We start from the raw sequence: 144,179 nt of genomic DNA on the forward strand, positions 1-144,179 counted from the left end.
TTTATTATGTTTAATCTCCCAATTCATGAACATAGTATGTCTTTTCATTTATATAGCACTTTTTTGATTTGATTAATCAGCATTTTGTAATTTTTTAGTATACAGATTCTATATATGTTTTGGTAAGTTTATATTGAAATGTGTCTATTTTTCTTGTTTTTCAGATTTGATAAATTCTATTGATCTGTCTTCATATTTATTCATTCTATATTTCTCATATCCACTGTACTATAGGCCCATTTAGCAAGTTTTTAAAAAATTACTGTTATTGCAGTTATCAGTTCTATAATTTCCATTTCATTCTTTTTAAAATTTCTGTTTCTTTCTGAGATTGTCTATTTTTAAATTTTATCAAGAGAATTTGCAGTTGCTTGTTGAATCATTTTTATGGCAGCTGCTTTTAAATTCTTGTCAGACAGTTCCAACATCTGCTTCATCTTAGTGCTGGCATCAGTTGATTATCTCTCATTCAAGTTGTGATTTTCTTGGTTCTTGGTATAATGGGTGACTTCTTATTGTATTAGGTTGGTGCAAAAGTAATTGCGGTTTTTGCCATTACTTTTAACGGCAAAAATAATATTGAGAACATTTTGCCTATTGCATTTTTAGACTCTGGGTCCTATGAGACTCTTCATTTTAGGAGGCAGTTGCCATGCTTAGGGTTAGCAGGTGGCCTGGCCCGCTTTTGTATGCTGTGGTTTCAATCCCATGCTGGTGCTCATCGTTGTGGGGTCATCCCTATGGAACTGTGTGGCCTCTCTGTGACTCTGGTTGGGAGAAGACCTCGTTGGACTTCGAGAACAAAATGTGCTGCTTGGACGGGGCTACTGTTGTTGCAGACAGCCCCTGTGAGTTCTCTCAGCTGCCCACTGTCTCTAAGGGCCAAAGAGCATTATCCAGCCCATGCTTCCTGCTGGGCACAGATTGCCCTGTCCATGCCACCCAATGTCCCAGTGTCTCTTGGTGGAGGAAGGGATTCTCCAGCACTAAGGGGTTAGAGTACCTCTCTAGCTGAGGCATGAGCTGGGAGGGACCTCCTAGTGCTGCCCAGCTGCCAAAGCCTCTAGCTGGGAGAGGTGAGCTCAGGGCCAGTGGTGAAGGAGCATGTTCCTTCAGAGAGAGCCAGACCCCCCACGCCTGCTGCCAGGCTCTCTGGTGTTGTCAGCAGGACTCTTCTTTGATCTGGGGCAGGGAGGAGCCTGCCCAGGTTGGCCTTCATTGCTAGGCTGGGGTCTCAAGGAATGCAGGGTCTGGGTCACCTTCTGTTGTTGGGGTCAGGGGCTGTAGGACTCTCTGGCGCTATTTTGTTCCTCTAGTCCTGGGGTTGCTGATGAGTTTGCCCTCCTCTTTCTCCCTTTCAGAGTCCTGTGGTGGCTTCTTCTGCCATTTCAAGGGCTTAGAGTTGTTCTTAGGGGGAGAAACAAGGAGAGAAACTGGCTGAGGCAGTGGAGAAGAAAATTTCACACAGGGAGTGACAGGAACCATGTGTGTTGGGCGTGTGGTGTGTGAGTGTCTGTGTGTGTATGCAGTGTGTGCATAAGTGTGCATAAGTGGGTTTGAAATATACGAGTTTAGCCTGCCATATATTACACAATGAGTCAAGTGTCAATTATCAGTCTCTCTGGCTTTCCTCTATTACCATAGATCAACAAAATTGAATTTTGATAGTCTTCCAAGGAACTGAGATTTCCACTTAGCTCTCCTTATATTAATCATAGCATAAAGCGAACTACAAATATTTTGGAATTAAATGGCTGTGCTGCGAACTGGTATTCATTCATTTCTTTGACATATGACCATGGTAGTAATAGCAGATGTGGCAATGGCTTCAACTGAGCCCCTGGTGTGAGCCCCTTCTCCTCTAAGTCCCCTTTCCTGTGTGAGAAGACTCTGTTTCAGAGCAGTGGCCACCCCGTGTCCCTCCTTAAGCCCAAGTGACTGTGGACAGAGACCCCTGTGTTCCAGGAGCCAACAGTCTAGAGAATATGAATCATGTAGGGTTTTTGATATGCATTTTTCATTCTCACTCCTGAGTTCATGACTTTCCCCTGGTCATACTAGGCACCTACTTGCTTGGGATTGTGTGTATGGGTGTGCAGATTACAGCTTCCCATAGGAATTAACACCAAGTCTACTGACGCCAATTCTCAGGTTTATCAAAAGAAATAATGTTTTCTAAATTCCTTTACTGTATCAAGGACAAAGCCTGTTGAAACCAGATCATTGAGTTACTTTTAAGAGTTTGAGAAGATGCCTTCACCCTTTGGCAGCCTGGCCTTTGTATCTGCTGGGAGAAGTGAGAGGAGGTAGAAGGGATAGGTGGGCAGAGGGAAGAGAGAAGGAGAGACGGGGAGGAGGAGATGCTCACGTAGAGCTCACTCTGGTTCAGATGAGCTTGAGTAAGGACAATGCTGGGGTCAGAGGGCTTTGGGGATGCCTATCACTGCTGGTCAGCTGCCCACATGCCAGCTGGGTTCAGCCACATCACAGCCCCCATAGTGCTTCAGCTTGGACCAAGAACCAAGGGACTCTGAAGCCATGCTGTGTCCCCTTGACATAGTGGGACCAAAGTGGGCCAAGGGTCCCTCTGGAGGGGCCACTGTGGGGTGGTAGTAGAGTGGCCCTGAGAGTGGGGGTGGCAAGGTGGTCCCCTGAACTGATGCCATCACAAGGGTGGTCTCCAGGGGCAGCAAAGGTTGCCAGAAGCTGGATCCCCAGATCTGGGCAGGGGAAGAGGGAGGAACAAAGACTCCAGTCTTTGTGGGCTGCCTGGATCCTATAGACACCAGGCGGGGAGATCAGAACAGCACAGGCTGGTGAGGGGCCATTTGAAAAATGAGGCTAGGGAGGGGTAGAATCTGAGATTCAAGGTCCGTGACCCCTAGGTGCTGTGAGACTGGCTCTAGAGCCTTTTTCTTGTTATACTGTGAGTGGATATTCTCAAGGAAGGTTGCTGTGGACTGAATGTTTGTGTCCCCCCAAATTCACCCAAATTCATCTGTTGAAATCCTAAACCCAAGGTGACAGTATAAGGAGGTGGGGCCTTTGGGAGGTGATTAGGTCATGAAGGTGGCACCTTCATGAATGAGATTAGTGGCTCTATAAAAGAGACCCCATAGAGACCCTGCACCTCTTCCATCATTTGAGGCCACGGTAAGAAGGTGCCATCTATGAGGAAGGGATCCTCACCAGACATGGACTCTATCAGCCCCTTGATCTTGGACTTTCCTGCCTCCAGAACTGTGAGAAATACATTTCTGTTGTTCATAAACAAGCCAGCCTATGGCATTTTGTTATAGCAGCTTGGATGAACTAAGACAGAAAATTAGTACCAAGGAGTGGGGACTCCTGTACCAAATACCTGCAAGTGTGGAAGTGGCCTTGTAACTCAGTAATGCATAGAGACTGGAAGAATTTTAAAGTTCTAGCTAAGAAAAGCCAATGGATGGAGCAGTAAGGGTGATTCTTGTGAGGGATCAGAGGGAGAAGAGAAGAGCTGGGGGGAATCTTCTGTCTTCCAGGAAAACACCTAAGTGTTTGATAACAGAATGCTGGTAGAAATATGAACAGTAAAGGCCATTCTGATGAGGTCAGATGGAAATGAGGGACACATGATTGGACCGTGGAGGAAAGGCCATCTTTGTTATAAAGTGGTGAAGAACTTTGCTGAATTGTGTTGTTGTTCTAGGTTTTTGTAAAATGTAGAACTTGTGAGTGATGAAATTGGATATTTGGTTTCAAAATTTGAATATTAGGAAATTTCTGCAGAAGATGTTGAAGGCATGGCTTGGCTTCTCTTGAGTACTTACAGTAAAGTGTGAGAAGAGAGAAATGGCTTAAAGACAATGTTAATCAAAAAGGAAACAGAACTAAAAATTTTGGAAAATTCTCAGCCTATCCATATTGTAGAGAATGAAAAAGCATGTTCAGGAGAGAACAGTAAAGGTGTGGCCAAGCTACTGTTTGTTAAAGAGATTTGTATGAGTTGGCATCTCAAGGGAAGCCAGGGACTATTTATCCAGACAATGGAAGATGACCCAAAGGTGGAGATCATTGGGGCTGCCCTTCCCATCACAGTCTTAGAGTGCAAAGGCCTGGGTGGAGAAAGAAGGCCACCGTTGCCCAGTGCTACCTCATATTGCGGGCTCTTCTTACTTCATTTCATTTCAGCGCAGCTGTTGAGCCTCAAAATAGTGTGCCTGGTGCCTGGCAAAGCTGAGGGAACGTCACTGTCTCCACTTAGATTTTAAAGGATGCCCCCAAAAGCCACAGGGCCAAGGCAGAGACCTGCTGCAGAGGTCAGGCCACCCCAGAGACCCCAGCAGAGCCATGGAGGTGGGCTGTTCCTGAGACCCTGTACTAGAAGAGCCACAGAAGCATGATTCCAGGCCAGGAGAGCTGGGGGCATTACCCAGGCACAGAGCTACTATAGAGGTGGGGCCATGGCAGAGAATAGACTCAGGGGCAAGCCCACTGCCCTAGTGGGCTTACATGGCAGAACTTCCAGCCAAAGATGATTCTGAGGCTTTACGGTTTTAGATTTACCTGGGACCAGTTATCCCTTTCTTCTTTCCTAGTTCTCCCTTTTGGAATGGGAATGTCCATCCTATGCCTGTTTCACCGTTGTAATTTGGAAGCACATAACATGTTTGATTTCAGAGGCTCACAGTTAGAGGGGAAATTACCTCAGAATGCATTGTACCTGGAGTCTCACCCATACCTGTTTTAGATGAGACTCTGGGCTTTATTTTGTTTTTGTTTTTTGAGACAGGATTTTGCTCTGTTTCCCAGGCTGGAGTGCAGTGGTGCAATCACAGCTCACTGCTGCCTTCACCTCCCGGGCTCAAGGAAACCTCCCAGCCCAGCCTTCTGAGTAGCTGGAACTACAGGTGTGTGCCACCGTGCCTGGCTAATTTTCATATTTTTTGTAGTGATGCGGTCTTGCTATGTTGCCCAGGCTGGGATCAAACTCTTGGGCTCAAGTAATCCACCTCCCAAAGTGCTGGAAGTACAGGTGTGAACCACTGTGCCTGGACTTTATACTTTTGAGCTGATGCTGGAAAGAGTGAAGACTTTAGGGGCTATTTGGATGGAATGAATATATTTTGCATGTGAGAAGGGCATAATTTGAGAGGCCGGGAACAGAATGCTGTAGACCAAATGTTTGTGTTCCCACCAAATTTGTATGTTGAAATCCTAACCTCCAAGGGGATGGTATCAGGAAGTGGGATCTTTGGGAGGTGATTAGGCAATAAGGGTGGATCCCTCATGAATGGGATTAGTGCCTTTGTAAAGGAAGCCTCAGACACCTAGCTGGTACCTTCCACCATGTGAGGAGACACCAAGGTGCCATCTATGAACCAGAAACTGAGCCCTTACCAGTCACATAATCTGCTGGTGCCTTGATCATGGACTTCCGGCCTCTAGCCATGAGAAATTAATTGCTGTTTATAAGCCACCCACCCAAGCCACCATGCTCTTTGGAAATAAAGAGTGTAGGATGAAAAACCATGAGACATGTATGTAATTAAGAGCCTACAAGTACCAAAAACCAACAAAACAAAACAAACCAGTCCTTTTCAGGAATAAAGATGATCAGCTGGGCAGGAAACTGCGAGCTCTGGTCTCAGGCTCCTCATGCTCAACCCAGCCCCTGAGAATCAGATGCAGTCTAATTCCCAGCAGAGAAGCAGATCAGGGCTTGGACACACCTCTTATTCTCTTTCTACATTTCCTACTAGTCAAACAATAAGAGCAAAGAACTGTGAAATATTGGTTAGGTTATATGCTGTGGTTACTTTGGTTTTCAGAAAAATATTTGTGGACAAAATAAGGATTTGGGAACTGCAATCTAAAAGGGAAATAACTCTTTCCCCCACTGTCAAAGATAAAAACCACACATATTGCATGAGTACGCTTATGAAAACATACTCCCTCCTTCATTCACTCAGCAAATGTGTCCTGCACCCAGCCCTCTTGTGGTCCAGGCTCCTGTGAGCTGGAGCACAGGGAAGTACTGCTTGAGGCTGTGGTTTGAGCTCCCAGTCAGGGGAAGATAGACAGGTGAATTTAGGGAATTCCAGAACAGCTCTTGCTGTGACAGTGATGGCCAGGGAGCTAACAAAGGGGACCCGAAGGTCCTTAGAACAAGGGAGAGGGCCAGGAGGCCTGGGTTCTTTTCCAGAGTCAGACAGACCATCTCAGTGGGCAGATAGAGGGGCTTGGTGCCACACACACATGGGCAGCACAGATTTCAGGCAGGTGACAGAGACAGCATTTGTGCAAAGCATGTACGTAGGGACAGAGGCCCAGAGGTGAGGGGACAGCGGCAGCGTACATGGACGGAGGCTCCTCAGAACTGTATCTCCTCTTTTCAGCAAGTGGGTGCATGAAGGTCCCTGTAAAGGAATGGTACCCAGGCCAGGAGACTGTCTAGAGGCCATACTGAGGCCCGAGTCCAAAGCCATGAGACTGTTGGTTTGGAAGAGAAGCGAGGAGGCTCACTGCACTGATTCCAACCCCGCAGGCAGTAGGCAAGGGTGCCTGAAGGGAGGGACCCTGGTGGGGCACTGAGAGGGTGCTGCCCTCACTTGCCCTGGGTGCATCTTTGCGTGCTCCTGAATAGCTGCGGCCCCCTCCTTGAGCACCTGGAAGAGCACCCAGTCTCTCATGCTGCAGAAGAGGTGGCGTGGAAGAGCAGGGCCAGAATATCCATGAGGACAGTGGTGAGCAGTGCAGGCTTCCAAGGGCAAGAGTAGAGACAGGATCATTGTCACAAATGGAGTTGAGATATGCATGCGGATGCATGTGCTGAGGATGGGGGCTGGGGGGCCCTGGAGGTGGATGTGGATGGGTTTACAGAAACAGGAGGAAAGAGGTAGGAAAGGGCAGGATTCAAAATCCTACAGGAGGATAGACCTAGTTCAGGAGCGAGGGACTAACCTCCCAGGAGGGAAGGTGGTGAAGGAGCATCACTCTCAAATTCCTGATGCCGTGGGAGGCCTGCCAGTGGCCGGCACAGTCTGAGGTTGCCAGGCGCACAGGGATGCCTCGTCATGAAAGGCACCATTCTTGCTGCAGGCGACGTGGGTTTACATCATTTCAGGACATAGTGGAACTGCGTCCTGATCTGCCCTTGGGCACCTTATGGAGCCTGAAATCCAGGGCATCTGCTGAGTGGGAAGGGGACTGAGAGGGGGGAACTTCAGGGGCTCTGTACAACTTGGAACTAAAGCAAAAAACGATGGAGAAAGGAAAAGGCTGCCACAAGCAGTAAACGTCTCCTCTTTCTTTCTATTTTTCCCAAGCGATTTCAGAAACTGCTTGTGACTGTTATCATTCTGGAATATTATCCAAGAGACCATCGTTCCCCAGGGAAAGAAAGTAACAGACAAGAAACTTTGGATCTGGACCTATGCCGTCACAAATGTGCTGTTTTTATAAAACCTGACAGTCCGGGGCAGCCTAATTTAAAAAAAAAAAATAAAAATGAGGGATTTAGTTCCCTTGGTATTGCAAAATACTCAGCAAAATAATCTCTTTCTGTACCCCATGTCAGATTTTTTTTAAAGTGCTGATGAAATGCAGACCTTGGAAATTTTTGTTTAATCCAAACCCAGAAGGACTGGCTATCAGCTCATGGCCATCAGTTAATGCAGGGCTTGTAAGGCCATTTATCAATCGAGTTCATCAGCTTGAATCTGTGCCAGCCATTTTCTCTCATAAAATGATATAGCCCAGCCCTTGTTCTTGCTGAAACTGGGGGTGACAGCATCTGTTTGTGCACATTCTGGGCTGATGCAGGCCATGGAAACAGCTGGTGCAGGTGTTGCTGGCTTTGACTGAAATCCATGGCCCACCACGGCATCATAGATGCATGTGCATTGGTTTGAGCCTAGACTCCTTAGGAGTTGTGTGGCATTCAGTAACTGACTTAACTTCTCTGTTTCTCACAAATTAATGAGAGGTCTTAATACATTTCTCGTGGAGCTAATGCCTATTGAAAGAAAATAAAGCTTTTTCAACTGTAGCACAGTCAGGCACACAAGCTATAAGTATGAGTGATCATTATTACTTATTCTTCATTAGCATTTCCCAATGTGTTATATAATTGTTATTCAAAGGAAAAATATCTTACAAAACTCCAGTTACTGCTGGGGCATGACAGCCCTAGCCATAGTTCCAGGCACCCTGAGATCCATGTACCTGTGATGAGGTTTAGTGGCATCGGCTCTGTATTTCTCATGAAGCTGTAGGACAATGAACTGAAACAGTAAATAAGAAAGCACCTTATGCATCATCAAACCACACACAGGCACGGGGTGAGGTACGCACTCCATGGCAACAGCAACCGGGGTTAATAGATTACATTCGCCCAGCTCCAATGAATGTGTCAGGGGATGAGACGCCCCCAGCAGTTACTACGAGAGCTGTGAGAACAGAACAAGTCAGCGCTGCAGCCTAGAGCCCTCAAGGGGCACTTGGAAGGTCGTCCAAGCCGAATTCCCTCCCCTCAAGGCTGGGGCAGAGACTCTCTATCTTCTATGTCTAATGACTAACCACAGTGGGTGTTCAAAATCAACTCCAGACATGGCTCCTCCCTACCATCAGAGTGGAGATGACCCAGGAGGAAGGCTCATGGGCTCTGGGCCATCTCTATGCCAAGGTCTGTTTCCTTGGGGCAGCACAGGGCACATCAAGGATTTATTCTCCCTGTGGAAAAGAAAGGTGTCAAAGTGGGAATGCTTATGTTGAAATATATGCTGGGCACTTCCTGTGTCTGCACTGACCACTTCTAGAGGGCATCTGGGGAGCTTGGACCCTGTCTGGCCAGGGCTGACAGGCATTGTTTCTCTAGGTTCTTTCTCATCCTCAAGCCCTGACCCAGCCTCAGCCCTGACTTCTGTTCCCTCCAGCCAGTCCTCCTCCTGGCCCAGGCTCTTTGTCATACAAATGCCTCTGGGCTCTTTCTTCACTTTGCTGTTCCACATGGCACACATCTCCTGTCTCTCCACCTAGGAGGCCCCTAAGTCTCTGTGGCCTGCGTCTTTCCTTAAAATCTCTCTGTGAAGCCACTGACATTGTCACTGTACTCACACAGTGTGCAGCCAGGTGGGGCTGGAGAAAGGACTCTGGGCTTGGGGGGTGGGTTTTCTATTCCACCCCCATCATTTGGCAGTTCTGTGACCTTGATCATGGTCTTTGGAACCCTTGGGTTTTTTTTTTTTTTTTTGAGACAGGGTCTCTCTCTGTCACCCAGGCTGGAGTACAGTGACACAATCATGGCTCACTGCAGCCTCGACCTCCAGGGCTCAAGCGATCCTCCCACCTCAGCTTCCCAAGTAAATGAGTAGCTGGGACTACAGGTACGTGCCACTACACCTGGATAATTTTTGTATTTTTTTGTAGAGACAGGATCTCACTATGTTTCCCAGGCTGGTCTTGAAATCCTGGGCTCAAGCGATCCTCTAGCCTTGGCCTCCCAAAGTGCTGGGATTACAGGCATGAGCCACCACACCTAGCCTGAAACTCTTGTTTATTGATATTTTCCCATGCTGGTCTCCTTATAATTCTGACTCGGTGTTCTTATCTCTATTTCACAGATGAGAAAACCTTGTCTCATAAAGTGGGTTTGCAGGCTTGCAGACCCTGTGAGCACCATGGGTAGAGTGCCACATCAGATATCTGGGCACTCAAGCCAGCACTTCGGGATGTGCCGATGATGCTTCTCATCTTGGCTCTTCCAGTATGGAATGGGGTGATGACTCCTGCTTCTCAGAGTTGTTACGAGGATCAAATGAACCTCCAGTCTTACTGGACTGTGGGGTTCACAGGAGATGCATGCTTTATCCACAGCAGTTGTCCTAGCATCCAGAACTGGGCCTGGTGCATAGAATAAGTGCAAAATAAGTATTTATTTAAGTGGACCACATAAGCAAGCCCTCTGCTCAGCACCTGGCAAAAGGCAGGCATTCCATAAACTATAGTTGTAGGAGGAGGATTTTTACATATATACTCAGCCAAGTTACTCATCATCTATTTTCATCTACCTTTTGTGGTCAAGCGCCCTTAGTGCCCAGTATGGAGCCTGGCACACACTGGCCACTTAACAACCATGTGTTTGTGCTGCTGAGGAGGGTGGTGGCCACATGCAATATAGAAGGGGCATGCCTGCCCTTCAAATATAGCAGTCCTGAACAAGTGGATCCACATAGAGAAAATTAACACATTTATTTATGCTCGCTGCTTGTTAGGCAATGTAAACGTATTTTGCTGTGATTCATTTAATTCCCTCACACACACAAAAACAAAGGGCTCTGCTCTTTTTACAGATGAGGAGACTGAAGCCTCAAGGAGTTGAGTTGTTCACAGGGCATGAAAATTAAGTGAATTATAGAAAAAATAAGTTTACAATGCCTAACATACAGTAAGCACTAAATAAGTGTTTTGATTTTCTTTATTTGGAAAGGGTTGTTTGCTCTAATCCACTGCTCCATGTAGCCACTGGGACATCTCCACTGATCGTGGGTAGAGGGAAGGCCACGTCCTGAGAAGACCTTCTCCAGGGGAAGAAATGCCCTGAAAACCACCCAAAGGAGCTGCTCTTGATGCGTTGAAACAGAAAAAGAGAACAAAGAACATCTGGGGGTTTTTCCTCCTTTTCCAAGCACAATGCAGGCTGCCATTTTCCATTTAAAAGCTTAAAAAAAATTGTAGTTAATAAGAGAAAAAAAATCCCTCACAATTCTTAGGGGAAATCCAAAGACAGTTATTCTCATCATATTTTGAGGAAGTCTTGAATCCTTCACTGGCTGATATCAGATTCTCAGAAAGCAACTGACCTGCAAAAGCCATTAAACATCCTCATCTGGATGGGGGTTTTGAGAATGAAATACGGCAGAAAAATAAACCCAGACAATGGAGCCTTCGAAGGGGGCCTCCCAGAGCACACACAGACAGGCAGGCACACTTGTTGAGGAAGGTCTGCAGCTTCCCTGATCTCCCCTCCAGGCTCCCAGGTTCTGGAATGTTGTGCATTTCCACTCCAGCAGGACAAGGTGAAGCTCAGACGAATGTTACATTTCCCCGACGGGCCACTTCCTTTCTAGCAGGAGAGGAGCCCACGCTGGAATGTGTTCCCAGGGCTGCTTTTAGGGCTTTTCACTAAAGTAAGACTTTTTCCATAATAATGAAAAGAATATGAACTCACATTTGCAGATTATCCTGGATGATTTACTCTGTTCAATGGCCTCAGCTCTATAGTTGTGGGAAATGAGAACTAGAGAGAGAAGTAGCTTGCCAAGTTTGCCTAACTGATAGACGGAGCCAGAACCAGAACCCCCCTCACAGACCACACCCTCCATCACTGTCAACGTTGTACTGCCTCCAGTCACCTATCTACAAAACATTACCTGGGTAGTTTGAAAATTCACAGCAGATCTTGTCTCTTCCTTGCTTAGACCCTTCTGCATTAGCCTGTTCTCGCATTGCTATAAAGAAATACCTGAGACTGGGAAATTTATAAATAAAAGAGGTTTAATTGGCTCACAGTTCTGAGGCTGTACAGGAACCATGATGCTGGCATCTGCCCAGCTTCTGAGGAGGCCTCAGGAAGCTTACAGTTATGGAGGAAGGCAAAGTGGGAGCAGGCACTTCGCATGGCTGGAACAGGAGCAAAAGGAGTAGCGGGGGAGGTGCTGCCGATGTTTAAATAAGAACTCGTGAGAACTCGCTCATTATCAAAAGAACAGAACCAAGGCGATGGTCCTAATCCATTCATCAGAAACCGCCCCCATGATCCAGTCGCCTCCCACTGGGTCCCACCTCCAACACTGGGGATCAAAATTGAACATAAGATTTGAGTGGGGACACAGATTAAAACCATACCACCTTCCATTCCCGCTAGCTTGGATGAAGCTCAAGCATTCTTTTGTGGCTCATGGCTTCCTGGGCCAGGTCCACACAAACCACTCAGGGCAAGTGATAATGGATAGTTCATATATCATATCTCTGCATATTTTAAAGCTCTGGTCTCAGCCCAGCCCCCAGACCAAAGGAGAACCCATTGTGCTCAGGTACTCAAGTTTTCATGTCCTTGCAAGTGAATATTCTGGCCTGAACATCCAACCTCTGAGCACACGTGTGTGGACACCTGCCTGGGTTCCCACTTGCTTTGTTCACCCACTGAACTCCCAACTTCCAAAATCTGAGTATGGCTCTTACCACACTTACCACACTGTTGTCCACATGTCTGTGCTCAGCTACCCCTTGAGCCCAGGGTACATACTGGACAGTTGGTCAGTCCTCAGGAAGAGACCTACAGGAGGTGGGTTTGGGATGTTTGGGCAGTGAATTCTGGGTTTTGGGGTGTCACAAGCATGATCTAGAAGGAGGGGTACAGGCCCAAGGTGGGCACACCCCCTCTGCAGAAACGGACCCAGCAGAGCAGGACCAGTGTGGACTCTCTAAAGGCCAGCCCACCCTCCTCCTTTCAGGCTGAGGGCCTCCCTGGCCAGGCCCAGACCCAATGTCCGGCCTCATTTCCTGCTGTATGATGCCAGCCTTTGTAAGTCACTTGCAGTCCCCAAGAGCAACCTCTGTCTCATATCCCCATGGACCCATTTTTTATTATATGCCTGCCTGGGATCCCCCACTTGCTTTGTTCATCCACTGAACCCCCAACCAACACCAAAACTTCAGTCTGGCTCTTACCCTGTTGCACAATGATGATTTTATAGTCTGCCTTCCAGACCAGATGGATGTTCTCAGTCCAAGCACAATGCCCAACATAGGGTTGATATTTAATCAACACATTGCCTGAATGAATGATTTTACTTGCCCTGCATTCTAGAAAAAATGAGAGACCAGCTTTTGTTCAGAGAGTCACAGAAAAAAAAATAAGGAAGGCTGGAATAATATGTGCTTATGTCATCTCCCTCCAGGCAGGTCTTGGCTGAAGGGCAGCAACTGTGGTCTGATCACCTCTTAAAGATCCTACCACTTAATATTGTTGTGTTGGGGATTAAGTTTCCAATGCATACCTTTTGAGGGATACATTCAAGCCATAACAGGCTTCAACATATTTCAGAATTTGAGGACAGGCACAAACATTCAGTTTATAGCTACAGGTGAAGGAATTCTCCTAGAAGAGAGAAAAAAGACAGCAAATAAAGAAGACAAAAGACCTAGAAGATAAATCTGGTGGTCAAACCATTAAAAAACAGAAATTCTAGATGAAGTGAAAAGAAAAAGATTAAGGGGAAGAAATTACCAAAAAAATTTCTCAAAATGGAAGTACATGCATCTCAAGATTGAACATATCCTTGAAAAGTCTACCACAATTAAATTTAAAAAAACAAAAACAGTCCAAGGTACATAATTATGGAATTTCAGGACACAACTGCAAAATAAAAACTGAGGCCAGGCGCTGTGGCTCACGCCTGTAATCCCAGCACTTGGAGAGGCCGAGGCGGGCGGATCATGAGGAGATCCAGACCATCCTGGCTAACACGGTGAAACCCCATCTCTACTAAAAATACAAAAAATTAGCAGGGCGTGGTGGCAGGCACCTGTAGTCCCAGCTACTTGGGAGGCTGAGGCAGGAGAGTGGCATGAACCTGGGAAGCGGAGATTGCAGTGAGCCAAGATCGTGCCACTGCACTCCAGCCTGGGCGACACAGCAAGACTCCGTCTCAAAAAAAAAAAAAAAAAAAAAAAAAAAATTTGAAAACTCCAAGAGAAAAACAGATCACCTTTAACAGAACATAACTAGAATGTCATTAGCCTGCATGAGGAAGGCAATAAAGCAATGCCTTCAAAATTCTGTGGAAGAATAATTTGGAGTGTAGAATTGTAATATCCACAGCAGATATTAAATAAGTATGATTATGGAGTCAAGACATTTCAGGCATGCAAGAACTCACAATGTTTACTTCTTATTCAGTCTTTCCTCAGAAGTTACTTAAGGTTGCACTTATCTAAAATGAAATACTAGATCAAATCCACCAAATAGAGCAATGTGTGAGCTTTTAGAAGCTGTTGAGCAGTCCTGGAGAACAGCCAGCCAAGACCAGGAAGGATTCCAGCAAGGACCTGAAACAATGAAGTTTGGAGGTAAAATAAAGACTATTAAAGAGGAAGACATTGCTTGATAAGAAGTCAAATTAAAAAAAAAAAAACCTCTAGAAAACCAGACTCAAAAAAAGAGGAAATTGTGGTAAACCACAGTCGCATAAGAGCAGGGTAATGTAAGTGCCCTCTATCTAACTTAAAGTAGTGTTATGACTATACTTCAAGATAGATAAAGGGAGATGAAATGTAGTTTGAGAGAGCTAGCTTCTCAATTATCAGAAGTTAAATAATATCTAAATATTGAATGAACCAAAAATGTAAGCATACTACTTAGAGTTATAAATGTAACTACCCTAACAAATAGCTAAAAATGTTGAAGTGTGGTTGTTACTGGGAAACATGATAAATTTGTTTAAGCAGGATTTTTATATGACAATATTTTATATTTATATAATGATACTTTAACCATATATCACTGTGATAAAAATGTCTTAAAAGTTTATTTTAATATACTTGTAGTTTAGCTTCAATTTTTGTTTTATATTTCATTTCAGAAACTAATGTGACACCCATGTCAACCATTCTTGGGCTGCATTAACGTACAAAGAGACTCGAGCAATTTGCCTACTTTTCATCGAGCAAAATTTTGTTTCCCAAATCCAATTATTCAATCTCTAAATTGCTTGCTTCCCACTTCCTTTTCGTCATAGTCTCTTTATATTAATACCAAACTTAGCTTTTTTTCCTTCCTTTTATGGCCTCTCGGCCCAAACCACCAGTCCCTAGATAACTAATTATCTGTGTCCTCTGGCCTCATTCCAACTTTTTAGGGCAGTGAGCTAACACTTCTTTTTGTATGTTAGGAGTTCTCAACTTTTTTGAAGAAACATGGTGCTTTCTAAAATAAATGGGAGAACATAAGGCAAAGCAAAGCCAGAAGAAATTAATTTTCTTTGGAAAATCCCAAAAGTCAGGAAAGTTTTCTGAAGACTGAATATTCTTCACCACTCATTTTCACTTTTATTCATTCAACATTGTTTGAACCTTCACCCTGTAATGGGCTCTTTAGTGGCATCATGGCTACTAATGTGAGGAAGGTATGGAGAGCCACCTAACAGGGCTCTGCTCTTCTCTCCGCTGCATGTTCCACAGGCGCTCATGGCAAAACTCACCCAAATCTCTTCATGGTGACCACTTGTTCAGCCTTATATCTTCCCTCACAAGCACAGCCCTTTTCTGAGACTTGCATTTGCTTTAAAATTTTGAATTTCGAAATTCCCAATATGGTTTACTTCATAATTGAGACATAAAGTTCACTGCAGAAGAGAAGATACCCCCACAAGTCAGAAAATGCTCTTTAATTGTTTATTAAAAATGAAAGAGTGGAAATTATTGAGCAAATCCAAATAGAACAAATCTAAAAAATCCATACCAAGACACATTGTAGTCAAATTTCTGGAACCTAAACAAAGAAAAATTCTTGAAAGCAGTGTGAGAGAATGACACCTTAACCTATAGAGGAAAAGTCATTTAAATGAAAGATAATATCTCATCAGAAACCATGGAGACCAGAAGGAAGTCGCTTAAATTTTCTTTAAAGTACTGGGAAAAGAAACCCTACCAATAAGCATTCAGTATCCAATGAAAATATTTTATGGGGATGAAAGGTAAATCAATCATTCTCAGATGAATTTCAGAAATCATCATTCTCAGATGAAGTAAAAACTAAGCAAAATTTTTACCAATACTCCTACCCTAAAAGTATGGGTAACGGACATTCTTTCAATATAGAGGATATGATAAAAATAAGAAATCCTGAAACATTAAAAAAAAGGTGAATGGGGAGAGTAAAAATATGGTGAATACAATAGAATTTCCTCCTCCTCTTGAGTTTTCCAAATTATGTGTGATATTGGAGCAAAAATTCTGACACTCTGCTATTGTTCTCAATGTATGTTGAGAAAATAATTGATATAATCATAAACTGGAAAGGATAAAAATATGCTAAATAAAGGAAAGTTTCTATACCTAATTTGAACTGATAAAATGTTGAAGCCTTTAGACTATAGAATTATATATATAACAAATATATAATAAACATATTTTATATATAAAATATATATTTCTATATATAATGCAATTCTATATATAATATAATCATATATATATATATATACAATTCCATTATTGATTTCTGCATTGCAGAAATTTGATCCTCCTTCTCTGAGAGGGAGCTGGTTTTCATTTCCTTTAGTCTAAAGGCTTCAACATTTTATCAGTACAAATTAGGTGTAGAAATCTTCCCTTCTTCATCATGGCACCCAGGAAGAGAATTCTAACTCAGAATATCTTGGCTAAAACCACAACATTGAGCATGGAATTCATTCCTGTGCAGTTTCTCCATGCTAGTCTGTGTCACTAATGATGGTATCTAAGAAGCTATGGAAGAAGGACGAAAGTCCTATTTTTTCTTTTGTATTAGAGATGATTAAGATGTCATGTCTTTCCCACCAGCTTTTCCCTTTCTCTTGATAGGAAGAGTGTTGAGATTTTGAAAAGCAAGGAAATAGAGAATAGAAATCTCAGATTCTTTTCCTCTTATTTATTCCTTGCATAAAATAGTTACTGAGCACATCACAGGTGCCTGGATGAACGTTCAAAGCTGGGAATACCATGGTGAGCAATGCACAGTCTTGGTCTCATGTTGCTTCCTGTCTAGGATGCTTCCCAGTCACTTACTTATGCTTCTTGATCTGACAAAAAAAAATGTAAGTACAAGAGTGAGTAAATGGCAACTACCCCAGAAATGTAAGCACTGGTCCCTGTGAATTATGTGAAAGAAAGGAGATAGTGAAAGCTCAAGTGTTATGAGCATGCAACCTTCAACCTGTTGTTTGCCTAAGGCCTTAAAATCCTTTTTATAAGCCAACTCTTTACTAGAAGGTTAGAAGATAAATTTATGTTTCTTCTTTTGTTGGAAAGTCATAGTAAAGTAAATTCTAGCTTCTTCTTGGGAGAAGTCCTTTTGTTTCAATGGACTTAGAAGTAACTTACAATCTAAACTCCTGAGAAAGCACACTGTAGGACTGCACAAAAAGCTCAAGGTAGTAGGAATACATGGATTTTTGTCTTAAGGTTAGAGCAAAGTTTTCAAAAAGGAATTCTGAAGTTACAATTAAAATTATCTACTTGGAGGGAGCCTCTTGGTGGAAATTCATGAGAGATGAAGCAGCATCTTCAAACAGTTAGAATCATCTTCCTAAAGATGGTGTGCACTTTCACAACCACGAAAAGTAGGGGTCTACCGAGTGGGACAGAAACCAACTTCATTTAGACTAACAATTCGTTTTCTCTCTCCTTCCTTTCTCCCTCCCTCCTTCCCTCCCTCCCTCCCTGCCTGCCTTCCTTCCTTCCTTCCTTCCTTCCTTCCTTCCTTCCTTCCTTCCTTCCTTCCTTCCTTCTTTCCTTCCTTCCTTCCGTCATCCGAGTTGTCAGAACCAGAAACCATGACCTCCCAAGGGCAGCAAGTATGGTTTAGTTGACCTTGCTCTTTCAATACTTGCCATGTAGCAAGTGTTTTAAAAATTAAAGGATGCAAGAAATTCTTTAATCTTTGAAGGGAAAAAATTAAAATGATTGCATATATAACTTTCTCCCTTCCCTACCATCTATAGGGTAATATTTGTTTTCTCCCCACTTTACAGGTCTCTGTTTCACAAAGAAATGAAATAAATGGATACCTTCAATTGAAGATGGGAAAAACATATTCTAAATGAAAAATTGCGTGGAGGTCTTTGGGGAGAATAACAGATGCTGTGGATTGAAACAGGGAGTCACACAGCTGCTGGGCTGCGGGAGAAGACTCTGGGCCATTTGGGTGAGGGAAAGGGTAAAGAAATGGGCTTTAGGACAGAAGTTTAAAGAGAGAATTTCTGGGTGCTTTGCTCTGTTCTGTGCATCTGCTGCCCTCTCAGGAAAAGCCCATCTTAGAGGGCCCTGGATTGGGTGCTTGGGTGCTCAGTGGGACTGTCCTGAAAACAGGAGCAGGACAGCACAGGTCTATGTGGGTTACAGATATTTGCATCTTGCAATGCTTCCCATCTGCCACCCCAGATACATGGCCCTGTCAAAGCCAAAGCTCACATAGACACTGTCAGCAAACAATTCAGCGTTCATGAAAAAATCTAGAACTTAGTAATAGTACATATATTTGTTTCTGTGAGTCCAGAGAGTGATCATGTAAGTGTGTGAGGATGTAATCCCTCACATGCGGAATAAAAGGGTCATGTTTCATTCAGCATTGAATCACCCTTAACAAATAATCGACGAGGAAGCCCCGCTGTTGCCTGCCTCAGTGGACGGGGCTACCAGGAAGCATACAAAGGCTCATCACAGCAGAAATTCATTCTGTGGAAAATGTGATCAAGATCCATTTCAAATGCCAGAGCCCTGCTTTATTTGACAAATTCAACAATCCTGAGATGATTGGTCATGGATTCAAGGCCTAAGCAAAACTGGCTTCCAGCAAATTCGACAGGCCCTTGTTTTGACCTCTTCTGAAAACCGTAGGTATCACATTTCACCAATCATTTTTCTTTACAGTAATAACCAAAATGAAAGCTTATTTTAATTTCCCTAAATAGTCAAAGGTTTCTCTTGTTTTCCTACATATTTCGGATGTCTGGGGCTCTCTACCTGACTCAGATCTCTTAGATTATCTTAGTAATCAACTCAGCCTTGAGGAGTTCTCTTCCCAGAAAAAGCTAAGGCTTTGCTGCTGAAAGCCAGCATGTTACTGGAGTACAAATTTGATTCTCCTTCTCTGAGAGGGCGCTGGTTTTCATTTCCAAGCACTGGGACCACACAGCTGCTGCTGGATACCCACAAGTGTTTCACAAAAGCAGTCCTGTGTCTGGGGTACCCTCAGCAAGCACTTATAAAATGCTGCATCTTTCTTTTCCCAGGAAAAAAAGAAAGTGTTCTGTGCCTGACTAGGAAGTTCTGGTGGTTTTCTTAGTTAGCACATGAGAGGTTGACGCCAGCCTCCAGTGAAGCTGTCAACAGGTTATACACAAATAAGAAATTACTTTAACACATACAAAACTTTTCTTTAGAAGAATGCAGACAACTTATATTCAATTTCATTTCAAAATGCTACCGATTTTCATATTTAGGGAAAATAATAAGTACGTAATACCTCCTGAAATTAACATATGTTCCACAATTGTGTGTGTGTGTGTTTGCACAATCATGCCAATAGTGTATCTCTGTAAGATATATATTTTTTTCTTTTCTGAGACAGAGTCTCACTCTGTCGCCCAGGCTGGAGTGCAGTGGCGCGATCTCAGCTCACTGCAACCTCTGCCTCCTGGGTTCAAGCAATTGTTCTGCCACAGCCTCCTGAGTAGCTGGGATTACAAGTGCCTGCCACCACACCCGGCTAATTTTTGTATTTTTAGTAGAGACGGCATTTCACCATGTTGGCCAGGCTGGTCTCGAATTCCTGACCTGGTGATCCATCTGCCTGGGCCTCCCAAAGTGCTGGTATTACAGGCATGAGCCACCATGCCTGGCCACCAATTTATATTTGTTGAAAATGTTACCCTCATTCTCGCCAACACTGGGCAATATTAAACTTTTAATCTGATAGGTGAGAAATAGAATCTCATCATTGTTTACATTCGCAGTAACATTAGTGATGAAGTTGAGCCTCTGTTCATGTGTATACCATCATTGATATTTCTTTTTCTATGGACTACTTGTTCAAGTCCTTTGTGGTTTATGTTCAATAGAATTGTTTGTATTTTTCTTATTGATTTGTATGAGCATTTTATATATTAAGAAATTCTCTTTGTTGTATGAAATACAACTAATTTCTACTTCCTAATAAATAGTATGGCATTTGTCTACTTCCTTTGTTACTTTGTGCAATTATTATTATTATTATTATTATTTTGAGATGGAGTCTTGCTCTGTCACCCAGGCTGAAGTGTAGTGGCATGATTTCAGCTCACTGCAACCTCCGCCTCCCGGGTTCAGATGATTCTCATGCCTCAGCCTCCCGTGTAGCTGGGATTACAGTTGCGCACCACTGCGTCTGGCTAATTTTTGTATTTTTAGTAGAGACGGGGTTTCACCATGTTGGCCAGGCTGGTCTCGAACTCCTGACCTCAAGTGATCCACCCACCTCGGCCTCCCAACGTGCTGGAATTACAGGCATGAGCCACCGTGCCTGGCTGGAAAATTTTTATAAAGTCAAATTTATTAATCAATTTTTTCCTTTGTGATGTCTGGAATTTATAGCATATTTAGAAAGAATTTCCATAATTTGGAAAAATCTATACAAATCTACCTGTTTGGTTTATAGTGCACTTGTGGCTTTTTTTTTGTACTTAATATTTTTATTTATCTGAAATGTCTTTTGAAATAAGGTAGGAATAAGCATTTTTGTGATTTTTCAAATGACAAGCTATCTTTTTCTACACAGGTATACTTTCATTTGAAACGCCAATTTTTGATCTATGGAGTTTTCACATGCATTTGGCATGCAGACTGTGCTTGCAGACTGTGGTGGGCTTGCAGACTGCAGTGCTGGGCAAAAACAGAACTAGTTCCACTTTCTATCAGTCTATTCCTGTACAACACTATATTGTCCTATGTTATTAGCATCATAATATATTGTATTTAACAGATATAACTAGACTCACATCATTTTTTTCTTTAAAAATTTTCAGGCTAATCCTATACATTTATTTTCTCCTGGTTAATTTTAGAATAATTTTGCCAGGGGAGTTTTAGAATTGCATTCATTACAATTTCAGAATTATTGTTTTAAGCCTTCTTTTCCAAGCATAATGAACTCATGTTTTCCATTTATTCAAGTTTTCTGTCATACCCCTATTGCCATCATCCTCATTATTATTTTTGCCCAACCACTTTGGACTGCCTAGCTGCCATCATAATTCTCTAGGCGCAGAGTCACATCAGCCAGTTATACTCATTACCTTTTTTCTTCCACTTTAGTCTTATCTCTTCTTCCACTTCATTGCTTTGACTAAGTATTTATGACAATACAAGGGGCATAAGTAAGTGTCTCCATCTTTCATCTGACTTCACAGGAAATACTTTTAGTTTTTACTACTGAGTAGTAGTTGAGAAACAGGGTTTGGAAATTACCTTACTTGGATTCAAATACCAACTCTATTCCAAATGGATATGTGACTTGGAAAAAGTTCTCAACATCTGTTAAATGGGGATATTAATACTACCAATCTCTTTTATTTTTTCCATTTTGTTTGTCAAGTATTGTAATCACTGTTATGTTCATTCATAGTAGAAATTTGGATGCTTCCCATCTTCCTTATAAGTTCCAAACCGTATAAATATCATCAGAATCATGTTTTCTTTGAAAGTGGGAAAAAATATGGGCTTGGCAATTTGGGCAATATCACTTTAGGAATCTTCACAATTTATTTTGCTTTTATTGGTCTCTTTAGGTTTTTTTAAAAAATCTCTTATAAAATCAAATTTTGTGATTTATATTTTCCTAGAAAATCACCTATTTAATCAAGTTTTCAAATTTATTAGCACAACTCAATAACTGTTTAAATCAATAACTGTGTCCTGTCATACTTCTTTTTTTTCTTTGTACCTGTGGCTATGTCCCGGCACACAGTGCTAAGTTTGTGTGCTTATACCTTCCCTTATCTTGTTTATTAATGAGCCTGGGCAGTTGGTGCAACTCTATCCTGGGATCTATAATGAACAAGCGCTGAGATTTGTCAGTTCTATTATTAATTGTTTCCTGGTTCTTAAAATCTTGCTTCTTCTGTATTGACTTTTTCCTTTTTTTCATTTTTTGTTATTTCTTATTTTTCTTATTTCTGAAGATTTTTTATTAGTTTATTATTTCTCACTTAGCAATGTAAAGATTTAAGTCTATGAAATTAACTTTGGGAATAACTATTCATATCTCATAGACTTTAAAAAACAGCTTTATCTAAGTATAATAAAGCATTGGCCTACAATAAATAAATAAATTGTGTATATTTAAAGTGTTCAGTTTAAGTTTTTGACATATACACCCGTGAAACCATCACCATAGTTAAGATAATGAAGATATTCATTACCCCAAAGGGTTCCCTGTACCCTTTTTAATTCCTCGTATTTGGCCCCTCTTTGACTTACCTCAATATCCCAAGGGAATCACTAATTTTTTTTCCCTCTCGCTATAAATTAGTTTGCATATTCTAGAATATTATATATATTAAGTTATATACTATGTATTTTTTTAATCTGGCTTTTTTTCACTCATCATAATTATTTTGAAATGCATCAATGTCATATAGTGTATCAATGATAAGTTTTTTTATAATTGAGTAATTTTCCATTGTATGGAAATGCCAACTTTGCTGAAGTATTCATCTGTTCATAGACATTTGGGTTATTTCCAGTTTGGGGCTATTACAAATAAAGTTGCTATGAACATAGTGAATACATCTTTGTATGGATATATGCTTTCATTTATTTTGGGTAAGAACCTAGAAGTGAAATGTTTGGATCAGAAGTGTATGACTAACTTTTTTTATTTTATTTTATTATTATTACACTTTTGAAGAAGTTGCCAAACCTGTTTCCAGAGTGGTCTTGCCATTTTACATTCCCACCAGCAGTGTATGAGAGTTACAGTTGCTTCAGGTTCTGGCCAATACTTGACAAAATAAATCTGTCTAATTCAATCATTCTAATAGATGTGTGATGATACCTCATTGCAGTTTTAATTTGCATTTTCCTAATAACAACTTTTCATGTGCTTATTGATTATATATATATATATATATAATATTCTTTGGCGAAACATCTTAATCTTCTGTCAATTTTTTTATGGTTTGTTTTCTTATTGTTGAGTTTTAAGAGTTTCTAAATATATTCTGGATAAGATTTTTCATCAGATATATGCTTTATGAATATTTTTTCCAGTTTGTGGTTTGATTTTTTTAATTCTCTTAACAATATATTTCAGAAAACAAAAGATTCTTTGATGAAGCTACGTTTATAGTTTTTTTAAGGGTTGTGCTTTTTGTACAATATCTAAGAAATCTTTGCCTAACACAAGGTCACCAAAAAACCTCCTGTTTTCTCGTAGGAGTTTGTAGTTGTAGCTCTTACATTTATATTTGTAATCTATTTATAGTTGATTATTTTATATGGTGCAAGGTATAGACTGAAATTATTTTTGTTTTTGTATATAGATATCCAATTTGTTGAAAAGACAATCTTTTCTTTACTAAATTGTCTTTCACCTTTGTTGAAAATCAGTTGTTAATATGTGTGTGTGAGGATCTGTTTCTTGGTCTCTTTTTCTGACTCATTGATCTATTTGTTTATGTTGATTTTTGTAGTGCTATAATCCTTAAAGTCAAGTAGCATAAGTCTTCAACTTTGTTCTTTTTTTACTTTAAATGCTGTTTGACTATTCTAAGTTCTTTATATTTTTATGTGAATTTTAAATCACCTTGTCATTATTTACAAAATCTTTCTGGGATTTTGATTGGGATTGCATTGAACCTAGATAAATTTGAGTAGTTATGCTTTATAAACTTGCCACAAACATTGAATTAGTGAACACTGAACCATTGCTCTTAGGGGAAAGGCAAGGCTAGTTTCCTGAGAACATCTGGTTCCACAGAGGTGACCACAATAACCAAAATATTTTTATTAACATATCAACATAAAACCTCGTCTTATGTATGTTTCTGTTTAAAGATATTTTGTTTAATATATGTTTGTGTATATATATCTATTACCAATACATTAACATTGAACAGCCAACAGCACTATAGCTCAGCTTGAAGAAATCCTATCACACATATATTTTTTGTAAAGCACATCATGGCCTTCCTGAACTTAAGAACACTAGACAGCCCTTCAGCATGAAAGCTTGGGGCCATTTTAAATAGTGAATTGCCCCCAGAAGAGCTCAAAAATGTTTAAAACATGGCATGAAATACTGCAAAAAGGACATTTGTTTACAGTGTGAGAGCTGGAGCAAGAAAGCAGAGTGTAGGCTTGTTAAACTCAAGCTGGGAATGTGCACCACAGGAGATCCATCCCTCTCATCTCTCTGTGCCCATCTGCATGTGACCGTGAGAATGCTGCAGCTATTGATCTGAGTGTTACAAATACATTTTAGCAAGCAGGAAAATTGGAAAATATGGAATCTCTGAATTGTGAATATCAATTGTATTTCTGCATTGATTTTCTAAAAATTTTGTTTTACATTTTTGTGTCTATAATCACAGGGGATATTGTTCTATAATGTTCTTATAATGTCTTTGTTAGATTTTAGTATTGAGAATTGGCCTTATAGAATGATTTAAGAAGTATATCTTCTTCAATATTCTTGAAGAACTTGTATACAATTCCCATTATTCTTTTCTTAAATATTTGGTAAGGCTGGGTGCTGTGGCTCATGCCTGTAATCCCAGAACTTTGGGAGGCTGAGGCGGGCAGAACACCTGAGGTCAGGAGTCTGAGACTAACCTGGCCAACATGGTGAAACCCCATCTCTACTAAAAATGCAAAAATTAGCCAGGTTTGGTGGTGGCTGGCACCTGTAATCCCAGCTACTCAGGAGGCTGAGGCAGGAAAATCGCTTGAACCAGGGAGGCAGAGGTTAAAGTGAGCTGAGGTAATGCCATTGCACTCCAGCCTGGGTGACAGAGTGAAACTCTGTCTAAAAAAAAAAAAAAAAAAAAAAAGAATATGACATGGCTGCTTCTAACAGCTTAAACTCAGATATGGGAGTAAAGGAATGATTTAAAGTTGAAACATATTTAAAAGGGAAACAAAGCATAAAAGTTTGGAAAATTCACAGCCTAGCCCTGTGGTAGAGAAAGAATCCAAGCAGGCTGCAGAGCAACCACTTACTAGAGAGATTAGCATGACTAAAAGGGAGCCAAGTGTTAATACCCAAGGCAATGGGAAAAAGACCTCGAAGGCATTTCAGTTATCTTCAAGGCGGCTCCTCCCATCACAGGCCCAGAGGCCTAGGAGTCAAGAATGGATTCAGGGGCCAGGCCCAAGGCCCTGCTGCCCTGTGCAGTCTCAGGACACTGCTCCTCACATCCTGGCTGTCCCAGCTTCAGCCTCAGTTCAAAGGGCTCCAGATAGTACTCAAGCTGCTGCTTTGGAGACTGCAAGCTGCCATAAGCCTTAGTGGCTCCCACATGGTGTTAAGTCTATGGCAGCATGGAAAGCAACAGTGAAGGGGGCCTGGCAGCTTCCCCTTAGATTTCAGAGGATGTATGAGAAAACCTGGGTGACCAGGCAGAAGCCTGCCACAGGGGTGGAGCCCTCACAAAAAACCTCTACTAGGGCAGCACAGAGGGAAAATGCAGGGTGAGAGCCCCCACAGAGACTCTACCAGAGTACTGCTTAGTGGAGCTTGGGGAAAGGGACTGCCACCCTCCAAACCCAAGAATGGTAGATCTAACAGAAGCTTGCATCCTGAGCCTCGAAAAGCCACATGTACTCAACTCCAACCCATGAGAGCAGCCATGGTCATGTACACTGCAAAGTCACAAGGGGCAGAGCTGCCCAAGGCCTTGAGGGCCCACCTCATGTGCCAGAGTGCCCTGGATGTGGGAAATGGAGTCAAAGGAGATTATTTTGGGGCTTTAAGTAAAGAAAAGGAATCACTTTCTTTTTTCATCCATGCAAAAGAAAGTGATGGAGTGATCCATCCATCACTTTTTTTTTTTTTTTTGCCTGTCCTTTGAAGATTTGAAGCCAGGCATTGACTTTTCTCTAGCTATGAAAGTCCCAGATGGCATGTTCTTCCAATTTAAGGTAGTTTCATCTACACTGGAAATCTGTGGCCACCTTTATCAATAATCTTAGCTAGATTTTCTGGATAACTTGCTGCAGCTTCTACATCAGTACTTGCTGCTTCACCTTACATTTGTATCTTACAAAGACAGCTTTTTTCCCCCCCTAAATACCGTGAACCAGTATCTGCCAGCTTCAAATTTTCCTGCAGCTTTCTTGCCTCTCTCAGCCTTCACAGAATTGAAGAGAGTGAGGGTCTTTCTCTGGATTAAATTTTAGCTTAAGGGAATGTTGTGGTCATTTTGATCTTTTTTCCAGATCATTACAACTTTCATCAGCAATAAGGCTATTTTACTTTCTTATCATTCATGTGTTCACTGGAGTAGCACTTTTAATCTCTTTCAAGAACTTTTCCTTTGCATTCATAACTTGACTACTGATTTGGTTCAATAAGCTTACCTTTCTGCCTATCTTGGCTTTTGACATACCTTCCTCACTCAGCTTAATCATTTCCAGCTTTTGATTTACAGTGAGAGACCTGTGACCCTTTTTTTTTAACTTGAACACTTAGAGGCCATTAGGTTTATTAATCGGCCTAATTTCAATATTGTTGTGTCTCAGGGAATAAAGAGACCCAAGGAGAGGGAAAGAGAGGGGAAAATGTTCAGTGAAGGGAGCACTCAGAACACCCACATTTACCAGTTAAGTTCACTGTCTTGTATGTGTATGGTTTGTGATGCCCAACAAAAATTACAGTAGTTCCATCAAAGATCACCGATCATAGATCACTATCACAGATATATTAATAATAAGAAAGTTTGAAATGTTGTGAGAATTACCAAAATGTGACACAGAGACACAAATTGAGCAGTATATGCTTTGGGAAATATGGCGTCAATAGGCTGTTCAGAGTAGAGTTACCACAAACCTTGTAAAAAGAAGTTTGTAAAAAAATAACGTAATATCTGAGAGGTGCAATAAAGGAAAGCACCATCAAATGAACTCTGACTGCATTTCATTGATTTTTAATATGTAGGTTTTTTGTTATTATTGTTTTCTTGATAATCTGATTTTTAAAAATTATACCATTCTTTTTTAGCCAAGAAAGTTATCTTTAAATATTTGGCTTATTAGGTTTTCCTGAAATGTTTGGCATTATTGGTTTTTATATTTATGTATTTATTGAGACAGAATCTACTTCTGTGGCCCAGGCTGGAGTGCAGTGGCACAATTTCGGTTTACTGCAGCCTCTGCCTCCCAGGTTCCTCCTGCCTCAGCTTCCCAAGTAGCTGGGACTACAGGCATGCACTACCAAGCCCTGCTAATTTTTGTATTTTTAGTACAGACAGGGTTTCACCATGTTGACCAGGCTGGTCTCAAACTCCTGACCTCGAATGATCCACCTACCTCAGCCTCCCAAAGTGCTGGAATTACAGTCATGAGCCACTGTGCCCAGCATTTTTAATTTATTTTTTTATTGAGGTAAAATTTACAGACAAAATTAAGCATTTTAAGGTAGACAATTTTGTGGCATTTAGTAGATTCACAATGTTTTGCAAACACTAACTCTATCTAGTTCCAAAATATTTTCATTACGCCAAATAAAATCCTATATCCATGAGGCACCTACTCCCCATTACTCACTCTCTCCAGCCCTTGACAATCACCATTCTGCTTTCTGTACCTCTGAATTTATCTATTCTGAACATTTCATGTAATTGAGTCATATGACCAACGTGTGAACTTTTGTGTCTGGCTTCTTTCACCTAGCATAATCTTGTATAATATCTGGGCAATGAAATAATCTGTACAACAAACCTTCATGGCACAAGTCTATGTAACAAACCTGCATTTGTACCCCTGAACTTAAAATATAAGTTAAAACAAAGAAAAAAAAGAGACTTACAGAAAGAAGAAGAAAAAAGACTGAATTATGGATGGGTGGATGGATGGATGGATGGATGGATGGATGGATGGATGGATAGGTCAATGAAAAGATGGAAGGCTCATTAAAATTCTGTTTATCACTAAACATACCTGTTCAGAAAAAGTGTAGCGATGTTTACATTATGTGATATGCCACAAGATGAATTCTGTTCATATCCATTATTAATCCATTCATCCACTGATGGATGTTTGGGTTGTTTCTATCTTTTGACTATTGTGAATAGTGCTGCTCTGAATGTTCATATAGAGAGTAATCTGCATACCTGTTTTCAATTCTCTTAGGTATGTCCCTAAGTGGAATTCCTGGGTCATCTGGTAAGCCTATGTTTGACTTAGCATGAAATATTTATTCACAGTGACTGAATCATTTTACATTTCCCCCAGTAATACTTGAGAGTTCCAACTTGTAGATATCCTTGCCAACACTTATTTTTCATTTTATTGATTGTAGACATCCTAGTGGGTTTGAAGTGGTATTTAATTTTGGTTTTGATTTGGATTTTCCTAATGGCAAATGTTGTTGGTCACCTTTTCATGTGCTTAATGTCCATTTTTAGATATTCTTTGGAGAAATACTAAGTCCTTTGCCCATTTTAAAATGGTCTTTTCTGTTGAATTTCAATTCTTTATATATTCTAGATATTAATCCCTTATCAGAGATGTGATTTGAAAATATTTCTCCTATTCTGTAGATTGTCTTTTCATTTTCTTGATAATATTCTTGGATGTTAAAAATTTTTGTCTTTATATGTCCAGTTTGTCTACTTTTTCTTTTGTTCCATGTGCTTTCAGTATCATATCTAAGAACCCACTGTCAAATCCAAAGTCATGAAGGTTTGTCCCTATATTTTCTTCTGAGAGTTTTGTAGATTTAGCTCTTACCTTTAGATTGATGGTTCATTCTGAGTTCAATTTTGTTTAGTGATTCAACTTCATTCTTTTGCATGTGAATATCTGGTTGTTCCAGCACCATTTGTTGAAGGGATGATTCTTTCCCTAAATGAATTAACTTGGTACCCTCTTTTAAAAATTATTAATTTCTTGTTTATTTTATTTTATTTTGTTTTATTTTATTTTATTTTTGATGAAGGCTCGCTCTGTCACCCGGGCTGGAGTGCAGTGACCCAATCTCGGCTCACTGCTGGGACTACAGATGCCTGCCACCACACCTGGCTTATTTTTTGTACTTTTTTAGTAGAGACGGGGTTTCACTGTGTTAGCCAGGATGGTCTCGATCTCCTGACCTTGTGATCTGCCTGCCTCGGCCTCCCAGAGTGCTAGGATTACAGGCATGAGCCACCGCGCCCGGCCAATTTCTTGTTTATTTTCCTGTTAGATATTGAATATGGTCTGCACCAGTTTCTTTTCTTTGATTAAAAATTTTTGTTGTCTCTTTGTGGTCAATTTTTATAAATGTTGAAGATGCTTAAAAGTAGGTGTGTATGTCTGTTTGTAAGATACAGAAATTTGAGTACATATAGTACACAACCTTATATCACATATAATAAAAATATTAGTAGTACTGCTTAAATTCTCTATATTTCTTATTTTGCTAAGTAGTCTTAATTAGTGATGGATTGAAAAAGATGAGTTAATATTTACTATTATACTTTTTGGTGTGTATTTATTTTTGTATTTTCAGTAGCTTTTTCTGTGTATTTTTGTTGATATATTATCTGAGCATAAAGGTTCCTGACATTTTTACATTTATTGTGAAATACTTTCTGCATCATTAAACAATGAGTTCATTTAGGATTTTTCATGTCTTTTGCCTAAAATTAAAGTTTGCCTGCTTATTAATACAACAATCCCCACTTAAGTTTGTTGGCATTTGTTTGCTTTATCTTTGTCTAACCTTTAATTTATAACTTTGTAATTTTTTAACATATCTTTTACTTTTGGCATGTAATTAGCTTTTGGATCAAACAAATAAATTATTTTTTAACAGATTTTATATCTGTATTTCTAACAGATATGCTTGATACATGTGCTTCCTTTTCTCTCTCTCTCTGTGTGTGTGTGTATATGTGTATGTGTGTGTGTTTAGTGAAGTGGTGTGTATGTGTATGTGTGTGTGTTTAGTGAAGTGGTATATATAGAAAGTGGCGCACTTACTTTTCTCCTGGTAATTTGAAAGTATTATTGTCTGTTTGTTACAGACTGAATGTTTGTGCCCCTCTAAAATTCATATGCTGTAGCCCTAACACCCAAGATGATGATATTTGGGAGGCAAGCCTTCGTGTGGTAATTATTTTTAGATGAGTTCATGAAAGTGGGACCCTCACGATGGAATTAGCATCCTTATAAAAAGAGGAAAAGAGACCAGAGATCTCTCTCCACACCACCACCATAAGAGAACACAGCAAGAAGGTGGCTGTCTGCAAGCCAGGAAGAGAGCCCTCACCAGGGAACCAAATCAGTAGCACCTTAATCTTGGACTTCCAGCCTCCAGAGCTGTCAGAAATAAATTGCTTTTGTTTAAGCTATCCAATGCTTGACATTTTTTTTATGGCAACCAAATTTACTAAGACACTCTTCTAGTGTTATCTTTGTAAATTTGGAGATATATGTCATCTTTATTAATTCATAAATTTTAGTATCAACTATTCTTACATCATGAAAGATTAGATATTTAGTCTTGATAGATCAAATATTCAACAATATGAATTCTAGTTTTGGAATTCTCCATTAAAGGTGCAATTGATTGGATTTGTCATCATGTTTTTTTAAGGATGAATAGGTACTATATGCACTAAGAATACATACTTTAAGAATAGCTTTCTTTTGTCTTTTATGTGAAGAATAAATTGACTACATGCATAAGTTTGGAGTCTGACTTTTCCTTCTCAGAATTATCTATATATTTCTTCACTGTGTTCTTCCATTGAAAATAACTATTTGGGGAAATCTGAGGTCAGTCTATTTTTCTTCTTCTAAGTAACTTGGCTTTTTTCTCACATTTTAATCTTTAACGTTTTGAACACCATCAGGACTTCAAATATTTTTTTCTTCCATGCTGAATTTTCTTAACTTGCTTTTCTATATATTTTATTCTCTCCAAAACTTTTTTTTTACTTCTTCATTTTGCTTATGTGATATTTTTAAAGCTGTTCTTCTTACATTAAATCTATTTCCAGCAATCTCTATTTTTATTCCTGCTGCTTCTATTGTGGTTTTCATTTCTGTAACAGTTCTATTGTTATCTTGAATTTTCTTAATCTTCCAACTCACTTTTAACCTTTTTAACTTGTCTTAAAAAAATTTTTTTTGGCTGCATGTGTGGTGGCTTATGCCTATAATTCCAGTGCTTTGAGAGGCTGAGGTGGGAGGATCACTTGAATCCAGGAGTTTGAGATCAGCCTGGGCAACACAGTGAGACCCCACAGTGAGACAAACATTTTTAAAAAATAGCCAAGTGTAGTGGTGCGTGCCTGTAGTTCCAGCTACTTCCAAGGCTGAGATGGCTTAAGTCTGGGAGATTGAGGCTGCAGTGAGCCATGATTGTCACCGTACTCCAGCTGGGGTGACAGAGTGAGACCGTGTTTCAAAAACAAACAAAAAACAAAATAAGTAATCTCCTCTGTGATTTTTTCCCCAGTGTCCATGTTTTTCTTTAATTTCTTTAACACTTTAGATTACAATAATTTGAAATTTTTTTTGATGCTTGGAACAATTTTTATCTTGAAATGTATTTTAGTATTATGATATTTATTTATTTTCTCCCATTTTTTTCTCTCTCTCCCTCTCTGAGTAGCAGTGACAGAGGTGAGGGTAGTATTTATGTGTAGCACTGAACATTTTGGGCTTATAAGTCATCTTTGAAAGAGGGAAATTCCATTCAGGTCTATAATGATTTTCATGAACAGAGTGTCCAGATGTTAGAGAGCACAGAGGGTTACATGGAAACTTCAGCACAAGTCTGTTTCCTTAGAACAGTTTGTCAGCACATTGCTGAGTCATCTGCCCTTGGGGGCATTCCTTAATATCCTCCAGTCTTTACTCAGCCACATCCCTGGGTGGGAGCCTTTATGTCCCACAGGCCCCTTGTTCGGTGATGTGTATTTGCCTGTGTTTTTTCAGATGACTATGGTCCACAGCTGCATAACTGTGTACCACTTGTCCCAGGATGTGTGTTCCCCATTTCTCAGGGTAAGTCAACATGATTATATATATCCAGACTCTTCCAATTTCTCTCTTGTCTAATTTTGTTTTTATTCCCTTTTTTCTGTATATCATTTCCATCCATCATTTTTCCTTCTTTGCCTATTCATTTCAGTGCATAATGTAGAGATAATCATTCCTGTGACATATGGGCTCAAATACCAAAATTTAATCACCTGTACTCCTAACTTTCCCATCCACTTCTTTTTATAGACCATGTGTTTTCTATTTTATGCAGTTTGCCTGGATTTTACACCATCTCCCAAATTCCCAGATGGATCTTAATATTTGCCTTAAAATATACAAGCGTTTTTGTGTCTCATCTTCATTTTCACATCATGCCTAAGACATGAAATTTTATTTGCTCTGCTTAAGTTTATAGTTTCGAAGAATCCTAAGATTATTAGTTTATAGGAACTATAAGCTTATAGTTCATAAGAGCCCTAAGAATCCCCAAGTTGTCAAAAATTGAGTATAATACAATTGTTTCCACAGAATCAGTGGTAGAGAAAGGGAGTTAAGAGATGTACTATTTGATACTTGATGTTTATAGACATTTTCTCATAAAGAATTTGTATTAATATTTTAAATGAATGTATTTTATGTTTTTCTAGGTAAAAGTGTTATCAAATAATAATTTGTAAAATGATAAAAACATAATTCTCCTTCAAGTATATAAAGTGTATAGTCAGTGCATACCTAACATTAAAAATTATTTTTATTTTTATTATTATTATTATTCTTGATGGACAAATCATACCTAACATTAATGAGGGAACCGGCAAGATGACAAATGTGATTCAAAGGAGAATGTAAGGGTCTTATGTAGATATGGTCAGTGAAAGAAAGGCTGCTGGAATATGATGTCTAAGTTAGATGAAAAGAAGAGGTTAATACTTTACCTGACAATACAGCCCTAACCTCTGGAGTTTTTAATTTTTTAATTTTTTAAAATAAAAAACAGCTTTAAAGAGGTATAATTGATATAAAATAAGTGTGCATATTTAAAATGTACATTTAATGCTCTACTGACATTTGTATGCACTTATGGAACCATCATCATAACCAAGATAATGATCATGCACATCATCCCCAAAAGTTTTCTCATTTCCCTTTGGAATCACTCCCTCTCACCATGTCCCATGCACCCACATCCATAGACAGCCACTGGTCTGTTTTCTGCCACTATAAGTTAAATAGCATTTTGTAGAAATTTATAAAAATAAAAGATGAGTATACACATTGGTTTTGATCTGAATTCTATCAGCAAAATTATTTTGAAATGTATCCACATTGTAGCCCCTATCAATAGTTTACACCTTTTTTTTTTACTGCTGAGTTGTATTTCATTTCATGCATGTAACACAATTTGCTTAATGTATTTACCTTTTGATGATATCCATTCAGCTGAGTATTAATTAATCAATCCATTCAGCTGAGGAAATTACCCAAGACCAGAGAGTGAACTATCTAGAAATGTAAAGGTACCAGTGTTTGGTGTTCACAAAAGGCTGGGGATGGTGCCTTTCCTAATCATCCAGACTGAAAATACACATTCATAGAATGTTAGGCACGTTACACAGAACTGTCTTGCTTCAATGGTAGGGAATAATTATCCCTCAACTAAATATTATATTATTCAAATAGAAAGGCAATATATTGTGACCAAGTGGGATGTATTTTAGGAATGCAAGGTTGGCTTAACATTCAGAAACCTGTAAAATACTCCCACTTCCATTTCCATGAAGGTAAAGTGGATGTGCTTTTTCTTGTCTATCAACTTATACACACGCCAATGCTCATTTCAAGAAATAAAAAGACTCTCAAGGGAGGAGTAAAAAAAAAGACCAGCTATTAATAGGTACCTCAGTCTAAGTAGCAATATGGTGGTGAACTCCTGAGTTTACTTTTACCTCATATATCAGAATGGATGTTGGCAAAGTTGGCAGTACAATGATGCCAACAAGTTCAGACAAAAATAGTCCAAACAAAAACCTACTCTTGCTAGCCAAAACACCAGAAAAGGAGCAGCCTCACAAGATATTAAACTTTTAGACTGTAATTGCTCAATTCCAACCAAAAAACACAGAAAACACTTGATCCCATCCCCACCTACACCAGCAAAGGCCAAGGACCCCAAACTCCTAACCTCATGAAGTAACAAGGTGTTCCAAACACCCCTATCCCCAATTTCTTCATCCTGGTTGGTATCAGAGCAGCTGGAGTTAAGAGTCAAGACTTTCATCCCTGCCCAACAGTAAGATACCTCCTGCTTCCATGCTGTCAGTGGCCACCATGCCAGGAAACTGAATTTCTATCCTCATAGTCTGTAATAAGAGTGTAAGAATAGAAATGCTGCAGGAACAAATATGTATTCAAATAAGTAATGGCTGAAAATATACCAAATTTGGCAAAAGACTTAAACTACAGATTCAAGAAGTTAAATAAACTCCAAACCAGATCAACACCAGGACACATCATACTAAAGCTTCTGAAAACTAGAAACAAAGAAACAAAGAAAAAATATTGAAAGCAGCAAAAGAGAAAAGATGTCTTACCTACAGAGGAAAAACAGTCTAAATGACAATGAGTTTTCCATCAGAAACCAAGGAGGCAAGAAGGAAGGGTCACAACATTTTGTAAGCGCAGAAAGAACAGAATTGTTAGTACAGAATCTTATATCTTTTAAGGATGAAGGGGAAATCAAGGCACTCTCAAATGAAGAAAACCTAAGGGAATCTGCTGCCAACAGACCAACCCCAAAAGAATAACTAAAGGAAGTTATTTAACCCATTTCCTCTTTGCCCTGAGAATACTCTTCTCTCTAATCCTAACGTGACATCATAGACATTTCTGTTACATTAGTATTAGAGACAAGTTCTGTTTAGAAGTAACTGCAAAAACAGTTTTTATATTTCATTTTCACATTGAAAATCAGTCAGATTTGACTCAGCCTCAAAGAGCATGTAAAATTAAATGAGTGCTGGCAGTGAGCTGCATTTTTTTTTCTAAAGGGAAATGGGTTAAACATAAAGGAAATTATAAAATAAGAAATCTTGGGAGCTTGGAAGCAGAGACTGGGCTATTATCAGACTCTAAACCAGCTGGCACCTTGATCTTGGACATCTAGTCTCCAGAACTGTCTGGGAGAGAAAATGGCAGAGAGGAGGCAAGACTAACTTTCAACTCCCACTCAGATGGACAGAGCAGTGTGTGGAGACACACATTGTGAAATTTTGCTCCAAGACCTGCCACAGGAACATACCAGGAATGCTGAGAGAATCCAAAGACCCTTTGAAGGAGGTGGGTTGCTGCTGCAGGCTCCATGGGACAGCTGAGGAATTCTGATGTGCTCTTGAAAGTGCCACGCCCTGGCTGGAGGCCAACGAACACAAAACCAGTGCACTAAACAAAAATACAACCACATACCCTCACAGAGTCCACTTCACTCCCCAGCTACCTCCACTAGGTGCTGGTATCCATAGCTGAGAGAGCTAAAGATGGATCACATCACAGGACTCTTTGCAGACACTCCCTCCTCAGTACCAATCCAGAGCCTGGTAGTTCTGTTGGGTGGCTAGATCCAGTGGAGAAATAACAACGGCTGCAGTTAGGCTGTCAGGAAACCCCATTCCTAGAAGAAGGGGAAGAGCACCATATCAAGGGAGCACCCTGTGGGACAAAAGAATCTGAACAGCAACACTTGAGTCACAGATCTTCCCTCTGACATAGTCTGCCAAAATGAGAAAGAGCTGGAAAAACAATTCTGGTAATATGACAAAACAAGGTTTTAACACCCCCAAAACATCAAGACAAAATCTCAGAATTGCCAGAAAAAGAATTAGAAGGTTGACTATTAAGCCAATTAAGGAAGCACCAGAGAAAGGTGAAGTCCAGCTGAAAGAAATCAAAAAGAAAATACAGGATATAAATGGGAAAATCTTTAGTGAAATAGATAGCATAAATAAAAAAAATCACAACCTCTGGAAATGAAGAACACACTTAGAGAATTGCAAAATGCACTGGAAACTCTCAGCAATAGAATCAAAAAGTAGAAGAAAGAACTTCAGAGCTCAAAGGCAAGGCTTTTGAATTAATCCAATCCAACAAAGACAAGGAAAAAAAAACAACAATAAAAAATGAACAAAGCCTCCAAGAAGACTGGGACTATGTTAAATGGCCGAACCTAAGAATAATTGTTTTTCCGAGGAAGAAGAGAAATCTAAAATTTTGGAAAACATATTTGAGGGAATAATAGATGAAAACTTCCCAGCATTGCTAGAGATTTAGACATCCAAATACAAGAAGCTCAAAGAACACCTGGGAAACTCACTGCAAAAAGATGATCGCCTAGGCACACAGTCATCAGGTTATCTAAAATAAAGATGAAGGAAAGAATCTTAAGAGCTGTGAGGCAAAAACATCAGGTAACTTATAAAGGAAACTCTATCAGACTAACAGCAGATTTCTCAGCAGAAACTCTACAAGCTAGAAGAGATTGGGATCCTGCCTTTAGCCTCCTTAAACAGAACAATTATCAGCCAGGAATTTTGTATTCAGTGAAAAGAAGCTTCATAATGAAGGAAAAATACAGTCATTTTCAAGCAAACAAATGTGAAGATAATTCACCACTACCAAGCCAGCACTACAAGAACTGCTAAAAGGACCTCTAAATCTTGAAACAAATCCTAAAATACACCAAAATAGAACATCTTTACAGCATAAATCTCACAGGACTTATAAAAGAACAACGCAATGAAAAACCCAAGGTATTCAGGCAACAAATAGCACAATTAATAGCATAGTACCTCACATCTCAATACTAATGTTAAATGTAAATGGCCTAAATACTCCACTTAAAAGATACAGAATGGCAGAATGGATAAGAATTCAACAACCAATTATCTGCTATTTTCAAGAGACTCACCTAACACATAAGGACTCACATAAACTTAAGGTAAAGGGTTGGAAAAAGCTATTCCATGCAAATGGACACCAAAAGCAAGCAGAAGTAACTATTCTTATATCAAACAAAACAGACTTTAAAGCAACAGCAGTTAAAAAAGACAAAGAGGGATATTGTGTAATGATAAAAGGACTAGTCCAGCAGGAAAATATCACAATCCTAAATATATGTGCACCTGACAGTGGAGCTCCCAGATTTACAAAACAATTACTACTAGACCCAAGAAATGAGATAGACCGCAACACAATAATAGTGGGGGACTTCAATACTCCACTGACAACACTAGACAGGTATCAAGATAGAAAGTCAACAAAGAAATGATGAACTTAAACTATATCCTAGAACAAATGAACTTAACAGATACTTATAGAACATTCTATCAAATAGCTGCAGAATATACCTTCTATTTATGAAATATTCTCCAAGGGAGATCATATGATAGGCCACAAAACAAGTCTCAATAAATTTGAGAAAATTGAAATTATACCAAGTACTCTCTCAGACTACAGTGGAATAAAATTAGAAATCAACTCCAAAAGAAACTCTCAAAACCATGCAACTACACAGAAACCAATAACCTGCTCCTGAATGATCACTGAGTCAACAATAAAATCAAGATGGAAGTTAAAAAATTCTTTGAACTGAGCAATAATAGTGACACAACTATCAAAACCTCTGGGATACAGCAAAGGCAGTGCTAAGAGGTAAGTTTGTAGCATTAAATGCCTACGTCAAAAAGTCTGAAAGAATACAGACAATCTAAGGTCACACATCAAGGAACTAGAAAAACAAGAACAAACCAACCTCAAACCCAGCAGAAGTAAAGAAATAACCAAGATCAGAGCAGAACTATATGAAATGAAATTGAAACAAAAAAATACAAAGATTAATGAAACAAAAAACTGGCTCTTTTAAAAGATAAATAAAATTGATAGACTGTTAATGAGATTGACCAAGAAAAGAAAAGAGATGATCCTAATAAGCTCAATTAGAAAAGGAACAGGAGGTATTACAGCCAATACTACAGAAATACAAAAGATCAATCAAGGGTACTATGAACACCTTTATGTGTGTAAACCAGAAAGCCTAGAGGAGACTAATAAATTCCTGGAAATATACAACCCTCCTAGATTAAACCAGGAATAGAAACTCTGAACAAACCAGTAACAAGCAGCAAGATTGAAATGGTAATTTAAAAAATTACCAACAAAAAAAGTCCAGGGCTAGAGGAATTCACAGTTGAATTCTATCAAAAATTCAAAGGAGAATTGGTACCAGTCCTACTGAGACTATTCCAAAAGATAGAGAAAGAGGAAATCCTCCCTAAGCCATTCTATGAAGCCAGTATCACCCAAACACCAAAACCAGGAAAGGACATAACCAACAAAGAAAGCTACAGACCAATATCCCTGATGAACATAGATGCAAAAATTCTTAAGAAAATACTAGCTAACAGCATCCAAAAACATATAAAAAAGATAATCCACCATGATCAAGTGGGTTTTAAACCAGGGATGCAGGAATGGTTTAACATATGCAAGTCAATAAATGTGGTACACCATATAAACAGAACTTAAAACAAAAATCACATGATCATCTCAATAGATGCAGAAAAAGCATTTGACAAAATCCAGCATCTCCTCATCGTTAAAACCCTCAGCAAAATAGAAGGAGATAATAAAAGCCATTTATGACAAACTCACAACCAACATTATACTGAATGGGGAAAAGTTGAAAGTTGAAAGTTTTTCCTCTGAGAACTGGAACAAGACAAGGTTGACCACTTTCACTACTTCTATTCAACATAGCACTGGAAGTGCTAGACAGAGCAATCAAACAAGAGAAAGAAATAAGGAATATCGAAATCGGTAAAGAGGAAGTCAAACTGTCGCTATTTGCTGATAACATACTCATATACCTAGAAAACCCTATAGACTCATCCAAAAAGCTCCTAGAACTGGCAAATGAATTCAGTAAAGTTTCAGGATACAAAATTAATGTACACTAATAAGTAGCTCTGCTATACACCAACAGCAACCAAGCTCAGAATCAAATCAAGAACTCAACTCCTTTTGCAATAGCTTCAATAAAAAAAATACTTAGAAATATACTTAACAAAGGAGACGAAAGACCTCTACAAGGAAAACTATGAAGCACTGATGAAAGAAATCATAAACAACACAAACAAATGGAAACACATTCTATGCTCTTGGATGGGTAGAATCAGTATTGTGAAAATGACCGTACTGCCAAAAGCAATCTACAAATTCAATGCAATTCCCATCAAAATACCACCATCATTCTTCACAGAACTAGAAAAAAAACCCTCTAAAATTCATATGGAACAAAAAAAGGCCCACATAGCCAAAGCAGGACTAAGCAAAAGGAAAAAATCTGGAGGCCTTACATTACCTAACTGACTTCAAACTATTCTATAAGGCCATAGTCATCAAAACAGCATGGTACTGGTATAAAAATAGGCACATAGACCAATGGAACAGAATAGAGAACGCAGAAATAAACCCAAATACTTACAGCCAACTGATCTTTGACAAAGCAAACAAAAACATAAAGTGTGGAAAGGACACCCTATTCAACAAATGGTGCTGGGATAACTGGCAAGCCAAGTGTAGAAGAATGAAACTGGATCCTCATCTCTCACCTTATACAAAACTCAACTCAAAATGGATCAAAGACTTAAATCTAAGACCTGAAATCATAAAAATTTAAAAAAATTATATTGGAAAAACCCTTCTAGACATTGGCTTATGCAAAAACTTCATGACCAAGAACCCGAAAGCAAATGCAACAAAAACAAAGATAAATAGATGGGACTTAATAAAACCGAAAAGCTTCTGCACAGCAAAAGAAACAGTGGAGTAAACAGATAACCCACAGAGTGGGAGAAATCTTTGCAATCTATACATCTGACAAAGGACTAATATCCAGAATTTACAAGGAACTCAAACAAATCAGCAAGGAATAAACAAAGAATCCCATCAAAAAGTGGGCTAAGGACATGAATTATCAAATGAATTCTCAAATGAAGATATACAAATGGCCAATAAACATATTAAAAAATGCTCAATATCACTAATTATCAGGAAAATGTAAATCAAAACCACAATGTGATATCACTTTACTCCTGCAAGAATGGCCGTAAAAAAAAAAAGATGTTGGCATGGATGTGGTGAAAAGGGAACACTTTTACACTGCTGGTGGGAATGCAAATTAGTACAATCACTATGGAAAAGAGTGTGGAGATTCCTCAAAGAACTAAAAGTAGATCTACTATTTGATCCAGCAATCCCACTCCTGGGTATCTACCCGAGAAAAAGAAGTCATTTACAAAAAAGAGACTTGTACATGTACATTTGTAGCAGCACAATTGGCAATTGCAAAAATATGGAACCAGCCCAAATGCCCATCAATCAATGAGTGGATAAAGAAAATGTGATTATATACATATATATATATAGACACACACACACACACACACACGTGATATATATATATACACACACCATGGAATACTAATCAACCATAAAAAGGAATAAAATAATTGGAAATAATGGCATTTGCAGCTACCTGGATGGAATTGGAGACCATTATTCTAAGTGAAGAAATGGAAAAACAAACATCATATGTTCTCATTCATAAGTGGGAGCTAAGGTATGAGGACACAAAGTTATAAGAATGATACAATTGACTTTGGGGACTCGGGAAAGGGTGGAAGGAAAATAAGGAATAAAAGACTACACATTGGGTACAGTGTTCACTGCTCGGGTGGGTGCACCAAAATCCTATAATTCACCACTAAAGAACTTATTCGTGTAACCAAACACCACCTGTTCCTTCAAAACCAATTGAAATAAAACAAAGAAGAAGAAAAAAAAGAAATCTTGAGCTGTCAGGATGGAAAAAAGAACAAAGTGAAATTACAAGTAAATACAATAGACTTTCCTTCTCCTTCAATTCTCTAAATTAAGTTTGATGGCTGAAAGAAAATTCTAATGCTATCTGATGTGGTTCTAAATATTTCTGGAAAAAATTTAAAACAATTGTATTATAAGTGGGAGAGGGTAAAGGACATAAAGGTAGATATACTTTCTATATTTTGTTCAAATTGGTAAAATTATGACACCAGTAGACTGATAAGTTTTCTGTGTATATTGTAATATGTAAAGCAACCACTAAAAAAGCTATACAAAGAAATACACTCTAAAACACTATAGATAAATAAAAATTAAATTATAAAAACATTCAAATAACCCACAATGATATATAAAAAAGAAAACAGTTAAAGGGAAAGCAGAATAAGCAGAAAATGATAAAGTAGAATGGCTGAGTTAAGCCCTAACATATCAGCAGATTACATTAAATGTAAATTGTTTATATATGTCAATTAAAAAATAAAAGTTGGCAAAGTAGATTAAAAACATGACACATTATCTACAAGAAACTCACTACAAATAGAATGATACAGGCAGGTTGAAAGTAAAAGGGTGAAGATATATGTATCATATAAACATTAATTGAAACACAACAGGAGTAGCAAACATTAATTAAAAAACCCCAGTAGTGGCTATATTAATATCATATAAAGTAGGCTTCAGAGTACATAAATATGCCAGAGACAGAGAAGGATATTATGTAATGACAAAATTGTCAGTCACCAAGCAGTCATAGCAATCCTAAATGTTTATGCAGTAAATATGACAGCAACAAAATATGCCGAAAAAAAAACTAATTTAAAGTATAAGAAAACTAAAAAAGAACTGAAAAGAGAAACACATAAGTCCATAAGTATAATTGGAGACTTTACCACCACTCTCCTAACAATTAATCCAATTAGACAAAAATCAGCAAAGACAGAAAACTCAAAAGTGCCATGAACAAATATCTAATTGGCATTATTAAATACTCCATCCAACAACACAGTTCTATTCAAGCACCCATGAAACATACTTAGATCATATAAAACAAACCTTGATAAATTTAAAGTTATTGAAATCACACCAAGTGTTTTTTGTCCACAATGGAATCAAACTACAACTCCACAACAGAAAGATAACAAGAAAATCTTCAAACGTGGAATTTAACAGTATACTTTTTTTTTCTTCAGAGACAGCATCTTGCTCAGTCACCCAGGCTGGAGTGCAGTGGCATGGTTATGGCTCACTGCAACCTCAAACTCCTGGGCTCAAGCAATCCTCCTACCTCAGCCTCCTGTGTAGCTAGGACTACAAGTGCATGCCACAAGGCCTGGCTTTTTTTTTTTTTTTTTTTTTTTTTTACTTTTTGTAGAAATGGAGTCTCGCTGTACTGCTCAGATTGGTTTTGAACTCCTGGCCTCAAGCGATCCTCCCAACTCAGCTTCCCAAAGCACTAGGATTACAGGCATGAGCCATTGTGCCCAACCCCTAACAGCATACTTTAATTCATGGTCAAAGAGGAAGTATCTGAAGGGAAATTTTGAGAAACACACTGAATTGAATGAAAACGAAAATGCAACATATCAAAAAATTGGTGTAACACAGCTAAAGTATGGTGTAGTGAAAGGAAAATTTATAGCACTTAATGTACACATTAGAGAAGTATAAAGTCTTCTGCCTCAAGAACACAGAAAATAAAGAGCCAAAAAACTCAAAGCATGCCAATGGAAGGAAATAATAAGGATAAGAGCAGAAATGAAAACAGTAAGACAGTGAATCCTACCAATGAAACTAAGAGCTGATTCTTTGAAAATATCAATACATTTGACAAATTTCTAATAAGGCCAACAGAAAAAAGAGAAACAAAAGAAATAAGTGACCAATATTGGCAATGAACAACAAATATCACTACAGATATCAAAAGGATAAGGGAGGACTATGAGCAAATCTACACATACAAATTTGACAAACATTTATGAAATGGGCCAAATCCTAATAAAGTAAAATCCATCACAACTCACACAACATAGAAAATGACTATTTGAATAGCATTATAACTGTTAAATAGATTCTATAATGTAATAATTCCAAAAATGAAATTTACAGTTCCAGATGGTTTCAGTGGAGAATTCTGCCACATGTTTAAAGATGTAATACCAATTCTACACAAACTCCTCCAGAAAATAGAAAAGGAGGGGACACTTTCCAATTAATTTTATGAAGCTACTCTTACCCTGATCCTAAAACTAGTAAAGGCAATACAAAAAATAAAACTACACAATATCCGTTATGAGTATAGATACAATATCAAGAAAATTCTATTTGCTGGCAAATAGAATCCAGCAAATATAAAAGGAGTGTATATTATCAACAAGTAGTGTTTATGCCAGGGATGCAATGCTAACTCGATATTCAAAATTAATCAGTGTAAACCACAATAATAACAGACTAAAGAATAAAAATCACAGATGATATCAATCAAGACAGAAAAAGCATTTCACCAAATTCAATACCTATGCATGACAAATACTGTCAGAAAAATGGGAATAAAGGACACCTTTCTAAACTTGGTAAAGAACATCTATAAAAACATACAGCTAACAGTACACTTAATGGTATACTGTTATACCAAAGACTGAATGCTTCCCCCTAAGATTGGCAACAAGGCAAAGATGATCACTCTCACCATCACTATACAACATAGTCATGGAATTTCTAGCCAGTGCAATGAGGAAAGGAAGGAAACAAAAGGCATATGATCAGAAAGGAAGACAGAAAACTGTATTTCTTTTTAAATAACATGGTTGTCTCTGTGAAAAATCTCAAAAAATCTAAAACAACAACAAAAAACTCCAAAAACTACAACTAAGTGTATTTAATAATGTCTTATAATACAAATTTAGCACTCAAAATTTAGCTGTATTTCTATGTACTAGCAATGAACACATAGACACCCAAATTAAAAATACAATACGATTTCCAATTGCTCAAAAAGAAAATGAAGTACCTAGATATAAATATAACTAACATGTACAGGACTCATATGCTGGAAGCTGCAGAATGTTGATGAAGGAAATCAAAGAAGGTCTAAATGAATGGAGAGGCATACCATGTTCATGGATTGGAAGACTCAATATAGTGAGGATGTCAATTGTCCACAAATTGATATTCCAATTTAATGCAATTCCTTTCAAAATCCTAGCCAGGTTTTTAAATAAGTATAGACAAGATAATCTAAAATTTATACAGAAAGGCAATATAACTAAAATAGCTAAAATACTTTTGAGAAAAATGGAAAGAATCGGTCTACTCAATTCTGAGACTTATTACATAGCTAGAATAACCAAAAGTGCCTGCTATCAGCAGAGGAATGTACACATAGATCAATGAAACAGTAGAAAACTTAAAAATAGATGGGAGGGAAATGTGAGTGGCTAATAAAAGGCAGCAGGAGGGATCCTTATTTGATGGAAATGTTTTGTATCTTCATTCTATCAATGTCAATGTCCTGATTTAATACTATACTATAAATTTGCAAGATGTTACCATTGGGGGAAACCAGGTTAAGGGTACACCGAATCTCTCTATATTGTTTTTTACATCTTCACGTGAATCTACAAGTATCTCAAAAGACAAGTATCTCAGAGTCTAATTAAATATAATTACCTCAATAGACACAGAAAATGCATTTGACAAAATACAACATCCATTAAGGATAGAATCTCTCAACAAGCTAGAAGAGAATTTCCTTAACTTCATAAAGGACATCTATGAAAAACACAGTTTACATACATAATGATGAAAAACTGAATGCTTCTCACCTAAGATCAATATGTCCTTTCCTTAGGACCCCTTACTGCAGGACTTCTGACACATCCTGTCATAATTTTTGCCCATTTTTCTAGCAGAGCACAAAGCCAATCAAATAAGGGAGTTCTATTCAGATCTTCTTTTCCTTCCATATTCAGATAATAGTTCCTGACAATAATCTATTATTACCATCTGCTAAATGCAAATTATTTCCTTAATTAATTGTTCATATTTTGAAAACAGGTAGAGTGAGAGACTTGCATGAAAAATATGTTTTTATTAAAAAAATTTCTTAGATCCAAAGGAATACTAATTTTTATGCATAGTAAGTCAAAAGGTTTGTGAAAGATTAAATATGAGAATCATTTTATTTATGGTTAATTCTAAATCAAAAGGGTAATGGGCTATTTTATTTTGTTCTAAGATTAACCTTCTTCAGTACTTTAAGAATTGGGTATATTCTGTATGCTGTGATTATTAAGGAAATTCATAAAAAATAAGGGAGAATGGAAAAATATTGATAGTCATAATTAGACTTTATCAATACAACCTAATAATTATTTGATGTTCTAGTGAACAGTAGCTGGTAGGCTTACTGTTTCCTATTATTTACTGCCAGAGTTGGTAAGGTTAGATGTTAACTTAATACAAAATTCATAAGTTACCAATAATTTTTGCCACTGGGTATGAAAATGACTCCTATGTGGTGGAAATGATTACCCCAAAGTGGCATTTTTTCCCATTGAATGTGTGCATGTGCATTTGTATGCATCCTCATATCCTCCTTTGAAAGAGCTTTGCCATCCTTTGCATATTAGTTTTCTCCTTAATGAGTTAAATAAATGTGATCTTTTGACACATTCTTAATATATGAGGGTCAGGTGTTCAGAGGTTTGAAAACTAAGCTTTGATATAAAGGAAAAAAGAGGATTTAGCACATGTGGGCCTGTGAGCCTTCACATAGAGCTAGCATGGAGAGGATTGGCCTCAGGCCAGCCTGTGGCCATTCTGCTCTAAGGGGCAACATTAGCCCATATGCTTGCTAATGCTTTTATTTATATTTATTGTGTATCCGTTATATATACAGAATGTGCTAGGAGTTGCAACTGTAATTTTGGTTACTTTAATAAGAATATCTTCTGTTAAAATTTTTCTCTCTCTCTTTTTTTTTTTTGCTTCTCCTGGACAACTCTGATTCATGGGCTTAAATTATCTTAGTATGCTAATTATACTGGAGGACTGGGAGCATATACTAGACTGTGACATCCTAAAAATTCGTGAGTGTCCCTGTTGAGTGGAAATGGTACATTGACTGTGTTGTGTGCAGAAGAAATATTGAGGCTGGCAGAGTGTTTATTTCTCTACTTGATTGAAAGTAGATTTCTGTAACGGAGCTATTTGCTCAAGAGTTTGAACCTCTAAACCCAATTCTAGAAACTTAGGGATTTTTTTAAAAAGGAACACAGATTAGGGGACGAGCAAGAGGTGGAAAAGAAATCTCCACTGATCATCACCCCCAGCAAGAACATCAATTTAACAACTATCCACACACAATAAAAGCACTTTCATAAGAACCAAAAATCAGGTAAGCACTCACATTACCTGGTTTTAACCACATATTGCTGAAAAAGGCACTGAAGAGGTAGGAAAAACAGTCTTGAATCACTAATGCCACTACTCCCTCATCCCCTTAGTTGTGGTGGCGTGGTGTAGAGAGCAGCTTTGTGCTCTGGGGAGAGGGAGAGCATAGCAATTATGAGACATTGAACTCAGTGTTGCCCTGTTATATGAAAAAAACAAAACTAGACCAAACTCAGCTGACACCTGCCCACCAAAGAGCATTTAAACCAGCCATAGCCATTAGGGAATCACTGATCTCAGCCATCTGAACTTGAATTCCCACAAACCTCATCACTATGGGCTAAAGTGTTCTAGGGCTGTAAATAAATGTGAAAGGCAGTCTAGGCCACAAGGACTGCAACTCCTAGGTGTGCTGAACTGGACCCAGAGCCAGCAGACTAAGTGGGGGGGGCATAAAAAATATGATTATTTCAACAGATGCTGAAAGAGCGTCTGATAAAATTCAACACCCCTTCATGATAAACACCTTCAAAAAACTGGGTATAAAATGAACATACCTCAACATAATAAAAACCATTTATGACAGACTTACAGGTAGTATCATACTGAATGAGAAAAAAACTGAAAACCCTTTCTCTAAGGTCAAGAACACTACAAGGATGCCCACTTTCACCACTGTTATTTACGTAGTACTAGAAGCCCTAGCTAGAGCAAACAGACAAGAGAAATTAATAAAGGGCATCCAAACTTGAAAGGAAAAAGTCAAATTATTTTTGTTTGCAGATGATACAATCTTATATTTGGAAAATTCTTGTTTGCAGATGATACAATCTTACATTTGGGAAACCACAAAACACTGTTAGAACCAATAAACAAATTCAGTAAAGTTGCAGGATACAAAACCAACATATAAAAATCAGTAGCATTTCTATATGCCAACAGTGAACAATCAGAAAAAGAAATTTAAAATGTAATCCCATTTACAATAGCCACAAATAAAACTAAATACCTAGGAACTAACTTAATCAAAGAGGTAAAAGATATTTATAATGAAAACTATAAAACACTGATGAAAGAAATTGAAGAGGACACACACACACACAGACACACACACACACACACACAGAGAGGAAAGACATTCCATGTTCATGGATTGGAAGAATCAATATTGTTAAAATGTCCATACTACCCAAAGCAATCTACAAATTCAATGCAATCCCTATCAAAATACCAATGACATTTTTCAAAGAAATAGAAAAAATGATTTTAAAATTTATATGGAATGACGAAAGACCCAGAATAGTCAGAGCTATCTTAAACAAAAAACAAAACAAAACAAAACTGGAGGAATCACATTACCTGAAATCAAATTATACTACAGAGTTATAGTAACCAAAACAGCATGATACTAGCATGAGAACAGACATATAGACCAATGGAAGAGAATAGAGAACCCAGAAACAAATTCATACACCTACAGTGAACTCATTGTCAACAAAGATGCCAAGAACATACATTGGGAAAAAGATAGTCTCTTTGATAAATAGTGCTGGGAAAACTGAATATGCATATGTAGAAGAATGAAACTAGACTCCTATCTCTCATAATAAAAAAAATAAAAATGGATTAAAGACTTAAATCTAAGACCTCAAATTATAAAACTACTGCAAGAAAACATTGGGGAAACTCTCCAGGACATTGGTCTGGGCAAAAGTATCTTGAGTAATACCCTACAGACACAGGCAACCAAAACAAAAATGGACAAATGGGATCACATCAAGTAAAAAAGTTTCTGCACAGCAAAGGGAACAATCAACAAAGTAAAGAGACAGTTCACAGAGTGGGAGAAAATATTTGAAAATTACTTGGGGTATATACACAAAAGAAAGGAAATCGTTTATTAAAGAGATATCTGCACTCGCATGTTTGTTGCAGCACTGTTCACAACGCCAAAATTTGAAAAGCTAGCTGAGTGTCCATCAACAGATGAATGGATAAAGAGAATGTGGTACATATATACAATGGAGTACTATTTAGCCATAAAAAATGAGATCCTGTCATTTGCAACAAAGTGGACTGAACCAGAGGTCATTATGTTAAGTGAAATAAGCCAGGCAAAGAAAGACAGACATCACATGTTCTCGTTTATTTATGGGGTCTAAAAATCAAAACAATTGAACTCACAGAGATAGAGAGTAGGATGGTTACCAGAGGCTGGGAAGGGTAGTGAGGGGAACAAGGTAGATGGGGCTGGTTAATATGTACAAAAAAATAGTTTAAAAGAATGAATAAGATCTAGAATTTGCTAGCACAACAGGGTGACTATAGTCAATACTAATTTAATTATACATTTTTAAATAACTAAAAGTATAATTGGATTGTAACAAAGAATAGACACTTGAGGGGATGGACACCCCATTTTCCATGATATGATTATTATGCATTGCAAGCTTGTATCAAAACATTTCATGTACTTGATAAATATATATACCTACTGTGTACCCACTAAAATAAAATTAAAACAAAAAACACAATATATAAGCTTAAACATTTTTAAAATTGGTCTCAGTAACATATATTAAGCTGAAGTGAGGAATAGCCTCTGAACATTAGAAACATTAGAAAGTTATGGCTTTGTTTCTAATATGCAAGTTAGACAGAAAATACAAGCTCCATAATCTTATATTGTGGAAGCAATATTTGTTTTAAGTCCTGGAATCCACGGCCTCCATTTCCTCATCTTGTGTTAATGGAATTGTATCTGCAGCCAGAGAAAGAGGTTTCTAGTTAGTGAATATTGGCAAAGATTCTAGGAAAGTTTGAGTTTTACTGATGAAAGAGTGGAATGCAGACAAGATTCAGACTGGAGTAGCCCAGGAAAAGAGCTTGTCAGATAAAGCTGAAAGGTAAATTCCTTATCTGCTTGTCTAATGGGACTAGGTATGATATTTATGCCCTTAATACCTTATAACCATCAGTTCAGTACCAGAAATGCATGAAACTCTGTTTTCTAGTTTTTTTTAAGTTTGTATTAACAAATAGAGACATTAAAAGACACATATCATCTCTTGAGGCTTGACTAGCCATTCATCTCCACTGCCATGAGAAATCACCCGCCTCCTGCACCCGCACCTCCTTCTGTGCAAAAGCACCTTTGTTTGGCAGAAGACCCTCAAGAATCCAGGAAAAAGTCTTCTTCCTCTACACCCAGTTGAATTCCTAAATCAATACAATGCAAAATCCATTGGTTAAAAAGAACATGAATGAGATAATTTTTTCCTACTCATGGGTTGCACCCGGAGGGACTTGCTCTGGCTTCCAACCCTCGTGGGGAGGCAACAGCCCTGGTTAGTGGGTGGGCTCCGTGGCTCCTCTTGGCTGTTGGGTCAGCACAGCAGCTGGAAACCAGAGGGTCACCTGTCCTTTTGTACCAGCGAAGGTTCATTTTCCTCAGTGTTTCCCCAAGGGCAGGAACATATTTTTACTGATGACCAATTCAGTTTTTCCAGAGGTCCATGTGTTTCTGAATTCAGAATTTTAGAATCTAGTAAAGTGCATATTGTCAAATAGCTTATTTAAAGAGCTAGGGAAAGACTTGGGGAAAGACTTTCCAATTTGTCACTTCACTTCCAGTGTGAGATGTTATTTATATATGCAAAACTGGGAGGTATATATGTATATACATATCTAATAAGAATAACTTGAGTTGAGCAACCCTAAGATGCTACCATTTGTTTCATCCTTTTTAAATGTGCGTAGCCCCTCTCCAAACACACATAAGCAGTTTGAGGCAGGGACCATATTTTGTACTTTTTGCCTTCAAAGAGCATGATCCATAGCAGGAGCTACTAATGAGTGTTCGATCATCATAATGATGAATTAAATACAGATATTTTGTCATTTGTATTTTATTTATTTATTTTTTGAGATGGAATCTTGCTCTGTTGCCCAGGCTGGAGTGCAGTGGTGCGATCTTGGCTCACTGCAACCTATGCCTCCCAGGTTCAAGGGATTCTCCTGTCTCAGCCGCCCGAGTAGCTGGGGTTACAGGTGCCCACCACTATGCCTGGATAATTTTTGTATTTTTGGTAGAGACGGTGTTTCGCCATGTTGGCCAGGGTGGTCTCAAACTCCTGACCTCAGGTGATCCACCCGCCTTGGCCTCCGAAAGTGCTGGCATTACAGGTGTAAGCCACCTTGCCTGGCCTATTTTGTCATTTTAAAAATGTATTTCTCTACCTTCAGGTGGAGTCACAGATCTCCGTGGTCACCCCCAAGTGGAGAAGCTGTGCGATGCTGACGGCCTCTAGGGGGTGAGGCCACTGGGGACCAAGCCCTCCCCTGCAGCCCAGCGCTGTGTCCGCTGCAGCATGGGATCCTCGGGGCACTGGCTGGGGACATCTGAAGAGGTTGTCGCTTCGCTGGCATGGACGGCAAGGGTCACACTGCCCAGCTGTGAGTTGCCCCTCAAGCAGCACCCTGTCGCCATTCCAGAGGAATGTTCCAGAGGAAACAAGGAACTGAGCTTAGCTCATCTCTGGTCTCTCCTCCCAGCAAGGACTTTTGTGAGGCCTGTTCTGTCCCCCACTGCCCGGCCATAGCCAAGTCCCTAAATGGGTCTTCTTTGAAGGAAGAACCCAGCTACTCAACGCCCACCCTGTTCCCAGCCCCTGGTTTTGATGAAAATGCAGTCATGTCCATGAAACTAGGAATCTGTGGGGTTTTTTTAAACTGCAGTGAGAGACAAAGAGCTGCTTCTCTTTGTCAACCAGACTTCCCCCCTCCAGACATTTGCTTCTGCTCGGATATACTACCAGCCGGAAAATTCACAAGGCCAAATCAGAGACAGGGGAAATTCCTCTGAGGGTTGGTGAATGGAATATAAATCCTGCTCTGATGTGGAAAATGAAGTTGCTGCTCAGTCATTATTCCTGTCAGCATTCCAGGGCCAGTCCTTGTCATTAAAGCTGCACTTTCATCCTGTCCACACACTCAAGGCCACACAAAAGTAAGGGACTGCCCAACACTAAACTTCTTTTATTTTTTGAGGGGAGGGGGCACTCCTCTTTAGGGAAACAATATGTTTAAGTCAAGCAAAGAAGTTAAAAGTATGAAAACCATCTATGTGCATTTTCCTTTTCTCCATCTCCCCCCATCCACTCTTTCAACCGTCAGCGCTAATTTCTTGTTGCCAACCTTGCACTAATACAATGTGACATTCTCAGGCCTGGAATTTGGTCTTTCAAAGCTGGTTCTGCTCCAAGTCCTCTGTGACCTTTCATTACTTTCTTCCACACCCACTCATCTGAGCTGTCCATGTCTAAATGGAACCTACAGTTCCCAGAGAGAAGAGAGAGAGAAAGAGAGACAGAGATAAAGAAGAAGAGAGAGAGAAATAAAGGGAGGGAGGGAGTGACATAGAAGAGTCAAGGAGAAAGAGAGAGGGAGAGACAGAAAAAGAAAGAGAGGGAAGGAGAGAGAGAAAGAGTCAGAGAGGCAGAGAGAAGAAAGAAGGGAAGAACAGAGGAAGAGAGAGAGGCAGACGGAGAGAGAGGGAGAGGAAGACACTGAGAAAGAGTCAAAAGCAGATAGTGGGGTGGGGAGAGAGAGAGAGAGAACCGAGAGGACCAGGCTGATTTGAGTGTCTGCTGCTGTGATCCAGCTCTGGAGGCCACACAGCATCGCTTCCACTGCATTCCACCCCACCCCATCTAAGGCAGTCACCAAGATTCAACAGACAGAGAGTGGAAGAGTGAAACAAAGAGAGAGAGGGGGGAGAGAGATTGATAGAGAGAGAGACAGAGAGAGAGAAAGAGGAAGAAGAAAGAAGAAGAAGAAGAATGAAGAAAGAAGAAGAAAGGGAGGGAGAGAGGCAGAAAGAGACAGAGCACCGAGGCAGAACGAGAGACAGACAGAAATAGAGAGAGACACAGAGAGACAAAGTGAGAGAGAGAAAGAAAGACAGAGACAGAGAGAAAGAGACAGAAAGCAGGAAAGCAAAGGAGAGAAAGAGTGACAGAGAGAGAGAGAAAGAGAGAGAGGACATGCATTGGCAAATCCCAGTTTCCCGTGGGAGAGGGGAAAGCAGAGCCAGTGTGTCTGGAATTACTCTTCTTCCCCAATCTATAATCCTCTTTCATGTTTTGATTGGAAACACTGTTGAGATGGAGCACCTATGAGAGGTCGTTCTCCTGGCGTGGTCACAGCCTCATCTGGGCAGCTCTTAGCTCTTGGGCTCCTGCCCCGGGGTGGATCTTCATGAAGCACTCACGCTGTCGCCAGAAGGGGTCTGTCCAACTGCATCATGCACCTGAGGACCCTTGTGCTTGCGGGGTGTGCATTCTCACTGCTAGTCCGGAGGGAGCAGAGAGCCCCACCGGCCATGCTTCATTCTCCTTGTCCTGGCCATGCAAATGCGCTTCTCAGGAGGACCAGGAGCTGCCGAGGAAGGGGAGTCTGATCGGTGCAGTGATCAGGGACTCCAGGCTCACACAGTTTTCCCTGGAGAGCCCGAGAGGCAGGGAGTCTCTTACATTCCAGAAGAGAAAGAGGGACCATTCAGGATGGCAGGTTCAAGGATGAAGAGTTTTCTCTGTTTCTTAAAGCTTTTGGGGGATGACAGTTATGATTTTCATTCTTTAACATACGTTCAAACGTGGGCAACATGGATAAATATGCATTGCCACTATCACTTCATGAGTGACTTGAGAACTTTGGAATTAGGCAGAAGTTATGGCCCCCAAAACTGCTATTTTCTTTTTAATTAGACAATACAAGTACTTGAGGAGTTAATTTGCTGTTCGCTTTCAGCGCTGACACATGAACAGTGAAAGGGGTCAAACTGTGCTGCGGCCATCTCCCCATCTCCTCCCCTCGCCTGACCTTGACCCGCCTGTGACCTTGGCTCTGTTGGCACCGTGCTAAGCCAATTACACTCAGTCGGTGGCTCAGCCACATACCACAGTATCAGGCAGTCACAGCAAAGCAGTGGCTTTAGAATATGTGAAGGATCACCCCTATAAATATGATTATCTTTCCTGGGCAGGAGAAACTGGAAGTTCATGTGTTACTGATGGCCACCTGGCATCTCTGCACATAAGTGCAGGGCCATTATTGAGGATGGGAGAAGTTGTCACTGTGACTAAGAGACTGTGGCTCTCCAAAGAGTGTCTGCTGAAGGGACCAGTCTCCTTGGAGAGTGTAATGTGTCATGGCACTATTCACTTTTGGGGGAAAAGAGCTTTACTTTTTAGAGTAAACTTGTGTTGAAAAGAATTCTACCAAAGCAAACACTGAAACCTATTCACAGACTGAAATCTTGTTTGCCTCAGGGAAATACTGTGCAAATTATTATACAATCTTGAAAGTGCCCTGAAAATCAGTACTCCCTGTTTCAAGTCCTCAAATACCATTGACTCCAGAGAAGGCTGTGTTCTCCAATTTCACCTAAAAAGTAACAGATCTCCTAATGTTTTAAAATTTGTGGGTTAAGCAGGAGCCTGAAACATTTTTTAAAAATCAACTTTATTGGCTGGGCGCGGTGGCTCATGCCTGTAATCCCAGCACTTTGGGAGGCTGAGGTGGGCTGATCATGAGGTCAGGAGTTCGAGACCAGCCTGGCCAACATGGTGAAACCCCATCTCTACTAAAAATACAAAAATTAGCCGGTGTGGTGGTGCACGCCTCTAGGCCCAGCTACTCGGGAGGCTGAGGCAGGAGAATCATTTGAACCTGGGAGGCAGAGGTTGCAGTGAACTGAGATTGTGCCACTGCACCCCAGCCTGGGCGACAGAGCAAGACTCAGTCTCCTAAAAAAAAAAAAGAAAAGAAAATCAGCTTTATTGAGGGATGTACAATTCACATATGACACCCTGCCCTTTTTTTTTTTCTTTGTACCTCTTTGTAGTCCCTCCCTCCCTCTGCTTCTGGCCCCAAGCAACCCCTGATTTGCTTTTGGTCACTAAAAATCTCTTTCCTAGAGTTTTATATAAATGAAAGCATGTAATATGTGACCTTTTGTGCCTGACTACTTTCACTCAGCATAGTGATTTTGAGATTCATCTGTATTTTTGCATATCAGTAATCGTTCCCTTTTATGTTGAGTATTACTCATCATATGGAAGTTCCACTTTCATTTTGTTTATTCATTCATCTGCTGGTGGACATTTGACTGGTCCCCAGTTTTAGGATATTATGAATAATGCCACCATGAACATTCATGTATACCTCTTAGTGTGGACATTTTTCATGGATAAATACTTAATAACATAACATCTGGGTTATATATTTGTTTATATTTAACTATATGTTTAAACAAACTGCCAGTTTCCAAAGTGGTTGCACCATTCCATTTGACTCACATCTCTGCCAATACTTGGTATGAGCAATCTTTCTCCTTTCTTCATCCCGGTGGGCATGGAATGGTGTCTCATTGTGATTTTGATTTGCATTTCTCTGGTGACTGACAATCTCAAGCATCTTTTCATGAGCTTATTGGCCATCACATGTCTGCTTTTAAGGATCTGTTCAAATCTATTGCCTATTTTTTTAAAAAAAATAGGTTATTTGTCTTCTTATTTCCCCAGAGATTTCAGGCAGTTGCTTCTTGTATCTTGTACAAAGACTATAAACACTATTTTTAAGAGTTTCCATTTCCAAAATATTGGAATCAGAATTCCTGATTAATTTTGTAAGCAGAACCCTCACTCCAGAATCACGTGCAGAGTGCAGAGTGATTTAACGAATGGGTACACTCAGGAGTTACATCCTTTCATTATAGAAAAACAAATAAAATAATTTAATTTTCTAAGAAGAAGAGCTTAAAACAAAGCATTTTTTTCCCTTCTGGTGCTGTGTCAGCCAAAACAAGGCTCCTTTTTCCTTTTGGGCTTCCTGCCTGGCCCCTGATGCTGAAACCCAAGGTCTCTGACATTTCATTCTCCACTGACATTCATTGCACCATCGAGATAATATTTTTTTCTGGTAAAATTTGGAACACAACTTTCTTCACGTCCTTTTATTATATTTTGAATTTTACTTGTTAATTGGTTAAGGACTAGTAATTTTCAAAACAACCTGTTGCTTGAATTCAATTATTAACATGAAAAAAATATGGGTCTTTAGAGATATCTGACCTGATTAAAACAGACTTCTCTCCATGGGATCTGCTTTAATATATACATTAGCATTACTTTTATTGGGCACATGATTTCATTTCTTTACATATTATTTTAAATACTTAAGCACTTTGATTCACAAAGGCTAAATATTATTTACACAGCACTGGATTTGGCATTAATTTGTACGATAAACCCTTTATACAGTGTACCAACTCAAACTCTGTAACAAGTGGAACCTAGATTATTTCCAAGTTCTGAATTAAGAAATCCAAATTCAGGAGTTTTGCAGACTTGAGCAGCTGTCTTCACCACCTGTGATTCAGATTTGGACAGTGTTGTACCAGGTGTCAGCATCGATGGTGCCCATATTTATATTCAATGTTGAATGTTCCTCTTTCTGTACCCTACTTTAAAAGAAAAGCCCCTAACACATTGAAGAAAGTAAAGTTTGTCTACTTCCCCTTTGCAAAGACATGGCTCTGCTCACTCAATATCAACTTTGATTTCGAAGCCAATCCAGATATTAAATAGAAGGAATGTTTGGACATATCTTCTTAATTTGGAATTTCAAATTGATATGCTTTTTGACATGTCAGGTCCTGACACAGACAAATCAACTAGAAAGAGCAGGAGATTCTACATTTAGAGGCTTCTGATCTAGTCTGTGGAAGAAATTAAGGATTCTTTATATATTTCCACTCAAAATAGTATCTTTCTGTCTTCCCAATGAAAATATTTTCTATTATTAAATGATCGTAATAGATTAACAATAGTGTAGGGTTGACATCTTTATAATAATGAACCATGATTCCATCCTCCGATTATTCATTATATTAATGGGAACCATAATTTTATATTTTCTGATATATTTTCTTCGCCAGGCAATCAGTATTTACCTAACCTTGCATCCCATCTGTCATTATGATCAAGAGAATCATGTTTATTACCCAGAAGAGAAGGGACAGCAGACAGAGATATGCTTAGGGGTAAGGAAGTAAGAAATATGATATAGGAAAGGTTGCCATCAGACCAGAATGGGATGTCCCCTTAATGCATGGAAGGAAGAGAGAGAAAATTGGAGACTTCCCTGAATCTTTAATAAGTGACCTAGCACCCTATCCTTCTACATCTGGGCAAAAATGGGTTATAAGGAAAACTCTTTCTAGAAGCCCACGTGGGCTGAGGGATAGCTTGCCTGCCCCTCCCACCATGCCCCGGCTGGCTGATCAGCAGGAGCAAAGGAGGTGTCTAGAAAGATGGACCTGAGGTAGCCAACTGGTCACTTGAAGGCACACCTGTTGAGTACAGGTGACCCAGGGGTCCCAAATGCCCTGGACAGGAGGTGTGAGCTAATGAAGAAACCACTGGATGGTCAGAGGCTTGAGGTTGGGATGTGGAGGCCATAGAGTGTGAGGAGGTCAGTGAGTGGAGAAAGAAATGTCAGACCTTGGGCTTCAGCATCAGGGGCTGGCAGGAAGTCCAAAAGGAAAAATGAGCCTTGTTTTGGCTGACACAGCACCAGGAGCTTGAGGAAAAGACCAAACACCACTCAGTGGAACCTGTTCTGCCCTAGAGCCCAGACACAGAGCAATCTCCCTGAGGGTGTGCAGAGTCCCACTCCACCTGGGCAGGCAGGAGGGAGGTGAGGAATGACGCTGAGCACTTCAACTTTGCACTTGTCTTACCCAAAGGGCTATTTAGCTGAAAAAGTGATTCGAATCAAACGGATAAGCTCCCCTTTAATCAATAACAGTGCTGATACTTACTGAGTGTGTGCTGTGTGACAGTCCCTGTTCAGAATCCTCATGACAACCCCATTTATGGTAGGTGTTACTGTTTACCTCCATTTTCCAGACAAGGCAACTGAGGCTCTGAGAGAACCATGGAGTGATAAGCAGAGAAGCTGGATGTGCTCGCCATTCCCTGGGCTTTTCTGGGGATACTTGCTTCTATCTCTCTATCACGAGGGTAGAGGAGACACCAAACAAGGTGAGCTTGATTGGGCACACCCATGCGAGGAAACACGCTTCTCACACATCTGAGTCATCTGAGTCAATCCTCTACATGGCTTTCCAAGCATAGCCATTTCTTCCCCAACACAGGAACCAGGAGGGATGCCTTGTAGAAACAGAGCTCCACAGATGCATCACTCTTTTATTTTAGCTAATAATAGAGAACACTTGTACCGTCAAGGTATTGATTGTAGCTTCTAAAAAGCACATAGAACAACAGGTGCAGGTTAAAATCCCTGCCTACTTTCCTGGTATGGGTGTAAAGGATCCCCTCAATGTCCAAGCTATGGCCTTCCTCACCCAGCCCTCACCAAGTGGAGTGGCTATGGCCTTCTATGCAGGTCATGTCAGAAAAGGTTGACCCCATTCCCCCACCATGGCTCTTGGTCAAGAAACAAACAAGCCCTCTGTGAAACAATGTACCCTGGAAGCTGGTGAATGGTAGCGTATTCCATCAGGCTGGGCATGAGCAATTACTGGGAAGCCTAGCTGCAGAGCTGAACTTAGGGCTCCTGCCACGGGTGTGAGCCCTTAGCTGCAGGATCATGAGCCAAGTCTGTCTCCCAAGCATGGGCTGCAGCCCCTGGGCCTTGCCTGAAGCTCTGCGCCAGCATCTCCCCATCCAGGAGCTGCTCCACTGCCAGGTCAGCCCTTAAGGCCTGTATCCAGCACCACGAAGGCCCCTCCCATGGCCCCATCCTTCCCTTTCCTTCAGAGGCCACCTGGACTCATCTCTCTTCTCTGCTGTCTCATCAACTATGAGTGAATAATGATCCCCCAATCATATCTGATACTTAGTAAGTGTTGCTGTCTTTGAAGTTGTCAACCTTGAGTTCAGACTCTTATTTTAAGAATGCAGTGACTTGCCCAAGTTTCTTTTGGAATTCCATAACAGAACCTGAGTCTTCTTCCTTTGGGTCATGCAGTGGTGGTTCACTCATCTTTGACTTTCAGGGTAGACTCTAATTTTTAGAAATGGGACTCACCACTTCGTGGAGGCAGGAATTGTGGCAAGAGGAGCCACTGGGACCAGGAGAGATGCCTTGGGAAACAGTTCTTATCTCCTGTCTATATTCTGTGGACCTCTCAATGTGAAACTCTTTGTTTTCTGCATTCTGACTCTATGTGTTGTAATTCAGAACCATCTTCACGTTGTTATGATACTGCATTTGACTATGTGAATGGAGACAAAAAATGTCTACAGAGCTATCAACAAAGATACATCACTGGTAAGACTGCCAGCCTTACGAGGGCTGACCCAGACCTGCACACATTGGGCCTTGCATATTGTCAGAGGCAGCGCTGAACCCTGTCTTCCCACAAGGAGCTGGGAAGCTTCCCACAAGGTGTGGTAGACCAGCTGGGGAGGGTGTGAATATCTCTTCCAGAGACTCACAAAGGCAAGCTCAAGATCTGAGGTGAGGAGGATGAGGAGGCGTGGTACAGTGCCTCCCACAGGCTTGGACTCAGCCTTTTTAATGGCGTCCTCAAGTGTAATGTGCGATGGTGCAGTGATGCACGGGCTTGCCAGGGAGCAGTATGTCCCCACGTGAGTCAGTTTTTTGGGAGGAATGTCTGTGTCATCCATCATTGAAAAAGTCTCCTTCAATGAGTGCCCTAGGGGTCAAGTGCAAGAGCTTTTTAAGGATTCTTGTCAAGCTGGTCTAGCTGCTCTGAAACATCTTTGGATGCCCAGGCAGCTGGCAGTGTCACACCAGGCTCACCATTTGCAAGACGCCTCAGGATTTTGCTCAGACGCCCTCAGGAGACACTCCAGGAGGAAGTCTGCCAGCTGCCATGTTGTTGGCACAATGTGCATTGGGGCATGAAGCTGAGAAGCCGAGGGTCACGCGGGCATTCCTTTGGTGCTGGAGCATGCCTTGCAGCCTCTTCATCCAGGTGTGGCACTCAGCTGGCCACACAGACAGGGCTGAGCCTGCTTACATAACTGCCCAGGAGCACTCGCAGGTCCTACAGGAACTTGGACTCCAGACTCTGTAATTCTGGCTTACTCATGCAATGTATTGAAGCCTTTAGTTTTCTCATCTATAAACTGAAAACAGGAAAACCCATAAGGCATGTGCTGTTATGAGATTGAATGAGATAGTATATGCAAGGTCCTCCTGCATCAGAAGCACTTACCATATGGACAGGTTTGAAGGCCATGGAAAAGTGGGTGGTGTGGGCAGATCCAGAAGCACCTGTGCATGGGCAGGACGTGAATGATGTGTTCAGGTTTCTCACACCCACATTGCCTTAGTGATGACTGAAAAGAAGAATGGGTACCCATTGTCATCAAGGACAGCTTTGAGGCCTAAGCAAAGACAAGCAGCCTTCAGTCCCCTTTTGTGCATGACAGCTTGCATTGCCCAAACAATGAGTGATTTTTTTTAATTTGACATTTATTTTCATACTACATTCAGGGAGGAACAGTTAGAAAGTGATATAATTTTTCTTGAAGTTTATTTTATCTATTTTTTATTTTTATTTTAAAAATATTTTTATTATTTTATTTTATTTTTCCATAAGTTATTGGAGTACAGGTGGTATTTGGTTACATGAGTAAGTTCTTTAGTGGTGATTTGTGAGATTTTGGTGTGCCCATCACCTGAGCAGTATACACTGCACCCTATTTGTAGTCTTTTATCCCTCACCCCTCTCCCAGTCTTCCCCACAAGGCCCCAAAGTCCATGGTATCATTCTTATGCCTTTGCATCCTTACAGCTTAGCTCCCACTATCGGTGAGAACATACGATGTTTGGTTTTCCATTCCTGAGCTACTTCACTTAAAATAATAGTTTCCAATCTCATCTAGGTCACTGCAAATGCTGTTAGTTCCTGTTTTATGGCTGTGTAGCAGTCCATCGTGTATATATATATATGTGTGTGTGTATATATATGTATGCATGTATATATATATGTATGTATGTATATATACCACAGTTTCTTTATCCACTCGTTGATTGATGGGCATTTGAGTTGGTTCCATGATTTTGCAATTGTGAATTGTGATGCTATAAACATGCATGTGCAAGTATCTTTTTCAAATAATGACTTCTTTTCCTCTGGGTAGATACCCAATAGTGGGATTGCTGGATCAAATGGTAGTTCCACTTTTAATTCTTTAAGGAATCTCCACACTGTTTTCCATAGTGCCTGTACTAGTTTGCATTCCCACCAGCAGTGTAGAAGTGTCCCCTGTTCACCACATCCATTCCAACATTTACTATTTTTTGATTTTTTGATTATGGCCATTCTTGCAGGAGTGAGGTGGTATTGCATTAGTGGTTTTGATCTGCATTTCCCTGATAATTAGTGATGTTGAGCATTTTTTCATATGTTTGTTGGCCATTTGTATATCTTCTTTTGAGAATTGTATATTCATGTCCTTAGCCTGCTTTTTGTTGGTATTTTTTGTTTTTTTTTCTTACTGATTTGTTCGAGTTCATTGTAGATTCTGAATATTAGTCCTTGGTCCGATGTATAGATTGTGAAGATTTTCTCCCACTCTGTGGGTTGTCTGTTTATGCCGCTGACTGTTCCTTTTGCCGTGCAAAGGCTCTTTAGTTTAATTAGGTCCCGGTTATTGATCTTTGTTTTTATTGCATTTGCTTTTGGGTTCTTGGTCATGAAATCTTTGCCTAAGCCAATGTCTAGATGGGTTTTTCCAATGTTAACTTCTAGAATTTTTATAATTTCAGGTCTTAGTTTTAAGTCCTTAATCCATATTGAGCTGATTTTTGTATAAGTTGAGAGATGAGGATCCAGTTTTATTTTCCTACATGTGGCTAGCCAATTATCTCAGCACCATTTGTTGAAAAGGGTGTCCTTTCCCCACCTTATGTTTTTGTTTGCTTCGTCAAAAATCAGTTGGCTATAAGTATTTGGGTTTATTTCTGGGTTATCTATTCTGTTCCATTGGTCTATGTGCCTATTTTTATACAAGTACTATGCTGTTTTGGTGACTATGACCTTATGGTATAGTTTGAAATCAGGTAGTGTGATGCCTCCATATTTGTTCTTTTTGCTTAGTCTTGCTTTGGCTGTGTGGACTCTTTTTTTGTTCCATATGAAGTTTAGAGTTTTTTTTTTCTAGTTCTGTGAAGAATGATGGTGGTATTTCAACGAGGATTGCATTGAATTTGTAGATTGCTTTTGGCAGTATGGTCATTTTCACAATATTGATTCTACCCATCTATGAGCATGGGATGTGTTTTCATTTGTTTGTGTCATCTATGATTTCTTTCGGCATTGTTTGTAGTTTCCTTTGTAGAAAGTCTTTGTAGAAAGTCTTTTGACTCCTTTGTTAGGTATACTTCTAAGTATTTTATTTTATTTTATTGCAGCTATTGTAAAAGGGGTTGAGTTCTTGATTTGATTCTCCGCTTGGTTGCTGTTAGTGTATAGATTTGTGTACATTAATCTTGTATCTGGAAACTGTGCTGAATTCTTTTATCAGTTATAGGAGCTTTCTGGAGGAGTCCTTAGGGTTTTGAAGTTAAATGATCATATTGTCAGCAAACAGTGAAAATTTGACTTCTTCTTTACCGATTTGGATGCCCTTTATTTCTTTCTCTTGTCTGATTGCTCTGGCTAGTACTTCCAGTACTATCTTTAAGAGGAGTGGTGAGAGTGGGCATACTTGTCTTGTTCCTGTTCTCAGAGGGAATGCTTTCAACTTTTCCCCATTCACTATTATGTTGGCTGTGGGTTTGTCATAGATGGCTTTTATTACATTAAAGTATGACCCTTGTATGCTTATTTTGCTGAGGGTTTTAATCATAAAGCGATACTGGATTTTGTTGAATACTTTTTCTGCATCTATTGAGATGATCATGTGATTTTTGTTTTTAATTCTGTTTATGTGGTATATCATATTTATTGACTTGCATTTGTTAAACCATCCCTCATCTGTGGTATGAAGCCCACTGATCATGGTGGATTATCTTTTTGATATGTTGTTGGAGTCTGTCAGTTAGTATTTTGTTAAGGATTTTAGCATTTATGTTCATCAAGGGTATCAGTCTGTAGTTTTCTTTTTTGGTTGTGTCCTTTTCTGGTTTTGGTTTTCTGGTTTTGGCTTCATATAATGAATTAGGGAGGGTTTCTTCTTTGTCTATTATGTGGAATAGTGTTAAAAGGATTGGGACCAATTCTTCTTTGAATGTCTGGTAGAATTCTACTGTGAATCTGGTCCTGGGCTTTTTTTGTTGGTATTATTATTATTATTATTATTATTTGAGAAAGAGTCTCACTCTGTTGCCCAGGCTGGAGTGCAGTGGCACGATGTCAGCTCACTGCAATCTCTGACTTCTGGGTTCAAGCAATTCTCCTGCCTCAGCCTCCCGAGTAGCTGGGATTACAAGCATGAGCCACTGTGCCCGGCTGGGAATTTTTAAATTACCATTTCAATCTCACTGCTTGTTATTGGTCTGTTCAGGGTATCTAATTCTTCCTGATTCAAGCTAGGAGGATTGTATTTCTTCAGGAATTTATCCATCTCTTCTAGGTTTTCTAGTTTATGTGCATAAAGGTGTTCATAGTAGCCTTGAGTGTTCTTTTGTATTTCAGTGGTGTCAGTTGTAATATCTCTCGTTTCATTTCTTAGTGAGGTTATTTAGATTTTCTCTCTTCTTTTCTTGGTTAATCTTGCTAATGGTCTATCAGTTTTATTTATCTTTTCAAAGAACCAGTTTTTTGTTTCATTTATCTTTTGTAATTTTTTTTGTTTCAACTTCATTTAGTTCTGCTTTGATCTTGGTTATTTCCTTTCTTCTGCTGGGTTTGGTTTGGTTTCTTCTTGTTTCTCTAGTTCTTTGAGGCGTGACCTTAGATTGTCTGTTTATGCTGTTTCAGACTTTTTGATGTAGGCATTTAGGGAAATGAACTTTCCTCTTAGCGCCACCTTAGCTGTATCCCATAGGTTTTGATAGGTTGTGCCATTACTGTTATTCAGTTTGAAGAAGTTTTTAATTTCCATCTTGATTTCATTTTTGACCCAGTTCTCATTCAGGAGCAGGTTATTTAGTTTTCATATATATGTGTGGTTTTGAAGGCTCCTTTTGGTGTTGATTTCCAGTTTTATTACACTGTGGTCTGTGAAAATGCTTGATATAATTTCAATTTTCTTAAATTTATTGAGGCTCGTTTTATGGCATATCACATGGTCTATCTTGGAGAAAGTTCCACATGCTGTTGAATAGAATGTGTATTCTGCAGTTATTGGATGAAATGTTCTGTATATATCTGTCCATTTGTTCCAAGGTATAGTTTAAATCCATTGTTTCTTTGTTGACTTTCTGTCTTGATGACCTGTCCAGTGCTGTCAGTAGAGTATTAAAATTCCCCGCTATTATTGTGTTGCTGTCTATCTCATTTCCTAGGTCTATTAGTAATTGTTTTATAAATTTGGGGGCTCCAGTGTTAGGTGCATACATGTTTAGGATTGTGATATTTTCCTGTTGAACAAGTCCTTTTACCATTATATAATATCCTTCTTTGTCTCTTTTAACTGCTGTCACTTTAAAGTTTGTTTTGTCTGACATAAGAATAGCTACCTCTGCTTGCTTTTGGTGTCCATTTGCATGAAATGCCTTTTTCCACCCCTTTACTTTAAGTTTATGTGAGTCCTTATGTGTTAGGTGAGTTTCCTGAAGGCAGCAGATAGTTCGTTGGTGAGTTCTTATCCATTCTGCAGTTCTGTATCTTTTAAGTGGAGCATTTAGACCATTTACATTCAATGTTAGTGTTGAAATGTGAGGTACCATTGCATTCATCATGATCTTTGTTGCCTGTGTATTTTTGTTTGTTTGTTTTTGCTTTTAACTTGTATTATTGTTTTATAGGTCCTGTGTGATTTATACTTTAAAAAGGTTCTGTTTTGTTGTGTTTTCAGGATTTATTAAGATTTGGAGCTCCTTTTAGAACAGTCCTTGTAGTGGTGGCTTGGTAATGGCGAATTCTCTCAGCATTTGTTTGTCTGAAAACAACTGTTTCATTCCTTCATGTGTGATTCTTAATTTTGCTAGATACAAAATTCTTGGCTGATAATTGTTTTGTTTGAGGAAGCTAAAGATAGGGCCCCAATCCCTTCTAGCTTGTAGGGTTTCTGCTGAGAAATCTGCTGTTAATCTGATAGATTTTCCTTTATAGGTTACCTGGTGCTTCTGTCTCACAGCTCTTAAGATTCTTTCCTTCGTCTTAACTTTGGATAACCTGATGACAATGTGCCTAGGTGAAGACCTTTTCACAATGAATTTCCCGCGTGTTCTTTGTGCTTCTTGTATTTGCATGTCTAGGTCTCTAGCAAGGCCTGGGAAGTTTTCCTCAACTATTCCCCTGAATATCTCTTATCTCTTCCAGGCTTTTAGAATTCTCTTCTTCCTCAGGAACACTAACTATTCTTAGATTTGGTCATTTAACATAATCCTAGACTCCTTGGAGGCTTTGTTCATATTTTCTTATTCTTTTTTTGTTGTTGTCTTTGTTGGATTCGGTTAATTTGAAGACCTTGTCTTTGAGCTCTGTATTTCTTTCTTCTACTTGTTCAATTCTATTGCTGAGACTTTCCAGAGCATTTTGCATTTCTAAAAGTGTGTCCAAAGTTTCCTGAATTTTTTCTGGTGTTTTCTTTAAGCTATCTATTTCCTTGAATATTTCTCCCTTCACTTCTTGTATCATTTTTTTCCTTGCATTCGGCTTTGCCTTTCTCTGGTCCCTCCTTGGTTAGCTTAGTAACTAAACTCCTGAATTATTTTACAGGTAAATCAGGGATTTCTTCTGGTTTTGGATTCATTGCTGGCAAATTAGTGTGATTTTGGGGGGGTGTTGAAGAGCCTTGTTTTGTCATATTACCATGATTGGTTTTCTGGTTCCTTTTCATTCCCTTTGCCAGAGGGAAGGTCTAGGGCTGAAGGCTATTGTTCAGATTGTTTGGTCCCATGGGGTGTTCCCTTGATGTAGTACTCTCCCTCTTTTCCTATGGATGTGGCTTCTTGTAAGCCAAACTGAGGTGATTGCTGTCTCTCTTTTGGGTCTAGCCACCCAGCAAGTCTACCCAGCTCTGGTCTGGTACTGGGGGTTGTCTGCACAGAGTCCTGTGATGTGATCCTCTCAGCCATGGATACCTGTTCCTATTCCAGTGGAGGTGGCAGAGGGTGCAATGGACTCCATGAGGGTCCTGACCTATGGTGGTTTCATGCTCTATTTTTGTGCTGGTTTTTCTCCTGCCAGGAGGTGGCACTTTCCAGAAAGCATCAGCTGTAGTAGTATGGAGAGGGACTGGCAGTGGGTGGAGCCCTAGAACTCCCAAGATTATACGCCCTTTGTCTTCTGCTACCAAGGTGGATAGAGAAGGCCCATCAGGCAGGGCTAGATGTGTCTGAGCTCAGACTCTCCTTGGGCAGGTCTTGCTGTGGCTGCTGTCGGGGGGTGGGGGTGAGATTCCCAGGTCACTGGAGTTGTGTACCTAGGAGGATTATGGCTGCCTCTGCTGAGTCATACAGGTTGTCAGGGAAGTGGGGGAAAGCCAGCAGTCACAGGTCTCACCCACCTCCCCGCAAACCAAAGAGCCATTCTCACTCCCACTGTGTCCCCTGCAACAGCCCTGAGTCTGTTTCCAGGCCAAGGGTGAGATGGGCTTGAAAACTTGCCCAAGGCTGTCTGCCTCCTAGAGTATTTGGGGTGTCTCCTGGGTCCTGCAGGAGCAGTCTTCTTCCTTCAGAGGGTCTGTGGGTCCTCTCAGGATTGCTGGTTTTTTCTTGCTGTTGATCTGAAGCTAAAATTCACAGTGGAAGCCTCCCCATGCTGCTGTGTCTGGAGCTGCAATCTAGTCCTGCCTCCCATCTGCCATGATCCCGAAATCCTGATGGGTGGTTTCATGTGCCAACTTGACTGGGCCATGTAGTACCCAGATATTTGGTCAAACCTTATTCTGGGTGTCTCAGTGAGGGTGCTTTTGGATGGGATTAATGTTTACATTGGTAGGCTGAATAAAGCAAAGCACATGGCACTCCCCCCACGTGGGTGGGCTCATTTAAGTCTTTGAAGGCCTAAATAAAACAAAATGTCTGGCCTCCCAGAGGCTTCTCTGAAAACTCTTCAGATGACTGCTTTTGGAAACTCTTCTTGCCTGACCACCTTCAAAGTGGGACATTGGTTTTATTTCCTTCTTTGGACTTGAATTGAAACATTGGTTCTTCCTAGATCTTGGGCCTGCCCGCCTTCAGACTGGAACCACACCACCAGCTCTCCTGGGTCTCTAGCCTGCCGACTAACCCTGCAGCTCATGGGACTTGTCAGTCTCCATAATCGGGTGAGCCAATTCCTTATAATAAATTTCTTTCTGTAAAGCTATATGCATCCTGCTGGTTCAATTTCACTGGAGACCCCTAATATACAATCTATTTTTGGTTCATTTTGGGTCATTTCAGCTGTGAAGGAATGTAGAGATGGAGAAGAGAGTCCCACTGTGTGGTGCCCTGGGCTTTCTGCCAGACAACAAACAGGGCCCAGTACCAAAGCAAACCAAAGACATGTGGACCTCAGACTGCATCTGAGTGTCCTTGCCAGAGTATACAAGCTTCTGGGTGGCTACCTCCTAAATTTTCAATATTGCCCAAGTTCACCAAGTACTTGTATGAACTTCATGTCCTGACTCCTTGGTGAGGTGTTGTTTTTTCTTTTTTTTTTTTTGTTTTTTTTGTTTTTCTGAGATGGAGTCTGTCTCTGTTGCCCAGGATGGAATGCAGTGGCACAATAGCTCACTGCAACCTCTGCCTCCTGGATTAAAGCAATTATCCTGCCTCAGCCTCCTGAGTAGCCAGGACCTCAGGTGCGTGCCACCACACCTGGCTAATTTTTTATATTTTTGGTAGAGACGGGGTTTCATCACATTGGCCAGGCTGGTCTTGAACTCCTGACCTCCTGATCCATCCACCTCGGTCTCCCAAAGTTCTGGGATTACTTTAACAGAGTTACATAATGATTGGAAATATGTGAAATGCAAACTTTTACCAACTATTTCACTAAATAAATGCAGCATGCTAAGATGTTTTTGTTCTTGATTTCTTTTTTATTGTGATTTTAGTTTTTTTTTGTGGAGAGTTTAGAAAATGCACAGGGATATAGAAAAGGAAGTCTGTAAATAGCTGCCATCTCAGTGCCCACAGGTGTAGGATGAGTGTGTGATACTTAGGGACCCAGTGCTTTCCCTCTGCATGGTGGACAGTGGCTCCTTGGGGCATCTATTTGCAGGATCCACGTGCAGGAAGGTTTGGATTTGGCTGAGAGAGGAGTTCAGGCTGGGCCCTGTTGGGGATGGGAAAGGATGGTGGGATGGGCCACCCTCTACCCTGCCCCACAAGGACCAGAGAGACTAGCAGCCCTCTTTTTGGACACTCTCAAGGGTGGCATTGGGGCAGCAGTGCAGGGCCTGGGACCTGTGGGTTCCAGTTCCAGGGGACATCTGAGCACTTCCTGGCCACACACAAAAACAACGGGGGAAGTGAGACAGTGGGGATCCAGATGCCTCCTCAGCAGGTAGCGGCCCAGAGCTGCCATAACAGAGGTGCAAAGAGAGCCCCTGCAAGCTCACTTCTGCTCCCAGGCTGGTGAGACTGAAAACATTGAGGGAGGATGACATTCAGGCCTTCGTTCCTTTCATAGATGCAAAATTGTTACTGTTCTCTTACAAAATTGGGACACTTCATATGCAGTTTTGTATCCTTTCTCTTTTTGGGGGGGTTCATAGTTTCATTTTTATACTTTTTCTTATGTTATAAAGTTTCTATAATAAGCATGCATTGCTTTTAAAATCAGAAAAAGTCATGTGATTAATTAAAACAGGATGTAGATCAGTCACTGAGCAATTCTGTCTGCCTAGCAACCTCAGCCGGCAGCCTGTGGGCAGCGGTGTAGGGGGCAGCAAGAGACAAGTGGGCGGGCGGCTGGGGAGTGGACAGCACAGGGATGCAGGACAGCAATGTCTCATAGCTTCAGAATCCCTGCAGCAGATACCTTTCATGTGGTTTTATTGTCTTTAAGTAGAACTGTAGGTTTTATCTTATTTTTTCTCCAAATTCATGCAAGGCTATGAACTGAGAAAGCTGGTATGGAAGGTTGCAAGTTGCTGTTAGTGTCATGGAGGTAAAGTCTTCATCAGCCCAGCTGAGCATGTCCTGAAAAAAAACCAGCAAACAACCAGGCCTGGTTTCTACAGTCTGCAAACTACTATTGTTGAGAGCTTACCACTCCACATATTTTTTCCCAGCTTTACTGAGGTATAGTTAGCATACACAATAGTATAAATTTAAGGCATACAATGCAATGATTTCATATATGTATATATTGTGGAATGACGACCACAATCAAGTTAGTTAAGACCTTCATCGCTTTACATAGTTACCCTTTGTGTGTGTGTTTTGTATGTGTGTGCACATCTGTGGTGAGAACATTTAACATAAGTTTGACAGAGAAAGACAAGTACTGCATGATCTCATTTTTATGTGGCGTGTAAAAACGCCCAACTCTTGCAAGCAGAATGGTGGTTGACCCGGGGCTGGGGTGGGGGAAATGGGGACATGTTGGTCAAAGGGTGCAAACTCTCAGCATGAGATGAGTAAGTTCTGGGTTACTAATGTACAGCATGGTGACTGCAGTTAACAATACTGTATTGTATACTTGAAATTCCCTTATATTCGTTTGAAAGGTCTGTTCTTACGCAGAGGCCAGCTGAAGTCAGTAAATTCCGTTCAGCAATATAGGTAGCAGCTGCCCCCTGAAGACGTCACCGGCCGAGTTCATCAGCACCACGGGGAGTGCCCTGTGGATTTTCAGAGCCCACCCTCCCTCTGTGTCTCTGGTCTTGCCATCCTGCCGCCTCTGCAGGCTCCAGCTCTCTGGGCTGGGGTTGGATAGGCACAGAGACTCTAGGCCACACTAAGAGCTGTGTGCCCCTCCTATGTCCATGTGCAGTTTTTATTGTCTTCATCGAGTTATTCCTCACACAAATCCTTTACAGCAGTGATTCTTAGGTTGGTTTAATTTTTTAGATCACTCATCTCTTTGAAAATCTGATGAGTCATGAATGCTTTTTTCAAGGAAAGAGAATGTATGTGAGCCGTGCACACGTAGAATCTGACATACCATTTTGGGAGGGCTCATGCACCGTTAGAAGCCCATCTGTAAACTGTATGTCAAGAATCCATGGTCCCAGATGAAACACTGTGCAGTAGAGTCACCATGGCTCCCAGGGGCGACAGGGCCTGAGTAGACCTGATGTGACCCACTCATCTCCCTACTTGTTCATGGAAGAAGACTCAGCCTCTAGGTTCAAAGAATCTCTTTCCTTTACTTCCACTGTCTTCCTGTGAGCACCACTCACACGGCTGACCCTTCTTGTCCCCCAGTTCCTGATGTCACTCCTCCACGACCCTTCACCTTTTGCTCCCTCCACACCCTCCCATGGCTCACAGGCTCACACCTCCAGCATGCAGGGGGACACCTACATGAAAAAGCAAACACCTCACTTCAAAAGAAACCCATGAGCAGTCCCTCCCCACTTCCCACTTTCTCCTAGCCCTTGGCAACCACTGGTTCTGTCTCTATGTATTTGCCTATTCCAAATACTTCACATAAAATTTTGGATGTTTTATACAATTTATGGCCTTTTGTGTCTGGCTTATTTTATTTAGCATAATGTTTTTAAGGCTCATCTACGTCATGGCATATGTCAAAAAATTCCTTTTTATGGCAGAATAAGATTACATTTTCTTTGCCCATTCATTCATTGAAAGACATCTGAATTGTTTTCAGTTTTGGGGCTATGATGAATAATGCTGCTATAAGCATGTATATGCAAGTTTTCATGTGGACATAGATCTTCCATTCCCTTGGTATATACCTAGGATGAATTTTTCATCCTTTCTTGCATTGAAGTATTTTGCCATATTTATGTAATCATTCTTCTATTATACTTAACCATTCTTTCATTATTGGACATTTATTGGACATTCTCTCATTATTGGTCATAATTTTCTTATCAGAAATGAGGGAGCTGGACCAGTTCAACTCTAAGTTCTCTCCCAGTTTTAAAGCCTGGACTCAGGGAGCCTCCCATGCTCCACTGTTTAGCCCGTGGCCCCCAGCTCATCTTGGCATGTGTATCTCCTGCCGTACCGAACGGCCCATGAGGGGAAAGCAGGTGCTTATTTCACAGAAAGGCCACCCTGGTTACCAGCTACCATGTTTCATGCTCAGTGCTTTTCACAAGTTAAAATGGTCTGGAGATAGGAATTCCTTCTGACAGCTCTAGGATCTGCCATCAAAAAAGCCTTGCCAGCCGGAGTGATGTCCCCGCCTTTGTTGGGAGGGGTGGTGACAGCCACTGGGAGCCAATCTTTGTGATGAGTTCATTTGTGCCCAATGAATGAAAATCAAGATGCCATGCAGAGCCCAGTCCGAAGCCTTGGTTGCACTGTTGATTACCTAGGTACCAGCCGCTGCCAGGAATCTAGTGCTAGGGACAGGGGAACAAATGAATCACCAATGAGTGCTGTAACTCTTGTAAAGCAAACCTACAAACACATAGGCACAAAGAAGAGCTGCACTATTATGGGATGAATTGTGCCACCCCAGACTCCTATGTTGGAGTCCTGATACCCATTCCCTCAGAATGTGGCCATGTTTGGAAATAGGCTCTTTTAAAAGATGATTAAATTAAACCACGGCCATAGTATGGGTCCTAATGTAATATAACGTGTTTTTCCAAGAAGGAAATGTTTACACAAAAACACACACCAAGAGAAGACAATGTGGGGATGCCAGGAGAAGCTGCCAGCTACAAGCCCAGGGGAGCGGCCTGGAGCAGCGTCCCCATCACAGCCTCAGAAGGAACCGACCCTGCCCACTGATACCTTTATCTCGGACTTCCGGCTTCCAGGACTGGAAGAAATGAATTTCCGTTGTTCAAGCCACTGAGTCCGAGGTACTTCATTCCAGCAGCTCCAGCAAGCAACTATAGGTACAAAAACCATTCTGGGCTTAAAAGAGAACCAAAAAAAATAAGTAGCCTTGTGTGTATTTCTAAAACTTAACTTAGAAAATGAGATAATAGCACGAGATTCTCTACCATTCTTAGGAGCCCTTTCTATTTTTAAAACCCATTCTGGTAAGATGTTAACATAAATCCTGTCCAAGAAATGCCAGCCCTGCTGCAGCCTCAAGGAATAATTCAAATCCCAAACAGCCTTGATGTCTGACAGCTGTGGCTTGTTCTCCACCTCAGCCTTTCACCAGCCTCCCCCAGGAAGGTCACTCCGAGTCCCTGTGGATCCATTGCACACTGTTCCCTATTGAAGGTCTTCCAAACTATTACATCACCATTAGGAAAACTGAAAAATACATGTTAAAGAAAAGATGAAAATCTCCAATAATCCTAACCTCTTAAGAAAAGTATTGTTATCTATCACTTATATGTTATAGATATATATGACTTTTTCTAAAAATGATTTGTGATTTCAAAAGTAACGCATTTTTATTGGAGATGATTCTCTTTTTTTCAACTTTTATTTTAGATTTAGAGAGTACTTGTTCAGGGTTGTTACCTGAGTACATTGTGTGATGCTGGTTTGGAGTACAAATGAACTCATCACCCGGATACTGAGCATAGTACCCAATAGTTTTTCAAACTTTGCTTCCCCTCCCTCTCCCTCTAGTGTCTATTGTTCTCATCTTATTTTGTTGTTGTTGTTGTTTTGGTTTTGCTTTTTTGAGACACAGGGTCTCACTCTGCCGCCCAGGCTGGAGTGCAGTGGTGCAATCTGGGCTCACTGCAACCTCTGCCTCCCGAGTTCAAGCAATTCTCCCTGCCTCAGCCTCCCAAGTAGCTGGGATTACAGGTGCGCACCACAACGCCCAGCTAATTTTTGTATTTTTATTAGAGACGTGGTTGGCCAGGCTGGTCTCAAACTCCTGACCTCAGATGACCTGCCCGCCTCAGCTTCCCAAAGTGCTGGGATTACAGGTGTGAGCTACCATGCCCAGCCAATTGTTCTCATCTTTACATCTGTGAGTACCCATTGTTTAGCTCCCGTTTATAAGTGAGAAGATGTGGTATTTGGTTTTCTGTTCCTGTGTCAATTCACTTAAGATAATGGCCTCCAGTTGCATCTGTGTTGCTGCAAAGGACATGATTTCGTTCTTATTTATGGCCTCATAGTATTCCACGGTGTATATGTACTACATCTTCTTTATTCAATCCACCGCTGATGGGCACCTAGGCTTACTCTATGTCTTTGTTATTGTGAATAGTACTGCGATGAACATGTGAGTGCATGGGTCTTTTTGGTAGAATGACGTTTTCTTTACAAATGCTGTTTTTAAGATTTTGAGAAATCTCCAAACTTCTTTCCACAGCAGCTGAACTAATTTACATTTCTACTATCAGCGTATAATCATTCTCTTTTCTCTGCAGCCTCACCAGCATCTGTTGCATTTTGAATTTTTAATAGTAGCCATTCTGATTGGTGTGAGACGGTATCTCAGTGGAGTTTTTATTTGCATATCTCTGATGATTAGTGATGTTGAACACCTTTTCATACGTTTGTTGGTTGCTTGTGTGTCTTCTTTTGAGAGGTGTCTGCTTGTGTCTTTTTTCCATTTTTAAATGGAGTTATTTGTTTTTTCTTGTCCAATTGTTAAGTTCCTTATAGAGTCTAGATATTAGACCGTTGTCACATATGTAGTTTGAGAATATTTTCTTTTATTCTGTAGATTTTCTGTTTATTCTGTTGATCATTTCTTTTGCTGTCCAGAAACTCTTTAGTTTAATTAGATTCCACTTACCAATTTTTGGTTTCGTTGCAATTGCTTTTGATGACTTAGTTATAAATTCTTTCCCAAGGCCAATGTCTAGAATGATGTTTCCTAGGTTTTCTTCTAGAATTCCTAGAGTTTGGGGTCTTACATTTAATTATTAAATGAGTCTTGAGCTAATTTTTGTATGTGGTGAAAGGTAGGTGTCTGGTTTTGTTCTTCTGCATATGGCTAGCAAATTATCCCAGCATCATTTATTGACTAGGGAGTCCTTTCCCTGTTGCTTATTTTTGTTGACTTTGTCAAATATTGGATGGCTGTAGGTGTCCAGCTTTACTTCTGTGTTCTCTGTTCTGTTCCACTGGTCTGTGTGTCTGTTTTTGTACCAGTACCATGCTGTTTTTGGTTACTATAGCCTTCTATTAATATTAGCCACAAATAATTGAAGGATAAAACTTTAATAATAATACTATTTATAAAAGTGTCAGAAAACAATCAAATATCTAGAAATAAATTTACCAAACTATGCACAGGACCATTACACAACTATAGAATATGATCAAGAGCAATTAAAGAAGACCAAAATAAATGCAAGTTAAGATCATGTTTGGGGATGGAAGTCAGAAAATGGCTAAGACTTGATTGAGATTCAGTCTAATCAGAATAAAAATTATAGTAGGTGTTTTGGGGGAATTTGACAAGTTGATTCTAAAATTAATATAAAATGCAGAGTCAATGATAGCAAAGGTGATCCTATTGCTATATACAACATGGATAAATCCCACAGGTATGATGCCAAGGGAAAGAAGCCAGCTACAAGAATCCACCCTGTATCATCTCATTTCATAAACACTGAAAAACAAGTCAGACCAATTTATTTTAATGAAAATCAAAACAGTGGTTATCTTTGTGGTTGTAATATTTGAGGGGGGTGCTAGGGAGTTTTCTGTGGTGTTAGAATTGGCTACATCTTGATCTGAGGGTGTTCATTTTATACAGACTCAATTTGGCTGAATACTCATGATTTGTGTATGTGGGTACGCAGGTTGTACTATAATAAAATCTGTGTAAAGACTTTGGTCTCTCTTAATCCAACAATACCTTGGCTTAAATTTGTTGAGTATATTTGATATCTAACGATTTTGACAAAGCTGCATGGGAAATATACAACGGGAAATTTTGTCTTACAAGTCATAAATAAATATAGTTTAAGTCTCTGATTTATTAGTAGGCAAATTAAAACAAATATCATCACAAGGATTACAACAGCCAAACAGAAGGCTAGATCAAAGTGGAAAAGCAAAGTAGTTGCACAATATTTTCACCCCTTTCGGCCAATTTGCTGGCATTTGCTCTGCCTAACAGGGTAAAACTCATTCTCTCCCATTATTTATTTGTTTTAAGACTAGAGGGAAAAAACATCAAGAAATAATTTTACTTCCAGTTTCTCAGGAGCAAGGGTATGTGACTTTAACTGAAATTGTAACTTTTTAACTAAGAAGCTACAGGCGTGAGTGACCAACAAACACATGAAATTTCTTACAACCAGCACAATGCTTCAAAATTAAAGACTGACAATATCAAGTGTTGATAAGGACGTGAAGCACTGCAATTCTCATATTTTGCTAGAAGGAGTGTGAAATGGTACAACCATGGTAGAAGAATGTTTTGCAATATCTTATAAAATTAAACATAAATGCTTCTTTTAACCTGAGAATTCCCATTCATGGATATGTGATTCCGTCTACCAAGAAAAAAAATGGAAATATATATTCAAACAAACAACTCATACTTTGTCTTACAAGTCATAAATAAATATAGTTTAAATCTCTGATTTATTAGATAGGCAAATTAAAATAAATGTCATCACAAGGATTACAACAGCCAAATGGAAGGCTAGATCAAAATGGAAAAGCAAAGTAACTGCATAGTATTTTCACCCCTTTCTGCCAATTTGTTGGCATTTGCTCTGCCTAACAGGGTAAAACTCAACTTCAGTATTAAGAATATTAATTGTAGCATTGTCCATAATAGCCAAAATTGGAAACAACCAAAGTCCCCACACTGTAGGATGGATAAACATATTGCTTTATATCCATGCAATGGAGTGCTCCTAAATAATGAAAAGGGACAAATTACTGATCCACACAATACAGAAGAATCTCAAAAACATTATGCTAAGAGAAGCCACACAAAAAAGTGTTCCTACTGTATTTAAAATCCACCTTTATGAAATTAGTAGCTGACTAAACTAATTGTTAGAGATTGCAATCAGAATAGTCCCTGGAAAAGAATATGAAAGAGCTTTGGAGAGTGTAATGTCTATGCCCCATGTCCTGGCTGGGGTGTTGGTTGTAGAGGTGTATGTATGTTTGGCATATCATTGAACTGCTCATTTAAGACCTGTGCCTTTCACTGTTTGTAATTAATACCTCAAGTAACACACACACACACACACACACACACACACACACACATTGGGGGAGGAATCCCATTCATAAGACAAGGGAAGAAGACCAAACTCAAATGAAAGAAGACCAAACTCAGATGAAAGAAGACCATCCCTCAAAAGCCCACTCTGGGAGTAACATCAGATTCATTAGGAGAGAGTTTTCTTTCTCAGTGGAACAATATATCTGCCTTAAAACCTGGCATCTTTTTATTTTATTTTGTTCCTTGAGTTCTTCCCTAGTAGCAAATCCTATTGTTTCTGAAAAGTTTGGGGAGCACTGGTTGCCATGGATGAATAAGTTTACTCTGGAAATTCCCCAACCAATTCTCTATTTCAATGGGTCTGTAAAGAGTAGAAAATGTGTCCCAGTGTATTCTAGTTATGGATTTACTAAAGGTAACTTCAGGACATCTTTAGCATTCTCAGAGTAATGATACTGGGTTAATGCTAAAAACCGATATAAATCAGATTTTAAGTTTCACTGCATGAACATTTCACAGGCTATTGGGTAAGATCTCTATTAAGGAATTAATGCAGCTTTATTACTCTCCTCCTGGGCAATTCCTTTACCTTCAGGCAACAAGAGACGCACCTGAGAAACATAAATGCTCACTTCCTGCAAGCATTGGACAGGTATGAGCTAAGAAATGGTGACCTTGATAGGGAATAAAATGAGTAGGTCCTCTTTGAAGAAATGCTGCATACTGAACCCAGAGTCCAAAAAAAGAGTTTCATAAAACAAATTAAGGGAGCACAGCATCATTCCAATCATTAAAAAGACAAACGCATTTTCCCATAGAAACTAGGAGTAAGAAATATTCTAGCAAATTCAGAAATTTAAAAGAGCATCCATCCCTGAACATGATTTCTGATTCACTGATAGGTACCCATAAATATTATTTCATTTTCCTTTGCAAATTATCTTAAACATTGATTTTTTTTGATATCTTGATAGCTCTTGTTTGAGAAAACATATGAACTGTAATTGCATTAAGCCATAAATAGTGACAGACATTAAAAAATAATTGTTTTAACCAAGAAGTGATGATGTTAGGTATTGGCTAAAAGGCGGGGGGTTCAGAAAATAACTTTCAAAACAGTTCAATTTTTAAAAAATATGCATATATGGTCGTGTGAAAGAGAAAAAATATCAGTGGCTCCAGTCAGGGTGTTAATGAGAAGCTAGGTCCAACATAATTCAAAACAATGATCAGCCAAGCAAATTAAAGACTGCCTGACTCATCCTTCACAAGCAGATATCAATCACTGGGTGAGATCTCTGCTCCACGTGGCTGAAAAACATGGGTCAAAAAGAGTCATGTGCTGGTTAATCTGACATAGGGGACTACCCACAAATACTTTACATTTTGCTCTGGTATGTATAATGTAATTTTATGCAGCTTAATTTCTATTTTGTAATGAGTAATATATTCTCATGGTTCAAAGCTTAAAAATAAAAAACAGTGAATGGAGAAGAATCTCCTGCTCCGTCTGTGCTCAGCTGCAGTGCTTTTTCTCCCCAGAGGTAGCCTGTGTTACGTATTATGCATCTACCCAGCACTAGTGTGTGCACATCTGTGTGCACATACACATTTATATGTGGATATGCAAATATATACAAATGCTCCTTGACTTACAATGGAGTTATGTCCCAATAAACCCATCATAAGTTGAAAATATCCTACGTCAAAAATGCACTTAATACACCTAACCTAATGATAATCATAGCTTGGACTAGCCTACCTTAAACATGCTGAGAACACTTCCATTAGCCTGCAGTTGGGCCAAGTTGTCTAACACAAAGCCTATTTCACAATACAGTGTTGACTGTCTCTTGCAATTAATTGAATATTGTACGGAAAGTGAAAAGCAGAATGATTGTATGCATACTCCAAGTACAATTTCTACTGAATGCATATATTGTTTTCACACCACCCAAAAGTCAAAACTAAGTTGAACCATTGTAAATTGGGGACTGTCTGTACATGCTCTTCCACCTCTCACTTTTTCACACAAGCGGTAGCCTACTTTACCAACTATTCTGGACTTTGCTTTTTTCACTTAATATACCCCCTAGATTGTTTCTAATCACAAGTGAAGTAGTTCCTCATTATTTTTAAAAGTCAAATAGAATTCCATTAATAGTATATGCCATATCCATTAATTAATGTTTCAATAGATCCTTTGCTGTTAAACACTACAATGCAATGTATAATCTTGACTTAACTCACTTCATAGTTGTAATTTTTTATTTGCATATAGTCAGTGTTATTGTTTTGCATTTTACATTTAGGTCTGTGATACATCTGAGGTTTCTTTTTCTGTAAAAGTATACGATCTATGTCTAGAATCCTCTTATTTTTTGCATGTGGATGTCCAATTATTCTATGACCATTTATTGAAAACCATATCCTTTTCCCATTGAATTATCTTGTTCTTTTGTCAAATATCAGTTGTCTGTATTTGTGTGGGTCCATTTCTGAACTTTCTATTCTGTTCCATTGATCTTTCACCAATGCCACACTGTCTTGACTGTTATAGTTTTATGTGAAGATGGATAGTATTAGTCCTCTATTTTTTTCTTTAATATTGTGTTTGCTATTCTAGGTATATTGTCTCTCCAGTAAAACTTGACAATAAGTTTGTTGATATTCACAAAGTAAATGCTGAGATTTTGATTGGGATTGCATTGAATCTATAGATAAAATTGGTAAGAAGGGACATATTGACAGTATTGAGCTTCCCTATCTATGAACATGGAGTACCTCTCCATTTGTTTAGTTTTTTGATTCCTTTCATCACAGTTTTGTAGTTTCTCTTATAAAGATCAGTGCACATTTTGTTAGATTTATACCTGAATATTTCATATTTTGAGCTAATGTAAATGGTATTAAAGTTTTTATTTCAAATTCCAATTGTAATTGCTCATGTATGGGAAAACAATTGGCTTTGTATATAAATCTTGTATCCTGCAAGCTAGCTACAATCACATGTTAGTTTCAGGAGATTTTTGTCAGTTGTATAGGATTTTATACATAGACAATCATGTCATCTACAAACAAAAATGGTTTTATTTCTTGCTTCTTCCGATCTGTATACCTTTTATTTACCAAATACCCTTTTTTTGTCTTAGTGCATTAGCTAAGACTTCCAGTATTATGCTGCATAGGAGTGATGAGAGGGGACATCCTTGTCATTCCTGATTTTAGCAGGAAAGCTTCTAGTTTGTCAAGAATAATGCTAGCTGTGGGTTCTATTTTATTTTGCTAATGTTCTTTATTAAGTTTAAGAGGTTCCTCACTATCCCTAATTTGCTGAGAATTTTTATCATAAATGGGTGTCAGATTTTGTCAAATACTTTCTCTACATCTATTGATATGATCATGTGATTTCTCTTCTTTAGCTGGTGGATGTAATGGATTGCACTAATTGATTTTTAAATATTGATCCAGACTTATATACCTGGAATAAATCCAACTTGATTATGTTATACGATTCTTTTTATACATTGTTGGGTTCGATTTTCTAACATTTTGTTGAGAATTTTTGCATCTATTTCATGAGAGATATTGGTCTGTAGTTTATTTTTTTTTGTAATGGCATTATCTGGTTTTGATATTTGGATAATGCTAGTCTCACAGAATGAATTAGAAAGTATTCTCTCTATTTCTATCTTCTGGGAAAGATTGTAGAGAATCAGTATTATTTTTTCCCTAACTATTTTACAAAATTCACCAGTAAACTCATCCAAGTCTGGTACTTTATGTCTTGAAAATTATTAATTATTGATTTAATTTCTTGAATTGATATAGATCTACTTAGATAACATATTTCTTTTTTTGTGGGTTTTGGAAGTGTCTTAGTGGCACTTAGGTGCCAGCAGGTTTGGTGTCTGGGGGGGGCTGTTCTCTACTTCCAAGATGATGCCTTGCACACCATATATTCCAGACTGAAGGAACACTGTGTTCTTACATGACAGAAGGCAGAAGGGCAAAAAGAGACAAACTTCCTCCTCCAAGCCCTTCTATAAGGGCACCTAATCCCATCCACAAGAGGTGACCTCTCATGGCCTAATCATTTCTTAAGGGCCCACCTCCTAATACTATCACATTGACAGCACCTGAATTTTAGAGGAGACATATTAGAACAATAGCAGGAAGATTATGCCTTTCAAGGAATTGGCCAAATAGGATGGAATTGGTCCATCAACTAGGTCATCAAATTTGTGAGTATAGTTTATAATATTCTTTTAATATCCTTTAACATCCATGGGATCAGTAGTGATAACCCCTCTTTCATTTGTGGTATGAGTTGCTTGTATCTGCTCTCTTTTTTAATCGGTTAGCCTGGCTCGAGCTTTATCAATTTTATTGATCTTTTCAAAGAATGAGTTTATGGTTTCATTAATTTTTCACTTGACTTCCTGTTTTGAATTTTTTTAATTTCATCGATTTCTGCTTTTATTTTCTACTTTTCTTCAGCTTTCTTTAGCGTTAACCTGCTCTGCTTTTTCTAATTTTCTAAGGCAAAAGCATTGATTATTTTTAAAAATTTTTCTCCCTTTCCATTATATGGATTAAATGCCATGAATTTCCCTCGAAACATTGCTTTTGCTGCTTCCCACAAGTTTTTGTTTGTGTTTGTTTGTTTGTTTTTATTTTTTATTTTTTTGATGAAGTCTCGCTCTTTCGCCCTAGCTGGAGTGCAGTGGCTGGATCTTGGTTCACTGTAATCTCCGCCTCCCAGGTTCAAGAGATTCTCCTGCCTCAACCTTCCAAGTAACTGGGATTGCAGGCACGCCCCACCATGCCTGGCTAATTTTTGTATTTTTAGTAGAGATGGGGTTTCGCCATGTTCGCCATGTTGGTCTCGAACTCCTGACCTCAGGTGATCTGCCCAACTCGGCCTCCCAAAGTGCTGGGATTACAGGTGTGAGCCACTGAGCCTGGCACACAAGTTTTAATTGAGTTGTATTTTCATTTTCATTTAATTAAAAACATTAAAATTTCTCTTCAGATTTTTTTTCTTGGACCCACATGTTATTTAAAACTGTGTTGTTTAATTTCTAAGTATTTTAGGATTTTCCATCTATTTTCTGTTATTAAATTCTACTTTTATTTCATTGTAGTGTGAGAGCAATACATTTTATGATTTTTATTCTTTATATTTGTTATGATGTATTAATATTTTATAGCCCATAATCTGGTTTATCTTGGTGAATGTTCTATGTGAGCTTGAGAAGAATTATATTCTGCTGTTGTTAGATAAGATATTCTATAAAAGTGTATTGATCTGGGTGCAGTGGTTCATACCTATAATCCCAGCACTTTGGGAGGCTGAAGCAGGCACACCGCTTGAGGACAGGAGTTCGAGACCAGCCTGGCCAACATGGCGAAACCCCGTCTCTACTAAAAATACAAAAATTAGCCAGGCAGGGTGGCACACACCTGCAATCCCAGCTACTCAGGAGGCTGAGGCACGAGAATCACTTGAACCTGGGAGGCAGAGGTTGTAGTGAGCCAAGACTGCACCACTGCACTCAGCCTGGGTGACAAAGAGTGAGACTCTGTCTCAAAAAAAAAAAAAAAAAAAAAAGTTTATTGTATCCTGCTGACTAATGGTGCTGTTCACTATATCCTTACTGATTTTCCGCTTGCTAGATCTGGTAGTTACTGATAGGGGGATGTTGAATTCTTCACCTTTAATAGTTGATTTGTCTACTTCTCCTTGCAACTTTATCATTTTTTTGTTCATGTATTTTGACACTCTGTTGTTAGAGGTGTACACTTTAAGAATTATTACGTCTTCTTAGAAAAGTGATCCCTTTATTATTATTTAAAACCCTTTTATCCTTAGTAACTTTCCTTGTTCTGAAACCTGCTTTGTCTGAAATCAATGTATCTACTCTAGCTTTCTTTTGATTACTATTAGTGTTGTGTATCTTTCTCCATCTCATTACTCTTCTTCTATATGTGTCTTTATTTTTAAAGTGGATGTCTTGTAGATCAGTGGTCCTTAACCTTTTTGGCACCAGGGACCAGTTTTGTGGAACACAATTTTTCCATGGACTTGGGGTGGGGGATAGTTTTGGGCTGAAATTGTTCCACCTCAGATAATCAGGCATTAGAATCTCATAAGGAGCATGCAATCTAGATCTCCTGCATGTGCAGTTCACAATAGGGTTCTCACTCCTATGAGAATCTGATGCCTCCATTGATATGACAGGAGGTGGAGCTCAGGTAGTAATGCTCATTTGCCCGCCGCTCACCTCCTGCTGTGTAGCCCAGTTTCTGACAGGCCGTAGCCAGGGGGTTGGGGATGATATGGTTCAGTCCTGTTTTTTATCCACTCAGTCTCTGTTTTTTAATTGGTGTATTTAGATCAGTGACATTTAACTATTGATATAGTTGGATTTATATCTACCATATTTGTTATTGTTTTCTATTTGTTGCCTTTGTTCTTTGTTTCTATTTTCACCTTCCACTGTTTTTCTGCCTTCTGTAGTTTTATTTTATATGATTCCATTTTTCTCCTTTCTTTGCATATAAATTACACTTTTTACCTATTTTAGCAGTTGCTGTAGAGCTTACAATATACATTTACAACTACTCTATGTCCACTTTTAGATAACGCTATACTGCTTCATGGGTAATGCGAGTACCTTTTAAGAGCATATTCCCAACCCTTCCCTCTTATCTCTTATATCATTGCTGTTATTCATTTTACTTATCTACAAGCTAAAATCAGCAAACACATTGTTGCTCTTATTTTGAACAAACTGTTATCTGTTAGATCCATTAAGAATAAGAAAAATGCACTTTGGGAGGCCTAGGCGGGGGGTTCATGAGGTCAGGAGATCGAGACCATCCTGGCTAACATGGCGAAACGCCATCTCTACTAGAAATACAAAAAAATTAGCCAGGCGTGGTGGCAGGTGCCTGTAGTCCCAGCTACTTGAGAGGCTGAGGCAGGAGAATGGCATGAACCCGGCAGGTGGAGCTTTCAGTGAGCCGAGATCACACCACTGCACTCCAGCCTGGGTGACAGAGCAAGACTCCGCTCAAAAAAGAAAAAAAAATAATAAGAAAAACAAAAGATTTTAGTTTTACCTTTATTTATGCATTCTCTAACATGCTTCCTGTTACATAGATCTAAGTTCCTGACCTATATCACTTTCCTTCTCCCTGAATAACTTCTTTAACATTTCTTGCAAGGTAGGCCTACTGCTGACAAATTCCCTCCATTCTTTATTGTCTGAGAAAGTCTATTTCTCCTTCACTTTTGGAGGATAATTTCACAGAATTCTGAGTTGATAGGTTTTATTCTTCCAACACTTTAAATATTTCACTCCACTTTCTTCTTGCTTGCCTGGTGTCTCAGGAGAAGTTGGACTTAATTCTTATCATTACTCCTCTATAGATAAGATGGTTTGCTCTGCCCCTGGCTCCTTTCAAGACTTTCTTTGTACTTATTTTCTGCAGTTTGGATATAATATGCCTAGGAGTAGATATTTTGGCATTTTTCATTCTTGATATTCTCCAAGCTTCTGGAATCCGTAGTTTCATGTCTGTCTTAATTTTGGGAAATTCTTATTCTTTATTGCTTCAATAATTCTTCTGTTCCTTTCTCTCTTCTTCTGGTGTTCCCATTATTCATATGTTACATCTTTTGTAACTGTCCCACAGTTTCTGGATATTCTGCTCCATTTTCTGAGTCTCTTCTCTTTGCTTTTCAGTTTGTGAAGTTTCTATTGACATATCCTGAAGCTCAGAGATTCTTTCTTCAGCCATGTCTAGACTACTAATGAGACCATCAAAAGCAGTCTTCATTTCTTTATAGTGTTTTTGATCTCTAGTATTTCTTTTTAATTCTTTCTTAGAATTTTCATCTCTCTGTTTACATTACCCATCTATTCTTGCATTTTGCTTACTTTTTCCATTAAAGCTATCATAATATATATCATAGTTCTTTTAACCCTTTTTCCATTTGCCCCAAGAATACTTGCTGGTGGTGCTTGCGACTGCAATGTTTATCCTGAGATGACTTTGCCATGAAATATTATTATTTTCACATTGCTCTAGTATGTCAACTTTGGAAATAAAAGACATAATTCCATTTATAGCATTGTTTTCAGTAGTGGCATTTCCATTTACAAAATATAGTAATTCTCAATCGCTGAAAATGTCAAATCCTAGAAAGCAGCAATCCTACTTGTGATGTTAACATCATTCTCAAATAGTTGTTGCCTGAAGATTCATTTGATGAATCTGATTTTTCTGAAATAGATGATTCTGATGATTCAGATGATTCTGATGTTAATTCTGTTTAGAAATAATTCCATGAAAAGTTTTTATATTTTATTTTCACAGTAAAAATCAGTCAGATTTGCTTCAGCTTCAAAGAGTGTGTTTATGTAAAAATTAAGTGAGTGCTGGTAGCGAGCTGCCCTTTTTTTTTTTTTTTTCTAAATGGGAAAAGGGTTAAATTCTGGGTCTGATATTTAACCTCTCTACTACATCTGAGTCTGGTTCTGATGCTTGCCTTGTCTCTTCATACTCTATGTGTGGGCATGTGTGTGATTTGGGAGTTTGTTTATTTATTTTTGACTTTTAGTATGACTTGTAATATTCCACTGAAAGCCAGACATAATGTACTGGGTGAAAACAATTGTGGTAAATAGGCTTTTCGTGATGTAGCACTAAAGTATGTGGAGTAATGGGAAGCGTTCTGTAATCCCATGATAGTCTCAGTCTTTTAGAGAGCCTGTGCCCTGGATGGTGACTTTCACAAGTGCTGCTGAGCACCTCCTCTCCCTTTCCCTTTTCTGCTAGTCAGAAAAGCTGGAAGAGGCTTGGTTAGGTATTTCTCTTTTTCACATGGAGTTTAGAACAGGCTGGAATTGACCATTACCTTTCCCCAGGGATGCTTAGCTTCTGGTAAAATACAAGTCAGTTAGGTTCTGGTGAACCAGTCTTCTTGGAGGGTAGACTTTTTGAAAGGAGAGAAGAATGCCCTGGGAGTATTTCAAAATAGTTACTTTTCCACATTTCTCTGCTGGAGATATGGGGAGATTTTTCCTATGATCTTCACCCTGAGTACCTCCTGGGGTTTTGGGAGACAAAACTTAGGAAAATGTGCCTCCCGCACACAATGCTCACCAGCCTTTAGGGTTTTTGTTTTTGTTTTTATTTTTCCTTTCGAGTTAGTTCACACCCAGTCTCCAGCAATTAGTCAATAAGTACTTTTACCTGATGCTGGTTTCACTGTAGGTTTCAGTTTCCCACTCCAGGTAAACGGATTCTCTGTGTATGTCTGTCTCCAGTTTTAGAGTGGTGGTTTATCCTATGATCTAAATTCTCTGGTGGATCTAAAAAGAGTTGTTAATTTTCAGTTTTTCAACTTTTCTTAAATTGTGAGAATGAATGGAAGTTGTGACTTGAAAGCTCCTTACACTTTGGACTGACTCTTCCAGTATTTTTAACACTTCTTTAAAAATTGATATCTTTTATCCATCTGGAATTTCAGTATAAACTGTGATGTATAAATATAGGTTTATTTTTTTCCAACTGGCCTCCTATTTGTCCTAAAGCATTTATTGAATGATCCACTTTTGCACTTATGAAATGCCAGTTCTGTGATCTAGCAAATTTTCACAAGTCCACAAAGCTATATCTAGACATTCTATTCTGTAGCATAGATCTATTTATTCATGCATGAATACTATGTCATTTTAATTATTGTAGCTTCATAATATGTTTAAACATCTAGCAGGGTTAGTCTTCGTCATCATTTTTATTCTTTACATATTTTCTGCCTATTCTGTCTCATTTATTTTTTCCATAAGAACTTTGCCTAGTTAGAAAAAGTTTTCAGTGATATTTTTATTGGATTCCAAATAATGTTAGAGTTTAACTTACTGAGGGAATTAATATCTTTGTAATATTGAGTTTTCTGGTTGAGTATACAGGCAGTCTTTCCAGTTGTTCAGGTCTTTAAAAAATTACCTTCAGAAGAATTTTACAGTTGTACAGTTTTTCTCATAGATTTTCCACACTTTTTGTGCAATTATTGATTTTCTTTATATTTTAATGGACTTTTTTCTTCAATTTAGCTCCTCCAAATAACTGTTGCTTTTTTATAAATAAAGGTTGTAGAATTCTGTATATTGATTGTGTACCAAGTCACATTATTGAATTAACTTATTGTTTGTAATATTTTTTCAGAAGATACCTTCATTTTAAGGTATATAATGAATTAATAAGTAAAATATTATTTGTTTATTGTGTATAAATCATTATAATATTTTTACTTTTCCAATTTTTATACTTTGAATTTCTTACTAGTACTTCTTATTGTATTAGCTGGCACTTCCAAAACAAATCTAAATAACGATGATGAAAGTGGGCATCATGGCCTTATGATTTAATTTGCTATAAGTACTTTTAAATAAGAAAGAAGTGCTTCCAGTTCCAAGATGGCTGAATAGGAACAGCTCCAGTCTACAGCTCCCAGCGTGAGTGATGCAGAAGACGGGTGACTTCTGCATTTCCAACTGAGCTTTGAAGAGAGCGATAGTTCTCCTAGTATGGAGTTTGAGATCTGAGAACAGACAGACTGCCTCCTCAAGTGGGTCCCTGACCCCCGAGTAGCCTAACTGGGAGACACCTCCCAGTAGGGGCCTACTGACATCTCATACAGCTGGGTTCCCCTCTGAGATGAAGCTTCTGGAGGAAGGATCAGGCAGCAACATTTGCTGTTCTGCAATATTTGCTGTTCTGCAGCCTCCGCTGGTGATAGCCAGGCAAACAGGGTCTGGAGTGGACCACCAGCAAATTCCAACAGACCTGCAGCTGAGGGTCCTGACTGTTAGAAGGAAAACTAACAAACAGAAAAGAATAGCATCAACATCAACAAAAAAGCACATCCATACCAAAACCCCCATCTGTAGGTCACCATCATCAAAGACCAAAGGTAGATAAAACCACAAAGATGGGGAGAAACCAGAATAGAAAAGCTAAAAATTCTAAAAACCAGAGTGCCTCTGCTCCTCCAAAGGATCGCAGCTCCTTGCCAGCAAAGGAACAAAGTTGGATGGAGAATGACTTTGACGAGTTGACAGAAGTAGGTTTCAGAAGATTAGTAATAACTAACTTCTCGGAACTAAAGGAGGATGTTCGAACCCATCACAATGAAGCTAAAAACCTTGAAAAAAGATTAGAAGAATGGCTAACTAGAATAAACAGCATAGACAAGACCTTAAATGACCTGATGGAGCTGAAAACCATGGCACGAGAACTACGTGACATATGCACAAGTTTCAGTAGCTGATTCGATCAAGTGGAAGAAAGGGTACCAGTGATTGAAGATCAAATGAATGAAATGAAGCGAGAAAAGAACTTTAGAGAAAAAAGAGTAAAAAGAAACAAACGAAGCCTCCAAGAAATATGGGACTATGTGAAAAGACCAAATATACACTTGATTGGTGTACCTGAAAGTGACGGGGAGAATGGAACCAAGCTGGAAAACTCTTCAGAATATTATCCAGGAGAACTTCCCCAACCTAGCAAGACAGGCCAACATTCAAATTCAGGAAATACAGAGAATGACACAAAGATACTCCTTGAGAAGAGAAACCCCAAGACACATAAATATCAGATTCACCAAGGTTGAAATGAAGGAAAAAATGTTAAGGGCAGCCAGAGAGAAAGGTCGGGTTACCCACAAAGGGAAGCCCATCAGACTAACAGTGGATCTCTCAGCAGAAACTCTACAAGCCAGAAGAGTGGGGGCCAATGTTCAACATTCTTAAAGAAAAGAATTTTCAACCCACAATTTCATATCCAGCCAAACTAAGCTTCATAAGTGAAGGAGAAATAAAAACCTTTACAGACAAACAAATGCTGAGAGACTTTGTCACCACCAGGCCTGTCTTACAAGAGCTCCTGAAGGAAGCACTAAATATGGAAAGGAACAACCAATACCAGCCACAGGAAAAACATGCCAAATTGTAAAGACCATCGATGCTAGGAAGAAACTGCATCAACTAATGAGCAAAATAACCAGCTAACCTCATAATGGCAGGATCAAATTCACACATAACAATATTAACCTTAAATGTAAGTGGGTTAAATGCCCCAATTAAAAGACACAGACTGGCAAATTGGATAAAGAGTCAAGAACCATCAGTGTGCTGTATTCAGGAGACCCATCTCACGTGCAGAGACACACATAGGCTCAAAATAAAGGGACGGAGGAAGATCTACCAAGCAAATGGAAAACAAAAAAAGCAGAGGTTGCAATCCTAGTCTCTGATAAAACAGACTTTAAACCAACAAATATCAAAAGAGACAAAGAAGGCCATTACATAATGGTAACAGGATCAATTCAACAAGAAGAGCTAACTATGCTAAATATATATGCACCCAATACAGGAGCACCCAGATTCATAAAGCAAGTACTTAGAGACCTATAAAGAGACTTAGACTCCCACACAATAATAATGGGAGACTTTAACACCCCACTGTCAACATTAGACAGATCAACAAGACAGAAAATTAACAAGGATATCCAGGACTTGAACTCAGCTCTGCATCAAGTGGAACTAACAGACATCTACAGAACTCTCCACCCCAAATCAACAGAATATAAGTTTCTCTCAGCAGCACATTGCACTTATTCCAAAATTGACCACATAGTTGGAAGTACAGCACTTCTCAGCAAATGTAAAAGAATAGAAATCATAACAAACTGTTTCTCAGACCACAGTGCAATCAAACTAGAACTCAGGATTAAGAAACTCACTCAAAACTGCTCAACTACATGGAAACTGAACAACCTGCTCCTGAATGACTACTGGGTACATAACAAAATGAAGGCAGAAATAAAGATGTTATTTGAAACCAATGAGAACAAAGACACAACATACCAGAATCTCTGGGACACATTTAAAGCAGTGTGTAGAGGGAAACTTATAGCACTAAATGCCCACAAGAGAAAGCAGGAAAGATCTAAAATTGACACCCTAACATCACAATTAAAAGAACTAGAGAAGCAAGAGCAAACACATTCTAAAGCTAGCAGAAGGCAAAAAATAGGTAAGATCAGAGCAGAACTGAAGGAGATAGAGACACAAAAAACCCTTCAAAAAATCAATGAATCCAGGAGCTGGTTTTTTGAAAGGATCAACAAAATAGATAGACTGCTAGCACGACTAATAAAGAAGAAAAGAGAGAAGAATCAAATAGACACAATAAAAAATGATAAAGGGGATATCACCACAGGTCCCACAGAAATACAAACTACCATCAGAGACTACTATAAACACCTCTATGCAAATAAACTAGAAAATCTAGAAGAAATGGATAAATTCCTGGACACATACGCACTCCCAAGACTAAACCAGAAAGAAGTTGAATCCCTGAATAGACTAATAACAGGCTCTGAAATTGAGGCAATAATTAATAGCCTACCAACCAAAAGAAGTCCAGGACCAGAAGGATTCACAGCCGAATTCTACCAGAGGTACAAAGAGGAGCTGGTATCATTCCTTCTGAAACTATTCCAATCAATAGAAAAAGAGGGAATGCTCCCTAACTCATTTTATGAGGCCTGCATCATCCTGATACCAAAGCCTGGCAGAGACACAACAAAAAAAGAGAATTTTAGACCAGTATCCCTGATGAACATTGATGCAAAAATCCTCAGTAAAATACTGGCAAACCAAATCCGGCAGCACACCAAAAAGCTTATCCACCACGATCAAGTTGGCTTCATTCCTGGGATGCAAGGCTGGTTCAACATACCCAAATCAATAAACGTATTCCATCATATAAACAGAACCAAGGAGAAAAAACCACATGATTATCTCAATAGATGCAGAAAAGTCCTTCAACAAAATTCAACAGCCCTTCATGCTAAAAACTCTCAATAAACTAGATATTGATGGGATGTATCTTAAAATAATAAGAGCTATTTATGACAAACCCTCAGCTGATATAGTGAATGGGCAAAAACTGGAAGCATTCCCTTTGAAAACTGGCACAAGACAGGGATGCCCTCTCTCACCACTCCTATTCAACATAGTGTTGGAAATTCTGGCCAGGGCTATCAGGCAGAAGAAAGAAATAAAGGGTATTCAATTAGGAAAAGAGGAAGTCAAATTATCCCTGTTTGCAGATGACATGATTGTATATTTAGAAAACCCCATCGTCTCAGGTTTTGTTCTTATTATTTAAATATATTTAAAAGATAATTAACTGTTTAAACAGAAATAATAACAATGTTCTGTGGTGTCTTCGGTGTATGCAAAAGTAAAATGTATGACAATAATAGAACAAAGTAGGGGAGAAGAAAAATATAAATGTACTATTTTTAGGTTCTCATATGATATGGAAGTGGTATAATAGCACCTAAAAGATGTATATAAAAATTATAGCAACCACTAGAATAACAAAACAAAACAAAAGCCAACAAGGGACATAAAATGAACATTTACCAAATAATTACGGTTAAAGAATTATAATAGTCAAAATTAATATATTAATCCAAAAGATGGTTTAAAAAATAATAGAAAAGGGAAAAAAGAACAAAGGGGCAAACAGAAAATAAATACCAAGATGATCATATTCATATCAACAACCATATTAATAATCACATGAAAGTAAATAGTCTAAATACTTCAAATAAAAAGGCAGAGATAGTCTAATTGGTTGCAAAAGCAACACCCAACTATATGCTGGCCATAGAAAATACATAATTAGGAAATACATGTTAACATTAATCAAATAAAGCTGGAGATACTACATTAATATCAGACAAATTAGACTTTAAACAAAGGAAATAAGCAGAAATAGATAAAGAGATTTCATGACAAAAAGATTAATTTATCGAGAGGAAATAACAATCCTAAATATCAACAAAAACAAAGTAATTGAAGCAAAAACTGATATAACTGCAAGGAAAAATATATAACTGTATAGTTATAGACAGAGAATTTAGTAACCCTCTCTCAATAATTGATAAAACAGGTGAACAAAAACTCAGTAAGGAATAGAGTATTTAAACACCATTAACTAATTTGACTTAGTTGATATTTATAGAACACTCCACCCAATAATAACATAGTGTACATTATTTTCAACTGTACACATAATATTTACCAAGATAACTCAAATTTGGTGCCATTAAACCAGCCTCAAAAAGTATACAATATTTCAAGTCATGCAAAGTTTATGCTCTACTCACAATGAAATTACATTAAAAATTAGTAACAGAAAAATCTCTAGAAAATCCCTCAAACATGGAAACTATACAACACATTTCTAAATAAGCCATTAGTCAAAGAAGAAATTAGAAGGGAAATTAGACACTGTTTTAAAGTGGACGAAAATTAAAACATAACAAATAAAAATTTATTAGATTATCACTAAAGCATTTGGGGGAAATTTGGAGCACAAAACATTGATATTAGAAAATGAAGTTCTCAAATGTAAGACCTCAGCTTCCACCTTAACAGTACAAAAAAAAAAAAAAAAGATCAACTTAAACACAAGGTAAGTAGAAGAAAGGAAGTAAAAATGGTCAGAATGGAAGTTAATAAAATAGAAAGCAGAAAGACAATAGAAAAAAATCAATAAAGCCAAAAGCTGTTTCTTTAAGATCAATAAAATTGATAGACATTTAGCAAGATTGATCAGAAAATAAATCATAAATCACCAAAATCAGAAAAGCAAAGTGGCATCATAATCAAAAGATAATGGTAGGAAAATAAGATAATATTATGAACAGTTCTATGTTAATTAATTTGACAACATCGATGAAATGTACAAAGCCTTTGAAAAACCGCAAACTACAAATGCTTACTGAAGAAGAAATTGATGATCTGAATAACTCTAAATTAAAGAAATTGAATTTGTAATTAAAAATCTTCTCACACACACAATCTCCATTCCCAGGTAGCTTCACTAGTATGTTCTACCAAACATTAAAGAGAGAATGAGTTCTGAGTGTACAAAAATTCTTCCAGAAAATTAAAAAGGAGGATATCCTTTCCAACACTTTCTGAGGCCAGCATTACTCAGACCCCGGATCCTGACAAATTTATTAGACAAAAAAAGTGGAGACTAATATCTCTCATGAACATAAATGCAAAAAAATCTAAACAAAATTTTTGTATTCTAGCTGACAATATATCAAAAGCAGTAGATATTGTGACCAAGTGGGGTTTACCACAAATGTGTAAGGCTGGCTTAACATTAAGAACTTAATCACCATGATTCATCCTATTAAGAAACTAAAAAAGAAAAACTTGTATCATCTCCTTAATAGACACAAACATGTATTTGATAATATTCAACATATACTTGACATAAAAGCTCTCATCAAACAAGGACCAGAAGGGCATCTACCAAAAACCCACAGATGACATCATACTCAATGGTAAATGACAAAATGCTTTCCTCCTGAAGATTAGAAATAACACATTTCTATTCAACCTGGAGGAGGTTCTCACCAGTACAATGAGGCAAAAGAAGGAAATTAAAGGCATTTATATTGGAAAGGAAAAAGTAGAACCTTTTATTTGCATATGACATGATCATCTTTGTAGAAATGAAATGGAATCTACAAAGAAAGCTAATAGAACTAACAGGTGAGGTTAGCAAGTTTCCAGTATAGAAGATTAATATACAGAAATCAATTGTATGTCTATGTACTCACAACAAACTATTAGAAATTGAAAATTAAATAACATTTACTTTAGCATAAAAATAAGATATCTAGGAATTAGTCTGCTTCAAAGGAAGTAAAACATCTGTGTACTGAAAACCATTAAATGGTGTTGATAACAAGTAAAGATCTAAATGGAGGAAAAAATATACTATGTTCATAAGTTGGAAGACTCAATATTGTTAAGATGTCAGTTCTCCACAAACTGATCTATAGGATCAGTGCAATCCAAATAGAAATTCCAGTAGGCTTTTAAAAAAATTTGATAACTAAATCTAGAATTTACAAAATTCATACAGAAATTCAAAGTGCCTACAATAGTCAAAACAACTTAAAAAAATAAAAACAAATTTGGAGAATGAATATTACCTTATTACTAGATCTATGAAAATCCTACAGTAATCAAGATAGTGTTGTTTTGGTGAAAATACAGGCAAAAAAATTAATGGAGTGTAGTAGAAAGTCCACAAATAAAGCCACACTATATGAACATCTAATTTTTGACCAAGTTTCAAAGGCAACTTGATGGAGAAATAATAGCCTTTTCATTAAATGATACTGCAACAATTGTGCATCCATAGGTAAAATGATGACTCCATGCTGTGTGATTCAAACTATAGGACATTCTGGAAAATGTGAAACCAGGGAGACAGTAAAAAGGCAGTGGTTGCTAGGGAATGGGGGAAGGGAGAGAGGGATAAGTAGATGGAGCACTGAGGATTTTTAGGACAGTGAAACTACTCTGTATGATACTGTAATGGTAGATTCATGTCATTGTACATTTGTCCAAACCCATGGACTATACAGCGCCAAGAGTGAACCCTAATGTCATCTATGGCCTTGGGTTAATAGTGATGTTTGCATGTTCATCACCTGTAACAAAAGGGCCACTCTGGAGAGGGATGTTGATAGTGGGGGAGGCTGTGCATATGGTTGAGGGGGTGGGGAGTATATGAGAACTCTTTGTGCCTTCCTCTCAATTTTGCTGTGAACCTAAAACTGCTCTAAAAAATAAAGCCTATTAATAAAAAGAAATAAAAAAAGATGTTTAGAAATAAAAAGTACCCCTATACCTGTTACGCCTGCTCTCTGGCTTCCTCTGATGGAAACAGAAAGCGGCTTGGTCTGGTGAGGGGTTTGAGCCTCTGTAGAAACTAGGAGCTGCATCTGAGATATTTGCCTCCTCAACTTCTGCCCTCTTCACACTGTGGAGTGAGTGAGGAGAGGCTGCTCCTTTTCCTGTGGGCATACAGCTCTGTGAGGGTTCTCAGGCCTTTTTGTCTTTTTCTTCAGCAGGATTTCCACATTTGATGTTTATTTTACAACAGTGTCTTGTTTTTCAGGTTGCTGTGAACAGAAGCAAAATAGTAGGTATAAAAAATGTCTTTAGATCTTCAGAAGAAAGCCACCCTATAAACCCAAGGCATTATTACCAGCAATAAAATGATTCAGGACATTCATCTCCTATTTGTCCACTTTCCAAAAAGAACCTTTTCTTTCTTTTGCTGACTTCTCTACATCTCTTTCCTCCCACCTCCTCTAGAAAAGTAAATATCTGGTTTCAATTATTTATGGGATGTAGAGTTATTTTTGTTCCGACGGGGTCTCAGAGATTTCTCACATTTTAAACAATTTTGTAGCTTCCCAGGTAGAAATAAAGGAGGCCTGGGACCTATTGCCTCACTTTCTCATTTTCTCAAGATTCAAGGCACCACATGGTACTCTGACTTCTGTAATTACTCTATTGGGCTCTCAATCCGATCGGAATGTTTTCCAAGGAAAGAGAACTAGATTTTTCTAATCTGATTTTAGCTATTTTAAAACAACTTTTAACCAGTCTGGCTATGGACTAATTCCTAGTATTTCAGGTTTATTATGGGAGATAAATCACTGTAGCCTTGGAAACTGGTCATGGAGTTGGGGGTCTGGGACTGACACTGTTTTTGGCTGCTACATGTGTGGGAGCTTAGAGATTCCACCTGGCAACCTGCCCAGGGGACACATTCTGGGCTCACCCTGGCATGGGCTCTGAATTCCACAGAGCTCAGGTCTCAAGCAAATGCCCCTGAATTCAGCACCCTTGGGCCCTGGCAAAGACCCTGGGCTCTTTTCACTGCAGAAGAGCAGCTGAACTAGCTTTTATCAGAGGAGGATATTTTTGATAGTGTTAAACAGTTTGCTGTAGTATTTACTTCCAAGCTGAGACACCAACAGAGCTGGGAGGCATGAGATGTGTTTTCTGGGCAGACCGGTTTCCTCATTAAATTGGGGATAATCATACTTTCTTTTTGAACTTCACTGGTGAACCTGGCAAATGTTAGAGGTGGGTGGACTCTGAGGCCATCTGTGCAATATGATTTCTCTGCAAGGAGTAGGTCAGCTGGCAGATAATAAGGTAGCTTCTGTCACTCCAGATTGTTTTTTTCAGGTTAGGCTGTGTAAACAAATGTGAACCTGAGGAGTCCTTTGTGGTGGATCTGGAGTGGCTAATAGGCCTAGATTTAAAATAGTAGCCATTTCCTGATTAGAGGTACTCTGAATTCCCCCAAAACCCACACTGCAGTTCCCCTTTGGGACTTTCAGGACTCATCTGAACCAACCGATCAGAACTTACCTGCAATCCACCAATCAAACTCAGCTGCAATCCACCAATCAGAACTAAGCAAGTTTCAATCCTTCACTTGCATAAACAGATCCGACTGGGAACCTGGGTGGAACCCTTTTTTGCTATGAAACCCAAACCCTTCCCTTGTTCTCTGGAAGGCAGTTTTGCTTTACTCTGAAGGCCTGCATCTCCCCAGTTTGCAGGGGATAATCTACTTCTTGCTCTTTTGCTTACCCAAGATAGCTTATACTTTAGTATATAAGATCTCTTCTGAGACACACAACAATCATTTAGGATTGATAATGTAGATATTGTAATTTCCAGAGTAGAGGGATGGGGAGGTGTCACCTTGCAGGTGGTAAAGTTCCTCCCAGGTGCACAGGCTGGTGGATAATGGAAGGAGGGAAGAGCTCTCCCTTTTCCTAAAGCTGTTTGGAAGAGGTTCTCCGCATTCTTCTGCAAGTAAAATTTAGTCTCAAGGCTATAGTGATCTCCATTTATCTAAAATAAAATGACATAATAGATTAATACATATTCCTTACAGAAAAGTAACAAAATGTAGATACAAAAACACATCATATCTCCACATAAGCTCTGCTGTGGGAGTGTGTATAATAGTGTACATGTTATTGCTTTTTTGCATATGTATAAGTGATTTTAATATAAAAAGCTGTAGCTTACCTTAGCGTTCAATAATTTCCACTCCCTGCCAGGGTGTCCAAGGGAGAGAACACAGTCATGGGTTCTTAGTTTCTGTTTCTGATTGGGCCAGTAAAGCCCCTTCCTCGTCCCTCTTTTCCACTTATCACTAGAGACAGAAACTAAAAACCGTGGCTTCATACTGCTAAAAGCCTAAAACAAAACAGAACAGAACAACAACAAAATAAAGCGAGTTGGACAAGGTTGCCTTATAGAAAGCCTTAAAATCATTGAGCATCTGGAGAAAAAGCCTTGGACATTCAAACTGACTCCACTGGTCAATTAAAGTTCAAAGTAATGCCAAATTTTAAACTCAATCTCAAGGTATTTCAACAAAGAGAAACTTGGCACATTGGAGACCCCAAGGGCACCCAAGTCTTTGCCCCAGGAGCCTAGAGCCTGATGTGGTGAGAAGGAGGCTGAGGGTGGAAGCATAGAGGAGCTGGCACTTACTGTGTGTTTTCTTGTTCTTTCCCCTCTGTGTAGACACAGAACACAGGGATCAAAGGTTGCCCAGGGAATGAGTGGCAGAGGCACACTTCCAGCCCAAGCCTGCTGCCACCAGGCCCATGACACAGCAAGGAACAGGGCTGTAGAGGCAGGGGAGGCCACAGAGCTTGGGGCCCACCACTCCAGAAGGTGAGCTGCAGGTGCTCCTACACAGACAAACCCAGAACCATCTTCCCATACGATCAATGCTGAAAAGAGGCAGTCAGCTTCCAGACCCACCCACAAACTTTTTTTCTCACATCAGATGTGGGAATGGTAGTACAGTTCTCCCAGTAACCATCTGTGTGGCCAGCCTAGGAAAGCAACCACAGGGACAATTATGTCTTCAATGAGATGGGACCCAAGCTCCAAACAACAAACTTGGAAACAAGCCTTTGAAACCCAGTACATTGGGAGGCAGAGGCTGGGACTGACACACACACAATACTAGATTGGTTATGGGTCACTCACCCCTCCCTCCTTCGTGAACAATGCTCACCCTGCTCTGTGTTGACTCCAATGGGGTACAAAGATGGAAGTGAAGATATGAGTAGGAGTAGCCTCATGTCCCCAATGGCCACCCCTCTCAGGATCCATGCCTTTGGGTGATCCCCTCTCTTTGAATCTGGGCTGGGCTTGGGACCTGTTTTCAATGGAAGATGGCAGAAATAATGTAGTGCTACTTCCAGAATAAACCCTAGGAAGACCTGGCAGCCCAAGCCATGTGCTTTTGGGGGTCCCTGAACCATGCTGTAAGAAGCACAGCTCCCTGGTGGAGACACCCGGCAGAGAGACAATGAAGAGAAAATTCATCTAGAGGAAGAAGCCAGGACTGCAGAGAGAGGGAGAGACCCACCCAAAAATCCAGTGGTGCAGTCAAATCTTAGAGCTCCAAAATAATTTCCTTTGACTCCATGTCTCACATCCAGGTCATGCTGATGCAAGAGGTGGGTTCCCATGGTCTTAGGAAGCTCTGCCCCTGTGGCTTTGCAGGGTATATCTCCCCCTCCTGGCTGCTTTCATGGGATGGTGTTGAGTGTTTGCAGCTTTTCCAGGTGCATGGTGCAAGCTGTTGGTGGAGCTACCATTCTGGGGACTGAAGGATAGTGGCCCTCATCTCAAAGCTCCACTAGGCAGTGCCCCAGTAGGGACTCTGTGTGGGGGCTCTGACCCCACATTTCCTTTCTGCACTGCCCTAGCAGAAGTTCTCCATGAGGGCCCCACCCCTGCAGCAAACTTCTGCCAGGGCATCCAGGTGTTTCCATTCATCATCTGAAATCTGGGTGGAGGTTCCCAAACCTCAATTCTTTACTTCCATGCACTCACAGGCTCAACGCCATGTGGAAGCTGCCAAGGCTTGGGGCTTGCACCCTCTGAAGCAATGGCCTGAGTTATACCTTGGGCCCTTCTAGCCATGGCTGGAGTGAGTGAGATGTAGGGCACCTAGTCCCTAGGCTGCACAGAGCAAGGGCACCCTGGGCCCAGCCCATTAAACCACTTTTTCCTCCTAGTCCTCTAGGCCTGTGATAGGAGGGGCTGCTGTGAAGCCCTCTGACATGCCCTGGAAACATTTTCCCCATTGTCTTGGGGATTAACATTCAGCCTCTGATTATTTACCCAGATTTCTGCAGCCAGCTTAAATTTGTCCTCAGAAAATGGGATTTTCTTTTCTACACATTGTCAGGCTGCAATTTTTCCAAGCTTTTATGCTCTGCTTCCCTTATAAAACTGAGTGCCTTTAACAGCACTCAAGTCACCTCTTGAGTGCTTTGTTGCTTAGAAATTTCTTCTGCCAGATTCCCTAAATCATCTTTCTCAAGTTCAAAGTTCCACAAATCTCTAGGGCAGGGGCAAAATGCCTCTAGTCTCTTTGCTAAAACATAACAAGAGTCATCTTTACTCCAGTTCCCAACAAGTTCCTTATCTCCATCTGAGACCACCTCAGCCTGGATTTCATTGTCCACATCATTGTCAGCATTTTTGTCAAAACCATTCAACAAGTCTCTAGGAAGTTCCAAACTTTCCCACATTTTCCTGTCTTCTTCTGAGCCCTCCAAACTGTTCCAATCTCTGCCTGTTACCCAGTTACAAAGTTGCTTCCACATTTTTGGGTATCTTTTCAGCAGCACCCCGGTCTACTGGTACCAATTTACTGTATTAGTCCGTTTTTTCATGCTGCTGATAAAGACATACCTGAGACTGGGCAATTTACAAAAGAAAGAGATTTAATGGACCCACAGTTCCTTGTGGCTGGGGAGGCCTCACAATCATGGTGGATGGCAAGGAGGAGCAAGTCATGTCTTACATGGATGGCAGCAAGCGAAGACAGAGAGCTTGTGCAGGGATATCTCCCCTTATAAAACCATCAACTTGTGGTTGAAACTTATTCACTATCACAAGAACAACACAGGAAAAACTCACCCCCATGATTCAGTTACCTCTTACTGGGTCCCTCCCACAACATGTGGGAATTGTGGAAGCTAAAATTCTAGATGAGATTTGGGTGGGGACACAGCAAATCATATCAGTGTTGGTGGTGACACCAAATCATTAAATCCAAGTGATGTTAATATCCCCATTATATAGAGGAAAAGACTGACACTCAGGAGCTTCATAGATGGCACCCACTGCCAAGTTCTGCAATACTTTATGAATGTGTTTGTACAGAGCAGGCCATCTCCAGAGTATCTAGTCTTTCAGAAATGGTTGCTTGCATTATTTTTATTTCTAAGCCTTATTTCTTGAATTTTTTCACCTCATGAACCATGCTCTCTTTGTTCTCATGCTACTAAGAAACCTGTGCAGTCCTGGGCATCCAAAGCTTAACAGATTTCCAGGATTCTGTTTGGATCTCTGGGAAATTCTGGGGCCATCCTGGAATAAAGCTGGTGTGTTTTGAAAAGTCCAGACATTTTCATCAGAGTTGTTCTACCAGTTATAAACCCCATGGCAGGTGTGATCATGTGTACCATTGATCAAGAAACCTGGGTTGGGAAGGGATAAGGGTCTGCCGAAGTCCTATGTGGAGGATGAAGGGCCAGCAAGTGTCCTGACCTCACTTAAGGCTGTGACTCATGAAAAGACCACCCTGACAGGAAGGCATTGCTGAGAAGAGGGCCACTCCTCTCCTAACTGACAAAGAGAAATCCCATGTTAGAACAGTCCCAAATGCTCCAGTACCGTTAAGAAATTGGTGAGGCTGAACTTGACACCCTTAGCTTCACCTCCTCATGCATTGCTGGAGGCCCCATATCCTGGTATTCCTGTTTCCAAAGACCCAGCCCTGCTTTCCAGCATCTCATTACCTCCACCTGGTGGGGCCTGTCAGTGTACCACAGGTCTACCTTGATTTCAAGTCCATCTCCTAATAATGAAGTTAAATGTTTTTCCCTGCATTGAAGAAATTTCCAGTGTCTTGGATGGGGGGGCTTAAGGAGCAGATGCTCATTCTTGGGGTATGGAGGTGATAACTTGCAGGCAGACTGTTCCTAGGAACACACGTAAGCTTGGCCCTTTCAGCCACTGGAAGGTAAGTCCAAAGACTCAAGAGGGAAAGGTGGCTGGTTGTGTCTGGCAGAAGGAGGGACACAGTGGAATAATTCTGCAAGTGTCACAGGGAGCCAGTCTCTGGGATGGCAGAGATAGGTTGGCCATCACTTTAGTGGGAAAAGAAGCATGTCTTTTCAAAGCTTCAAATGGGCCACATTTTTAAAAAGCATCAATTAACCTTCTACACACACACACACACACACATCTGAAAGGTGTAGAACTTTCATCATCAGCAAAAGAGGAATGTTATTGGGAAGGTATACATTCCCAGCAAATTCTTAGCAGATGTGCTGGAGCCAACTTCCCAACTGTAGGGTCTACTCCACTGCAAAGTTTCTTTGTATGAATCAGAAAATGATGATGCAGAGGAGGGTGATAATGTAAGGATCAAAATTTGATAATAGTTTTTAATAGGAAAAAAATAGCCTCAAGACTCTAGAGATTCTGTGGAATTCAGTTGCTTCATTAGAGCAAAGAGTTCTCCTTTGGGTGGCATAACAGGAGACTGGCTGCTTAGGAACTTAGTCCCTCACATGGTCTAAGGACAGTGCATGTGAAATACTCCAGCATCTTGTTAAAATGCAGAGTCTTATTCAGTGGGTCTAGGGTGGGACCTAAGATTCTGCATATCTAAAAGGCTCCTGGGCGATCCCTGTGCTGCAGGTCTGCAAACTGTGTTTTCAGCACCAAAGTTAACATTGAACCCCCAAAGTGACCATGGACTGATGGCCTCAGATCATCCAGGCCCACCGATGTACTAAGCACAATGGGCATTGGAACAGCATCTGCCACCTGTTTGAGGGGCCAGCTAGGGATTAGTGAGCATGGGGAGGGCCTAGGAGCCTAAACATTTACAAATATCCAGAAAATGATACACACACAAGTGAAAGGAAGAAGGGTGTGGATACAGGTTAGGACTTCAGCCTATGAATTCTGAAAGGACACAATTCAACCCATCAAACCCGAAAGATGGGGCTTGGGGACAGCCTGGAGCTATTGAATGATGCAAGCTATAAAAAATTCTAGAAAGGATCTGCCCTGTGTGTGCCTGGAGGCTCTGCCGGCACCATTTGCACAATCGAACTCCTTCCCTCTCCGCTGCTGCAGCAAAACTAATGAACCACAAGAGCTGACTGGGTGGAAGCAGTAAACGACCTCCAGGCAAACACAGTGCCTGAGCCTTGATCTTTGAGGTTTAGCTGCAATGTTATAGGCCAGAAAGTTCACAAGCGAGAGCCCTGAAGATGCACAGCACGTGAGACCGCAATAACCACGGCCTTGTTTCCATCTGCAGAGACGTGAGGGTTCGTTGGCCCCACCCGCTTTGATGTTCTTTTCTTCTGTCTCACACCTGTTTGACCATCTCTTAAATAGGAACATTTTAAAACCAAATTAAAAATTCCATTTTCTGATACATTGTCTCATTTGAATCCAATTTACTAAACATATAATATGCTTTTTCCAATGTTATACTAAAATAATAAAGTGGGGCTCTATGAGAATGCATATCTTTCATCAGCTCAAAGGAAGAACTGAAAACTAACATTTTATTTCAAGGAAACATGCTTAAATATGGCTCATTTGATTATTTTTATGTACACATGATACCTCAAAGTCAGATGCCTCAAATCTCAGTGTTCAGATAATCTCCTAAATGAAGATGTATAAAAAGAGCTACTTTTTCTATTTTTAGCTGTGCCTAAAGGATTTTCTTGTCTCTCAGATATTCTCATTTGCTTTGGTTATTCCCCTTTTCTTCTTCTTTCTCCTGTGTGGTTTTGCTTTATGTTGCTAACTTTCTCTGATTTTCAGATTTTTTTTTATTTTCTAGGTTTCTTACCTTTGCCTTTTCTGTCTGTTCTTATTTTCACTTTCTTCCAACAAAACACCCACTAAAATTCAGAGCAGGATGGGTCTTTTCTCTTTCTCTCTCTCTCTCTCTCTCTTTTTTTCAGTCTTTTAGTGTGCTCTCCCTCGTTGGATTATAAATGCTTATACACCTGTCTACATGTGGTCCATGCAGTGACAGAATTCTAGGAAATTAGGAAGTGTGGGATCTCTGGTCTGAAGGTGGTTTTAAGACATAGTCGTGCACATGGCATCACCCACTGCTGACCAGAGTTGCTAATCTTGGGGACCACAGCAGCCTGAGTTCTGAACCCTTGCCTTTTCTGCACTGTAGCTTCCAGGCTCGTTGGTGCCACCCCAGCTTCATAGCACACAGGATGAAAGAGAACACTTCACCTGCAAGACTCTCGTTGATGAAGCCATTTTTCCTCCAGGTGTTCCCAGGCATGTGTTTAAGTGTGTTCCTCATCTGCTCACACAGAGCTCGAAGCAGGCATGCTCCTCTCCTCTTCTCCTTCAGATACTTCCCCACTTTCTGTTTTTCTCTCCTCAGTTGTCTGCAGAGAACAGACTTCTTCACCCTCAGGAACCTCACTGCAGCCCCACATCTCTGTGGCTGGACGTCCCCATTGATCACAGACCAAGGCCAGGATGTGCTCCATATGTCTTTCCCTTTCTGCTGTTTTCTAGGCCCGAGGAGTTGACCGTGTGTGTCCTGGCTTGTCAACGGTGCAGCGGGGGCTGCAGCGACTCTGGATCTGTGGCTTCACTGTGCCTGTGGGTGGCCGACGAAGCCATCATCTTGAGTGCATGGTGCCACCAATGCATGTGGCAATCAGACAGGAAATGACATGGCTATATTGAAGGCCAGCCTCCGGCACTGTGGCTTCACTGTGCCTGTGGGTGGCCGATGAGGCCATCGTCTGAGTGCACGGTGTCACCAGTGGATGTGGCAATCAGACAGGAAATGACATGGCTATACCAAGGGCTAGCCGTGTCTATGCTGCCTTCAGACAGTTGGGTCAACCCTTGCCAGGGTCCAGACTCAGTCTCTGAAAAGGTCCCCCTTCCTCAATGCTCCTGAGACTGAAGCACCTACCTGGAGCTCACTGGGCCACTCACATGGGTTTCCGTGGCTATGCTACACGGGAAGCCAAGTCATAGTCAGAAGCCACTTGACTGATTGTGAAAAAAATGGCTTTCAACAAGACCAGGAATAAGCACAGCACATGTTCTCTGTTTAGACAGCCAAGAGTGGTTAATCTACTTGCCCAGGACGGGCCAGCTGGAGCTGCAGAGGAATGAACCCAGAGCCTGTGCTCCAGGCAGGCACACACACGGCCTCTGGGGTGGGGGTCAGGGGGACTTGGGGCTGGGAGCCACACACGCAACCTCTGGGGGGGGTCACACACATGACCTCCGAGGAGCTTCCCATGCTAGTCTTGCACAAATCCCTAAGAGTTATTTCCAGGGTATCATATGCTGATACCCTGGAAACACATGTTAAAAGCTGATGATGGTTACTTAGCGGGGTGTCTGGGCCTTTTTTGGTCAGAAACAAGAACTAGAAAGGATGAATCTGAAATTCAGAGAAAGTGCTGTAGGACAGTGGTCCCCAACTTTTTTGGCAGCAGGGACCGGTTTCATGGAAGACAATTTTTCCACAGCTGGTGGGAGTAGTGGGGATGATTTTAGGATGGAACTGTTCCACCTTGGATCATCAGGCAATAGTTAGATTCTCATAAGGAGCACACAACCTAGATCCCTCGCATGCACAGTTCACAATAGGGTTCATGCTCCTATGAAAATCTTTTGCTGCTGCTGATCTGACAGGAGGCAAAGCTCAGGTGGTAATGCTTGCTTGCCCAATGCTCACCTCTTGCTATGTGACCTGCTTCCTAACAGGCCCCAGACAATCCTGGTCTGTAGCTGGGGGTTGGGGACTCCTGCTGTAGAAGAATGAGCAGTTGCAACCAGCTCCACAGCTGAGTAGCTGCCATTACCAGCCTGGAGGGTCAGGCTGCCTCACAGGCCCTTCACTCCATTATTGGGCAAATGGAAAGGACCCATTTGGGCTGTTTCCTGGGGGAAAGGTCATAACGTGTGGCGCAGGAGCTTGTGTCTCTGATAGGCTGCACACTCCTTCCATGACTGATGGTCAGCGTGGGGAATGCTCCACAGGTTTTTTGAGTATGAGAGCCCACGAGTATTTTAGTTTATGAAGAGTGTTCATACATGTCATTTCATTCATGGGTGAACTCAAACTCGAAGGACACAGAGGCAGTAAACGCCAGGTGGACTCCACATCAGGGGACGACCAGGGTCCCAAGCCCAGTGATCTCATAAACCCCCAAAAGCGGGCCTCCGCCCCTGGGCTCTGGTAGATGGCACTGGTAGCATACTCCCTACCCCTTCCTGGCCAGTGGCACCCACTGCCTACCTTCATGCAGGAGAGAGAACCTCATTCAGGTCTTCAACAAGCCAGCTTTTATTTTTATTTCAGATTTAAGCCAATTCTTGTCAAGATCAATAGCATCTTGGTCAATAGAATTATTTGAAACCCTTAAGATACATAACTTTAAGTAGCCTTTGGAATAATGCACTTTAGAAATATTTTCAAAGGCATTTGACTGGAACAGCAAGGGGGTTACTCTCACTGGAGCATCCTTTCAGGGAGATGATTCGGCAGTTCAGAGTCATTTGGGCAAGCGATTCATTCTCAGCAGACCACAAATATCCCCCAGCCCTTCCTCCATCTGTGTCCCAAAACTAACAAGCCTGTTCTTCTCTTGGGAAACATTAATCTGACTAATGGCCTCAATCCCCATCTCATACCCTTCCTGGGAAGACTGGATCATCATTAACAAACCCCAAATCTTCCAGAACCTCCCTATGACTGGCCAACACTCATGTCCCGACATATGGACTACTTCCTCACGTGCCCCCCAACTCTGTTTCTCTTGCTCCCAATAGATCAGCTCTCCCCTTGGCTGGAGGCAAGTGGACTGTGCAGGGGACACTCCCTGGCAGCACCAACCCGCCTGCTGCCCAGATGCCCCTCACACCCTGCAGGGCCACGCTGCCAAAGGCCATGGCTTCCTGGTGACAGCAGTACTCCTGGAAACATTGTAAATCAACCCCACAGCCTTTCCCAGCATCTTTCCTGGGCAGAGGAGGAAAGAGCCCTGCTGTGAACAGTGTGGTCATGGGCCAGGTGTTCAGGAACAAGAGAAGTCACCCCCATGCTTGCATTCCGCAGAGGGCAGTTTCACTGGCCCTGGGTCTGCTATCTGTCACACAGGTGACACTGGATTTCGGAGTTTCTGAGGGGCGTTTTCTTTTGTTCTTACCCCTACCAAACACTATCTATGCAGGTCAAATCCATAGCATCTGTGGGCCCCTCAAATTGAGGACTGCCTAAGCTCATTCTCAAAAAATAAAAATAAAAATAAAATAAAAACCATCAGGCAGGCAGAGACGATGAAAACCATTGCTTCAGAGTGTGTCTGCCTCAGTCCCGTCTCCTGGGGGACAGGGGTGTGTAGAGAGTATGGCCACTGAGCCTGGACAGGAGCTGTGGGGTGGGTCTGCAAGCTGCGTGTCAGCAGTTGAGGTGAGGAATGGTACAGAATGAAGACTGTCTGTGAGTCCCCTGAAACTCACACCATCATTTCAGGTCTTCATACACACGAAATAATCCATGAGATAACTTTTCCAAATTAACTGCAAGAAGTCTTTAAGAGGTTGTGGGGGAACTTTTTACAGGAGCATACGATGGGAAATGCTTTGAGAGAATCTTATTTCCCCCAAGACTATTAGAATTTTAAACACATAGGTCTCTCAGCAGGCTACCTCTGCTCTAAAATGCTGAAAATTCTATAAATTCTCAATGAGCTGTTATGAAGAGATTGTGCCATACCTGTTTAAAACTAGTGTACCTTATTTTGAAGGGCTTAAAATGTTGAGAGGGAGAGCTTAATGAGGAAAGAGAGAGGAACAAGAGAGAAAAAGAGAAATTGGCTCCTTTAAGAAGTTTCTGGCAGAAAATCAGCTTTAAAAATAAGTTGCTCAACTCAAGAAAAAAAATTCTCTGCAGAATGAACAACTGTAAGGGGAGAGAGAGAGATGGGGGCTAGGCAGAATTCCGGATGGCTCCTGGGGTCTCCCACTGGTGTGTTCCCCCATGTGATTGCCTCCCCTTGAGTGTGGGAAGGACCTGTGACTCTCCCAATGGGATCTGGCAAGGTGATGGGCTGTCCCTTGTGAGATGAAGTTGCAGTATGTGTATATACCGTACAAGGTTTTGTCTTGCTGCGTACACAGGGAGACACTGTCGTGGCCCTTGAGGAAGCAAATGCCATCTTGTAACCAAGGACAGGGCCATGTGGTGTGGCTGGGAAATGCAGAAGGCCTTGGGCTTCAATCCTACTATCACAAAGAGCCACATTCTGCCAGCAGCCAGAGAGCTTGGAAGGGAACCCCAAGTTTCAGATAAGGACATGGCCTGATGGACCCCAACCTTGTAAGTTCCTTGGCAGAGGACTCAGGTGAGCCATGCCCAGACTTCTGACTCCTGGATACCATGAGATAATAGATGGGTAGTTGTGTGAGTGGGTGTGTTTAAAAAATAGCTATATTTTACACACATACGATTCATCCATTAAAAGTATACAATCCAACATACTATATTGTAATATATTCACAGAGTTATGAAATCGTCAACACTATCTAATTTTAGAACACTTTCACTTCTCTTAAAAGAACCCCAGTCCTCATTAGCTGACTCCATATTTCGCTTTCTTTCCTGCCCAGCCCTAAGTAACCACAAACCTAGTTTCTGTCACCATAGACTTGTCTATTTTGGACATTTTATATTAATGGAATCATATAATATGAGATCTTTAGTGACTACATACTTTCACTTACCATATTGTTTTCAAGGTTCATCCGTGTTGTAGCATGTATTATGGCTTCATTCCTTTTTCATGGATGAATAATATTACATACATAAAATGTGTATAGTATAATACATTTTATTTATTAATGTATAAGTTGGTGAACGTTTGCCTATCTCCTTTGGAGAAATATTTGTTCAAATCATTTGCTCATTTTTAAATTGGGTCATTTATCTTTTTAATATTGAGTTGTAAGAACTCTTTATATATTCTAAAAACAAGTTCCTTGTTAGATACATGATTTGCAAATGCTTTCACCCATTCTTTTCACTTTCGTGATGCATCTTTGGCAGCACAAAGTTTTTAGTTTTGACAAAGTCTAATTTATCTGTATTTTTTTCTTTTGTAACCTATGTTTTTGGTGTCATTGTTAACTATTATTAACAGTTAACTATTGTTAATAGTTGAGAAACTATTGCCTCACTCAACGTCATGAAGATTTACTGCTATACTTTCTTCTAATAGTTTTATAGACTTAGCACTTACATTTAGATAGATGATCCATTTTCAGTTTGCTTTTGTGTATTGTGTGAGGTAGGAGACCAACTTCATTTTTTTTTGCAGTTGATATTCATTTTTCCTAGTACCATTTTCTGAAAAGACAGTGTTTTCTCCCATTGAATTGTCCTTGTACCCTTGTAAAAATAAGTTGACTGTAAATGTAAAGATTTATTTTTAACTCAATTCTATTCCATTGATATATATGTTTATCCTTACACCTGTGCCACACAGTCTTGATTACTGCAGCTTTGTAGTAAGCTTTGAAATTAGAGTGTAAGTTCTTCAACTTAGTTTTTTACTATCAAGATTGTTTAGGCTATTCTGAGTTCCTTGCATTTCTGCACAAATTATAAGATCAGCTTGTCAATTTCTGCCAAAAAAGCCAACTGAAATTTTGATATAGATTGCATTGAATTTGTAGATGATTTGGGGGAGCATGACAATCTTGCCAATATTAACTCTCATAAACCATGAACATGGAATAGCTTCCTATGTATTTAGATCTACTGTAATTACTTTCAACAATATTTTATAGTTTCAGTATTAAAGTTTTGCACTTTTTTATTGAATTTATTCCTATGTCTCTTATTCTTTTCATGCTATTGAAAATTGTTTCCTTTAATTTCTTTTTCAAAATATTCATTGCTAATGTATAGAGACATGATGGACTTTGTACATTGATCTTGTGTTCTGAGACCTTGCTGAACTTATTTGTTAGTTCTCATGGTGGATTTTTATAGTGGATTCCTTAGGACATTTTTTGTATGCAATGTCATGCCATCCACGAATGTAGTTTTGCCTCTTCTCCAAACTGGCTGCTTTTCATTCTATTTTCTTGCATAATTGCCTTAGCTAGAACTTCCAGCACAAGGTTGAATAAAAGTGATAATAGCATTTTTGTCTTGTTCCTGATGTTAGGGGAAAATCATTCCGTGTTCACTATTAAGTATAATGTTAGCTGTGGCATTTTCATTGACGGCCTTTATCAGGTTGGGGAAGTTCCCTTCTTTTTCTTGTTTGTTGAGTGGTTTTATTATGAAAAGGTTTTGGATTTTGTCAAGTGATTTTTTCTTGCATCTATTGATGTGGTCACTTTTTTTTATTCCATTAATATATTGCATTACACAAATTGCTTTTGAATGGTTAAACTAACTTTGGATTCTTGGAATAAATCCCACGTGGTCATGGAATAATACCATTTATATGTTGCCCAATTCAGTTTGCTTGTGTTTTGTTAAGAAGTTCTACATCTGTGTTCATAAGGGATACTGCTCGGCAGAATTTTTTCTTTGTGTGTCTTTTTATGGTTTTAGTATTTGGATAATGCTGGCCTTTAATTGGCTGTTTAATATGTCTGTCATTTTACTTTTGTTTTCTGGTGTCCTGCTTTTTTTTCTCTTTGCTTTCTTTGCATGTAGTGAACATTTCATAGTGTAACGTTTTAATTTCTTTGATTAATTTTAACTGTTTTTAAAAGTTATTTTATTAGTTGTTGTTCTAGAGCTTACAATATACATACCAATGTATTATAATATATTTCAGATTAATTCTAAAGTATTGCTAAACATAATTACAGTGGGATTTGTATATTGCCTCTTCCCTTTTCTGTACAGTTATTGTTATACATATCATGTCTGTAGATGTTACAAACTCAATAATATATTGCTATAATTTTTACTTTATATAATTTTGTATCTTTTAAAGAAGTTTGGAGAAAAAAGATTAGTAAGTATAGTATTTTTTAGAGTTTATTCAACCACCTCATTTTTGTTGTCATTGTCAAATATATTTTATTTCATGTGTTATAGGCCCCAAAATACAGATAGATAGATGAATAATTTTATATAATTGTTTCTCAAATCAGTCAGGAGAAAGAAGGAGAAGAAATATGACATTTTACTATCTTTTAAATTACCCGTATAGTTACTTCTACTGGCACACTGTTTTTTCATGTGGATTTAAATTACTGTCTGGTGCCTTTCAGCCTAAATAACTTCCTTTAGTATTTCTTATGAGGTTGGTCTTCAACCAATATATTTTCTCAGTTGTGTGTTTTTTTTTTTTTTTTTTTTTTTTTAAATCTGGGAATCTCCTTCTCTCTTAATGGATAGTTTTTCCTGGATATGAGATTCTGGTTTGGTAGTTGTTTATCTTTTCTTTCAGCATTTTGAGTACGTTATCCCACAACATTTGGGCCACCATTATTTCTGCTGAGAAGTCAGCTATTAATTTTGTACATCATGACTCATTTTTCTTTTGCTGCTTGGAAGATTTTCTCTTTCCCATTTGTCTTTCAATATATTTACTATGATATGTGTGTCTCAGTGTAGATAACTTTGTGTTTATCATACTTGGAGTTTGTTGAGCTTTCTGGATATATGAGAAAATGTTTTTCATCAAATTTGGCAAGTTTTCTGCCATGTTTTTCTTTCAAATAGTTTTTTCTGCTCCTTTCTCACTCTCCTCTCATTCCGGTACTCCCATTATTTGTGCATTGGTATGTTTAGTGGTGCCCTACCTTTTATATGTTTCTGTTCATTTTACTGTGTTTTAGAGCTACCTGCCTCTTATTAATTGCTCTCTACCCACAAACATGTAAACTGTTTTCCCCAACACCCTCAGGCATGGATTCTCTACTTTCTGTTCCAAATAAAGCCAGTCCTCCCCAGCAAGACTGCAGAGCTACCTTGTGGCCTACCTATACCTCTGGACAAAACCCCAGCATCTCTGCATCACAGCAAAAAGGCTGGGTCCTGCTTCTCCAAGAGTGAGCTTCCCACTTTATAAGTGGGCCCTGGTGGGGCTAGGGGTACCTCCTGGTCTTCACAGTCTGACCCTCCCAGCATGACACTTCTATCCTTCAAGTGATCTGGGACAGGGAGTGATTGGGACCCCTGCACACTTGACCTGTCACATCTGGAGCAGAGTTTCTATTGTATGAGTAGGGGTTGGGTAGAGGAAGCAAGACATAGCCCCTTCAGCTGTGCTGGTCTGAAATAGAGCTTCCGTAACATAGGGCTGGGGGGATAAGAAATGCTACTGCCTGCCCATCCAAGGATGGAACTGCAACCCCAGACTAAGATCTAGGGGACAGGATACCCCTGACTTCTCGGCTGCATACACCCTGGGTAGAGGTTAACACAGAAGGCCATAGCTCAAATGCAGCAGACTCTCACTGTTCTCACCAGGAATTGGTAGATTTTCTCTACCAATGGAGAAATAAATGTTTCTCCATTTGCTGTATGGCCTTAGAACAATTTCCAGAAACTTTAAATGATCTTTTAAAATAATATCACCCAGTAAATTGTTTTGTTGGACAGAGGGTTCATTGAGCTCCTTACTCCATCATTCCAGAAGTCTCACTGTATGTATTTCTTCACAAAGTTCTTTGATGTGTGGTAATTTGTTACATAGTAATAGGAAACTAGACAAGTGTAATTTGTGTTCTGGTTGCTATACTATTGATGTATTTATTGAGAAGTGATCAGCCTCCGTGGAGATGTGCTGTAGGAGCAACACCTCTCCAGAAGAGTCTCCCATGTGTGCCCAGAAGCAGGTGGCTGAGGGTGTGCCTCTCTGGAGACCCCCAACTTTTCTGAGTGAGCACACGGGGACCTGCTTAAAGCACAGGAGCAGCGTGAACCCAGAGTGCTGTAAGGGCCTTCACCACTCCTGCCTGGCACCCAGGAGGGTTGAGGAACAGCAGGGCCCAACTCCTATAGCCTTAAAGCACTCCTGATCAAAGCAGCTTATCCTCAACTTCTACCAAGAAATAAATTCAGGGACAAGTGACATTTTAGACAAAGGTAATTTGAGACATTAAATGCAGTAGGAATGGTGGTCGTCCAGCTGAGGGGGATCCTTTAAAACTTATTCTGGAGACGGGGTGAGAATTAAAACCTTCAGGTGAAGCAAATGTCACAAATGGTGAAGACAAGCAGAATAAGAGGCACAGGCAAGGAACAGAAGCACATGACATGCTGCTGCCTTTCTGGGGATGGCCAGGGCACAAATGTGCCTCCCATGTGTCTGCATGGGGCTTAGCATTGATGGGTTCATTGCAGAAGCAGTGATACCTAGAAAGGGCCTGAATACATCAGCTGTCAGACAGCAGGGGAAGCGTTAGGTAAATGACTGTGCATTCATATAGTGGAAAACAATAGCCGTCAAAACTCAGGTGTTTGGTATTTTATGTTACGTTTTAATGGCATAAGGAAAAATAGAGCAGTTATTCTAACAAGCAGGGCAGAGGCTTCATGAAGCACAGCTCTAATTAGTACTATACAGTGTATACATACATATGCATCATATTTTCCAGTTCACACTGTTGTAGAAAAAAAAAAACGGGTTCTTGTCACACGACAGGAAAAGTTAGGCATGCAGACACTTTGAAAGGTGAGGGGAACGGAATTCACTTGGCGAAAAGGAAAAGGGAAAAATAACTCTCAGCAAAGCAAGAGAGAGTCCTGCTAGCAGGTTTTCCATCTCACAAATTGAATTCCAGGTCACCACACAAGAACAGGAGAATTTTGTCTTTTGTTGCCATTGCTTTTGGTGTTTTGGACATGAAGTCCTTGCCCATGCCTATGTCCTGAATGGTAAAGCCTAGGATTTCTTCTAGGGTTTTTATTGTTTTAGGTCTAACATTTAAATCTTTAATCCACCTTGAATTGATTTTTGTATAAGGTGTAAGGAAGGGATGCAGTTTCAGCTTCCTACATATGGCTAGCCAGTTTTCCAAGCACCATTTATTAAATAGGGAATCCTTTCCTCATTGCTTGTTTTTCTCAGGTTTGTCAAAGATCAGATAGCTGTAGGTATGCGGCGTTATTTCTGAGGGCTCTGTTCTGTTCCATTGATCTATATCTCTGTTTTGGTACCAGTACCATGCTGTTTTGGTTGCTGTAGCCTTGTAGTATAGTTTGAAGTCAGGTAGTGTGATGCCTCCAGCTTTGTTCTTTTGGCTTAGGATTGACTTGGCAATGCGGGCTCTTTTTTGGTTCCATAGGATCTAATTAAACTAAAGAGCTTCTGCACATCAAAAGAAACTACCATCAGAGTGAACAGGCAACCTACAACATGGGAGAAAATTTTCGCAACCTACTCATCTGACAAAGGGCTAATATCCAGAATCTACAATGAACTCAAACACATTTACAAGAAAAAAACAAACAACCCCATCAAAAAGTGGGCGAAGGACATGAACAGACACTTCTCGAAAGAAGACATTTATGCAGCCAAAAAACACATGAAAAAATGCTCATCATCACTGGCATCAGAGAAATGCAAATCAAAACCACTATGAGATACCATCTCACACCAGTTAGAATGGCAATCATTAAAAAGTCAGGAAACAACAGGTGCTGGAGAGGATGTGGAGAAATAGGAACACTTTTACACTGTTGGTGGGACTGTAAACTAGTTCAACCATTGTGGAAGTCAGTGTGGCGATTCCTCAGGGACCTAGAACTAGAAATACCATTTGACCCAGCCATCCCATTACTGGGTATATACCCAAAGGACTATAAATCATGCTGCTATAAAGACACATGCACACGTATGTTTATTGCGGCATTATTCACAATAGCAAAGACTTGGAACCAACCCAAATGTCCAACAATGATAGACTGGATTAAGAAAATGTGGCACATATACACCATGGAATACTAAGCAGCCATAAGAAATGATGAGTTCATGCCCTTTGTAGGGACATGGATGAAATTGGAAATCATCATTCTCAGTAAACTATCGCAAGAACAAAAAACCAAACACCGCATATTCTCACTCATAGGTGGGAATTGAAGAATGAGATCACATGGACACAGGAAGGGGAATATGACACTCTGGGGACTGTGGTGAGGCTGGGGGAGGGGGGAGGGATAGCATTGGGAGATATACCTAATGCTAGATGACGAGTTAGTGGGTGCAGCGCACCAGCATGGCACATGTATACATATGTAACTAACCTGCACAATGTGCATATGTACCCTAAAACTTAAAGTATAATAAAAAAAAAAAAAAATAAGAACAGGAGAAGCCAGGCTCCTCCCTGCTGCAAACTGCGCGAATTCCCCGTGGCTCCACCTACTTCCCCCAGTGCGCATGTTGGGCTCCGGTCTGCTGTGAGCATGCTCAGACAAGCCCTGGGCCGGTTCCCTCATCTGCACAAAAGCATCCATGCAAACACTCGCGGGGCTGGTTGGAGATTCTCAGGGGACCCCTTTTTATCTTCCTGGGCATTTCGCTGTCTCAACACCACACCACACCTCTGGCATGTTTTATGGAAATATAGCTATAGAGATGGTTATATATAGATAGATATTTTTAACTGGAATGCTAAAAAAAACTGTCATTTATTTATTTTTTAAATATTGAGCTCTATTCAGTGGATATAGAGCTGTTTACATTTTTTTCTTCTTTTCCTTCCTCCTTTCTTCCTTTCTTTCCACTTTTCTTTTTTTCTTTTCTTTTCTTTTTAGAGACAGTGTCTTGCTATGTTGCTCAGGCTACCTCAAACTCCTAGGCTCAAGTGATCCTCCCACCTCAGCCTCCCAACTATAGGTGTGAACTACCACAGCTGGCTAAAGCTGTCTTTTACTGAGTGGCTATTTTATGTCCTGTCATGCACAGTGCTAGGTGCTTTGGAACAAGCATTCCATTTATTTCTTGAAACAACCCTATGAGGAAGGTATATACTGGGTTGAATTAGTGTCCCCAAAATTCATGTCTGTGCAGACCTGTGACTATGATCTTACTTGGAAATGAGGTCTTTGCAGAAGCAATCAAGTTAAGTTCATGCTGGATTAGGGAATAGGTCCTAACGTGATAACTGGTGTGCTTATAAGAAGAGGGAAATTTGGACACAGGCACATAGGGGACAGGGTTGTGTGAAGATGGAGGCAGAGATTGGGGTGATGATTCACCTTGAAAACAAGGCACACCAAGGCTTGCTAACAGACACCAGAAGCTAGCAAAAAGGCAAGACAGGATTCTCCCCTAGAGCTGTAGCAGGACGAGCCGCAGACAAACCCCTCAGACACCGAGTTAAAGAAGGAAAGGCTTTATTCAGGCAGGAGCTTTGGCAAGACTCACATCTCAAAAACCGAGCTCCCTGAGTGAGCAATTCCTGTCCCTTTTAAGGGCTTACAACTCTAAGAGGGTCTGTGTGAGAGGATCTTGATCAATTGAGCAAGCAGGTGGTAAGTGACTGGGGGCTGCATGCACTGGTAATCAGAACGGAACAGAACAGGACAGGGATTTTCACAGTGCTTCTCCAAACAATGTCTGGAATCTACAGATAACATAACCGGTTAGGTCAGGGGTCGATCTTTAACTACCAGGGCCAGGGTGCGGCGCTGGGCTGTCTGCCTGTGGATTTCATTTTTGCCTTTTAGTTTTTACTTCTTCCTTCTTTGGAGGCAGAAATTGGGCATAAGACAATATGAGGGGTGGCCTCCTCCCTTAGAGCCTTCAAACTTGTGGACTGTAGAACTGTAAAAGAATAAACTTCTGTTCTTTTAAGCCACTTAGTTTGTGGTGGTTTCTTGCAGCAGCTCTAGAAAACTAATACATGGTATATTTATCCCCATTTGATACATCAAGACAATTAGGATCAGTAGAATTAAGAAAACTACCAAAGGCCACACAGTTCCTCACTGAAGAAACAGAAATCAAACACAGCAAGGTGGTTCCCAGGGACACCTGGAACCACAGGCCATACTACCTCCCAGTTTTTGGAAAATTCCACAGGAAAATTTTTTAAAAAATATTTCAGCATTTATTTTGAGTAGTTGAACAATAGATTACTTTTATCTTCTTCATCATAATTTTTGTTATTCTTTGTTTTATACTGAACACAAAATCTTAGGGTTATAAGGTTTATAACCCAAAGAAAATAGCTGTTATTAAAGAACTATGGCTCCAACCAAGGTGGGACCATGGTCCCAGGTACGGGCAGCCACTACACCTGTCCCTTCCATCACCTCCCTCAGGAGAGTTGTGTTGAGTCTAAATCCAAAAAACAGTAGTGGCTTTCCCTCCTATGAAAGAGCCTCACAGTGCAGCAGAGTCCGGTAACCAAATCACTAGTTGTTCAATCACCCAAGACAGTTTGGAATGAGCCTGGGTGGAATTTCCAAGAGAGTGGAGACCATCCTTCAAGACCCAGATTCTTGAGGAGCATTCTTTTATCAGTGATTTTCCTGCTTCATCGCACACCATCCTGTGACCCAACACCACTGATGTTGTCTGATTCAAAAAGACAGGGTGCACAAGTACAATTATTTCCACCAAAATTGATAAACATTTCTGTTTACCAGACGAGGGCTTTGGAAATGCCACCCAGATGAGAACTTGGACACAGGTGTGTTGGCCTCCTTCCTCCTAATTCCACTGGAGTAACCACTGGAGGCAATAGCAGGCCTAGGCTCTTCTTTTCTGGCCTTTGCTTTCCTAAAATCTGACTGTATTAAAGAGGTTATCCTAAGAACCTTTGTTGGCAACAAGAGGAAAGAGAGAGATTTCTCAGAGGCTAAGCAAGTATGTGGAGACAGGGAGAGGAGTGGTTGGGAGTAGAAACAAAGAACCCAGAGGAGGAGTGAGACCAGACAAGGAATAGAGGGTGAACCCAAGCACTGGGGCTCTCAGCCTTGGCCAAAATTCCTGTATCCCTCTCGGGTCATGGGAATAGAGAGCTTCCAGGTCCACTGGGCCACTGCCAGCTAAGACAGTGAGGAAGCCTGCAGCCTCCATGATGAATCTCAGTCTAGCAGCCCTTCCTATCACTTGGATGACCCTCGGGGTGTAATCTGGGAGAGCAAGAGATTACAAGACTGCCTGAGATCCAGTTCTACACCATCCTGAAAGCATAAAGATTTAGTCATATTTCAAGAAAAATAAAGGAATAGATATGTCTTGCTTAATGGAAGTTGGGGTCTGAAGCTTGTATCTACTACTTATCAACACACATATGAGTTTTTCTTGTGGTTTAGGCTTTTCTTGACTTTAGGAAACCAAGTCTGAAACAAAAGAATTTGTGAGAAAAATCATTTGTATGAATATATATATATCTTCTAAATCTAACTACAATTTAAATAGACTGATGATGGAATCAAGTTGAAAACTTTGGTATGAATTCATGCTTATTTTACTATAGATAGGGATAGACAGATACTGAAATAAATGTCAGTGTGTGGACATTCAAGGGTGACTGCACACACACATGAATATATTCACTGGCTCTGTCTGCCAAGAGGGTCTGGAAGCACAACATCCCAGGGCAACAAGTTCATCCAGCACCCAAATCTTGTTATCTAAAAACCATTTTCCAATAAATGGAAACACGATTCCCCAGAGAATTGGCTGATTCTAGGACAGGGGCAGAGAAACTACAAAATGAGCCTGGAAAATCTTGCAGTGCCGGCAATTAAGAAAGTTCTCACAAAAAAAGGAACAAAAAATAACAAGTCAGAGGCATTTTGAAAGAGCATAAGGGCCAACCTGAAAAAAAAAAATCCCAATGGCCAAAATCAGAACAAATTGAGCAATACAATAAGGAGAGTGTTTGCTTGTGACCCAGAGAGTAAAATAAATATCTGTGAGTACTTACTGATATAAATAAATGATTGAAAAATAAATAAATGAGGAAATAGACAAATCTTCCTTAATAATTTCTAGATAATGTAGAAAGAATGAGTGAATAGAAAATCACCATTAGAACAACACAGTGGTAATTGCTGAGGGCAAAATCCACTGATGGATGCTAAAACTAGTGAGTAAAACTTGAAAAAGAAGCAGGTTATTGGCATGACCTCAAAGTGTCTATGCCAAAATAATTCTTAATTATCATGGTGGTTTTAATATGGATCCACAAATGCTTTGATCCACTTCCAGAAGTGGATCTTACTTCCCCTCCCCTGAGTATGAGCTGGACTTGGTGACTCTCATCTCATCAATTGTGTAATGAAAGAGAAAAATAGCAGCTTCCCGGAGGAGGAATCTGGCAGGCACTTCCTCAACCACGTGGTCCAGGTTTCCATCAACAAGGACGTCATCTGGCATCACGCACCCACTGATGGAAGGTGATGAGGACGCTTGCCTCTGTCTCATTCTCCCGCAAATCCATAATCCTAGTGTAACTAGGAGAAAACATAAGACAGACTCAAATGAAGGGACACTCTTCCAAATACCCGACCAGTTCTCTTCAAAACCATCAAAGTCATGACAACAAGAAAAGGTTGAAAATTGCCACAGATTGGAGGGGACTAAGAAGTCATGAAGACTAAATGCAGTGTGGAAGCTTGGATTGGATTATTGGGCAGAAGGAGGACATTCATAGAAAAAACAGGTCATAGTTAGACCTGCTAATAGTGTAGTGTAGTTAATAGTGTAGTGCAAATGCTATTTTCTTTGTTTTGTTTTGTTTTGTTTTGCTTTGTTTTGTTTTGAGACGGGCTATCTCTCTGTTGCCCAGGCAGGAGTGCAGAGGCACGATCTCGGGTCACTGTAGCCTCTGTCTCCCAGGCTCAGGTAATCCTCCTTCCTCAGGCCCCTGAGTAGCTGGGACTACAGGAGCCCACCACCACACCTGACTAGTTTTTTATGTTTTGGTGGAGACAGGATTTTGCCACGTTGCCCAGGCTGGACTCAAACTCCTGGGCTCAAGTGATCCATCTGCCTCAGCCTCTGAAGGTGCTGAGATTATAAGAGTGAGCCACCACTCCAAGCCACTACTGCTATTTTCTTTTCTTTTCTTTATTTTATTTTATTTATTATTTTTCTTTTGAGACAGAGTCTCACTCTGTTGCCCAGGCTGGAGTGCAGTGGCGTAATCCTGTCTTACTGCAACCTCCGCCTCCTAAGTTCAAGCAATTCTCTTACCTCAGCCTCCAGGGTAGCTGGGATTACAGGTGCATGCCACCATGCCCAACTCTTTTTTTTTATTTTTAGGAGAGGTGGGGTTTCACCATGTTGGCCAGGCTGGTCTTGAACTCCTGACCTCAAGTGATCCTTCTGCCTCGGCCTCCCAAAGTATTGGGATTACAGGCGTGAGCCACTGCACCTGTCCACTAATGCTATTTTCTTAGTTTTGACAAATACACTGTGGTTCTGCAAGACTTTAACATTAGTGAACATGAGAAATCGCTGTACTATCTTTACAACTCATCCATAAACCTAAAATTATCTCAAAATTTTGAAAAATGAATTAGAATAAGGTGGACCTTCAAATGTTGGAGAATAAGAGGCTATGGAGGAACAGCCATGAAAAGGCCTGGTAATATATGAAATACTGAAAAAATGTGGGTTCCTCTCTTCACATCCTAAGGCCTTTCCTTTGCTGAGGAAACAGGATGAGCACCCAATTCAATCCAACGTGGTAGCCATTTGGATGCATTTTTTTTCCCCTAAGAAGGGTTGTGACTGTAATTGGAGAGCCATTTTAAGTACGATAAAGAGTTAGAGGTGAAGTTTCAAGTGTCAGAGACCAACTAGAGCAGGGGCCACCTCGCCAAAGTGAAAGGCTCATGCCCTGCGTGGTGACTAAGGGTGTGGCTCCACCATTGGATTTAGCAATTCCACCTCCAGGTAGGAATGTATTCCATGGGGAAAAAAGAATCACATATATGTGCAAATATTTAGATAGGCAGACATTCACTACTGTGTTGTTTATAATACTCAAAAATGGAAATCAAGTGATCACCTAAGAAAAAAGAGTTAAGTAAATCATAGCCTGTCTGCAAAAGAAATACTATGCAGTCATTTCAGAAAGATGTTGAAGTACGATGGGTATTATTCAGCCTTAAAAAGACAGGAAATTCTGACATATGCTACAGCATGGGTGAAACCTGAGGACATTATGCTAAGTGAAGTAAGCCAGTCATAAAAAGGCAAATATTGGATAAGTCCACTCATATGAGACACCTAGACCAGTCCAATCCATAGAGATAAAAAGTAGAATGGTGGTTGCCAGGGGCAGAGCAAGGGGGGAATGGGGAGTTGCTTAATGGGTGTAGTTTCAGATTTGAAAGATAAAAAGAGTTCTGGAGATGGATGGTGGTGACAGCTGTATAATATTAATGTATAATATTTAAAGTAACTGAACAGTACACTTAAAAATGATTGATGATAAATTTTATGTGTTTCACCACAATAAAAAAAAGATGTTCAAGAACACAACATCACATGGAAACATGTAATAATATATTGTTAAATGGAAAAAGCAAGTTGCAAAAATAACTTAAAATGTGCGATTTTGTAAACACACACACACACACACACACACACACACACACACACACACACACACACACTCCACAGAGAAAAATGTTGGAAAAGGGAAGATGCTAACAAATTCACAAATCTGGGTAGTGGAAACAAAGTGATTGCTATTGCCTTCTTTTTGTTCATCCATATTTTCAGATCTTCCAGGAACTTCCCATTCTTGAAAATTACAGCAAATGTTGTGTTTGTAAGAGTGATGTGGGAGGCTCCCGAAGCTATTCTGAGCCTCAGGTTTGAGGGTTCCTGGGAATGGAGAATTGAGATGGTGTATGTACAGGGATTCACAGAGGCAGTCCACCCTCCCTAGAAGCAGCTTTAGTGAGACTGTGGCAATGGCTGCAGGGATCCCAATCTACACTTAAACATTAGTCCAAGGGGCCCTTGCCTTGGGCTTGGATGGAGGAGGCCATCAAGCCCAGGGCCTCCAGGAGTTCTCTTCTTCCTCCCTGACTTCATCTCCTACAGATATTTCTGGAGTTTTCCCTCCCACTTCCTTAACTTTTTAAAAAATTTTGATTTAATTTTTTTTCCTTTTTTTCCATAGGTTATTAGGGTACAGGTGGTATTTGGTTACATGAGTAAGTTGTTTCGTGGTTATTTGTGAGATTTTGGTGTGCCATCATACGAGCAGTATACACTGCACCCTGTTTGTTGCTTTTTATCCCTCACCCCTCTCCCACCTTCCCTCCAGGTCTTCAAAGTCCATTGTATCATTCTCATGCCTCTGCCTCCTCATAGCTTAGCTCCCACATACCAGAGAGAACATACGATCTTTGGTTTTTCATTCCTGAATACCTCACTTAGAATAATACTCTCCAATCTCATCCAGGTCACTGCAAATGCTGTTAATTCATTCCTTTTTATGGCTGAGAGTATTCCATTGAATATATATATACCACAGTTTCTTTTCTTTTCTTTTTTTTTTTTTTTTTTTTGCAGTGGCAAGATTTAATAGAGTGAAAACAGAGCTCCCGTAAAATGGGAGGGGACCCAAAGGGGGTTGCCATTGCAAGCTCAAATGCCTGGGTTTATATCCAGATCATTGTCCCTCCTCCTGTTCTTTCAGGCGATAGATAATTGGCTATTTCTTAACCTCCTGTTTTTGCCTAATTACCATTTTAGTGAGCTCTCTTTACTACCTGATTGGTCGGGTGTGAGCTAAGTTGCAAGCCCCGTGTTTAAAGGTGGATGCAGTCATCTTCCCAGCTTGGCTTAGGGATTCTTAGTTAGCCTAGGAAATCCAGCTAGTCCTGTCTCTCAGTACCCACTCTCAACAGTTAAACCCAAGTGCTGTTGGAGAGGTTGGCCAATGACCACTCTAACTGCTTCCTGCTGAATTGGGGCGTAGTAGGGGTCATGCAGTTGAAATTTCCTTGGGACGGGTGACTTCGATGTCACCAACATCAAAGCATGAGCTAGCAGGCTGGTCCAGGGGTCCACGGTAGATCTTAGTCATGGACTGCATCTGGGGCTCCATTTGAAGAACAATTTGTAGTTTTACAGCTTCGATTCTGTAAGAGACAAACTTAACAAGGAGGTTAAAGATACAGGAATTGAAATGTATGGTCTGTAATGTAGGGGATTATTTCTTTGGCACACTTTACAGGCCCTGACTATATGCTTAATGGGTTTGAAAAGGCCTGGTCCAGTAAATAATAATTTGGCCATCTGATGGATGCTATCAATGCCTAAGTAAAAGGTTTGGTGAAGGGTTTTAAGTAATTTCCATTGGTTAGCTGCAGGCAAAAGTATTTTTCCTTCTTCAGTGCCTAGCCATCCTGAGGGGAGGAACCTATGTCCTTGTGAGGTTCCCCATTCTATTTCTCCTGCTGAGTACTGGGGCTTGGTTTCCCTGAGGGGATTACCCCATACTAGGGGTTATTCTATAAGCATTTCTAATGAAGGGTCCTGCCTTATGGATCTTTTGGCTTCAATATCTGCTTGGCAGTTCCCTTCTATTTCTTCTTTCCTTTCCTTTCTGATGACCCCGGCAGTGTAAGACTGCCACCTGTTAGGTTTCTGTACAGCCAATAATAATCTCCTAATGGCTTTCTGATGTTTGATAGGTGTTCCCTCTGAAGTTAGGAATTCCCTTTCTCTCCATATTGCTATGTGGGCATGGAGGACTGGGTAAGCATACTTAGAGTCTGTACAAATATTTACCCTTTTTCCTTCTCCTAATTCTAATGTAGAATGGCCCCTGCTTTTGCTAGAATGTCTCTCTCTAACAAGGGAGTGGGGCTTTCAGGCATAATTAGAAAAGCATGTGTAAAGAGTCAAGTTCCCCAGTCACAACTTAGTGGCTGGGAGAAGTGTCTAGTGACTGGCTGTCCTAGGACCCCTCAGATAGTGACAGTTCTGGAGGACCGTTGTCCAGGACAGGAGAGTAAGACTGAGAAGGCCATGCCAGTGTCCAGGAGACAGTTAACCTCCTGGCCCTCAATGGTCAAGCATACCTGGGGCTCTGTGAGGGTGACGGCATGGGCTGACGCTTGCCCCGGGCACCCTCAGTCCTGCTGCTGGATCATCTGGTTAGTGGCTTCTGACTCAGAGGACCTTCATTCCCTGGGGCAGTAGGCCTTGCAGTGATTCTCTTGACATAAGGGGCATGGATGAGGAGGCAGCTTATTTCTATTCGGACAATCTTTTCTAAAGTGTCCTTGTAGACCACACTGGAAGCAAGCCCTATTAGGCATTCGATTTGCCCTGCCTTTCCATGTTCCAGAGCCTCCAAAGTCTGCTTGCCTGAGGGCCATGACTAAAGCGGTGGCCTTTTTCTTATCTCGTTTGTCCCGTTCTGCCTGTTCCTCCTGATCTGTATTATAAAACACCGAGGTTGCCAAGTTCAATAGGGTTTCTAACTTTTGCTCCAGGCCTAAGGTGGACTTTTGAAGTTTTTATTAAATGTCTGCAGCTGACTGAGTGATAAACTTATCCTTTAAGATTAGTTGGCCTTCAATAGAATCAGGTGACAGAGAGGTATGCTTCCTCAATGCCTCCCTTAGTCTCTTCCAGAAAGGCAGTAGGATTTTCTTCCTTTCCCTGTGTTATAGTGGACATCACTGAATAATTTATAGGCTTCTTCCTAGTTTTCCTTACTCCTTGTAGCATGCAAGTTAGTAAATGTCTGGGGCACCAATCTCCGTGTTCTGATTCTCTGTCCCAGTGAGGGTGTACACTGGGAACTGCCTGCTGGCCTGTGAGGAATTGTTCTCTTTCCTCTGTTGTCAATCTATCATTGACCTGACTGAGAGACCAGAGATAGCCAAACTCTCGGGCTGCAGTTATGGCAGCACTTCTCTCATTTGGGATTAGTGTCTGATCTAGCAGTAACATTATATCTCTCCATGTCAGATCAAAGGACTGTCTTAACCCTAGTAAAACATCAATATAGCCATTGGGGTTATCTGAGAATTTACCTAGGTCTATTTTAATTTGTTTAGTGCAAACAGCTTGCATGTTTGAGCAGACCAACTATTAGGCAATTTGCCTAACTTTGCTTCCACAAGGTCTCCCTATCAATTACTGAATACCCATGGTGGTTTTTTTTCTCAGTCACCTGGGAGGAGCCATCTATAGTCCTGTCCTGAAGGGATTTCCTCCTAGGTCTGGTCAGACCTTTGTATGGTAATTAAGATTTAAATCCCCTGTTAGGAAATCTGCTGGGTTAAAGGAGTTTTCAGTGGTTAATGTTAAATCACCTTTTTCTAACAGAATAGCCCCATACTTTAAGATTTGAGTTAGTAAGCTATCTTTTTGCTTTTTAAACTTAGGATAGTTCTGAACTGGTGAGGTGTGCTCACAATGAGGTTTCCTGTAAAGGTTATTTCTCTACTTTTAGCAAAGAGGTTGCCACTGCTGATTGAATGCATTTGGGCCATCCGTGGGTTGCTGGGTTAAGGATTTTTGCTAGGAAGGCTACAGGTTGTCAGTGGTCTCAGTGCTTTCAGGCTACACCCTTGTTTACACTGACAACAAGTTGGTATTGGAGTGTTATAGGGTCACAGAGAAGTCCTTCAATTATCAATTATAGATTTTAATTTACCCTGGCTTTTAAAGGAATAGGGCACACTGTTTTGTCTTTACTACTTCTATCTTTTTCTTTCTCTCTCCTCTCCATCTCTCTCTCTCCTCCGTGTGTCTCTCTCTTTCCTGTTTCTCTCCTTTCTCTCTCTCCCTCTTCCTTTTCTCTCTTTCTTTTTCTGCTTTACAAATTTGGGGCCCTGGCAAGGGTGGTGGGGAATGGGTCGCACATAACTGCCCATGTCAAGAGCTGTATGCCTAAATTGGGAGGGACACCAGGGACAAGACTCCCTGGGTCCATAGCCTAGGTGCCTAAGGACACAGTGTAGAGCTTCCTTAGATCCCTTTGGAGATACAGCCTTCTCTAATACTTGGCAGAGGGAGTGAAATTCTGAAACACTAGTATCTAGGAGGCAGGGATCAGAGGAAGTAGATTCAGAGGTAAGGAGAATTTTGGGGCTACACTTTTAAGAAAGTCATGGTTGGGGCCCAGGAGATATGGGTCAGAAGGAGAGGTAGGGGCACACGCATGGGCAACTGTTGAGTAGAGACTTCTGGCTGCGCCATGATCTCAACTGGCCAATGATGGCCAGGAGTTCAGGATGACAGCTTTCTGCCTCTAGTCAGCCCTCGGCTTCCCCAGGAAATTTGAAAGTGGAAGCTGGTTCCAGGCAGACCAACACTCCCAACCCAGAAGGGTTGGGAGTTGTTAGAAAGCCCTTCCCCAGACAGCCTCACACCTGAGTCTTATGTCTGGCGGCTACGCTAATCATTTTTAACTGGTGACAGGTGCCCAGTATTTTCCTCCAATTCTAAGGAAGGATAGGACAGAATAGCAAATGAAAGTGGTCCAATGTTACTCACCACTTTGGAGGTCCCTTCATGGTCGCCAAAATGTTACCAGGGGGTCCTTGTTCTTAGAGCTCCCAAGTGGTGGCAGGCCGCTTCCAAGATGGAGGCAAGCCTTTTGTTCTCTGACCTGGGGTTCTTGGCCTCACAGATTCCAAGGAATGGAATCTTGGGCCATGTGGTGAGTGTTATAGCTCTATTCAGCTCAACTAGGACAAACCTGGGCACTTAGCCATGCAGGAATAATGGCAAGCCTTTTGCCCGATCAGGAGTGGCAATGGGTGCCTCGCTGGATCAGGAGCACAGCAGACACCCTGCCATATCTGGAGGGGTGGAAGTCAGTGGTGGGTCTGTGATGGCAGCAAACAGCAGTGGTGGACGGTGAGCAAAAGCTCAGCTCAAGCCGTAACAAACATGGACCAGAGGAGTGTGCAGTTGCAAGATTTAACAGAGTGAAAACAGAGCTCCTATAAAATGGGAGGGGACCCAAAGGGGGTTGCCCTGTATATACCACAGTTTCTTTATCCACTTGTTGATTGATGGGCATTTGGGTTGGTTCCACAATTTTGTTATTGCGAATTGTGCTGTTATAAACATGCATGTGCAAGTATTTTTTTTTTTTTTTTTTTTTTTTTTTTTTGTATAATGACTTCTTTTCCTCTGGGTAGATACCCAGTGGTGGGATTGCTGGATCAAATGGTAGTTGTGCTTTTAGTTCTTTAAGGAATCTCCACACTATTTTCTATAGTGGCTGTACTAGTTTCCATTCCCATCAGCAGTGTAGAAGTGTTCCCTGATCACTACATCCATGCCAACATCTACTGTTTTTTGATTTTTTGACTATGGCCATTCTTGCAGGAATAAGGTGGTGTTGCATTGTGGTTTTGATTTGCATTTCCCTGATCATTAGTGATGAGCATTTTTTCATATATTTCATTTTACATATGTTATATTTTTCATATATCTTCTTTTGAGAATTGTCTATTCATGTCCTTAGCCCTCTTTTTGATGGAGTTGTTTGTTTTTTCTTACCGATTTGTTTGAGTTCATTGTAGATTCTGAATATTAGTGCTTTGTCAGATGTATAGATTGTGAAGATTTTCTCTCATTCTGTGGGTTGTCTGTTTACTCTGCTAACTGTTCCTTTTGCCATGCAAAAGCTCTTTAGTTTAATTAGGTCCCAGCTATTGATCTTTGCTTTTATTGCATTAGCTTTATTGGGTTCTTGGTCATGAAATCCTTGCCTAAGCCAATGTCTAAAAGGGTTTCTCCATGTTATATTCCAGAATTTGTATAGTTTCAGGTCTCTACTTCCTTCACTTTTTAACTGACCTTGTGAGAATTAATCAGTGTACCTCACTGAGCTTCCTTGGCCTCAGGACTTTCTTTCAGAGAAGGGTCATAGTGTGAGATTTAATCCTCAGTTGTCCCCACTGTCTAAAACTGTGTCCCCAGAAGAAAGAGCACTCAGTATGCAAACAAGATCTTTAAACTTCTGCTTACATTATTTTCCATCTCATCTTTTTTTATTCCTGTTTTTTGTAATGATTTGATCATGCACATAATATATGTCAGTCATGTAGTCTAGACATTATAAAATGATGAATAAATGGTATATAGTGAGAAGGTGTACTCAAAATATTGTTCTGATGGGATGCTGGATCAAAATCCACTGGAGACCACTGGCCAACTGGAAGCTGCCCCTACCACACAAATAAATACTGGAGCCCTCTCCAGTTTGGCGTGCACTGCATACTCATCCCGCATTCTCTAATCAACTATAATTATTGATCTATCTGTAGGTTTCCATTTTTCCCATCTAAGGACCTTTGCTCATGGTGTTTCTTCTTACTAGAACTTCTTTTCCCACATTTCTTCCCTTCTTAGATTGCAAGTTTCTGGAGAGTGATGTCAGCACCTGCTCCGTCATGACTGTCTTCAAAGTTTTGCACAGAGTAAATGGGAAGTGGTTTATAAGATGAGTGATTGAATTATTGAACAAATTAGATGTTAGTTATTCCCATAAGCAATTAAACCCACCTGATAAGTATTGCAGTCAAGGCAGGAAAGTTAAGCATGCAAATCACAAACATATAGCAAAATAGGAAATATTGGGATGATGGTGAAATGCTTATAGTGTTTTGTCCGAGTCACTGAGAGAAATAAACCAACATATCCTTTGGCTACTGTGTGTATGTTGTGTCGATCAGTCAAGATCAGCTTTCACTATGAACTGCTCTGAAGCTGACATGGCTGAGAGCCCCTGCTCTGCCAATACTTGGTCCAGGGATGGAAGGGGGCTGCTGTGCCTGAGCATGGAGGAGGCTGGCACCTGCTCCCCGCAGTGTGGGATCATGATGGATCCATCAGAGAGTTTACTGGGGACAAAAAGGCACTGAGCATTGGGACAAAAATCTGTCATTAGATTGATCCTTTATTCTGATATAGTAATCTTTATTTTCTGCCAAAACATACTAAACTAAAACAAAATCATGTTTGATGACAGATTGTAGACACAAATAGAAGCCCACCAGATCAAACAAAAACAGTTGACAAACAGTAAAATATTCCCCCAAAAGAACTCTTTGTCTAAACTTTTGATTGTTTGGAGGAGAATAAAACAGGTCAGGGGTCAGGCAGTTTTACCCATCATAGTCTTCAGGGATGTTGTGCTTTTTAAAGAAAATAGGAGTGGGGGGTGGACTTAGAGGAAACTTGAAATTGTATAAAACCCTTATTCAAATAAGGATTGATTGTTCCTTGAAAGTCCAACATAGGTTTCCTGAGAAAATGCTGGATAAACCACATTGATCTCAGCAAACATTTCCTGTTCCTTTCCTTGTGAGAGCCTCCTGGGCAGCTGCCTGCAGTATTCCTCGACGGACAGGCCCACCACATGCCCAGGGGCTCCTTGATCCACACTGGAAAGCAGGGAAGCCTGCAGAACCAGGCACTCCCAACACATGCAGGGTACACGGGCATGCGGAGCACTTTCCAGGTTAAGTTGGGCCCACTTCACGGTCCAGCTTATTTCTGCATTGCCTGGGAATACTGACTTCACAGGGGTGACGTAAAGAATGAAAACCAACCAACTGAAAGGCAAATTCTCCGGGATTCATTGCCTGGACAGGAAGAGCATAGGTGAGACAAACACCACCCTAATGCCAGCAATCACTTTCCACTCCAGCAGGGTGGCTAGTAAGTCTTCTTTTTTTTTTTCAGAATATAACATTGCATTCATTTAACACTCATGACTTCTGTAGAAAAATTAATACTTGTAGCACACTTTGCCTCTTTTGATTTTTAATTATGTTTTATTTATTCTATTTAGTATTTATGGTCATATAACAATATAATTATACATATTTATCATTATTAAATATTGCAGGTATGTGAAAATGAATAACAGATAATAAAATGAGCATCCTACCTGCATGGAACACCACCTCCCCAGCAGAATCTCTCTCTGTGCTCCACAGAGGTCACTTGCGTCCCCATTGTCAGGTCCCTCATTCCCAACCATTTTTCATGCTGCATTTCCCATGAAATTTGCTAGAAGGTTCTGCATGTTTGCTTTGTATGTCTTTAATGCTTTATAAATTGTGTCATAACACATGCATTCTTCAGCAACTTGCTTTTATCCTTGAGCATTTTGTTTGAGAGACTTATCTACATTATTAGAAGTAATCTAAGACCTTGTGTTTTTACTACTTTGGAACTATACTACCATTTATTTATCCAATCTCCTGTTGATGGACATTTGGCTTGTTTCTAGCTTTCTGCATTTAAAAATTGCTGCTACAAATCTCTTTGTGTGTGTCTCTTGCTTAGTCATAGACTTTCTCTAGGAAACAAACCTGAAAGGAGAATTGCTGAGACAAAGGGCTTACATGTTAGGAAAGTTTTTTCAAGTTTGTTTATAGTAAAAATTCCCTGGCTGTATCACAGATGAGAAGGCAAAGATGCATTCACAGCTCCCAAACTCATCTGCTCCTGCAGGAGTTTTTGCACATGTTCTCAGGAGGGGATTTGAAAACACATCATATGAAGACTCAATGACGGTTGGGCTCAGAGATTTGGGGATTTTTAACAAATGATAAAAGTCTTACTTGGTTTCAAACAAAATGAGCACCTAATTTAGGCATGAGTCAGCAGAATTAAGTGAAGGAGGTAGGAGACAGTGGGGATGGTGGGGGAATAGTTTCTCCTGGTCCTGAAATCATTATAAGTAGACAGTCACTAACCCTGTCCCATGGGGCAGGAATCCAAACAGGGCAAGATGAGCAAAGAGGGCTGTGGGGCTATTGCCATAAGATGTGTGCTCATGTGTGCCCATGTGTGTGCCTGGATGTGTGTATGTGCATGCATGTGCATGTATGTATGTGTCTCTGTGTGTATGAGTATGTGTGCATGTGTGCAGACATGTGCATGTGTCTGCACATGTATGTGCATGGGTATGTGTGCATGTGTGCAGGCATGTGCATGTGTGTATGTGTGCATGCATGTATGTGTGCATGCATGTGCATGGGTATGTGTGCATGTGTGTGCCTGGGTATGTGTGCATGTGTGCAGACATGTGCATGTATGTGTGTCTCTGTGTGCATGAGTATGTGTGCATGTGTGAAGACCTGTACCTGTGGATATGTGTGTGTTCGTGCATGTGTTTGCTTGTGTGTATGTGTCCATGTGCATGTGCATGCACGTGTGTGCATGCATATCCATATGTGTCCCTGTGTGCATGTGTCTGTGTCTGTGCGCACAGTGTGGGGGAGGGTCAGGGTGTCACTTGCTGCATCTCTTCCTATCAAAACTTACCTTCCATTTGGCTAATAGATTCTTCTATCTACTTTTTCAACATTAAATTTTTAAAAAATTTTTGTTATATTTTGGGGTGGAGGGGACAGGATCTCACTCTGTCACCCAAATGCAGTGGCACAATAATGGCCCACTGCATCATCAAACTCCTACGCTCAAGCAATTCTGGCCCCTCAGCCTCCCAAGTAGCTGGGATGACAGGCGCGTGCCACCATGCCCTGCTATTTTTTAAAAATTTTTGGTAGAGATGGGTTCTCACTATGTTGCCTACGCCTTACCTTGCCTCAAGTGATCCTCCCACCTCAGCCTCCCAAAGTGCTGGGATTACAGATGTGAGCCACCGCACATGACATCTTTCAACATTTTTAAGTTACTTTTTAAGTTACTTCTTAAGTTACTTCTCCTTTGTAATGGGAGAGAAGTGTTAGTTGATTTCCTCTGACTTTGGCTAATGCCTGCCAGTCTTGATTCATCAGAAATAATGATCAGAAGATTCGAATGCTCTCAAAGCCATTCCTACAGAGCCAGCCTCCTCTCTCAGGCTGTGATATTGTCTCTTATGGGTGAAGGCTTGGGTGCGGGAAAATTGAATTAGATGAAGAATATTAGCATCTCCATAAAATGAAGTTTGCCAGAGAAGAATTCTTGAGTTTATGGAAAGGAAAACAGGAGAAGTTATAATGGGGTGCTGACACAATGTTGGTGCTGTTCTGAGTGTGTGTGTTCTGCAGTGGAGCCGCATGCAGAACGCTGAAGGTCCCGATGGCCTGACAGCCGGGAGACATCCCTTCTGGAAATGTGCCAACTCCTCAACCAATATAGAGTATCACTTCCTGAGAGGCTTTTGTTTCAGTCTCCCCCATGCTGGCAGGTTATTGTTCAGCATCTGGAATCTGACCCTGGAGACACAGGCGCCGTTTATTTTGAGACTCAGCTAGTCACCAAGGCCCACACCCGCCTGATAGGGAAAGTGCAAAGGTGGGAGAGACTGTTCCCAGAATAGAAGCGTTTGCTGCTAGTCCTTCCAGAAACGTTGCCAAGTACAGAGCTGAATGCAGACTGGATTTCTTCAACGGCTTCACCTACACTCCACAAATCTCTTGTCACTTCTTTCCACAGTGCTCATATAAATATACCATGTATTTTATAATGTGTATATGAAATCCCCAAGAGAAATCTAGTTCAAACTTTCATATTGCAAACATGCCTGGCCAACACTTTGGCACTCTGTGCACCCGAGTGTGTCCATGTTAAAATGCCTACTATTAAGGGATTACTTTGCCCCCTTTCGATTTTATAGATATGCAAACTTGAGTGTGAAGTGGCATGTCCAAATTAGTGCCAGCTCATTAGGCCAATAAAAGCTGGGAATCAATCTCATTACTGTGCTTGCCCAGTTCTGAAGAAGCTTCCAGCCACCAACCTGGTGACTCAACTAGCAACTGAGAATCTTCATGCATCATCCACACCCAGTGGGGCTGTTTCCACACTCCTGCCTCCACCACAAGGCCCTGCAGTCACACCTTCATCACACTCCAGCCAAACACCCAAACGAAGAGGGTCACAGATCTCTTTGAAACTCTGATGAAAGCAACCAAGAGCAAAGGCATTTGCTCACAGAAGCATTTGGCATACTTGCCCTAGAATGGCCAGTGGCATCTTCTCAGCCAAGCTTAGCAGCTGGAGCTGCCCCTTCCTGCCCAACCAGAGCCGCTCCATGACCTGACTCTGCTCAAGAGATGTGCCCTGTTCCCAGAGAGGCTCAGGCTTTCCAGCAAAGTCCACAGGGCTGCCTGCAGCCCCTGCTTAGGGTTGGGCTGGCCCCCTCCTCCACTCACTACTTCATGCACAGCTATAATCCCCTGGGCCATGAGAGCTTGTTCACACGTCTTCATTGTTCATGTCTTTCACAATAGCACAGTTGTGAAACAGTCCTGTATAAACACACCACAGACAAAGGCAAATGAGACAAAAACAGTTTCAAAAACTTTCACTTAAATGTACTCACTGTCATAAGTTTAAAATTATTGAAAACATCATGAATTTAAAAGCCCAGGAAAACGAAGCCTCTTCTATCATTTTGCCTGCAAGAAGCACACACCAGTGAGATCGTCCAGTGTGAGTCAGAGTATTTAAGGAGTAGCTCTTCGAACACTTCGATTTTTATCCCCATTGTTTTTTAGAATGGAGAGAAATGGATTGCGGTAAAAAGACGTCACTGTCCAGTAAAGGTCAAAATACTGCATTTAAACTCTTCACGGCAGGCACGGATTACTTAGAATACTTTTTGTGAGGTAAACACCATGGCAGAAAATTAATGAGTCATACTAGCTAGGGGTAACAAACATGGCTTGATTAGCTGCAGATAGTGAGAATTTCATTCCTCGTGCATTAAGGGCTAGTTTCCTGGAGAGAAGGATCAAACAGAAACCAGTAAAAGTTCTTGGGTTGTGAGTTACAGACCTGGCCTCTGGGAGATGGGCTCTGGGCAGATGCAGAATGGCTTTTGACCTGCTTTGTGTTACATAGAAAAATGTGTGTTTGGAGGATGGTCAAATCAAGACCTCAGTTTAGTGATTTCACCTCATGGGCACTGTTGGGTGGTCATTGCCTCACGCTGTGATCCACGCATTGTGTGTGTGTGCGTGTGTGTGTATCTGTGCATATGCACAAGTGATTGTGAATGCATGTGCACACTTGTGTGTACACGTGCATGTCCTTGAGCAGATACATGCATCCAACGCAGTTTAACAGTGTCTCCCACCTAACACTTCTCCAGATAGCTGCACAGTTGTGTTGCTCCCATGGTGTCACTGATGTGATGGTTAACTTTATGTGGTGGCTTGGCTAGACTATGGTGCCCACATGTTTGGTCAAACACCTGCTGTATTTTTAAGAGTTGATTAACACTTCAACCAGTAGATTTTGAGTGAAGCAGGTTCCTTTCTGTAATGTGGGTGGATCTCATGCAGTCAGTTGAAGGCCTTAGGGGAAAACCGACCTCTCCCTAGGAGGAGGGAATTCTGCCCCCAGACTGCCTTTGCCTTTGGACTCCAGCTGAAGCATCAATTCTTCCACTCTTCCCTGGTCTCCAACCTGCTGGCCTGCCCTGCAGATTTTGGACTTGTCAGCCTTCACTATCACATGAGCCAGTTCCTTAAAATAAATCAGTATCTCTGTCTACACACACACACACACACACAGACACACACAGAGACACACACCCACACACACACACACACGCATCCTATTGGTTCTGCTCCTCTAGAGGACCCTGACTAATACTCAGCACCTTTCTATGGGTAGAAGTCAAGCAATGTTGCCAGCAGTGATATTTGGCCAACTTCATGGTCATCATGAAGACCATCATGGGAGGGTCATCACCTTGTTCCTGGCCTGTGCTATGATGCATGGGGCTTGCTCTCTGGGGTCTGCTAGTGAGAGAAGGAGCCCTGGGAGCTGAGACGAGGCCTTCATCACCCAGCCTTGGAGAAGGAGGTCAGAGGAAGTTTCTGGCAGGAGACAAGCCAGCTTGGAAAGAGACAGAGAGATGAGATGCCTTCTGGTTTCCCTGGAAAATGGGCATCAAAATGATGGTGGAACAAGGCCACCAATTCTGGTGTTGGCGAACATGAGCTGAATTTTCCCATGGCGAACATGAGCTGAATACAGCTGGTCTGTATTGGTGGAAAACGTATTATTCTTCATTGCAGTGGTTCTCATACAGCTGAATCCCCTGGGGGACTTTAAAAAATGCCCTACCCCAGAGACTCTGACTCAGCAGATCTAGGGTGGGATCCAAGAATTTGCAATTCTTAGCTGATGCTGGCCCTGCCGATCCTGGGGCCACACTTTGAGAGCCATTGTCCTATCAGGATACATTTTTAAGGACCCACGGCCCTCATAGATTGGGGACTGGGTGAACCATCACAGGCCATTGCATTGGCTTGATAGTGCTCAGAACCCAAAAGAGGGGCACCCAAGAAAAGATCGGGTTGTTAGTGCCAGCCTTTCATAGAAAAGAGCGGGAAGGCACAAGCAAGCTCCTTCTCATTTCCCGCTGTCTTCACCACCACACCAGGATGGAGTGGGCATGGAGTACAAAGGAATCCCTCAGCTCTCCCACCAGGGTGAGGTTGCACAATTAAGTATCCATTCCTTTGTCCCCCCAAAAAACATAAGAAGCTCTTGCTTCTCAGGGCATTGTGCATACACCACCTGGGAATATTAATTTAAAACACAAATAAAAAGCTGCTCCTAAGACCACCAAATTCAAAGTTTGGGAGCCAGAGCCTGAGAACCTGCATTTAACAGCGCCCCATTCACGTCAAGCAGACTGAAGTTGTGACCCAGCCTTATTCAGCCTCCTCTTGGTCTGGTGCCCACAGTTCCCCGCCACTCTGCACCAGGCTGCTGCACACATCCCTTCAATGCACCAGCCACTCTGCTCAGGGCAGCTCTCACCTCACCTGGCCCCTCTAAGGGATGCCCTGTAAGCCCACAGTGCTGAGTCAGTGGGATCAGTGGGCATCGGGAGATAGGGACCTGCCTGCAGAGGACAGAGGTGCCCTGGACAGTGTGGTGGGGGCCGCACAAGAGCAGCCCTTGAGGGTAGCTACACCACCCAGTTCCATACTCATAACTAACCACTTTCATCTGGTGAGTCGGGAACAGTGGGAGCAAATTGTGTCGCTCAGTGTTCAGCTTCACCCACAGATTAACCACAACATTAGGGACCCACAGTCCGTCATCTGCTACACATCAGAGGGAATGAGGGATATGAGTCCTGCCCAGCGATGTCCCATTCTGACTTCGTGGGATTTCTGGCCTCTGTCAGAACAGGAAACAGGCTTGCGTTGCATTAAGGATGCTGCCCTTGCTGCGTGGACTCTTTAGGAAGGAATGAGAGCAATTTCCCCAGAGTGGGGCAGTTCCAGGTCTGGCCCTCCTTTCTCCCAGGGGCAGGAATCGGCCTTTGTGCTTAGGGAAAATGGACACTGGTCCTTGTGCTTGGAGCTTCTACTAAACTCATCTGAGAACTAAACTCTGCCCAGAAAGTTGAACGATGGACCTTCTGTGTTAGAGAGTTTGAAAGTGAAAGTGGTCATAGAGTTGAATTTTTGGAGACAACATTCTGGCTCCCTGGGAGACAGGGATTAAAGCCTGGGTGGTGTACCACCCTCAGGGGCCTTGCCAGGGCAGCTGGGTCCCAGGGCTGTCATCTGAGGAGCTGCGCTCTGAGTGGGAAGGGAGAGTTCCCCTGGTCCATCTCCACCAGGGCAGAGAGCTGACTGCATGGGAGACTCCAGCTCCTGCAGGTGCCAGCCATGGATAGCCACATCCTGTGGCCCCTAGGAAGCAGCCACAACAGCTGCAACCTGGCTGAGCTGGGAAGGCTCTTCCCAATGGAGAACAAAAGCCTGGTAGACACATCTTCAGGACTACAGAAGAGATGCTCTTGAGGTAAAAGCATCCTCCATAGGAAGGGACCACAACCCCTCAAAGTTAGTGATGATGGCTTCCTGCCAAATTTGGCTAGTAGTGCCTCAAGCCAACTCTAATTAAATGCAAGCAAAGAAAGAATGTGGTATTACTCTCAGGCTGTCGGGTAGCACACCACATATTCTGGTGATTCAGCTTCCTCAACCACACGCAGGAAGACAAGGCTCTGAGAAGCTGAGAGGAGTCCAGAGGTGAGGATGCTGGAAGGCAGGTGGGCTCATGATCTGGAGCTGCTGTAATGAATGACCAGGGGCCTAAAACAACAGGACTCTATTCTCATTGCTCAGGAAGCCAAAAGTCCAAAATCAAGGAGTCAGCAATGTTGGTTCCTCCTGGAGGCTCACAGCGGAATTTGTTCCATGCCTCTCTCCTCCACCCCTGGTGCTGCCAGCAACCCTTGGCTTGGAGGCGCCTCACTCCCATCGCTCCCTGCATTGTCACATGCCTTCTTTCTCCGTGTCTCTCCTCTTCTCATAAGGACACTGGTCATATTGGATCAGGGCTCACCCTACTCAACTCCAATTAAGCCCAAGAAAAGAAGGAAATATGCCATTACCTCACACAAGCACCCCACACTTCAGGGATGTTTGGGAAGGATGATGTACCTTGAAACTCCTCCAGAAGCTCTATATCAGTCCAACTGGAGGTGACTTTTGCCCCCTGGGGGCACATGGCAACCTCTGGAGATGTTTTTGTTTGTCACAACTGGGAGGAGATGCCTCTACTGGCAACTAAAGGGTCCAGGCCAGGGATGCTGCTCAACCTCCTGCTGCACCCAGGACAGCCCCACAGGAGAGAATTCTCCAGCCCAAAATGTCAATAGTGCCAAGGATAGAAAACTCCACTCTATATGATTTTTTTAAACTGGGTGTTTTCTTAATTCAATTAAAAAGATTTCCCAAACATGCCGACCTTCCCCGTCTCCACATTTATGGAAACTCTAGCCCACCACAAGGGACACTTCCCTGCTCTAGGCTCTGAAGTCTTGTGTCTTAGTTTGGGTTTTTCCGAAAGCAGACACTAAGACAAAGTTTTGTTGCAATGGTTTATTTGGAAGATGATTCTAGGAAGCACTTCCAGGGGAGAGAGGAAGTGAACCAGGGAAGGGAGGAGAACCAAGGAAGGGTGTGTTGATGAGGTGCTGTGGACATGTGGGGCTCAGGACTCAGTCCTGCTGAGGACCCCCGTAGGTCATCTTCAGTACTAGCCTCTCAAGGAGCAGGGGAGATGGTTGTCACTATCAGTGTCTCTTTGATAAAAGCTGATCCTGGGCATTGACTCCCCAGCCCTTCTGGGGCCCAGAGATGCCCTGAGGTTAGAGGCTGGGCCCATTCAGGGGCTGTTTGAGGGAGGCCACTGGAGAGGCCAAGGGGGTAAAGGCCAGGAGTGGTCTACAGCCCCCACAGCTGACCTACCCAAGCAATGTGAGCTAGAATCCCCCTGAGCAAACCTCTACGCCACAGCATCACATCACACTGCAATGATCACTGTTCTCTCTAAACTCCTTAAAAGCAGTGTTCTTGTCATTAAGCTTCGTGTTCCCAGACCCTGACACCTGCTAAGCTTCAAAAAATACCTATAACGGAGAAACATATCAGTTACTCAGTTTTCACTGCCCCTTGTGGTTTGCCAACATAATGAGAAATATACCCATACAAGAGCCAATTAGCCAGTGCACTCAAAAATAGTATTTGCAAACGCCCTCTGTGCTCAGCATTGATCCAGACGGACAGGAAGACAAAAAAGAAAAGAGCTTGATCTCCACCCAAGAGCCTGGGTATTGACTGCAAAGACTCAACCCCACATCTGCCAGCCTGAGAAAGCAGCCAGCCCTGGCTAGAGCAGCGAGTGTTCTCTAGCTCAGTGGTCCCCAACTTTTTTGGCACCAAGGACCAATTTTGTGGAAGACAATTTTTCCACGGAGGGTGCGTGGGGTGGGGGGATTTGGTTTCTGGATGAAACTGTTCCCCCCTCAGATCATCAGGCATTACATTCTCAGAGGATGCTCACAGCCTAGATCTGTCACATGTGCAGTTCATAATAGGGTTCATGCTCCTGTGAGAATCTAATGCTGCTGCTGAGGTGAAGCTCAGGTGGTAATGCTCCCTCACCCACTGCTCACCTCCTGCTGTACGACCCAGTTCCTAACAGGCCGTGGACCAGTACCAGTTTGTGGCCCAGGGGTTGGGGAACCCTGCTCTAGCTGAACTCTGCTGCTCTTTGCACAGAAGTCACTAGCAGGAAATCAAAATCATAGGGATTCCAAAGATCCTGAGCCATCATCCCTTCTACCTCTGTCTTCCCCCTCAGCTGTAACATTTTATTGTGTTTTCAAACATATAGAAAAGCCAAAATAATTCTGCAGTGAGCACCAACAGACCCAACCCCCAGATCCTACCATCCAGATTTTACCCTGGTCACCTTCCCCTAGGTGTCTCTGCACATGCACCTGCCATCCACCCAACTACTCCTCCCTCTGTCTTAAGGTTCAACCACAGATGTCAAAGGCAGTGAAAGCAGGCAAGGAGATTTGAAAAAAACTGACCTTTTTTGAGAAAACTTCCCTGCAGGTCACATGGTGTGGATGTATAAGTTATAAATTGCTTAAAACGTTTTCCAGAGCCAAGCACAGCCAAGCCACTCTCGTGTCCACCCTCAAAGCCCTTGAGGGTTTGTCCTACCAGTGAGAACATTATAGGCAGCATGGTTCTAGCAGAACCTTGTTTCCTGACTTTCAGGCTTGTAGAGGTTGGTGGGAAAATGAGGTGCCTTCCTGCTGTGGACTCCTGGCAAAGCCTGCTGTCCCACGCATCAACAGACAGTGCCCACAAAAGCTGCACTGAAAACTCACCAGTGTGGACTTTAGCTTCTGAGAATTTACTTGCTTGCTATTTTGGAAGTTCAACTTTTCATTTCTATAGGTATTATTAAACATGTATCACTATTTTGAACACTAAGATGAATAAGGCTGTATAAAAATCATGTGCATTTTTGAGCATTTCTTTACTTAGTTTGTGAATATTTAACAATTGTTTAGCTAATCAAAGGTGTGAGAGTGAAATGCCTGAAATGCAATAAAAGAAAGATTAAAAAGGAAGGAAATATTGGAGGACAAATACACAAGACCAACATGACATTTTCACATGACAAAATTAGATCAATAAATAAATAAAAATGAAAAGAAAACTATTTAAAACCAGAAGAACGTAGGTCAAAAGCAAAACAAAACAAAACAAAAATATAAATCAGCAACAAACTGTCAGTCATGCTAAAGAGCAGAACAAAGGAAATGTATATTAAACTATCAGCGCTGCAAACATAGGAAGGTACCAGGAGAAGATTAAAGACATTGTATTATTCATCCTTGCAGTCAGCTAGGTGAGACTTCCTCTTCCAGTTTAACAAACAGTAATTCCTGTTTGTTTCCATTGTGATAACACAAAACAAAGATCCTGGGAGGGCTTATTGTGAGCACTGTCGCCAGGGAAAAGTGAGAATCCAAAATCACAGCCCCAAACCTCTTGCTTTTTGCACCATCCACGAGTCATCATGACTGTCTGACACTGTGAGCCCCACAGGGTGGCCCACCCACTGCTGGTGTCTGCGGGGAGTCCTGTCCATAGCTGCTCCTCTGATCTGCCACCTGGCACATGATCAGAACAAACTTGTCTCCTGAGAGACCAGTCTATTACAATGCTCAAGAAATACACATTAGGCCAGGTGTGGTGGGTCATGACTGTAATCCCAGCACTTGGGAGGCCAAGGCAGGCAGATTACCTGAGGTCAGGAGTTTGAGATCAGCCTGGCCAACATGATGAAACCCCATCTCTACTAAAAATACAAAAATTAGCCGGGTGTGGTGGCGGCACCTGTAATCCCAGCTACTTGGGAGGCTGAGGCACAAAATCACTTGAACCCAGGAGGTGGAGGTTGGAGTGAGCTGAGATCGTGCCACTGCACTCCAGCCTGGGCAACAGAGCAAGACTCTGTCTAAACAGACAGACAAACAAACAAAAAAAGAAATACACATTAGTCAGTGTTTTCAGGTATGTCCAAGCCAGCAAGTTTATCTTCCAATCCTGAAAACAGTGAAGAGATATTCACTAGGGTCAAAACTCCATCTCACACCCCTTGCCGCCTTGGGAAGAGCCCTGCTTCCCCTCACTCTTCCTGGTCCGGGGTTGCTGTCAAGTGCTGTAATCACTTCTGCAGAATCCGACAGTCTTGAAGGTAACTGGAATGCAAGCTGCTAAAGAGTTAATTTCAAGGCTTTCATGAAGTTTATCCCTAAAACAAAGCTTTTCTAATTTCACCAGTTTTACTAACTTGTGCTAATTTACACAATTTACTATGATTATAGTCATTTCCTGGAATTTTCTATGCAAACCTATATAACCAGTTAAATAGGACGGCAGCTCCTCTTCCTTCCTAAAGATTATTATGTAAGACTATTGATCACAGAAAGTAGATCGCTTAACATGAATGATTAAATAACTTAGGGATGACACTGAAGTTGACTTTTTAAATGACTGGGAAGGCAAGTGAGACAGAGTTACCGAAGAAAAAGATGGGAGTCTCAAACTATGTGTTTCTCTCTTGAGAAATGAAGGGGGCCTAACTCCAAATCAATTCTAAGGTATTTTCGTTTCTCTTATTCAAAAATCCCCAAAAGGTGGACATTTCACTACATCACTCTCTTGTTGAACAAATAACTCAGATATCTCTGGAATGCAGGTGAGGCTGAATCAGGGAGAGGCCTTGGCCAGGAGCAGCTGGATGGCAGACAGCAGCCACTCAACTCTCCTTCCCCACGTGGAGGGACACATGGGGGTCAGCTGTGGCTTGGGATGAGCCCTAGGGAGGGTCTGACAGCCAGGGGGCTGCTCCTGTGAAAGGGGCCATGGCACGCACTAGGAACATCCTGAGGGTTCCCTAAACAGAATACTTCTCAACATAAATCCCTCCAATGGCATCCTGCCACATGCAGGATAAAAACCTACACTCCTTACTGGGCTAACAATGACAAAATAATGGCTCCTCAAAGATGTCCACATCCTAAGCCCCAGAAGCCATGAAGATGTTATCTTACATAGCAAAGGTTGCAGATGGAATTAAGGTCACTCATCAGCTAACTTTGAAAAAGGACGATCATCCCGGATTATCCATGTGGGCCCTGGGTCCTTACAGACTCATTGAAGGGGAAGGGGGAACAAGAGTGATGGCAGCCTGAGAAAGGCTTAGGCTGACATGGATGTCACTGGTTTTGAGCTGGAGGATGGAGGAAGGGGCCATAAGCTGCAGAATGCAGGAGTCCTCCAGAAACTGGGGAAGGCAAGGAAACGAACACTGCCCTAGAGCCTCCAGAAAGGAACCAGCCCTGCAGACACCTTGGTCTTAATCCAGTGAGACCTGTGTCAGACGTTTGATCTACAGAACTGTAAGGTAATACGTCTATATTGTTTTATTCACTAAGTTTGTGGTCATTTGTTACAGCAGCCCTAGGAAGCCAATATAAAGCATGTAGGATTTGATCCTGACCTTGGCTTGAGCCCTTCTCACCCTGGCTTCACATGCTCTGGGCAGACTGATTTTCTCACTCTTCCCCAATATACCAGGCTGTTTGCTACCTCAGGACCTTTGCACTGGCTGTTCTTTCTACCTGCACAATTTGGTCATCCCTCATCTTTGCATGGCTCAACCTCCTAGCCAATCCATCAATCATAGGTGAGCACATCCTCACACATGTCTTCCTTGATCTCCCAGCTAAGATGCCACCCAGTCACTGTCCTCATGCCATGATGATCTGTTCCTCACAGCATCCACGAGCTGGCAGGGGAAGTAGAATGGATGCAGCACTGGCTCGAGGCTTAGTGCCTCTCAGGTGCTTTCATCAGCCTCCCTCACCTGGATGTACTCTTGTTAATTCCATCTTTTATTCGGTTGCTATTTTGTCTGTTCCTCCCTGATAGTCTGTAAACAACCTCACCAGCCTCATGTAGGGACCAGTGGAATGGTTTAGATGAGATGAATTTTACTTTCCATACTTTACATAACCATTAATAAATGGTTATGGAATAAACGGATCTTCCTGCTGTAATCAAGTGAAAAGGCAGACTATACTGAGGGTGACTTCTAGCTCTACAGGTGCATGATTCCATGTCGTGAGCAGTAATATACTTTAATCGCCCTTTGCTTGTGAAAAAATATCTACCTCGCTTGGGAATCAATGGCTTAAAATAATGTCTCTGCTGAGGCAGGGTGTTGTCCTGCAGGAGTGAGGCAAGGTGTGGAAGAGGAAGGTGGGGAGGTGAGGACTGCTGGTCTCAGAGCTCCAGTTCTGACTCGATATGACTTGGGAAAATGCACCTGCCCAGGCACACCTATCCCACATGTCACAGACATGTGCATGCACAGATATAAACACTGTCACTCCTGGTTACTTTTATTTCTATCTGCCATCCTGTGGCCATAGTCACTATTTTCCTCTTTGTACTTTTCCTTTTTACTCTGGTGGTTTGAAACTCAAACCTAAGCCTAGTTTCATCGGCTCCCTAACACCTGAGCCTGGTAAAGACAGGAGCCCCTCAGCTCCCAGCTACATTGTAACATTGTAACGTATTCAGCATGGCTGCAAAATGGGCTGAGATAGAACCTCCAGGACAATGTCCAGGACAATGGGTCCCTGGAGGTCCCTGGTGGTCCCCACAGACCTCACTTTCCCAGAAGCAGAAGAGGGGCAGTTAAAATCTCAAGGGTATAGTTTTAGAAACACAATTGTTTTACCTCCCAGCGATGATTGATCTTGTAACAACCATATTTGAGACTGCTGCCTTGTAATTAATGCTATAAAATTCATTTAACAATATTAATTCTTCCAATTCATTAAGACAGATATCTTCCAATTTATGTGTGTCTTCTTCAATTTCTTTGGTCAATGTTTTATAGTTTTTAGTTATAGGTCTTTCACCTCCTTGGTTAAATTCATTCCAAGGTATTTTTTGTTGCTATCGTAAATGGGATTGTTTTCTTGATTTCTTTTTTGAATAATTTGTTGTTAGCATATAAGAAATGCTACTGATTTTTGTGGGCTGATTTTTTTATCCTGCAACTTATTAATTCTCAGCTTTTAGGTGGCATCCTTATGGTTTTTTATATGTAAGATCATGTCATCTGCAAACAAAGACCATTTTACTTCTCTATATTTCTAGTTTGGATGCCTTTTTCCTTGCCTAATTGCTCTGGCTAGGACTTCCAGTACTATATTGAATAGAAGTGGTAAGAATGAGCATTCTTGTCTTGTTCCTGGTCTTACAAGACATTCAATGCAATCCCTATCAAAATTCCAAGAACATTTTTTCACAGAAATAAAAAAAAATCCTAAAACCTATATGGAACTATAAAACACTTCAAATAGCCAAAGCAATCTTGAGCAAAAAGAATGAAGCTGTAGGCATCACACTACCTGGTTTTAAAACACACTGCAAAGCTGTTGAAGGAGTAAAGAATATGCCACCCCAAAATATGTTGCTCTGGCCTGTTGACCATGTAGAATCAAAGGTACTTTTTAACACAGCAGGTACAAGAAGATCATTCTGACCTTCATTCTGTTTCTGAAAAGCAAGAGATAGAATTTCTGTAGAAAAATGTCCTTCCTATACCACAAGGAAAGTAAAATTCTTCTCATCTAGGACAGGAAGTTGAAGCCGAGGAATTCTGTACAAACAAATCTTGTTAAACTAACCCTTATCTTCCTACTTCTAGGACTTTGTCTACCCAATTGACTCAGTTTACCACACCTTTGTCTAATTCAGTATATACGTGTTTGACTCTAACTGCTCCTTTCAGTCTTCATTTCCTTGTGAAGTTTCCTCATATACTTGTATGCTTTTCTCCTGTTAAATCCATCTTGTGTCAATGTAATTCTTAGACCTAGCCAAAAATAAAATCCTAAATGGGAAAAGGTAAAGTTTTGTCTCCCCTACACTCTCATAATCAAAGCAGCTTGGTACCGACCTAAAGACAGACACGCAGACCAATGAAACAGAACAGAGAGCCCAGAAATAAACCCACACACTGATAGTCGATTGTATTCAACAAAGGTGCCAAGAACACACAATGGGAAGGAATAGTCTCTCCTATAAATGGTGTTGGGACAACTGGATATTCACATGCAGAGAGATGAAATTGAACCCTTATCTCACAACATGTGCAAAATAAACTGAAAATGGACTAAAGACTGATATGGTTTGGCTCTGTGTTTCCGCACCTAAATCTCATCTCAAATTGTAATCCCCATGTGTTGAGGGAGAGACTCTGCGGGAGGTGATTGGATCATGGGGGCCGTTTCCCCCATGCTGTTCTCGTGATAGTGAGGAAGTTCTCACAAGAGCTGATGGTTTTAAAGTGTGCCTCTTCCTCGCTCTCTCTCTCTCCTGTCATCGTGTGAGACGTGCCTTGCTTCCCCTTTGCCTTTTGCCATGATTGTAAGTTTCCTGAGGCCTCCTCAGCCATATGGAACTGTGAGTCAATTAAACCTCTTTTCTTCATAAATTACTCAATCTCTGGTAGTATATTTATAGCAGTGTGAGAACAGATTAATACAGAGATTTAAACACAAGACCTGAAACCATAAAACTACTAGAAGAAAATATAGGGGGAAAGCTTCTTTACATCGGGGAGGCAAAGAGTTTTAGGATATGACTCCAAAAGCACAAAGAGGTTGTCAAGCAGACAAGATAGATACCTCACACCAATTAGATGGCTACAATTAAGCAGACAAGATCAAGATAACAGGTGTTCCTTGGGATGTGGAGAATAGGGAGCCCTTGAATACTCTCGATGGAAATGTAAATTAGTGCAAACACTATGGAAAATAGTCTGGAAGTTCCTGGAAAAATTAAAGCTAGAACTGCCATATGATCCAGCAATTCCAATTCTGAGTGCATATTCAAAGGACATGAAATCAGCACCTCAGAGACATATCTGTTCTTCCATCTTCATTGCAGCTTCATTCACAACAGCCAAGATAAGGAATCAACCTAAGTGTCCACTACTGGATGAATGGATAAAGAAATGTGGCACCTACATAAGATGAAATACTATTTTGCCTTAAAAAAGAAAAACATCTTGTCATTTTTTACATGAATGAACCTGGAGGACATTACGTTAAGTAAAATAAGTCAGGCACAGAAAGACAAATACTGCATGATCTCACTGATGTATGGAATCTAAAAAAGTTAAACTCATAGAAGTAGAGAGTAGAGTGGAGGTACTAGGGTCTGGGGAGTGAGGAAAATGGGGAGATATTGGTCAAAGGGTACAAAGTTTTAGTTAGGCAGGAAGAATACATTGTGAAGATTTATCATACAGCATGGTGGCTACAGTTCATATTAATGTAGTGTATACTTGAAAATTGCTAAGACAATATTCTCACCACAAAAATGTGATAAGTAGATGAGGTGATGGATATAGTCATTAGCTTGATTTGATGATTTCACAATGTATAAATATACCAAAATACCATGTTGTACACCATAAATATATACAATTTTTACTTGCCTGTTATTTCTTAATAAAGCTGGGGGCAAAATCCATTTTGAAGTTACCATCAATCCTGGATGTTAGAGCTTCTCTGCTGGGCTCAGT

The sequence above is a fragment of the Gorilla gorilla genome, chromosome 13 (assembly GCF_029281585.2).
Source record: "Gorilla gorilla gorilla isolate KB3781 chromosome 13, NHGRI_mGorGor1-v2.1_pri, whole genome shotgun sequence".
NCBI lineage: Eukaryota > Metazoa > Chordata > Mammalia > Primates > Hominidae > Gorilla > Gorilla gorilla.